Source organism: Miniopterus schreibersii, assembly GCF_964146895.1.
Source record: "Miniopterus schreibersii genome assembly, chromosome: 1".
NCBI lineage: Eukaryota > Metazoa > Chordata > Mammalia > Chiroptera > Miniopteridae > Miniopterus > Miniopterus schreibersii.
The window spans coordinates 193677867-193808602 of record NC_138101.1 but is presented as its reverse complement, the minus strand read 5'-3'; the positions used below and the strand labels follow the sequence as shown (position 1 = coordinate 193808602).

Genomic DNA, 130736 nt, shown 5'->3' with positions numbered 1-130736 from the left:
GAGTCCCTGGGGGTCCAAACCGTCCTAGTTGAGACCCACTGCTCAACAACTGAGACTTAAAGAGAGGAGGTGACTTGCCTGAGGCCGCACAGTAAGTTGAGGTGCAGACAGGACTGAGGCCTGTGGCTCTGGTAGAAGCCTCCCGAGGCCTCTGTGCCTCTGCCCTGCTGCTCTCCCTTCAAATGTTCCTCCCTGTGTTTCCTGACATTCCCACCAAATCAACCTGGCAGGAATTAGAGAGAAACACATAAAAAGTGCAGCTTCCTACTAGGAATGTAAAATGGTGCAGCCGCTTTGGGGAATAGTCTGGCAGTTCCTCAAAAGGTGAAACACATGACCCAGCAATTCCACTTGTAGGTATCTACCCAAAAGAAATGAAAATACATGTTCACACAAAAACTTTACGTGAGTGTCCGTAGCAGTATTATTCATACTAGCCGAAAGTGGAAACAAACCAAATGTCCATCAATTAATGAACTGATAAACAAAACATGGCATATCTGTAGCAGGCAGTTAGGCAGGCATGAGCAGAGTAGGACTGACCAGCTAGCTGCAGAGGGTCACCAGGGCAGATAGCCCCAGGTGCCTAGCAACGGGCAAAACTATAAGCCCTTGAACGACCATTCCCTTAAGAATTAACCTCTGGAGATGACATCTAGGCCTCAGTTGTGTTTCAGCTCCAGGCCCAGAAAAACACCGAAACCATGCAGTGACGCCATGGCTGACATCAGGACCAGCTGCAATGACTAATGACCTCCTGCCCTGGCGAAGACCAATTAGTAGAGCCCACGATGCTGAAAGGACATACCTGGAAAGCTGATGAATATTCTATTGAGATTCTCCCATGAGACTTTAGGACAAGGACCCTCGGAGGCTCTCTCTATGGAACATGCCTTTGCCTTTCCCCACCCCCTTCCCCTAGGTGTGTTTTTCTTGCCTCTCTCTTTCTCCTAAACTCTAAGAGCCTTTCTTTTGCCTCTGTAACTTGTTTCCTGAGCTGATTTCTTCTACGGCTCACTTCTACCTCTGTGACTTTCTAAATAAAGATTCTCTTACAGTTTGAGTCTTGGCTCTGAATTCTTTCTTAGCCAGAACTGAAGTACTGAGGTTGCTGAACCAAGATCTGGTCTGACTCCACCCATCTAACATCTGGTGCCTTTTTTCCACCGTTAACATATTCATACAGTGGAATATTATTAGGCCATGAAAAGGGATGACATACTGATACATGCCACAACATGGACGAACTGGAAAACATTATGCTAAGGGAAAGAAGCCAGGCACAGAGGACCACATATTGTAGGATTCTATTTACATGAAATGTTCAGAATAGGCAAATCCATGGAGATGGTCCATCCGTGGTTGCCAGCGCTGGGGGAAGAGGGGAGAATGGGGAATGGCTGCTAATGGTTACAGAGTTTCTTTCTGGGGAGAAGACAATGTTCTAACGTTGATTGTGGTGATGGTTGCATAACTTTGTGGTTACACTAAAAACATTGAATTGTACACTTTAAGTGGGTGAATTGTATGTTATGTGAATTATATCTTAAAACTATTATTTAAAAAAATACAGCCTCCAGGAGGCCACCCTGACTGTTCCAGCCACTCTATTTCCTCCTCTGCTCAGATTCCCATAGAGCCCCCATTAGCTCATTACCACGGCCCATTGACCTTTCCTCTCCTTCAGAGGCTAAACTGTCTCCTCACTGGGTGGGAATCATCTTCTCCACATCTCCCTGGACAGGATGTAGCTCCCTGATTGAAAACACAGGCTTTGATGACAAACTTTTGTTCAACTCTAACCCTGGGACCTTTTAGCTGGGTAGCCTCGGGACAAGTCACTTCCTAGTGCCTCAGCTTGCTCATCTGTAAAAGTTATGAGTACCACTGCAGGATGCCGTTATTAGTCCTTTGCTGTCGCTAAAACAAGCCCATAGACCACTCCCAGGCGTCCCTGGGCCCCAGGGACAATATCTATTCAACTGTAGCACATGGAACAGTCCCTCCAGGCCTTCTAGGCTGATGTAGACTGTCAGTAACCCCACTTTTCCATATCCTCCCCAAATAGAGTTTTTCTTTAGCTCCCTGGGCAACTGCTGAGAAACTCAGGACAAGCCCCTCAAGGCCAGGGTTCCATGGGACCAGCCTTGAGGCTCTCACCTTGTCCCCACAGAGGGCTCCACAAGGCCCGCTTGCTCACCTGCTCTGTGAAGATGGAACTCCTCAGGCGAGGGCACCAGGTGAAGCCCCACCCGACCCTGTTGCTAATGTAGGGGTTTAGAATGAGTCACCCCAAGATGTGCCTCTATGATATGCAGATTATTTCAAAGTAAAGGCAACTGAGATCCTGAGAGCTCAAGAGAAACTTCTGTCCCATAAAACTACCTAGAAGAATTTACATTAGAGGCCTTACCTATAATAAGAGATTAGCAGAGATAACTTTTTGACCTTAGAACAAGGCAGGCATCTCATTACTGAACATCTGCTCTCTTATCAACCTGCAATGACCTTCCTCTCGGAAGCCTCAAGGTCACCCTTAGCTCAGGATGTCATATATACCTCATTTTACTTCCCTGTCTTTCAACCTCTCATGCATGCAGGGTCTCTAACTCTCTCATATATGTGGGGTTCCCATACATATGTATGTAATTAAATTTGGGTATTTTCTCTTGTTACTCTATCTCACGTAGATGTAATTATCAGAGCTGCCTGAAGAACCTAGGAGAGTAGAGGAAAGTTTCTTCCTCCCCCACACTAGTAACTGATCAAAGAGCAGGTTGCCAAGGTTCCAGAAACCTGAGCAGCCCCTTTTGGGAGTGGCCTCTGCAGAGCTTGCCTTCAGCCCCATTCCTGGGTCACCTTTTCACCCCCAAGACCTCATACCCCCCACTTCTCTCCCAGGACATGAGTTTCAGGATTCCTGCTGGGAAGTGACCGTTTGCTGCTGTTTGGGCCTGCGAGCTCCTTCCCTCTATCTTCGCCTTTTTTTGTTTCCCTTTAAGGAGCCATTTCTCCCCAGGTGGGCTCAGGTGGAGATGATAACCCACTGCTCCCATTGTAGAGGGAACACTTGATTCTAGTTTGGCCAATCAGAGCCGTTACACTTACCGGGCACAGTGACTGGTTCATGGGCAGGCATATGCTCTGCAGTGGATGAGGGCAGGGGCTTCAGTCAGGCTGCCAGGGTTCAAATCCCAGCTCTGCCACTTTGTGGCTGTGTAACCTTAGGCAAGCTGCTTCACCTCTCTGTGCCTCAGTTTCCTCATCTGTGAGATGGGATCATCATAGTGCCTACCTCATAGGGTTGTTGTGAGTGCTGCATGAGCTAATGTAGGTAAGGGGTCCAGAACAGAGCCTGGCATATAGTAAGTGCTCAGTAAGTATTGGCTATTATTTATACTATGCCTAAGGCCCCTAATGTTCCAGTCAGATATCACAGGAAACAAACGGCACTTCTGGTTAGGATAATTTGAGGAGGGTTTAAGAAATGTGTAGGCAGCCTGGCCAGTGAGGCCTCAGTGGTTGAGTGTCCAACCATGAACCAAGAGATCACGGTTTGATTCCCAGTCAGGGCACATGCCTGGGTTTTGGGCTTGATTCCCAGTAGGGGGCATTCAGGAGGCAGCCAAATGATGACTCTTTCTCATCACTGATGTTTCTATCTCTCCCTCTCTGTTCCTCTCTCTGAAATCAGTAAAAGCACATTAAAAAACACACAAAAAAACACACTACACTTGTAGGCAGGGAAGTACAAGGGATGGTGCCCTTAACCTCAGATCCGTTACTGTCCTCAGCCCAAAGATGAGGAGAGGGGAGGTTACCAGACCCAGAAACAGAGTCCTGTCAAGACCACCAGGGGACAGGGCAGGGCAGGGGCCCTGCACTAAGGGACCCAGCCAGTTCACGGGGACCCTGAGGGAGGCAGCCAGGAAAAGAAATACTCTGGCTCTCCTCCCTCCTCCCTCCAATCTCTTGCATCGGGCTCCCCAATCGCAAAGCCAGCTGGAACCAGAAAGCTGGGGAGCCCACTGGTCAGTGTCTGTGGGTGTAGAGTCCCTATGGGTCAGCCTCCTGGAGCGGGGCTGGGGGAGCAGCAGAGGACAGAGCTGTGGAATCAGACAAAATGGGCTCAAATCCAACTCGGCCTCTGGCTGGGAAGCTTGGGCAAATCAACCAAGTGAAGCCATCTTGGCTCCTCCGGAGCAGCCTATTTTCTAGCTAAATACCATGCAGTGACCTCTGTCAATGTCACAGGGAACAGGAGAACCACTGGACAGGCCCTGCCTGAATTCCTGGCTGGTAGAATTGTGAACCAGAATAAAGCCGTTGCTGTCTGGGGTATTTTGTTTTGCAAAAGTAGGTAGAGAAAACAGCTCTTTCTGTGACATTTCCATCTTCTCTGACCCCCAACAAACCCCCACACCTTTTAAAGATTTCTCTTTGTTACTTTGAGAAATCTTTAAAAATAGGGGAGAGGGGAAGCTTTCTTATTGCAAAATCAATCAGTATCCTTAGGGATCAACTGGGAACAAAGTGTCTGCAGTGGCTGGCAATCTCAGAGAGAGAGAGTGCTCATGAACTGAGGAGACACCCCAAAAAGCTTTTAAAACACCCTCAATCTGGATTATCAGCCAGCTTTTTGTCTGGTGTCCCACTTCCCCTCAAACAGCCCCACCCATCCCTGCAGCAGAAACTGGAGGCTTCTAAGATCTTCCTCAGGGAACCTCTTTCCTGCCCAGACAACCAGATGCATTTGTTCATCTGACTCAAAGATCAGTCCCTGAAGCCTGTCTGCTCCCAGCTGAAGTGCTCTCTTAACCTGCACTTGTTACACATTTGCAGACACTATAAGGTTCTCACGCTTCAATTACCCTCAGCATGAGTGCAGGCTCCTTGGGAGCAGGGAATACACCCTCCTTTTAATTTTTATCTCTCCCTCCCCCTGCCAATATCCAGTGGAGGACTTTGCAAATAGCAGGCATTTAATAAGCACTTAGCTAAATAAAAACAGCTGAAGAGAAAGGCTTTTCCATTTCTGAGTTCTGTTCCATTGCGAGGATTGTCCCAGCTTTGTGCTGTCAGAAGATGAGCTAAAATTAGGGTCATGAATGTCCTGAATTCACAGTCTACCAAGTTATGACACCAGTGAGGCCCTGGAGGTCATGGTGGGATGAGACATGCCATAGGAAGGTGCTCTTGGGTTTAAGTGACAGAAAACTCTGACTCTGAGTGGACTGAGTGTGAAGGAACTAGACTGTCTTGTATAACTCAAAACCCAGAGCTTCAGTTAGCTATTGCTGTGTAACAAATTGCCCCAAAATATAGTGTCTTAAAACAACACATTTATTATCTCACAGTCTCTGGGAGTTGGAAGTCCTGGCACAATTTTGATGGTTGCCTCTGCTTTGAGGTCTGTCAGAGGCTGCAGTCAGATTGTTGGCCAGGGCTGGGGTTGTGTCTGAAAACTTCTCTAGGGAAGGACCTGCTTCCAAACTCACATGGTGGTTGGTAGGACTCAGTTCCGTGAGGGGCCTCAGTTCCTTGCTGGCTGTTGGCTGGATGTCATCGTCAATGCCTGGTCATGTGGAAATCTCCAAAATGGCACTGCTTCATCAAAGTGTGCAACCTGAGAAAGCAGAGGAGAGTCTGCTAGCAAGATGGAAGTCACCACCTTATGTAACCTAAACATAGAAGTGACATCCCATCCCCCTTGGCTATTCTGTCAGAAGCAAGTCACAGATCATGCCTACATTCAAGGGGAAGGGATTAAATGAAGGTGTGAAAACTAGGAGGCAGGGATCATTGGGAGCCACCTTAGAAGCTGCGGGCCCAGGTGCAGAATAATCGGGGACTCAGCTGCCATCAATCCCTCGAGTTGGTCCCACTCTCTGCTCTGACCTCCCCAGGTTGACTTCATCCTCAGGAGAGTTCTTCTGTGGCTCCAAGACAGCTTCCAGTGGCAACTGGAATCTTGTTCTCTGGGTCCACTCTGCAAGAAAGGGGAGAAGCCTCTCTACTAAGGATGGAACAGAAGTCCATGTAGTGTGACTGGCCTGCTTAGGTCACATGCCTGGCCTAGTCACCAGGAGAGTGTGTCCCCCCCCCCCCCCATTGATTGGCTTAGGTTAATCAGGATCCACACTTGGTCCTGGGTTTGGAGGTGACCTTTCCTGATCATGTTGGGGAGAGGTTGAGACCTGATCAAAATTAAGGTTCTGTTGGGAAGGAAGAAGAGAGTGGATGTTAGGTGGGTAACCAGCAGTGTCCACTACAACTATGCAGAAATGGCCAGCAAAGCAAGGCCATTCGTGAAGGAACATTAGGGGCTGATTGATGTGTTCATTATCTTGATTGTGGCGGCGGTTTCCTGGATATTTATCTATGTATCAAGACTACCCAAATCGTAAACTTTAAACATGTACAATCATTGTGTATCAATTTGAAGTAAAAAAAAAGCTGTTTTTAAAAGCATGTCATATTTTTAATTGCTATGTTACAAAAGGAACAAAAAATAAAGCAAATATTCTTCCAGTTTTCAAAAGCTAGTGTCTGATTCTGCAGAGAAGTCGATCATGTCATCAGCGAATGAGTAAAGGTTTGACTTACGTCTTTATTGTTTCACATTGGTTGTACCCGTTAGTGGGACAAAAATATGTTAATTTACAAGGTTCCTATTGTTCATCATTTGCAACCATAGGTTGGTCACAGATACAGGTGTCCTGCAAAAGTCGGAGAAAGAGGTCGGCGAGAATGAATTATGTGGACTATAGAGTGTTGCATATTTTATAATTTAAGAAAACGAGGCCATGAGCTACAGGTATAATTCAAGATGCTCTGACAATACGGTTCATGAAGCTTCGGCATGAGGGAGTCATTTTTCAGTATCATTTTCTTTGTCCCCTCTCCCCATGAAGGGTGATCAGGGAGGCCTGAGGAGGAGGCGGCCCTTGGTGGGGTGGTAAAGGCCTCAGCCCTGACCCTGGCTGCCGGCAGGGGGAAGGCAGCTGGCCCAGGGAGGACTCACTTGCCTGGTCATCGAGTCCTTTCTCTTGGCTGCGCTTGGAGTGAGGGAATGGAAAAGAGACTTTGAAACGGTGACCTCTGGGAAACAAATCCACATTTTTGACAAGAGGCCAGATAACTGAGCATTCACAGCTCATCTCCACGTTGGCTCATCTACTAGAAGGCGAGCCGGGAGGTCGAAGCTGTTCTCGGGAAGCAGAATTCCCACTACGTGCCAGGCATTGTGACCCTACTGTGTGTGAAGGTGGGGCAAGGGCTCCAAGGGCAAGGACACATACAGCAGGATTCCGCCTCTCCCCCTGGGAACTCCTCGTGCTCTGGCAGGCGATCTTTCACCCTGCCTGACTCACCGTGCGTGCCCAAGTTTGGGGCTCAGGACAGTTGAATAAATGGGCTAGTGAGCCAAAACCTGCATACACAACGTGTCGGTTATCCGCCGAGGCATAACAAATCATCCTGGAATTTAATAACGTTAAACAATAAGCTTTTTCCCCCCTTTCTCTTACAGTTTCCATGAGTCAGAATTTTGAGAGCAGCTTAATTGGATCTGACTTAAGATCTCTCAAGAGGCTGCAGTCAAGGTGAAAGTAGGCAGCCTCTTTGGGCTACGAGGCAGAAGCTGGATGCTGAGAAAGACAGAGCAACAGGAAAGAGGCTGGGCGGCCAGTGCGCACCTTTGAGAGGTAACCTCATTGCTAATTCTCTTCATTTGCCTCTTGCCTCAAGGCCAAGGGCTGCGTCTTACACTTCTTTGCAGAGTGTGCTTAGCAGAGAGGATGGTCCATAACTACTTGGGGGTGAGGCCGTGATTTCTCTCACTTCCCCCTTTGGGGAACACTTACTTCCTCTGAGAAGTAAGTGTGGTGTCCCCAAGCCTCTGCGTGAGAAAGCCGGGTGGGAACAAGCTGGTCAGCGTGAGGGGAAATCGGATCGCACACTGTCTTCTCAGCCACGGTCCGGCCTGGGCTTCTGCTGTCACCTCAGTGCAGCGTGCACTCAGCAGGAGGCTCAGGGACCTCAGGTAAGAGCGTCCCGAATGTGGGCTCACTTCCTCGCAGAGCTGCTGTGGGGGTGCCTGGCACCAGGGAGGGGCGCTCTGGCCGCAGCAGAAGCACAAGTCACAGTTTCTGGCTCAGCCCCAGGCCTGTCCATTGTGTGACCTTGGGCAAGCTTCTCAGCCTCTCGGGGCCCAAGTTCCCTCTTCTGGAAGATGGGTGGGGACATAGCTACCTCACAGCTGCTTGTGATGACAGAGAAGGTGGCTAACAGTGTCCACTGAATAGAATGCTGGTGACAAATGTCAGTTTCCTTCCTTTGACTTGTTTTTGTTCTTTATTGGTTTTTATAAGAGCAGAACAGATGCCCAGCTCTGTGGGCTCTTCAGTGCCTCCCACCCTGTGCCCTGCCCCTGACAGGGGTGCCCAGAGGTGTGTTTTGGGAAGTCTGGGTTCAATTCAGCAGCCATTAATTAATACTGCCTTCAACAAGGTGGTATTGAGGACCAGAACGGAAGGTGTGTTCTCCCTGCCTCCTCCGGGCCTTGTCCACAGCCGTCTCAGATGCTGACCCTGCACAGGGTGGTCCTCTCAGGTATCTGGGCCTAGGGCAGGGCGGCTACGTGATTTGTGGGAGCCAGTGCAAAATGAAGACGTGCAATCCCTTGCTCAAAAACGGTGCAAATTTCAAGGCAGCTTCTGCAGAGCATTAAACCAAGCATGGGACCCTCCCAAGGGTGGGACTCTCTAAGCATGGGCTCTGTGACTACACAGGTCACATGCCCATGAACCTGGCCCTGCCCTGGGGTGCCCACACCTGCTAACTTGTCTGGTCTTGGCAGCCCCAGGAAATGGAAGGAGACCTGGTTTCTAAGGCTGGCTCTCAGAGCCGGTAGCTGAGAGACCCTGCGCACAGCACATATGCCCTTCTGTGCCTCTATTTTTCCCACCTGTGAAATGGGGACAATACCCGTCCTGTGTTTCGCTGGTTTGGTAAGTCATCAAGTGTCTGCTGGATTGAGATGCTTAGAACCAAGACCTCACAGCTTCAGGACCCACAAAGCTCACTGGACTGGAATTACCAAGATAAAGTCCTTCACACACTGTACATTGACCTTAAACAGGAAAGAGTTAATGAAAGGGGTTTCTGACCAATTCTCATCTAAAGTACAACTTCTCATCTAATGTAGAATCTGCGGGAAAGATGTTTCCCAAATATTTTAAAAACTCTAATTCATTGTGGGCTGATATTTTTATAAGTATAATAAAAATGACTAGAAAATGCAATAAAAATATTCAGGCATAAAATTACTCACTGTATGGCCAGAGATATTTATATTCTCTCTGTTTCTATGCTCGTCTGGGTGCAGATGGATGTTTGTGAGCCTGCACAGGTGCCCAAGGCATACTCTGAGTGGGACTGATCTTCTCGCTACTCAGAGTGAATCCGGAGCATCAGCTTCACCTGGGAACGTGATGGAAATGCAGCCTCTTTGGCCCCATCCCTTTCAATGTGAGTCAGAATCTGCTTTTTTCATAAAATGCCCTGGTGATTCATGTGCACATTAAAGTTTGGAACGACACCCAAGGCAGCTGGGGTTCAGGAAACTTGTACAATAAAGGAATTAACCAGAACCTCTCCCCTTAATCTCAATTTCTCACGACCCAAGAGCTGACGGCAGGACCAGCTACGTCGCAGGGCTCAGTGTTAAAATGAGAGTGGGGAGCCCCCTTTTCAAAAAAAATCAAGAATTTCATGATGGTGACAACTGGGCCTGGGGCCCTTCTGAGTGTGCGGCCTGTGTGACTACAAGGGTCCCATGTCCATAAAGCTGGCCCTTCTGATGAGGTAGGAAAGGGTTGGGTAATTCTGGACCAATTTGCACTAGCTGAGTTATGTGATTTCTGCTTTGTTTGATTGATTACCAGTCATTATCTTTAAAAAGCTCCAGCCCTCATCCTTTTGAGGTTTACTTTTTTTCTCAGTATGCAAATATAAATGGTTTCAAATGGCTATTATTCAAGTGTAAATGAGTCTTTCAAAAAATACAAATATGTATGTGTCTATTAAAACTCGAACGGAAACTCTATATAGGGGAAGACAACTTGTGCTCATTTATTTTATTGACGGTGTACAGATTTTGATATATTGCATTACAATACTGACTGCTAGATGTCTTATAAAGATTTAGTTCATATTTACTCTAGATTTTTCTTCACAACAAAAATAAACTCATGCCAGTGTTTAGTAACCAATAATATAAATTCATTCCAATTTAATGACAGTTGTATTAAACTAAGAGTCTCATGTCACAGAGCATTCACAGTGCAGGTCACAGTTATTGAAAAAATAAATAGTGGGATAAATATATTTATTATTTACAATTTTCAACTCGTTGCTCCTGCTCTGCCTGTTGGAGATAGTGAACAGAGATGCACACATGCTGCCCAGGGTGCCACAGATGTCTTGTGGGGGACTTGAGTGATGTGTAACAGCCCCCGAAGTTCTTCGTTTGGGTTGTTTTTTAGCGGTTCTTTCTGGACACAGAGCCCGATTCTATCTGCCTGCTGTTTGGTCCATCACGGCTGGGCCCCAGGAAGATTGCCTGGCTGTGCAGAAACCATGCCCAGCCTGTCCCTCGGGCATCTGGGATGCGCCTGGCCTCTCCTCACCCGCCTTTCTTTGGCAGCTCCTGCCTCTGCTCCTGGGCCTGGCCCATCTGGCTGGCAGCCCTCTTTCCTCTCTAGGTAATCAAGGCTCTCTTTGTGTTCAGACACCCAGCAACTACTCCTGCCGGCAGCTGCCGGGCGGGAGGCACACGCACAGGGCGCCATGCCAGGGAGCGTGTGCTCTGAACTGGGCACCCAGCTGTCCAGACGAGCAGCTCCCCGAGGAAACTCCCCAAGCGCCGGTCACAGCAGCTCAGCCACAGCTCTCTCCACTGGGTCTCCAAACGTGCTTGGTCCAAGTCACGTGGAGGAAGCTCCGGGAAGCGGTGTACAGCTCGGAAGGGCACCTCTGGAAGTGAGGGCAGGGGTGCCCCAGTGGCCAGGAAAAAACCCACTAGAATATCCGATTTGGAAAAGCAGAGCTGCCTTGCTCACACCCTGGTCATTTTCAGTGGAAGGAAAGGCCTTGCTCCTACTGTTGAAGGGGACTTCGCGTCTGTCTGGATCCTTGGGGATCCGGAGTGGGAACAGCGAGGGCTCTGTTGTCCGGGACCCTCCCTTTATGAACAAGGGCCGATGGTACCAAACCTCACAACTGAAAGCTGCATATCCTCTCTCTTGATTGCTTCAAACAAATTGCTTTCCAGTGGTGAGGTGGGCAAGGTACACACTTTCTCCGGGATTAAGGGTTTCATTGGCCTGGACTATGGAAAAGTCCCAACCAGCAAGTTGCATAAAGAGCAACTGTTTGAATTCTGGCAACAGGGCGAAGAGGTGTGATTATGCCCGTATTTGTCATCAGGCTTTTAACCAAGGCGCAGCCAACCCAGGCCCATCGATCCGAGGAACGGAATAGCCGCACAGCCCAGGCAGGGCTTTCCCTAGGCTCAGGGGTACTTTCAAAGGAATGGAACAGCCACAGAGCCCAGGCAGGGCTTCCCCCTAGGCTCAGGGGTATTTCCAACTCTCGTTGCCCCCGTTCTGTACCAGGGTGTTCAGGCAACGGACGCTTTCCTAGACCAGAAACGGGGATTCCTCAGCCCCTGCTGTGAGGTGTGTGAAGGCTCCCGACCTCGCTGGCTGGACACCGACACTAAGAGGCAATGAGAAGCCTTGGAGACACTCGGACAAAGTATGACACAAAGCCCGGCCACCAGCCCAGCAGTGTGCGAGGGTTTAGCAGAGATGAATGGAGCCCGGAGCCATTTGTCATTGAAAAGCTAGAATTCTTTAAATCCTCATAAAATCTCAAGAGCTCTGAGACCACTCATCTGGCTTCCCTGTTGTGACAGAAATAATAGCTCCACCTGGGTGGCCGAACGGGAGAAGAGAGCCTCTTCTCCCGATTTCATGAAGCCACCAGCTTCCCAACATTGGGCAGCTCTGTGACAGGCTGGGCCTTCTCTCGGCTACTAGGCCTGAAGTTCAGTGCAAAACCAGTCCCGGTTTAGTTTTCCTTACTAAGCAGCAAATACAATCACCTAAATGCCTTTTAAAATCTGTGCCCCTGCAGACTGTGTCCTGTGGGGAGCATTCTCTGCAGCACAGCCACGGGGCCCCACACAAGCCAGGCTGGCAAAAGGCCAGGCTCGAAGTGAGCCACAGGATCTGTGTCCCACTGTGTCCTTTGCCTTGTGGGCTGGGCCCGTGGAAAGACCCACATGACTAACACAAGGAAGATTTACCCAGGGCTGGAAGGGCCCTTTTCCATGCTTTGAGAAGCCATGAGGGAGCCATGAGGGGCTCACATGTTCAGCCACAGAGTGAAAAGCCAGAGTAAGTGCTCACACATGGTGGGGGTGCCCGGACATTCTGGGTGAATCCACATAGAGAGAGGGCAGGGGCGCGGGGCTTTGGGGTTGGGGTGAGGAATGATGACTCCCTGCCACCCAAGAACTGCCCAGAGAGCACTTTCAGAAATTTCTGGAAGTTTCTACGGGCACGACGTGGCAATGAAGCTCCTAAGACATGACCACCTCAAGTGCCCTGCACGCATCTGCTAACTGCCTCCAGGGGAGGAAGGTTCCCATGGAAGTCACGTTCAGAGGGCATTGGAGGGACTGGGAGTATTCAAATCACGGCACATGGGAGCAATCTCCTGAAGATTCTCAGCCTAACGGGCAAGTTCTTTGTGTATTCAAGCAACAGACATTTGCTGGAGCCCATCACACTCACAGCCCAGCAGTCTTCTCCAGCCAGGGAGGATTGTGGTGACAAGGTAAAGAGAGGTGGGGGTGGAAGGGAAGGGACCAACCCCAGCCCTAAGTGTCCCTCAGTGTCAGGGCTGGGGGAGGGCCACAGCTCAGAGGAGTGCCACCACCAGCTGAAGGGCAGACAAGTCCCCAAACATGGCAACAGACCCTGCACTGTCCCAGGCCCTTAACCCCACCAGTCCATTTCAGACCTGTGGAAGGATGGAAGGAACGCACCCTCTTCCAGTCCATCTCCCCTCTGTCCACCCCACCTTCAGGACAGGCAGGGCCCTAGGACTCAGGGGGGAGAAACCCCAGGAAGAAGGGCCCATACCCTTCCCGGTTCCCAGCTTGTTTGTGACTCAGATGTCCCTTAGTGCTGGCTTCTGCTAAATCTGAGACTTACAAATCCTCATCAAAGGGAAGAGGCCCTGGGCCTGGGGCAGCCCAGGAGGGGGTCTCTGGTCGGGTCTGCACGACTGCTCTATAGTAATGTGCAGGCCCCACCTGGTTTAACTCCGGGAGGGTTAGTGCCTTATCAGCTGCTCAGGTCTATAAAGGCAGGGGCTTGACGGGCAGAAGCAAGAAAGAGCCCTTACAGGTCGGGGGGAAGGAGCTGATGAAAACTCACAGGGCTGCAAGGTCCGTGCACATGGACGAACATGAATGCAGCACAGGGGCCTGCTGATGGTGGCTTACAGGAGGGTGGGATGAGTCTGACCTGCCCCCAGCCCCCTTAACCATTGGTCTCTCACTACAGCTGATCCAGAACCTTCTTTCAGGGCCAGGTTCTCAAGATACCACATACCTTCCACCCGGACCACGCTTGGGCTGGTAAATTCCAATCAGAAGGAACTCCTGCTTCTACAGACATTTTCTGAGTGCAATAGTTCACTTTTCTTTTCTGCCCCCAATTACAAGAGTTACATTTTTTTTAATTGCCTCTTTTTGTAGCAGTGTAATTACCCTGTGCTAATTAGCTTTGGGGATAAAATAAAGGAAGTATTTCTGCATAGTGATAAAAGCATTATTGTAAAATGAAGGCCTAATTAATCAAGCAATTCTTTAAACTTGTGATGGAAAAATATGTTAAAAATAAATTTTCACCTACAGCATATATATAGTTTCCTAAGTACAATAAATGCATAAATCCTTTAAGGAAGTAACATTGGCACATTAAAGTCAGAAGAGAATTAACCCAGAGTGCGCTACATATTAAGAACATTATGTTTTAGTCTCTGACTGTAACCGCAGTCTACTTTATAATCTCTTAGGATTCTGCTGAGGAAAAGGCCGGTAATTAGGATGTGTTCTCTGAAAACTATACAAGCGTTCAGACAAGTGACACCAGCAGGGACATCATCTGGGGCCATGCAGCCTGTGCCTTGACGCTAAAAGTATTTTTGGGTCTTTATCGGGAAAAGTGTAGGGACATCGGATAGGGACAGATGTTAGGATAGACGAGTTGCGGCACTCGGGAGTCAAGTAAATATCTGATGAAGTTTTCACTCAAGTAATAAAAACCAACCACAGGGCAAAAACACACCCACACCTGCACCTCCCTCCCCCAAGGATGGCCACCCCCCTGGGCTGGCTGAGCCAAGATGGGTGATAATCTGGAGCTCAGGCCCCACTCTGCTTCTTACTGGCCATTGACCTAGGGTCACCTGATATCTTCAGGACTAAATTTTCTGTTAAAAGGGAGCATAATCCCTACTTACATCATAGGGGGTTTGAGACTAAAGATAGAGACAGACGTGCTTTGAAACCCAATGAGTCTGTAAGACAGAGAGGACCAGGCCAGCTATGCTAAGAGGACAGTGTGTCCCGAGGGCTGAGAAACCCTTGCATCTTAAGTTTATAATGATGACCTACGGCCTCCCTGGCCTCCCACTTAGCTAATTTCTTAAGAAAATCACCTTTGTCCTCAACTTGAAGACCACTGAGCCCCATCTCTAGGTAAAGTAACAAAAATAAGTCTTCACGTGGTGTAACTGCTAACACTGATGTAAACTCAGGGCAGAAGCCTGGAGATGGCGTTCTGGCCTGTCTTAGGCTCACGCTAACTTCAAGGACACAAGCTTGAACACTTCTTCCTTCTGGACTTCAGGAGGCCTTAAAGAGCACAGCACAAAATCCCACCTCCGCCACGATCTCTGTGTCTCAGGAAGGAATCAGCTATTGCAATTCAACGCATCACCAATGACTGATTACTGGTGAATCGCTAAAAACCTCCTTTCCTCTCACCATCACGGGCAATTCCCACACAGTCTTACGTGCAAAATAGCTCAATGTTAAAAGTGCATCGGATCTGATAGACTTTTGCGATAGAAACATTAAAAAAATAAAAATACCTCTATATAAAATTAATTGTGCTTTCTTTTTCAGAAACCACAAATGGTTTGTGTTCGTAAATCTTTTTAATATATACTGGAGAGCTAGGAAGCGGTCGAGAATTGTTTAATATTTTTCTATTTTTGCATCAGCCTCTCATCCTTGGCTCTGCCTGTGTAGTGAACTGTAAGATTCAAGAAACTGAGCTCTAAACATTCCAAGTTCCGGTTCCAGGAAATCTCTCTTCATGCCATTAACCGTTACCGCTGGCACACCCATTCCAGTTCAGCAGGCTATGAAATTTGTTGGGCATATAAACAATTGGGTCTTTCAACAGGATGGTTCTGAGAGTAGAGCATTAACAAAGAAACGACCAACCCAAAGGGACAGTGTGTCGTGCCACACGGAAGGTCTGGAATGCATGGCTGTGAACTACGATCGCCGCCGCCTCTGAATTAGCACCGTTTCGATGTTAGTCTCTCGCTCTCTCCCAAGTTCCAAACCAAGCGTCTCAGCGTCCCCGCAACACGATGCACACAGCATTTGTTTTCTGTGAGTGTCACCTCTTGGGCCTCATCATGGTCCTTGTGTATGGACTATTTTTCAAGTATGATGATCTATAGGACATTTTATTTTTAATATTTCATTGCTCATTCTCTGAATGCATCAATGAAAATAAGAGTACTGTGTTCTTGTTTTCTCTCTTCCGCTATAAAAAACACACAAACGAACCCAAAAAACCTGAAAAACTGTTTCCATTCTTCCAATTTGTGCAGAAAAAGGGGTGGGATGTCTGCCGTCATGGCCCCGCACCCCCAGCAGGTTGTGAGTGCTCCCCTCCAAACCGTGAGTGCTCCAGCAGAAGTTGGCGGCTCTTTGCAGCACAGGCCACCGAAGGAACTCACCCCGTCTGGCCCGGAGGAGACACTTGAGGACAACATTCCTATTTGCACTTGCCCCAGGAAACCTCACCTTCACCGACCGCCTCATTTCTGAGGATGCCGCAAAACAGAAAGACAAACTGCACACAGAAGTCCTTCTGATCGAGGTGTCTGAGAGAGATGAGACACATGCCACATCCCTGTGACTGGCAGCTCAGGTCTGAGAAGCTGCTCAAATAGCGGCCCCCAAATCTTGCCTTTTTGGGGGGCAGAACTCCAAAGAGGAGGTGGATGCCCAGCAGCCTGGCCTATGACCAAAGACCACGCTGGCTCTTCCTTCCAGTGTAAGAAAGACCAGACAGTGGCTGGTGGCTGGTGGCTGCCGGTGCAGGAGACTCATGGGGGGGGAGAGGGGAGGACCCTAGCGTCAGTGTCCAGGACAGCTCCCAGGGGGGCAGCGGCTCAGCTTTAATCATCTTCTCGGCACATCGGCAAGTTGACAAAGGTGAAGACGTTAAACTCTATCATAATGGAAAAGCACAAGAAGATGGCGTAGAGAACCAGCACGTAGACGCCCAGCTTCCAGTCCAGTCTCCACTTGTTTAGGTGGATGCCGAGGACCTGGCAGGAGAGAGTGCAAGCATTGGGTTCAGGCACAGAAATAAATATAAAAGGCCTTTTTACCAGAAAACTACAAACTATGAACCCCAAAACTTCTTCCAAAATGTGGGCTGGAGCAGAAGGTGCTGCCAGGCAAATCCCTGCTTTGATCAGCATGAGCCCTGCAGACTTTAGACCTGTCCGATGGCAGGGCGAGGCCCTGGCCCAAGCCTCTGACTCCAGTGACACCCGCCAGCTGCCCTCAGGGGATGGGCCCTCCCCAGCCCAGACCTTCTCTAGCAACAACTAGGGTCTTCCACTGGGTCCTCCTTTTGCTTCAGGACTTGGCATCTTCAGCAAATGTCCAAGGCTCCTGTTGGCCCACAGTTGGCAAACCTCAGCTTGGGCCAATGTTTTCTACTTGTGTGTGTATTTGGAGAGGGGGCTGGAACACACCCTCCTTCTAAATTCTTCCGACTCTCCCACACTCCCTCTACTACCTTCTCTTATCCCTGAATGGAGGCTTCCTAAGGGTTGGGCCACAGTTACATCAGAGCAATGTCTCGGGTCCTACAGAGACAGACCAAGCTGGGTATCAATCCCGGCTTTGCCATTTCCTAACCGCGTGACCTTGGGCAAGTTACTCAACCCCTGAGCCTTGATTTCTTCCATAAATTGGGACTGGTATCATCGGGTGTTTGTAAGGACTGAATAAATCAGCAGTGGTAGAGTTTAGCACAGTCCTAGGCACACGGAGTATGCAGCCCTGAGTTTTACTGTGTGCCAGTCCTGAGGCCTGACTATCACACCCCCATCTGCCAGCTCAGACGGGCTGTGGGAGGATTTCTCTCCTAGTGAGAGGGGACGGACCGGGCAGCAAGAAGAGAGGAAAGTCATTCTCTTCCTCTGGTGACTTCTTAGTCGTTCAGGGAACAGTGCAGTGGTAGGTGCCAACATTCTTGGCACAGCTTGTGTCTGGGGGTATCTGAATTGATATGCTTCCTCGGCTTTGCCCCTCACTGCCAGGAGAAAGCGAGAGGGGTTTCAGAGACACATAAGCGACCCGGCAGAGCCTGATGAAATGAATATGCACGAGGCATCTATTCTGGAAACGTGAAAACTCACGGTGAGCGCCACAGAGCCCAGCAGCAGCACCACGGAGTAGACCAGGCCCCGGCTGTTGATCTTCACCTGCGGAAACAAACACGTGCCGGAATCGCTGGGCTGCTCAGCGCCTGCCCGTCTGGGGGCCCAGCTGCTGCGGTTTAGACCCCCGGCCCGCATCTGGAAAGCGCAGGTGGGTGTTCAGGGTGAGCACGCGGCTGCGGGCGATCAGCTAACTGTGGCTTCAAGTCTCGGCTCTGCTTGTCTGCCCAGGAGAGGACGGGCAGGCCAGTGGCTGAGACAGGGGCAGAAGCACCGGTGAGCGCCGGGCAAACAGGGGCCTCCCCCTGCAGGCGCCCCTCAGGCTGCTCTGCAAGCCTTTGCAGGAAGTGGGTGCCGGGGTGCCAAGGAGAAGGGAGTGTGTCCCCAGAGCCCTCGGCTGGGAGAGGGCCACCATCACCGTCTCTCCCATGAGACACACGTGCCTGGTGTCTGTGTTGCTTACTAAGGAGGTGAGAGGAACTGACCGTGGATCCGTAATTGATAACCATGGTCTGCAGACCCCACGGAATGCCGAGCCCCACGAGGATGTCGAACACGTTGCTTCCTATGGTGTTAGAGACTGCCATGTCGCCAAGGCCTGGAGGGGACGATCGACATGTGTCATTCATGAGGAGCAGGTCATGGAAATCGCTGTTCTTTCCCTTAACTGTCCTATTAGTGCTGTTCCTTAGGGATTCCTTCTTCACAGACCCCACAGTTCTAAACCTCTTTTCCAAGATCTAAGACCCACTCCCCGCATAAGTTCTATAGGGGCCTGGTATGGGCTGAATGGTGACCCCCCCCCCCCCCAGGTTCATATGCTGGAGTCTAACTTACAGCGCCTTAGAAGGTGACCTGGTTTAGAGACAGGGTCTTTACAGAGATGACCAAAATGAGGTCACGAGAGTGGGCCCTAATCCAGTATGACTGGCTACCTTAGAAAAGGGGGAAACTTGGACCCAGACAGCACAGGGAGAAAGTCATGTGGATGTGAGGATTGTCATCTATAAGCCAAGGACAGAGGCCTGGAACACATTTTCCCTCACAGCCCCCAGGACAACTCAGATTTGCTGACACCTTGGTCTCAGACTCCCAGCCTCCAGACGGCATAAGCTGCTATTGTGTGCGCCTCCCAGTGGGTGGAACTTGGTTAGAGCTGCCCCGGGAATCTAATACAGGGCCCTGCATCTTTCTCCTGCCAGGTCTGTCAGCCGATGATCTCTGAGAAGCCACTACATGCTTCACCTCACATAACCCCCAGCTGCTCTGGGAGGGACGGGGCATTGTCCTCATGTGGCAGATGATGAAGCTAAGGCTGGAGACGTGCCCAAGGTCACATGGTTTGTGAGTGGCCCAGGCAATGGCAGTGTGACCTTGGCTCGGGTGATAGGGAGTCTGGTCTTAAGCCCTGGTGGCTTCCAGTGGGTGAACTCTTTTCTCCCAACCAGGCTACAAGCACCTTGGAGGGCGGGGGCCATGCCAGCACCCTCCCCTTCCTGCCCCACTGTCCAGTATCGTACTAGCCACTCAATCTGAGGAGCTTCATCACTCGAGTGGCATTTGAAGTTAGAAAACAAGCTTTTACCAATGAGACGCACGCCGGCTGAAATCTGTCCCAACCTGGCCCCTTAGCCCTAATTCGACCTGACTGTCACCATCTCGTACACATAGAGGTGGTGTGGGAGGAACAGCCTGGAACACAAATGCCTGTAACGGTAAGACTGCTGTGGTCACTGAGAAGCCTGCGCCAACTTCCAGATGACTGACTTGCCTGCACGTGACGACCACTCCCTGGCGTAAGCCAGGCCACTCCTCCTCTGCCCTGCTCCTGTCACCCGCTGACCTCCGGGACACAGTGCCTTCCTCAGGGCCCACATTTTCCCTCCCTGCCTGCACTGTCAGCATCTGAGCAGCTCAGTCCTGTCAGGAGCGCATCTCTGGGACACCGGCCTCCTGGTCTCCCAGTCCCTGGTACAATGCAGGAATGCACAGGGACTGTTTGGGCCCAGCTACTTGCCCTGGTAAGGAGGCGGGCACTATGGGCAGCTCGGGGGGCATGAGTTTGGGAGGAGATGAGCATGTCTCAGGCCTGGCGGGAGTCCTGCTCTGTACAGGTGCTGCCCCTGGAGGAACCTGGCAGTGCCGGCTTCCAAATCTGAGCATGCCACTCGCTGTCCCCGTCTCCAAAGCCAGCTTTCTCTCTGGGTGCTTCTCTCCTCTCCTCTCCTGTCTCCTCTGAGATGTCACCCCATTACTCACCCGCTCTGCCTTCCTGGGACCCGAGCATTTCTCGTTACTACCTCATTAGCTGTAAGAAGCCTGGGCTTTGGCTTCGTTCAGTCTCACGCTGGTGATTTCAGAGCAAGTTCATTTTTATACAGCTGCACGCACACAGATGCTTCCCGGGGTCTGGAGGAGCTCGTCTTGGTAGCATTCTCCCCATGGGTGGGACCTGATACATGTGCTCTCCAGGCGTCACAGTTTCCCCCACAGCAGAACTTAACTACCAGCCATGAGGCCATCAGCTGTGACTGGGGCGGGGCGAGGGGCCTGCGTGGTGCTGACGCTGTGGGGGCCGAGACGTGAGGTGTGCTGTACCTTGTCTCGCCACGATTAAGCTGGCCATGCAGTCTGGGACGCTCGTGCCCGCCGCCAGGAAAGTGATGCCCATGATGACGTCAGGGATCCCAAATGTGTACCCGATAATAGTCACCTGCAGAAGAAAGGGGCACGTTGTTTATCCCGAGGGCTTTTAACTTGAACGTAGTACTGCTGCGACCAATGAAAAAATCTGGAATATGGTTTTGTTTTAAAAACATCTTTTGAGTGTTCTTCCCCCCTCCCCCCATTACGGGAGTAACATGCATTCACTGTTTTTAAAAGTTTAGAAAAGAAAGTACAACGAAGATTAAAAATCACCTACCATTTCTCAAGACCCACAGACAAATACTATTAACACTTCCCATCAGCCAGTGGTCCCCACTCTTGACCATGCAGAAAGGCCTCTGGCAGGCTTGTTAAAATGCAGCTGCCAGGCCCTACTGCCAGCGTTTCTGATTCAGGGGGTCTGGGGTGAAGCCCAAGAAGCTGCATCCCTAACACGTTCCCAGGTGGTTGAGACCCTGCGACTGCTGGTCTGGGAGCCACATTTGAAAACCACTGCTTCAGAATATATCCTTGACCTTTTCGGTGTATTTAGAAAAAATGAAATCGGATTATGCTATCAACATATATTTTGCGACATTTGTTTCATATAATAATACACTGTGAATACCTTTCCACCTCAAATACGCAACTACATTGTTTTAAACTGATGCACAGATGTCACTGTATGGCTATGAAGTTTTAGGCAATCCCTCACTGTTGGACATTGAGGAGGTTTCCTTTTTGGCTCTGACGATACCTCTGCATAGAAGTAACATTTATTGAGCACTTACTGTATACCAGGTACGCTAGCAGGTGTTTTATTTTCACAGTCTCATGTTCTCTATTACTCACCACTCACTGGTAAGGGAGGCACTATTATTATGCCCATTTTCTGTCTAGAAAAACTGAGGGTCAGAGAGGCTAAGTAAGAATGCCTGGGGCCCTGGCCGGTGTGGCTCAGTTGGTTGGAGTGTTGTCCAACCAGAAGGTGGTGGGTGTGATTCCTGATAAGCCCATGGCCGAGAGGCCAGCACATATTGCTTGGGTAGAAATTAGGCTAACATGTGGCCCTGCCCGGGTGGCTCAGTTGGTTCGACAATCATCCAACCACCACAAAGTCTCAGTTTCGGTTCCTGATCAGGGCACACACCTAAGCTGCAGGTTTGATCCCCGGTCAGGGCACTTATGGGAGGCAACTGATCGATGTTTTTTTCTCTCTCTCTCTTCCCGCCTTCCCCTTTCTCTAAAAGAAAAAAAATCAATAAAAAACAATATATATATATCCTCGGGTAAGAAAAAAAGGGAAAGAAATGAGGCTACTCCACTACTTCCTGCAGTAGTAGAAATTCCCCTAAATGGAGGTCGGCTGAAGTTCAAAACCGCTGGGAGGAGAGCCTCAGCCAGGTGGCCCCTCTGACTCCTGGCCAGGCCATTTGCTAAGACTCTGCTTTAAGAAGTGGGGGTGGAAGAGTCAGTAAATGTCCAACCTCACCACTAATTGGTAGAGCTGATTTAATAATACTGTTATTTTCCATAATTAGAGAGGAAAAATTTTCACACATTCGTTAACTTGATCTTCCCTAATTCTCACACCCACTCAGATGTCATGAAATGTTGTTTGGGGGATGCATTTTAGTAAGAGGAATCACTGGATTCTTAAAAATCAAATGTAAAGATGGGCTGGCCTTTAACCCTAGTTGGAAAATTTTAAGTATGCAGATTCAATTCACTGAAGGCGTAGTCTTCGTTATCTTTGACTGACGCGCTTTCTGGGAAGTTTGGGTAATAGCTATTTCCAGCTCCTGCCCCACCCCAACACACACACGCACACGCACACGAGCACACGCACAGGCACGTGCACGCCAGCATCTATGGAGACTGTGACCTTCATCTGACAAGCCTGGAGCAGCCAGCGTTGGCTGCGTGGCATGGTGAAAACAGCTGCTATGACAGCCGTGAGCAATTTTCTGTGCTGCCAGCTCCGACCGTGACGCCCACACGGACACGTCTCCTCCCAGTCACCTTCTCAGACAGTGGTGACCTTCCCCGTTTTGTAGAGGGGGTGGCCATGGGCCAGAGAACCTGGGGGAGAAGAGGGAAGGGGACCGGGAAGAGGAGAGGAAGGACCCCACAGGCAGGTACACAGGGCAGGGGGCAGGCGCTCCTGCTCGGCCCAGCCGGCCCAGGACGGTTTGCGCAGAGAGCTGCGACGCGGGGCCAGAGGAGCTGCCGAGCGGCTGTGCCAGTGCCTCTCCACCTGCGAAACTTCAGCCCAGATGGCACTGAAAATTCCAGCAACAGACCGAGAGGCAGTTCCGAATAGCGGTTGAGATCGTGGACTCGGGAACAGTAGGCCAGGGCTCTCATGCCAACCTAGGACTCACTCATGATGTCACTAATTGTGTAACAGATGCTAACTGTGCAACTAACTGGGCAAATTACTCAATCTCCATGTCTCAGTTTCCTCATCTGTAAAATGAGCGTAATAAAAATGGCTGTTATGAGGACTGAAATAATTTACATAGTTTATGCATGTGCCTGAACATAGAAAGGGGAGAGGAACATCCCTTGGCAAGGGGCTCAGAGGGCTGGGCTGCTTGTGTTCACCTCCCACTCCAGTCTCCCTCACATTCCCCTGGCACCCTGGAAAGGATGGGGGCCTAGGGATCAGCCCTCTAGAGCTCTTCACAGAGACATCTTCAAGGTATCAGGCCCAGTCCTTGACTCCCGGTCCATGCCGCCCCCAGCCTATTACTCTGCCCATCCTGCCAGGTGTGAAGTGTCACCTCCATCCCCCATGCTCGCCTTGCATGCAAGTGCCACACTGCACTCTCTGGGTACCTGGGGCATAGCTCAGTGCATGCGCCTCTGCCAATACCCCTTCTTACTGAAAAATAAGCCAAGGTCAGGGAGGCAGGTAACTTGCCAAAGATGACACAGCAGTGCCTGAGGTCACTCTCCCACCTCTGGCAGGTGCTGGGCAGGGGCTGCCTGTCCAGGCCACCTTGCTCCCACCACTCACCAGCCACACCATTAGGTAGGAGAAGACAGCAATCCACAGTGTGGCAGTGATGAAGGTGACCATGAAGAACTTCTCCCAGCGAGGCTTGCTGCAGTTGGGGATGGTGATGCACAGGAGGAAGATGAGTGGCCAGGTGAACATCCACTTGGCTTTGTCCCCTCTTGTCGCTGCAGGGGGATGGGACAGAGCCAGAAGGGATGGGGAGAGAAATACACACTGGGTTACACACCTGTCAGTCTACCTGTCAGTTTATTTTTTCAAGTCAAACAAGAGAATGCTACCAATGTGACTCCGAGCAACTGATCTCACAGAATCACATACCTCCATGATGTCACCCTAAAAGTGATCTTAGCAACACAATTCAATAAGTGTTTGTTGATTGAATAACTTCAGTCAGTCCAAATCCTTCAGAGTAAGGAAAGTGAGACCCAGAACAGGAATAGACTTGTCCAGGGGAGGAGGAATGGGGATGCGGAAAATGGATGGGCTTAGGAATCAGACAGATCCGGGCTGGCCTTCAAATGGCCTGGAGAAATCCCATCAAGTCTACTTAGTCCTCTGATAATCACATTTGTAGTACCAACAACACAGTAATCAATGTATTAAGTATTTGCTATGTGTGGCAGGCACGGTGCTGAATTCTTTGCATTGAGTAGTTTCTTCATCTGTTAAATGGGAACATTACCTCTTTCTTGGTTGTTGCAAGAATGATGTAATACAATATATATAAATCTCTCCCTCATGGAAAGGGAGAGCCCAGATCTGGAAATCTCAGCTGGTGATCCTTTGCCCCAAGGTCACATACTCACCCCCAGGTAGATGTAAAACTAAAATGTGGATGTCCGGGCTGGTAGGTATGACCTTGCCTGCTCCTACCAAAGGAATCCACAAATAATTCAACCAAGGAAAAGTGGCCTCCATAAACCACCAAGTACAAGCATAGTGTTCTTAATGAGCCACTGAGTATGTGTGCATATGCAGGCTCAACAATCAGCTGTGGGTGATGCCACTGAAAGAGTGGAGGGAGGACCTATGAAAATTCTCTGCTCCGTAGAGATAAAACACTGGCAAAAATGGTCAGAATCAACCTTTTTCAGAACTTGGGAAATTAACTGAAGGCTTGTAGCAATCCAGGGAGTGTTTACTTAAGAAAACAGATGGGATCTCAGTAAGAACAGTGAGCTTTGTGGAGTTTTAACTTGCCCTATTTCCATTCCTCTCACCAGCTGTGGAGAAGCCTTGAAAACTAGCAGCCTGGCACCCCACCAGAGGGTGCAGGAAAGGTATGGAGCTCCTAAGTCCATTCCCAGAGAATGAGCAGTATTTGACCTGTCTGGTGCATTCTTGAAAGATCCCACTTCCAAGGGTGTCCTTATTTTTGCTGGAATCAGAGCTCAGCCAATGTGACTAGCCTTTTCCTTGGGGCATTCGTTGAAAACAATCAGAGGCAATTATTGCGCATCACACTGCCTAAGGTGATAGGTAACAGGACAAACAATAAGTGGACTAAAAAGTTCACAATAAAAGCTGGGGGATGTGATATCTATAGAGGGCTTTGCAAAGCTCATACATATTTCTGGGAATCTGAAAACCACAAGCATGCATAGGGATGAGCCAAGGGTTATTTGCATGCTCAGGAAAGACTTGAGAATTCTCTAAGCTTTCACCTCTACTTAACGTTGAGGCTCTGAACAATCAAGAAGTGAAGGCTAAGGTAGAGTTGTAAACTGCCTGGTTGAGTGTTGAAGGTGTGTCCCCAAACACACATAACCCATCAGAGAAGACTGGGAGACTTATTGGGTCCAGGCATCTAAGGCAATCTCTGTGCAATCATTAGATGACCTTAGGCTAAGCTAGCAGATATTTCAGTGGCCACACATAACAAAAAATACAGATTTTACAGAATTATTTGAGAAAAGTCACTAAACAAAAACAGCAATTAACAGTAACAATAAGCAGACCTGGGAAGGGAGAAGAATATATTTTCTAGAGTTGTCAAATTATATTATTTTAGATGCCCAGTTTTCAACAACAATAACAACAACAAATTGGGAGACATACAAAGAAACAAGAAAGTATGGCCCATACACAGGAAAAAAGCAGTCAGTAGAAACTATCTCTGAGGAATTCTAGACATTGGATTTACTAGACAAAGACTTTAAATCAGCTATTTTAAAATATGCACAAAGTTTTTTAAATGTCTAAAAAACTAAAGTATGAGAATAATTTCTCACCACAGAATATCAGAATAAAGAAATAAACAGTATAAAAAGAGCCAAAAGAAATTCTGGAATTAAGAAGTACAATCACTAAAGTGAAAAATTCACTAGATAGGCCCAACAGCAGATCTGAGCAGGAAGAAGAAACATATCAATGGCCGTGAAGTAGGTCAATGAGATTATATAGTCTCAGGAACAGAAAGAAAAAAGAATAAAGAAAAATGACTGTGTCTTAGAGACCTGTGGCACACCATCACATATGCCAATGTAGGGACAAGGAGAGTGCCAGACAGAGAGGAGAGAAGAAGGGGAAGGGAGATTATTTGAAGAACTCATATTCAAAAACTGCCCAAATCAGATGGAAAACATTAATATACATGTTCAAGAAGAATGCACATTCAGCTCAAATTCACATGGGACACTCTCCAGGATAATCATATGCTACATCATAAAACAAGCACCAATAAATTTAAAAGGATTTAAATCATGCCAAGTATGTTCTACAATCATTCCACAATGGAAAGAAATTAGAACTTGATAACAGAGGGAAAACTGGAAGATTCACAAATATGTGGAAGTTAAATAACACACTCCTAAATGACCAATGGGTCAAAGAAGAAATACCAAGGGAAATTAGAAGATACTTTGAGATGAATGAAAATGAAAATACCACATACCAAAACCTGTGGGCTGCAATAAAAGCAGTGCTTAGACCTTTATAGCTGTAAATGACTATATTAAAGGTCTTAAATCAGTGACCTAAACTTCTTAAGCAACAAAAATAGTAGAGCAAATTAAATCCCAAGAAAGCAGAAAGGAGGAAATCATTAAGATTAAAGTAGAAATAAATGAAATAAAAATTTTTTTTAAAAAAGAGAGAACCAATGAAACTAAAATTTGATTGTTTTAAAAGATCAACACAATTGACAAACCTTTAGCTGAAATGACCAAGCAAAAAAGAGGAAAGACTCAGATTACTAAAGCCATGAATGAAAGAGGGCCATTACCATGAACCTCACAGAAATAAAGAGAATTATTAAGGAATATGGTGAACAAGTGTGTCTTCACAATCAGATGACTCAGGTGAAACAGATGAAAATCTACAGACAGAAACTACCAAAGCTGACTAAAAAGCTGAGTAGATTTATAATAAAAGATTGACATAGTAATAAAAAGAACTTCCTTTAAAGTAAAGCCAGGGCCAGATGGCTTCATGGTGATTTCTACCAAATGTTTAAAGAATCAGCATGAATCCTTCACAAACTTTTCCCAGAGAAAGAAGGAGGAACATTTCCAAGCGCTCTCTACGAGGCCGCTGTTACACTGACATCCAAGCCAGACACCAAGAGAAAACTGTAGACTAATACCCCTTAAGCATATAGATGCAAAAATCCTTAATAAAATTCTGGCAAACTGCATCGAACAACGTATAAAAAATGATTATACACCTTGACCAAGTAGGACTTATCACAGGACTGCAAGCTTGGTGCAACGTATGAAGTTCAATCAGTCCAACAGACCAAGGTAACAGACTAAAGGACAAAACTGCAGGCATGTCCACTGAGGCAAAAAAGTCACTTGACAAAATCTAACGCCTTTTCATCATAAAACGCTCAAGAATCTAGGAATAGAGGAGAATTTCCTCAACCCAGGAAAGGGTGTAAAACCCACAGTTAACATCATACTTGATGGTGAAAGACTGAAAGCTTTCAACAAGCTGAGGGCATCTGCTCTTACTCCTTCCAGTCGACACTGTGGAAGATTTAGCCAGGGAAAGTAGGCACGGAAAAGAAGAAGTCATTCAGATGGGAAGGGAAGACGTAAAAGCATCCCAAGTCGCAGGTCGTATGATCTTGTATAGAGAAAATTCCAAGTAACACACAAAAAAATTATTAGAACGAAAAAAAAAGTTCAGCAAGTTGCAAGATACAAGATCAATATACAAAATTCAGGTGTACTTCTATACGATGACAATGAACTATCCAAACTGAAATTAAGGAAATAATATACCATAGCATCAAAAAGAAAAAAAGATGTTTATGAATAAATGTAATGAGAGAAGTGCACAGCTTATATGCTGAAAACTACCAAAAGTCATTGAAAGAAATTCAAGACGACCTAAATAAATGGAAAGACGTCCTATATGTGGATCGAAAGACTTAATGTTAAGATGGAAATATTCTCTAAACTGGTCTAGAGATTCAGTATAATTCCTATTAAAATACCAGCTGACATTTTTGCAGAAAATGACAAGCTGATTCTAATATTCTTATGAAAATACAAGGGACTGGCAATAGCCAAACCAATCTTGAAAAAAAGAACAGAGTTGGGAGCTCTCTGGCTTAAACCTGCCTGAGGGGGTTTCTCCAACATTAAGAGTCTGAAAACTAATTCATGGTTTCAATGATAATAGAGTCTGGGGGCTAATGGGGTGATGGGACAATGTCTATACCAAGGTACATCTCCCCAAACGCCACCAAGAGCTCCTCCTTCAAGTGCAATGCCAGAGACATCCGAAAAATGCTCATATCATGGACTCTGATAAACGTACAAACATAAGCAAGAGAAAAAAGGGCTGTTATTGTTTCTTTTACTAAGCTCTCAGATTTCTCTTTTGAAGTAGAAAATGACAATTTAATTATGTGAAAAAATCTTTAAAATGAACTGTAACAGAACAGATGGCTAATCATAGTGAAGGAAAAATTAAGAACAGATGCAGTTGCTGATGAAAAACTTCAAACAAATTAACTTGGACAGTCAGCTAACGAGACGGTCCAATTAAGGGAGTGGTTAACTTGAGGCATGTGGGGCGTGTGTGTCACTGGATGGTGTAAAGTAGATACTCACGGACAGTGGAAATAGGAGCGTTTTCATGATCTAGAGAGTATAGCTCCAGACCAGTGGTTCTCAAACTTGAATATAAATCGGAATCCCCTGGAGAGCTTGTTAGAGCCCCAGAGCTAATGATTTTGCAGATGAAACGGGGGGTCTGAGAATCTGCATCCCAGGTGCTGGTGATGCTAATGTCCTGGGACCACATTTTGAGAACCATCACTCTAGATTTAACTCCATTTAAAAACAAGACAGAATTAACGCATCATTAAATTCACCTGCTTAAATGTACAAGTGGATTTTTTATAACATATTAGAAAGTTGTATAATTATCACCACTATGCAATTCCAGATTTTCATCACCCTCCCAAAAGCCCCGTACCCATCAGGCTATCACTGCCCATTCCCTCTCCTCACTCAAACTCTGCCAACCACTGACCTACCCGTGTCTCTAAGACTTGCCTATTTTGGACACTCCATTGCGTCTGGCTTCTTTCAAGCAGCCTATGTCTTCAAAGTGTACCCACGCTGTCGCATGTATCGGTACTTCATTCCTTTTTAGGGGTGGATAAGACTCCACTTTATGGATATTCCCTACCTCGCTTATCCATCGATCACGTCACGGATATTTGGGTTGTTTCTACTTTTGGATGCTATGAACGTTCATGCGCACATTTCGGCGTGGGAGTGTTTGCATTTCTCTTGGATATACAGCTGGGGTGGAACTGCGGTGTCACACAGTCACCGCTTAAGTCCGAGGAACTGCCAGCGTGTTTCCCCGCGGCCGCCCCTTCCGCACGGCCACCAGCGGCGTGGCCCTTCGCAGCCACACCCTCACCAGCACGTTCCTGCTGCCCCTCAGCTCGTCATTCTGAGTGTGAAGTGGTGTCTCACTGCGGCTCTGACTTGCACTTGCCTGGTGACTGCTAATGCTCAGCACCTTTTCATGGCCTTACTATCCATTTGGAGAACTATTTATTCAAAATCTTTTGCTCATTTAAAAAACTGGCCTGTCCTTTTATTGTTGAGTGTTCAGCATTCTGTATAGATGCTGGGCACTCGATCCTTCTTAGAAATAAAATTTGCAAATGTTTTCTCCCATTCTGTGAGTTTTCACTTTCTTCATAGTGTCCTATAAATCACAAATGTTTTAAATTCTGATGAAATGCAATATATGTTTCTCTTTGGACATTTATGCTTTGACTGTTACATTTAAGAAACCATGGTCTGATCCAAAGTCATAAATATTTACACCTTTGTTCTTCGTATCAGTTTGGGAGAGTATTCTCCCTGTTTCACAGGTAAGGGAAGTGAGGTTTGGTCAACCTCAGTGAAACGCCTCAGAAAGTGAGAGGCAGTGCGGGGCTTGAACGCAGGCCTTTAGAGCCTAAATGCTGTGTCCTCTGCACTGTACTGCTTGCCTGTCCTCTGAGTTCCATGATTTCAAGGCCCATAGGAGTCCGTTTGCTCCCCACCAGCTGGCAGAGGTGCTGACTGCGAGATCAGAGCCTCATACTTTCAGCTCACGGCTGTGATGTAAACAGAAAAATCCTCTTGAGAAGGGAAACCATTAAAGTTTTCTTATTCCCTGGCGTGAATGAACTTTAGAATCAATATTTTTTAATACATTTTTGTTTTATCCTTAAATTTAGACTTACCAGTAAATTGATTGCCTTCTGAGGGGTTAACAGTTAGCTAGATTGCCAGGTTGAAATCCCAGCTCTGGCATATGCTACCTGTGTGAACCTGGGAAAGTCTCTCTGTAGCTCAGTTTTCTCATCTGTAAAATGGGGATAACAGTTCCTACCTCCCAAGGCTATTGTGAGACTGAAAGTGAGCCAGCATGTGATTTGTTTGGAATAATGACTGATGCAGAGAAAGCATTAAATTTTAGCGATTGTCATCAATATTAACAACCACATTAACTTCCACTTATTGAGTACCTACTATTGTCAAGCACTGGGGGGTGGTTTTACAAAGACCCCAACAGGCTCACAGAGGTAAGCTGACGTGCCCAAGGTCAACAGCTAGGAAGTGGCAGACCCAGGAGTCCAACAGTAAGCTTCTTGGTGATGCCATCTGACTCCCAGAGGGTGAGTTTTAATCTTGAAAGCAAGAGGGGGCCAAGGAGGGACCCCATGGGAAGCAGATGGGGTTAGGACTATAATTAAACTGAGCGGCTGTGCTGGGGTTGGGGAGGAAAGGGAAGATGGGAGAGAAAAGGTTAGGCCTCAGCAGGGTCAGGGGTGGGCCCTGCTGAGGCCTGACATGAGGACGTGGGCAGTCAGGACTGGGCGCACTGCAGCGTGGAAGAGGAGCCTGGAAGCCCAGCGTGGAGACCTGTGGAGCTCCTGGGGGCTGTGGGAGGCCTTTCCCAAGGAGGTGGCCTTGGCTTGGTTCACCATGGCACAGTCAGGTGACATGGTGCAGGGGCAGGGGGGTGGCGCAGACCAGCCCTGCAGACCAGAATCTCCTGGTCAACAGAGAAGCCAGGTCCAGAGTTCCCTCACCCGGGCCAACTCCCTCATTCTAAAGAGGACCCAACTGATGGCCAGCTGTGCACCCGCCTCGGGGATCTGAAGGCTTCAGGCAAAGAGAGACGTCCTGTGCTCTGTCACTCCTGACAGTGTGGCAGCAGGGGGTCCCCTGACCTCTCTGAGCCTCCATGTCCTCATCTGTGAGATGGCAGTAACTGCCTGCCTCACCCGCCTCAAGAAACCAGGGGAAGACTAAAGAAAAGCAAAAATACGGAGCTCATTGCCTGCCTCTGAAGGCCTCACCTTGAACTTGGAGGTTCCGGGGAGAGCGAAATAGAGGCAAGTCCCAGAAACACCAGGAGTCAAGAGCGCTCGCTGGTCCCCCCCCACTGGTGGGCCCTAGCTGGCAAGGGCAGGGCGGCCGCTGGGTTCCTGGTGTTTGCAAACCACACAGACCCAGCAGCTGGCCGTGTCCCTCCCCCTCTTCCTTCCTGCCACCCCTGAATCCCGGAGCAGACATTCCAACCCAGAGCGGACATTCCGACTCAGCAGAGGGCCCTCTTGCCAAAGTCAGCACTGCGACCAGGAGGAGGATGGCACTTTGGAGACAGGTAGACCGGGGCACCAGTACCAGCCCTGCCCGTGGCACCTGCTCACCTGTGTGTGGCTTCCTGAGCCCTCCTTTCCTCATCTCTGAAGTGGGGACCATGCCAGCCATCTAGCTGGGCTGTGCACAGACTCTAAGTACTGAATGTAAGTGCTTAGCGCAGTGCTGGGGCCGGGCAGGTGCCTGGTGAAGGATGCGTCTGCCAAGCTGAGGGTTGGAGCACTGACCTCCTCTGCCCCACTCTGAGGCTGAAAGCCACGTCCCTCGCCAGGTCTGGTCTAAGTCAAGTCACCTGTTGAGGCTGGTTTTATTGCTTTTCCCCAAGCTGCACAACACGGGAGTGGGCATGCTGGGCTGGCCTTTAGCAGCCCGATTCCAACCTCCTGCCAGTGTCTGCAGAGGCCTCTCTCGGAGACCCTTGCAGCTAGAGTTCAGGACTCCTAACAGGCTCCCTGATTTGAAGAGAACTGAGACAGGGTCAGGCCACCTTCCTGCTGCTTCCGATGCACTGCGGGGCATCCATGCCCAGGCACCAGGTGAGTGGGCATCAGAGACAATCCCGGAGGCCTGGCCAGCATGACCAGTCGTTCATGTTGCTATGGGAGTCAAGACACAGCTGTGGCAGCTGTCCCGGCTCACAGCTCTGGTGCTGAGCTCTTGAACTCAACAGTTCTGATGTATTCTGGCTCCCCACCCCCTGGTTCTGGAGTGGCGGCAGTGCCAACCAGATCAGTGCATGGACTCTGGAGCCACTGGGGGTGCCTAGACTGAAGTGCCCTTCCCACGACTGTGTAAGGCACCATGAATGCTGCGTGTCTGGGGCACTGGGTATGGAATTTCACGTGTAAAGGAGCCCGGAGCACCTGCAGTTTCTCCCCTGCTTCCCTCGATGGTCTGAGGGGCTAAGAGGAAAGACGGGTGCATGGAGTTTTCTACAGTTCCCTTTGTGCGGTACCCCCTTTCTGGGTTTAGAGACACGGAACAGACCTCTCTCCTTCCAGCCAGGTGCTTTGGAGAACTGAGGAAGACGGGGGTGGGGTAAGAAGCAGTCCTGCAGCTCCGGAAATTTCAGATTCCCCGAGCTGAGTTTTATTATAATACAGGAAGAGAAGACTTAGGGCTGCTGCCCAAGGCCTGATGAGAGCATGTCAGATCCCAACGGCTCAAAATTCAATTCAATTCAACAGGGTTTGCTCGACCCAGATGCAGGTACTTGGCACCCTGTGTACTAGCTGGGACTGGGACAAGCACTTCCTCGTGGGCTCCAAAGGCAAGGAGCTGAAAGCATCCATTGGTTGGTGACAGTGTTGTGCCCTAAGCCCGTCTGGGGTCAGAATGTCAGTGTGCAAATCCCAGCTCTGCCCTTCTTCCTGTGTGGCCCTGGGCAACTAAACCTCTCTGTGCCTGAGTTTCTTCACCTGGGAAATGAGATTAATGATAATGGTACCCACTTCCTATGAGAACTCGAGGAGTTGATACCTGTAGAGCACCCTGCCCGGTCCACAGTAAGTTCTCAGTAAGTTTTACCTCCTGTTACTGCTCAAGAATCTCCGAGGGCATGAACTTTTGTAAAACACACATTCCCCCCAGGTTTTCCACCGAGGTGGGCTGAACTACACTGTAGGCCCAGGGTACTTACATATCTAAGGTCATTTGTGCCCTATGTGATCACTAAGGCCATTCGCCTCCTATGTGACTGCCCTGGGGCTTGTGGTCTGGGACTCTGCTCCTGACTGGCCCAGTCTGTGACGGCGTTCACAGCTCGGGAGGCTCAGGGTGGAAGAGAGGCGCCCCATATAAAGGCCGTGTGACTCAGTTTCCCTCGTTAAAATGGGGGTAATGATAATGCCTCCCTCATAAGGCACTGTGAGGATTAAATGAAAGTGCACCTAAAAGCAGCAGCCACACAACTGACTGTCCCCACCCCTGCTTCTCAGGTCCAGGAGGGCAAAGGAGAGGGAAGTGACTCGTGGTTTCCAAGGGCAACACCTGGAAACATAGCTGCAGGGACACAAAGGGGGCTTTCCACAGGGACAAACATGGGCAGAGGCTTGCAGCTCTGTTATGAGCCAAGCCCAGGGGAATGTCCTGGAGCCTCTGGCTTGAGGAAGGTGGACCGACTACAACAGGAAGTCCTGGCCGGCCAGGAAGGGCAGAGCTCCCTGCAGAAGGTCTCGGGGGTGCAGAGAACCTGGGAGCTATCTGGTCCCAGCCCTTGCAAGATAGAGGATTCTAAGCATCGCACTCCAGGAGGTGACCCACTCAGGGTCCACTCAGGGAGCGAGATTTGATTTCCTACAGCTGCTTCTCTGAGAAAGGGCAGGGATCTCGGAGCAAGGGCAGGGAGTCCACCCCACCCAATCCCACCAAACTCAAGGTTTCAAGGAAATGGAGATGAGTGGTCCTCACATGTAGCTGCCTCGCTTTACAGAAAAATAGCTGCCGAGGGCATATCCCTTTGCTAGTTTCCTGTAGAACCCTGGACAGGGGGTAGCCTCAGGACCAGAATTCAGATGAAATGGCCAGTGGAGGGTGGTGGCTGAGGCCCATCAGGCTCCACTCCTGTAAAATGGGGACTCTGCCACCTACCTCCTGGGGCTGGAGAGCAGAACTCATGGACCGTAGCTCCTTGGTCCCACCCTGGGGGAAAGCTTGGCTGATTCGTGGACCGTGGTTGTGGCCACATGTGGCCTCCCTGATATCTGGGCTCCAGACCCCGAGGAACTGATACCCCTTTTGTGACCATGGCTGAGTCCCTGTACTAGGCCACATGTGGACTCAGGAGAGGAACTGTGCTGGTGATGTGGTAACTGGGGCTGTGTGGGGTACCCAGGGCTGTGGTCCTCTTATAAACACAGGAGTTAAAAAATGGGAGGTGGGGCAGCCCCCCCACCCCCAGGATCCTGCTCTGCAGAGATCTCTCTTGGTGTATCCAAACAGGTAATCTCATATAGGTTCCCGAGATCTAGAGACAGTCACCCCCTTTCTCTCAGTGTCCCAGACCCAGGGACCAAGCTCCCAGCTTACTACAATGTGACCTTTAGCCACCAGATAAGCTGGCTGAGCATGACCTCTGCTCCCCAGTGTCCCAGCAGGTGTGCTGATGTGCCAGGGTGTTAGATGAGGAATGAGACTCATCAGGTCCCCTCAACCTTCTCATCAGCAGAGGGGTGTCCTGGGGGTCTGAATCCCTGTGCTGGGCCCCTCTGTAACTTGACTGAGGAGACAAATTTCAATCTCTGGGTCTGCCTTTCAAGTGAGAGAAGGCTGAGAGGTGCTGACCAGGAGCAGCATTCCTAACATGGTCAGGTCCCAGGACACACAGAGAAGGTTTGAAAATGCTGACTCCCAGGCCCTGCTCCAGGCTGTTGGTTTGGGAACCAGGTCCTGAATTTCGGGAAGAGGCCCTGGGTAGCTATGGTCAACATGCCCTGGAGTTTCTAATCCAGAAACTCCGAGGAAGCCCTGTGATCCTACACAGAACCCCTGTTTTCAAGATGAAGCGTGGTGGCAGAGTTGGGGCAGGAGTGTCCTGGTGGAGTCTCGGACAGCGCGCCTGAGGGCCTCACACCCTCGGAACTCACCGGGCATGGAGAAGGGGGACAGGATGGCAGTCTCCACCGGCTCTGGCTCTGGGGGTGGCGGTGGGGGCAGGGGCTGCCGCTCTTGCTCCTGCCGAGGGTCTTCGGGGTTTTCCATGGGAACATTCCCGTTTTTGATGTTCTCTTGCCTCCCGTTTTGAAGTGGTTTTCTGCTCACACCGTTCGCTGAGTTGATGAGTCTCTGCCTCTGCGTGGATTGGGGCAAGACAAACAACAAGACATGCGTCAGTGTTACACTGTTCCTTAACATGCACTCAGCCCTCAAAAGTTTCTAGAACAAGCCCTGGAGATCGGTGTGCCTATGAATGACAAGGACCTTGGAATCCACCAAAGCTCGCTCATTTCCTCTTGGACCAGGACTAGCAAGCCTTTGGGGAATGGCCAGGGGCCTGGCCGCCTCTTCTGCATGCCAACCTGACAACGGCGCCCATGACACTGGATGACAGTGATTACACCGACTCCCCCAACGGATGCTCATAAGCCACCTGAAGACAGTTACAGGAGAGACTTTGCATGGTTTTTTTAAATTAAAAAAAAATTTTAAGTATACCACATAAAAGTGCTCTTACATTAAGTGTACAGCTCAGTGATGCTTTACATCAAGATGTAGAACATTTCCAGACCCTCCTAAAACTCCCTTAGGCACTTCCTTAGTCTATGTGCCCCCTCTCCAGAGGTAACGAAGGTAACCACTATGACTTTTATAAACATCAATGAGTATTTCTTGAACTTGAACTTCATATAAATGAATGAAGTACAGAGCATATGTATGCTTTGAAGTCTGGCTTCTTTCACTAAACCTGATATGCGTGAGAATGATCCAAGTGGTTGCAGACTACTCGGAAGTCTGTTGTTTTTCATGGCTGTATAGTAGTCCCTTCTATGAATAACCTACAAGGTTTCCTTTGCCTGCTGATGGGCACATGGGTTGTTTCTCCTTTTTGGTTATTAAGAATTCTGCTATGAACATTTGTGTGTGTCTTTTTGTAGACAGAGGCACTCATTTCTCTTTATTTAGGAATTGTTAGGTCGTAAGATAGGTGCACGTTGCGCCATTTCATACTTGTACCAGCAAGGAATTAGAATTGCAGTTGCTTCCCATCCTTGTCAACGCTTGATATTTCAGTCCTTTTATTTTAGCCATTCTGGTGGGTATGTGGTGGCATCTGATCATGGTTTTAATTTGTATTTCCCTGACAACTAACGATGTTGAGTATCTTACTGGGTTACTGGCCATGCGGATGGCCTCTGCTGTCCAAGTCTTTGGTTGTGTCCAATGAGTGTGTGCTGATCCAACCCCTCCCCTCCCCTCCCCTCCCCTCCCCTCCCCTCCCCTCCCCTCCCCTCCCCTCCCCTCCCCTCCCCTCCCCTCCCTTCCCTCAGCTCATCGAGCTACTGACAAAGGCTGGCCCTTTCCACCCAAGTAGCAGCTGGTCTTCCTCACCAAGTCTGTGGGTTTCTACTAAACCAGGGAAAGGCAGAGGCCACATTTCCAGAAATCAACAGGCTTCCACTTTCCCAAGAATCTATTTGCCTTTGCACAGCTCACCTTTATCTGGTTCTCATAAAAAAATATTTACGGATCAGCTTTAGGCCTGTGAGTAACGATCGTCACACAAGGGACACATATATCCCTCCTAAGAACTTCAGCAGGAGACCAAGTGTCAGTAAATGTGTCCAAGGTTTAGCCTCTAGGTATCCCCTTTCAGCTGTGTGTCAGGAAGGTTTCAGAGATGGAAGCACCCTGCCCAACACCCCGAGATAGAGAAACTGAGGTCCAAGAAGATTGAGTTAAAGGCTAATGTGAAATGAAAACTCAGAATTGCCTCTCCAGTCCCAAAATGGTGGAAAACAAAGTTTTTCCCAGCAACTTAAAACATCCGGAGGCATGACAACCAGCATTTTACCAGCTCATCAAAACCCCATTATTTCATTTCCCTGGTTGCATGTGCCATGAAAATATACTATAAATCCAAATGTCCAAATCTTTAAGAGTTGTTCAAACCCTGCTCCCACCCCAACACCAGTGGTACAATCATCACGCTCATAAAAAGTGCCCAGGATTCAATAATATTTAATTGATTTAAATTTTACTGATGTGGACCAAACAAAATGATTCAGGATGATTCAAAGCTTGCAATGTTTCCCTTTCTTAATACACCTTCCACAGAGGGCACATTATGCATGAAACTAAAGTAAAAATGTTCAAAATACAGAAACTTTAAGCACCGTCCGATCTTACTTTTGCATATAATCGATGCGCTACCTACCTATTATGAGCTATTTAAGTTTCAAGTTCCCTGGTCACTACCTGGGTCTGAGGATAAAGACTTAAAACTCTAATATGCGTCAAAGGTTGGAAAAGTTGGTAAGCAACAAGCCTGTGAGCTTTGCTATAGATACTGTTTGTACGTTAAATAATATCAAAGTTAAAACATTTTTCAAATGAGAAAGAGACAAGGCACAAAATCCAAGCAAGACCACAGGGTACAGAGTGGAAAGAGGTCCCCAGAGGTAACTGCAGTCCACAGTGCCTCAGTTTCCCTCTAGAGCTTTCTATCCATAGAGGACAGGTGTGCACTCATCTTTTTTTGCCCTAGAGAACATCTTCAAGAAACAGTCCACACTGTCCTTCCGACCGGCCTTTCCCCAATTAGCTTTACTCTAGTACCCGACAAATACTTAGCGAAACATCTCAGCGTGGTTCGACTGCCGCCTACCTTACAGTTGCCCGGATCAGATCGTTTGCTGTTTGAGGTGACGCCCAGGCGTCCTTCCTAACGCAGGTGCGGTGCTAGACCCAGCCTGGCAGACGCTCTGGTGGCCTGGCCCCAGGAAGCGTCCTAGCAGCCAGGGCCTCCTCCAAGTACCAGCACCCACCCGAGGCTGCCGCTCCCGCAGCCTTTAAGCAAACTTACCTCGTTAATGATGATCCTGCTGGCCATCCGCAGTCGGGTCCTGGGCCCAAACTTATTGGTGATCATTATGCGCAAGCCCGCCTCCGGGAAGCTGAACTTGGGGGGGCTGGAGCTCATGACCTCGTCCACCATCACCACTGGGTTTTTGCTGTACTGTGGCTCCTCCTTCACTGTATTGAGCACAAGGCCATGATTAATACTGAGGTCTCCCTGGGGAACAATACCTAAGTCCTGGGCAGCTGTCTCTCTGTTGTGACAGCTGGCAGCTACCTGGGAGCCTCACTTCAGCCCCTCCCACTAGTCAAGTGGCCACTGGCTCTGAACTACCTGCAAACGTGAGGACTTCAGGGACAGCCCCGTGGACCGATTATGGGCCCACTCCCGGGAAGCCCCTCCACATCTAGCTCCCCTGCCAAACAATGGCCCCTCTCTTCTGGGGCCCAGTCTTGACCAACTGCAAGGGTCAGTCAGTTCCTCATCTGAGCCTCACTGGGGCTGTGGAGGGACCTTGCTTTCTCCTGATTACAGAGGCTCCAAAGGCCCTTGGAATGGAATATTCTGGAAAGCACCCGAGAGTACTGGCTCTAAACTTCTCATAGCCACCTGCTCTGTCTTTGAGGGACCATCTCCACTGGCACAGAGCATGCTTCTAACTTTGCTGCCCTTGAGGCGGGCAGTGAGGGCAAAGATGGAGCACAGGCCCCGGACCAGGCAACTGAGACTGGGAGGGGAGCCTGCCTGCTGAGGGCCACTGGGAGCTACTGGCCGAGCCCAGTGTTTCTGTTAAACCTATCACCCTCCAGCAGGGAGGCTGGGCTGGTGTCTCTGACCCTATGCCTCCCCTCATGAGGCTGAAGAACGAATTTCCCCAGGTCTTAGACCTCTCCCCATCACCTTCCTGAACACACTCAGGGCTGGAGTCCTAGGGGACTTGACATCTAACTCCAGAGCCCTGGAGGGCCCTAGCGACAGGACCACTCAGGAACACAGCACACAGAAGCAGGTGGCTTCCCCTCCGAGCAGGTGTCAAAGCAGATATGCCCGCCCCTCTGCAAGGGTCACCAGCCCTTGGTGCCTGTCCTTCCCAGGTAATGGGGTAACCAGCAGTGTCCTTCCCAGGTAGTAGGGTAACCAGGAGTAGTCAGGGCAAACCCATGCGAGAGTTAATGGCACAGACAGGAACAAATGCACAGCAGACACACACCCTCACCCGACAGGCAGCGAGGCTCAGCAGACAGGAGGCGTGTGGGTTAGGAACAGAGCCGGAGGACCATGCATTTGTGGGAGGCAGACACTGACCTCCGACGAGGCGTGCGCTGGGCTTGTGGATTATTTTTCAGGGCATGTGTTATCGCTTGGATGAAAGCGGGTTACTTACAATTTAGAAGAGGAGAAGAGTTAAGGAGACAAAGGCCGACAGAGGCTGCCAGAGATGATTAGCGTGCGGTGGATGCCGAGTCTGGGCAGCATTCTTGATGGTGGCCAAGGTGCCGGGGTTATTTGAAAGGGGTGTTAGTAAAGGGGCCACTGCTATGGGCACTTCAATGCTTGGAGCCTTTGGCCTTTGGGATGATGGTTCCTCTCCTGGCTGAACTGCATGGCTCCATCCCACTCAGAGGAGCAGGAACCCCTGTGCCCGCCACCCCTCCGTGCTGCAGGAAAGCCCGTATCCCTCCCTACTCTGGGCCCTCCATCTATGGTAGAGGGAGGCGGAAACCAGCAGAACCTCTGCAGGCTCATCAGACCACAGGAGCAGCCTGTCCAGGCACTGCCTGCGGCAACAGCTGGGCTCAGAACGAGGGAGCCTACGGAGTGTCGGCCTTCAAGGCAAGATACATGACACCTGGTGCCTGGGTACCTTGTCTTGGTGCCGCCCGCCAAGTGGCAGCACAGGTGGTGCTTCCAAGCCACGACTAACAATTACAGAGTGGTTCCTGGCAGTTCAGCCCGAAGCCAGGCATTGCCTCCTCCTTCCCTGCTCCAAGCAAAAACAGAGTCCAGGGCCAGGGCAGCCCAGGAGGGTCCCACAGTGAGCCCAGCTAGCAGTCAAGGTGGCCCTGGCTGCACAAGGCCACCTGAGACCAGTGAGGACAGGCTGGACTCCCAGCAGGGGTGGGAAACAGGGCCCCTCCCGCCTCAGTCCCAGGGCCTTTCCTTGCTGTACTGTGCTCTGCTTCCTTAAGCAGCACTGAAATGTGAAAAATCTGTACAAGTTTTAGAAAACTCAGGGCCCTTGGAATGGGCCTTCTCCCTCAGCCACATGGGCAGTAGGTAGCTCTCAGGGCGGGAACCCAAGGAAGAGGGCATTTTCCGCTGGCCTGAGCTGACTCACCGCTTGGAATGTCTCTCCTTTGCCATAAAGGTCCAGAGGCCCCAGGAACACTATGTACAGGAAAGGACTCAGCCTGGCCTGAGGGACTGTGTGAGGACCTCATAGCCGCTGACTATGGAGCTAAAATCCAGAACAGCAGCCCCATCGTCCCCTCCCCTTCTGAGGAGGTTGTCCTGGAAACGCCTCTCCCCTGGGGCACTGAAGAACCAGGACTGGGCAGGCACCAGGCTCTGCAGGCTGCTTTTCTTTGTCTCTCACAGGTGGATCTCCAGCACCTAGGCTGTGGCCTTGGCCACACCTGTGCCCCCAGCCCAGCAGCCTTGCTCCTTCCATCTGGAGAGAGTCATCCCTAGAGACCTGAGACAGGACACGACACACTTGTCTAAAGTGCACACGGGAGGCAGCTCCCAGCCTGATCTCCCCCAGGGGGAAGCTCGGGGAGGGGTCACAGAGTATAGATTTTGGCCCCACGTGCCAGACAGAGGCAAACAGGCTGCTCTGAGAACACCTGGTCCACCACTGACAAAGGAATTAGAGTCGCCTGAAAGAGGGCTGACTTGCCCAGGGCCATGGGGAACAAGGGGAATAGCCCTCAGGTGGCCAGGCCCCGCCTCTCAGCTCTACCAGCACCGGTGGGACTCGGGTGTGGCTTGAGCCCCGCTTTTACGCATCCTCAGTACAGGACCCCATTCAGGCCTGAACGCTGGCCTTGGGTGCGGAAGACAGTGAATCTCACCACCTGGCAGCCGCCCCGCAGAGGGATCACCTGGTAGCCGGCTGGGTTAAGACAGGCTTTTAAAGTAGCAAGTGGTCAGGCATAGTCAATTAGGAGTATTTGACAAGAGATGACAAGGGCTGGCTCCAGAGGCCCAGAACCGCCAAATAAAGGGACCAAAGAGAAGCCGAGGAGACTGGGCTGCAGCCCCGGGGGCAGGGCTCCCGGGCAGGTCTGGGAATCTGCTCAGCTCTGTGCCCGCCTTTCCTGGCCTTGCTGTTCCTCTAGGCAGTGAGCGGAGGTCTCTCCAGAACAGGGCCTGGCATCTGAGAAACCACAGGGGGACCCAGGCCTTCTCTGTCACCCCAAGTCCTCGCTTTCCTGTCACTGGCCCTCTGCATGGGATAGAGGTGTGATTCGCTGCATCTCAGGAAAGCCAAGCGGGCCCTGAATCTTCCTTAAGCGGCCCAGGGAACTCCCCAGGGATGCAAGTGCTGACATCTTCTCCACCTAAGCAAACGCCAGCCTGAGCAACATCTCCATCACTGACTCCCTCCTCATCTAGGGTCCTGTGGCCGAAGGTAAGAGAGTGACAATTTAGAGGGAGATTGTGCGCGGGAAAGAGAAGGGGACAGCGGTTTAGCGACATGGTTCGGCCACTCCTGTCTGCTCAGCCTTACCTGGCCCCAGCAATGGCATGGAAGGGTCATCAGAGCTACTACCACAGTAATCATTACCATCCTCCAGCTCGCTGCTGACCGTGTTGCCATTCGCAACGGTCTTTTGTTTGATCGTGAAAAAGGCCTGTATCTTCACGTTGTACCTGGAAGTTAAGGCAGGAGGTCAGGGCCCTGGGACACCTGGCAGGGTGGAGTGCTAGGGCCTCCCCCCCCCTGCCCCGCACACACAATCAGGTGGCCCTGGGAGTGTCCCACGGTGAGGGAGCTGGGGAGCCAAAGCTTTTCAACCGAGTCGACAGAATTCCTAACAGGAACGGGAGAGCCATGTGCAGTCTGACGGCCCTGCGCCTACTGACATGTTCGTGGGATTCCTGGGGGCACAAAAGGCCTTCAGCCCTAGACAGGGACTGACCCCTACTTACTGCAGGTCCCAAGCCTGCCCTGATAAAGTTCAGCTCAGCCTCGGGAACAGGCTTGAAGGAAGGGTGACTGGGCCTGTCCTCTCTCCCATGGCTGAATCTTTGGGTCTTTTCTGTGTCACTGACAGCCAGCGTCGCCCCACAGAGAAGAGACTCTCTCCATCCCAGACCCCAGCTGCCCACCTCGCTGAAGGGCACTCAGAGAGGACATATCTGAGGGACAATTCTCCTGCAGGCTGACAGTTTATCACCCATTTTGATAAAACATCATGATTCATGGCCTCATGAAACCCAGTACTGGTTTTCTTTCTAATCACCTGCAGAGGTACAAACAAGAAGGTAAAGCCTGGGTATGGCTCACCTCATGGATAGTGTTTCAGTTTCCTTTTCTGTTTTTTTTTTTATGTGGAAAAACATATACAACAGAAAATTCGCTATTTTAATTATTTTCCATTTTGAGGCACACAATTCAGTGGCATTAATTACGTTTACAGTGGGAAACCATCACCACTATCTATGTCCAAAGCTTTTTCAGGATCCCAAACAGAACTCTGCAACCACTGGTCAGTTAACGATTAATCACTCCCTCCTCCAAGCTCCCGGTAATCTCCCATTTGCTTTCCGTCTCTATGAATTTGACTCTCCCAGGTACCTCATGCAAATAGACTCAGATAGTATTTGTCCTTTTGTGACTGGCTTATTTCACTGAGCATACTGTTTGCAAGGTTCATCCATGTTGTAGCATGTGACAGAATTCCCTTCCTTTTTAATGGCTGAGTAATATTCCTCCCGGGCAGTTTTGAGATGAGTCTGACCTGGGCAGCTCCCAGGGGGCCACAAGGGTTCACAGCCCTGGACCCTATGTCTGCATCTTCAATACTATGAGTGGTACCCCTGCAGCTGCACAAGGCAGTGGCCCTGAGAGGTGACATTTTACGAAGCTTGGAGCAGAAGTGAGGCCGCCTGGCTCTTTCAGAAAGGGTGGTATTATATTATCAGATTCGTAGAGAGAGCAAAAAGGAGTGGTCACCCTGAGGCATGGAGAGGCGTGAGGTGGGTGGGAGGGAGGCCCCTGCTTGCTACTTGTTTTGGGAGTGGCCTCGTTCTCCACCCAGCAGCCCTAACTCTCATGGCCAGGTGTGGACAGTCCCCCCAAACAGTGTCTGAACATCTCTCCCCCCCTCCAGCCGTCCCAGTGGGGTGTCCCCCAGAGAACTGGGGCTGGTGAGAGTGACTGAAAGGTCGGACGGAGGTTTGCTCGCTGCTCTAACCGGAGGCTAGAGCGAGATCTGAATCAAGGCGACAGGCAGCCAGAAGAAGGGAAAGGGCACTTACTTCATGATGAGAATGTAAAACACGTACAAGATGATGAGGACCAGGCCTTCCCACCTCGGAGAGAGAAAGCGGCTGTGGTTAGAGCGAGGAAGGGCCGCGCTGAAGGCCGGGCTGACCCGTGCAGAGGGTAAAGCAGGGGGGCCTTCCCCGGCCCCGGCGTCTGGCCCAGGACCCAGGGCCTAGGCATGCCGGTGAGCGTCCCAGCCCGGCTGCCCCTCAAACTAAAGCTGTCTTAGTGACAGAGAGAAGGCTGAGAGTGGGGTCTTCTCAACCATAGGGGGTCTGCAGGGCTCAGGCGTAGTCCCTCAGCTACCTAGCAAAAGGGGAGGCCAGGGCCACCACATCCCAGGATTCAGGCAGCAGTGGCCTGGAGTCACCTAGACTTGGCATTAGGAGGCCCTATGATCACCTGAGATTCTGGTCAAGGAGCAGAGAAGCTGGGGTGCAGGGGGAAAGGGGCCCTAAGAGCTGCCTGAAAGAGGGGCATACACAGTCTCGCATGCACAGTGCCCAACTCCACGCGTGGTGGGATTTTTATAGTTCTGACCACCAGCCTCCGAGGAGCCACACAGCTTTGGTTGGTTTGTTCATCTGACGAATGTGTACTAAAGGCCTACTATGTGCCCGGCATGGGCTACAGTTGTTTTGGGAGCTCTTCCTTGGCTGACAAGAGACCAAGGACCAGCAGAGCCCCAAAGGGAGTTGTAGGTGACCTGACCCTCACTCCCAACTGCATCCACAGCTGAGGCAAAGGAGACCCGGGAGTGGGGAGGCTGCCTGGCTCATAGGGAGGGTTAGGGCCAGGCCGGGGCCAGAATCAGTTTCTCTGGGCCCATAGCACGCAGCCGCTCACATCGGGCCTCGTGAGTACATCCCCACAATTAATCACATGCAGGATGCAGATTCTGATTCACTGTCCTGCAGGAGACATTTTAATGGCTTATATGAATGTGAGACACAGTCACACGCTATAGAATAAAAACATCGACCTTTTATTTCAAGTGGCTCTGCATGCATCTTAATTAAGGAATCATTTCCGACCTCAGTGTCACGAAGATGAGTCCCTGTGTTTTAGTCGATGCTATTTCAGTTTTGCTTTGTACGGTGAGATTTTTTGCTCACCTGGAATTTATTCTTGTATAAGGTGCGAGGGGTAGACCTAATGTTATCTTGCTCTGTATGGATTCTTAGTGGTCCCAGCAGAATCTAAGACCCCCCCTCCCTAACTTACTGCCTTGTTGCGACACCTGCCATCTCCCCCAGCCCAGAAATGGGCCCATTACTGGGTCCTCGGTTCCATGTTCCATATTGGCCTTGCTTAGCCCTGTGCAAAATACCACGCTTTGCTGATTATTGTAGCTCTATAATATGGTTCGATATCTGGCAGGGTGGGAATATTAATGGGAACAATTTCTGTCACCTTGAAAGAACAAATAAAGGCATGATTGCTTAGAATGATATAATTTTTACTTTTACAAGTTCATACGCTTATGTTTGTAAAAATAATTTTAAAGAGGATTCTGTGAACCCAATAAGCAAGGACACTAACAAAAACAAATGAGAAACAAACTTAAAAAACTTACCATACAATTTCTTCATCATATATGAACTGAAAGGCAAAAGAAACAAAGGGTGGGGGGACATATTTATTTAAAAAAACAAACGCAGACCTCTAAGCACCCAGAGCTGCCCCAGCTTGGCTTGCTATGTTTCTACAGAAAGCTGGGCTACTCTCTCCAGTTCTGGGTTCCTTGACTGCAGAAGGTGACCTTGCCTTAGTTGAAACATAGGCCAGCAGATGCGGCAACCTACAGCCCAGCAGAGCGTGGGCCTCTCAGAGAAATGGCCTGCTGGGGCCAACCTGGCAGGGGCCTGCCCTCATTAACTGAACAGAATTGTGACAATCAAGAATCTTAAAAACTGAAAAGATATCCATCCATCCATCCATCCATCCATCCACCCACCCACCTACTTCCCTATCTGCCTGCTTATTTACCTATCAGTCTACCTACCTACCTACAGTGCCTGTGTGTTATTTTCTTAAAAATAAAGAGTAATCCCTTTCGAACTTCTGGGGGTGAAAGACCCACTTGTACCAGCTGAAGGGAAGCCAGGGGCAATGGTGGGACTCCATGGTTTCCTAATCAGGCACTGATATTGCCCAACAACCCCACCCTGCATCTTTGACATGTGGTCCAGGAGAGGACTCCTGTGAGCACCCCAGACAAGCCCAATGTGGAACAGGTAGGTGGAGAGGCTGTGCCCACCAATCTGATCCTGGAGACACATAGGTGCCCACAAGGGATGCCAGCAGAGGCCAGGGGGCTTCTGTTTGAGCTTGGGCCCATTGCACCTTGCTCCTGGCTGTCATGGCAGGCAGTACACACAGGAACTGAGAGGGTTGTCCTGGCTGGGCATCACTGGGAGGTTCCCTAAACTCAAGGCTCTGAGGAAGTGGCACACAACCTGGGGAACTTTCGGGACATTTATGGAGCTATTTTTAGTTTTTATAACCCAATGGAGGGACACTGGCATTCAGAGGCAGTGAAAGCCTGGGCTGCTAGCCAGCCTAGAACACGTGAAGCAGTTCTATCTGGGAAGTTTTTCTACATTTGGCACAAGTGCTAAGCGTTCTGCTAAATATTCAGGTAAGCGACAAAAATAAATAAATAACCTGAGCCTGGAACTTAACTCTGTTTCACAAATCAAAGTATTTTTGCATGGTTTTAGTAAATACTTCATTTTCTAGTGAGGTAACTATCGTGCAAATGGGGTTGGTGGAGGACTGTACTTGGCTCTGTTAGGATTTTATCAGGAGTTGTTCATAATTTTGGAAAATCACATCAGCAATGTCGCACCACTCAGGAGTTTACGGTGCCAGCCCAGCACACTGGCCTAGGTCTGAAACTCAGGGATTTTCCATATGGAAGCAACAGATTACATCACCGGATGTTCTAACATCTTCATACCAAAACCCTGACACACTAAAAGATGTATTCTTTTGTTATAAATTACTTTTACCTGTCCTTTACAGTAGAGTTTAGGTGTTGAAGTTTCAGAAATATATATATATATTTGAGAGAGGGAGGGAGAGGGAGAGGGAGAGAGAGACATCGACTGGCTGCCTCCCACAGACACCCTGACCCGGGATCAAACCTGCAAGCTGGGTATGTGCACTGACCGGGAATCGAACCGTCGACCCTTTGGTGCACAGGATGATACCCAACCAACTAAGCCACACCAGCCAAGGCTGTTTTTTGTTTTTTTAAAATTATGATTAGGTAAATTATTTTATCTGGAGCTGTCATTTTCGATTTTCCGAGATGTGAGAGGCAGCCTCTCAGATGGCCCCAACGATCCCACCACCTGTCATTCATACCCGCCTTGTGTATGTGGCCTGGACCTAGGGACTTGCTCCAAACAAACAGGATATGGCAAAAGTGATGGGCAGTCACTTTGGAGATTAGGTCACAAACACTGTGGCTTCCACCTTGGCTCCTCTCTCCCTTGCTCTGAGGGAAGCCAGTGGCCATGTCATGAGCTGCACCAACAAGGAAAGACCTGGGGCTGCTCAGAGCAACTGGACCCTGAAAGTGGAAGCCTCTCCCCACCCTGGGGGGGGGGGGGAGCCCTGAGGTAACTATATCCCGGGCAACACCTGGGAGAGAGCCAGAGCTGGAGGACTCCTGTCCAGATTTTAATACATAGAAACGGGGGTAACAAACGCTGGTTGTTTTAAGCCATTGAGTTTTGGGGAAACTTCATACACAGTGATAGACAACTAATAGAAGGGATATGACTTCCATACACAGTTGGCGTTAGAGCTTTAAGGTTGAGGCCTGTCACTCTAGGGCACATGCCCTAACATCTGGGCACAATCTGCCCTCCTGAACAGGACCTGCCCCTTAAAGCTACCTTTGGATTGAAACCGTTTCCCTGTGGGTGACACGGTCCTTGGCAGTAGCCTGACTGTTGCGTGCTTTGCTGTCATGTGCCATGATGTCACCCTAGCCCTTGGTGGGGGGGCACAGGGATACCCTCTTGCACACACTAGCAAGCCCCAGGAATCTGTTTTCTCTCCTCTGCCTTCCTCTCCACCCGCCCCAGCTGCCAGCTCTGACGGCTGCCAGCTGCCTCTTTTCTGCTCTGCAGCGAGCTGTGAACCCGGGGCTCCGCTCCTTAGAAAATGGCTCTATGCGAGGATCCGAAGGGCCTCTGAGGAGCACGTGCTTGAGGGAAACTGCACAGCCCATGCCACATGTGCTGTGGTTTTGATGCCCTTTTAACCAAGGTGTCAGGTATGAGATTTGGGGCAAAGGGAGGCATAGTGGCAAGGGGACTGGTCAGAGTGACAGCAGTGAGCGGTCAGCCCACCCCACGGCTGGGGGCTGGGGGTTCTCTGGCTATAGGGCCAGGGACAAAAAACGGGCAGGGTCCTGTGACTTCAGGGGGGAGGGGAACTCACGGCAATGAGCACGATGACGGACAGGGTGTAATACACGGAGTCCCGGCACACGGCCCACCACGTCAGCCGGACCACCTGCGAGCAAGGGGCTGTCAGCTGCCTTTGGCGGGGGAGGGGGGTGGGGAGAGGGGTGCGGGCACAGCTGCTGGGGGTCTTCCCCAACACCCCCGCAGGTACAGGGACACGGCCAGGAGCTCCTCCCGACTGTGCCACCAGCAACAATTCAGCCCGGCTGCTCGAGGCCGCCCTGTGCTGTTCATTGGATTTTGGGGACAGGTGGGGTTACGGGAGGCGCCTCTTAGGCAGTCGCTGCAGGGGAATGAGCGAGCGCTCACCCTCAAGCTGGACAAGGGGGCTGGTGCTCCTCCTGCTCAGCCCACAGGCTGCAGGACGAATGTGACACCACTGCGATGCACCAGGACGCAGGCTCGCTCAGAGCCTCCGGGGGTCAGAGGCATGGCTAAGGCGGGGCCCTGGGCATCCCCACTGCTGTCCCATTTTCCACTTCATAAGGGGAGAGAAACCACTGACCTGTCCCGCGAATAATCCACAGACTCCGATTATACACAGGATGTTGAACACAGCAGAGCCCACAATGGTCCCAACCCCGACGTCCCCGTGGGTGATGAACACGCCTGGAAAGAGAAAGGCACGAGTCCTGGTCTGCAAGGCCCAGGCCTGCCCAGGCCTGCCCCAGCCGCACACCCAGGCTGGCTGCGAGGCCTGTGTCCCCCTGACCCCATCTCCCCACAAACCAGGGGAAGCTGCTCTCACATCCAACAGAACTCCCACGATGCTGGGAGAATGGGGGTGCCCTCAAAGACCAGCTACTCTAATTCCTCCACTTTTTGAACAGCTTTATTAAGATACAATTCCTATGCCATAAAATGCACCTGTTTAAAGTATCAATTCAGTGTTTTGCAGTACAGTCACGGAATTGTGCAACCATCACCACGGCCTAATTTTGGAACAATTTCATCACCCCAGAAAGAAACCCCGCACCCGTCTGCACCGCACTCCACCCATTAGTGGTTCCGCCCCAGGGAGCTACTAATGTACTTCCCGTCTCTCCAGTGCTCCCGCTTTACAGATGAGAAAATGAGGCTCAGAGCTGACGCATGCCTTCACTTGTCAGGGCACCAAACCTGGGCTCTCACCAGATCCTGTGTCTCCAGCTGGTGGGATTTCTTACCAATAACAGAGGCAAACAGCTCGGGTGTCGAGCTTCCCGCAGCCATGAAGGTGGCTCCGGCCACATCTTCACTCAGATGGAGCTTCTGAAACAGAGATGACCACAGACCCCCAGGGTGTGACGTGGGGGCAGTGGGCACACTAACTGGGCACTTCGGCAGCCAGGGAGTCAGCTCCTCCCTGGCAGCCTCTCCTCCCTGCGCCCTGAGCACACACCCTCAGCCTCTCTGCTGGGCCCTCGATCCAGAATCCTGTCCCCTTCCCCCACCTAGAGGTGAGCACGTGGCTCCGTCTGAGTGGGGCAAGGGGAGGCGAGACAAAGCCTTTGAGTACTTTTGCCGGGTCACTCACTATTTAGGGGACCCAGGTCAAGTAGCCAGCCCTTGCTCTGTGCTCAGCAGTGGGGTAAAGTAATGAAGTGCCTGTCCCCAACAATCCATGTCCCCAGCTGTAAATGTCATGACAATATGGCCTCAAACAATTTGGCTGGGAGGTTTCACGGGGGTAAAGTGTGGCAAAGTCCCGAGCAGTCTGCACACAGTGGGTGCTTTTCCTGCCTTGGCTAGAAGCCAAGAATAAGGTAGAGTAAAGGTAGACTGGGGTCTTTCATATGAGGAGAAAGAAGAAAGTAAAAACTTAACAAAATAATTAAAAGGAGAAAGTATCAACGTGCAAAGGTTGGGACAGGGGGTGTTCCCTGCGTTGCAGCTCAGCCTCCTCCCTGGGGACACAGACCCCACCTGGTACACACCTCCTACACCTGGTTATGGCGAACGCTCCCTAAGCAACCAGGTTTGGCTTAACTGCAGGCAGCCGGCCCGCCTGCCGCGGAGCCAGAGGCTCTGGGTAACGGGTGCGCGCTGGGGGCATTTTCTTCTGCTACGTCTGGGAGAGGATGCCACCGGCCAACTCTAATCTGGGGGTTTCAGGGTGAGGCTTCGCCATGGTGACACGGAATGACTGGCCTGACAATCTCACTGCAAGAGTGCTGCCAGTCCCTCTCAGCCTGGCACTGACGTGCCACATGTCCTCGATCACCCCCAGCCCCCTCCCAGGCTTCACTGTGGGGTCCCAAGTCTCTCCCGTGTACCTCACAGATCTTCTCTAGAGACGGAACGAAGAAGTCATCGCACACTATGGCCAGGGCGTAGAACATGTATAGAGCCTGAGAAGGAAACGGGACAGACAGTGTCAGCGAGGGCACCTGCCACCGATGGGGCACAACTGGGCATCCACCATACCCAAACCAGCCTATGGGGCAGGCTTAGAGGAAAATTCCAGCACTATAGAGACTTACTCCTTCAATCCCCTCACTGACAAAATGGGAAACTGAGGCCCACAGAGAAGAAGTACTTGCTGAGGGAACTAAAACCCAGGCCACATGGCCTGTGCTCTGTCTTCTTATCTTAAAGCAGCAGCTCTCCCAGCACAGAGCATGCTCTCGAAAGGCAAGACCTAACCTTTGAAGAAAAGCACTTAAAATCACCATTTTAAGAGTTTAAAATAATAATCGTCCTGATTTCCCCTTAGTTTTAGTGAAGGCACCATTTCCTTGTGACCACTGGCCACCCCCTGCCAAAACAAAGGGCAGCTTGAGATCTGGCATTTCCCGGGATGCTACTTGATGCTGGCACAGGTTAAAATACACAAGCAGCCCAGCCGGGTGTGGCTCAGCTGTTGAGTGTCGACCTAGGATCCAGGCGATCGGGGTTTGATTCCTGGTCAGGGCACATGCCCGGGTTGTGGGCTCGATCCCCAGTCAGGGGCATGCAGGAGGCAGCCAATCAATGACTCTCTCATCATTGATGTTTCTCTCTCTCTCTCTCTCCCTCTCCTTTCCTCTCTCTGAAATCAATAAAGATACATTTTAAAAAAAAATACACAAGCCATTGACATTGGGAGGTTCATGGAACAAAGGGTCTAGATTCTAATGCTGATTCTGGTACTTATTTTCCAGGTGACTTTGGATAAGTTATGCCTCTAGGTCGCAGTTTCTTCATCTGTTTAATGACAGAATAAGAACAGATCAGTAGTTTCAAAAATGTTTTATATACAGAAGCCCTCAGTTGCCCTGTCTACTCAACACAGCTTTACTGAGCTCACCTATGTACCAGGTGCTGTTCTAGGCATCAGGGATACATGGTGAGGACACCAGGAAATGCCTCTGACTCACCTCAGTGGCGGACAAACAAATAGGCAAATACAGTATCTATCACTGCCAGAAAACAGGAAGTGCAAAGGTCCTGAGGCAGGAGCGTGCTTGACGCATCTGAGGAACAGCAAGGTGCAGACAGAACGCAGTAAGAATGAGGTGGGAAACAGAGACTGTAAGGCTGGAGGGAAAGGCAAGAATGAAGAATCACAGACAAGAGATGAGATTTTACACTAAGCACTGGGGGAAGCCAGTTATGTGAATGCTCTGTGTGCAAAAGAGGGACAGCCTGAGCTGCTTCACCCAAAAGCAGTGTGACACTCCAACTTCAGTTACTTAACTACGACTAAATAAAATAAGTGGACGATGCATCAGCTGTGGCCAAGGCATCCGAGGCAAGTGTCCACTGGAGTCTAGGTGTGGCTGTTCCAGGATCTGATTATCTTTTGGGGGGAAGCAAAAATAAACAAATACTGGGGGTGCAGGTAAAGGGAAGAGAGTGGGGTGGGGGAGAGATCGCTACAAATCTCAGGATTCCAACTTGGACACCCCCAGAAACTTCCCCTAACATTATCTCCCAGGCAAAGGTTTTCCTTGAGGCCGGAGCCTCTCGCTCCCCTGTCATCTCTGAAACACTGGGGAGAAAGGGGACCCAAGGAGGAGCTACTGCTTCCTTCGCTTGAACTGGGAAGTTCTGAGAAGCTTCCTAGACCAAAGCTGGCGCTAAAGCCAGAGCCTTCTCTTGCTCCAAGGAAGGGGTCAGCAAACCTTTTCTTAAAGGGCCAGACAGCAAGTATTTTAGGCTTCTTGGTCTCTGTCACAATGACTCTGTTGCTGTAGAAGAGCAGCCACAGGATGGGTGTGGCTGTATTCCAATAAAACTTTATTTATATAAACAGGCAGAAAGCTGGATTGGGCCTTCCAGCCTTGGTCTGGTAATCTCTGCTCTAAAGGGTTCCTGCAAAATTCCTGAGGGGCTCGAAGGGTCACAGTTTTGTCTCAGCAATGCCAGGATGTTTGTGAGGCAGAGTGACAGAACTACAGGCCTAATTCACCAAATCTAAACTCCCTCAGTGAAGGGGGGAGGGTGCATGAAAAAGCCAAAGAAACTAGGGAGATAATAACTCTATTCCAGAAATAATATATACAGGCCTGTCATTCAAAACCTGCTGATGATCTTCATTCTAACTTTCATTTTCATTAACGGTGCATTCTGTTAATTAAAACTTCACTCATTCGTTATCCACTGGTGGCTACTGCCGATGTGAGAATCCCGACTTTTACGTTCCTAATTATCTCTTGCATAGACTAACATTTGGCTGGGTTTAAACATATAAGTAGGGTGGCTGGGAATATAATCGAGAGGAAAATTTGCTGTGTTTGATCCAAAGTGGCCACCTTCATACAACGTGGCTGGCAAACTTTTTCTGCAAAGGGAACACAGTTAACTTTTTTGGCTTTGTGGACCACAGAGTCTCTGTCACAGCTACTCAGCTCTGCCACTGAAGCAAAAGGAGCCACTGATAACACAGAAATGAAAGGGAAGGGCCGTGTTCCAATAAAACTTTTATTTACAAACATGGCAGTGGCCATGGGCTGTGTGGTGTGCTTCCCCCTGTCCAAGAAGAGTGACTTTTACCTATAACTTAGGCTGGAACCCACGATTCCTTTAAGAATTGCTGCTTAAACACCGCCATTTGGCATCGAGGCCCATCCGAATACAGAGGGAAGTTTGAGACGTGCACCAAAGTTTTAAGCTACGGTCATGCAAGGTGGTAAATGTGCGGGAACCGTGAGAGCAAGTACGCACAGGGCGCTTATTAGGTGCCAGTGAGGTCGGCCGCATGTGACCCACATTCACTCACACTTGGCATCTGGGAAAGCCGCCGTCGCTTCCATCTTATAGAAGCAGAAAATGCGCCAGAGGACTAGGGTTCTTCTCGTGGCTCTGGGGCCACTCACTATGTGACACTGAGCCAGTCACCTAACGTCCTTGACCCCGTTTCTCTGGGTCCAGTATCCACCCCCATCACAGGCTCTGACAAGGACGGGACGAGACCTCTGACATGCCGTGGGTCTGTGCCCCCTGCCTGGGCTGGGCACCTGCCCCGCGAGGGCCACTTACACCGAGGATGTGCAGCAGGACGGCGCCGCGCTGTCGCTCCTTATTGGAGAACAGGTCCGTGGGGAACTCGTGAATCGCTGCAAGACAAGAGGACACGCAGTGTTAGCTCTCAATGGGCGGCGAGGCTCAGGGGCAGGTCCTGGAGCAGGACCCGCGGCCGAGGCGGAGCAAGGGACAGGAGGGCTGACAGAACTGGCTTTTGTCCCCTTATCCCCTGGGCCCCCTCAGGCGCCAGGTGTGCTTCCACTAGCATCTTGGGTCATCGCTCACCACATCACAGGCCCTCCTTTGACCCCAAGAATGTCCCTGCCGGGGTGGACACTGCCACTCCTGCATGGGCTCTCATCACCCTGGGCGGTGGGCAGCCTGCGAGGTGCAGAGCTCCCTGCACTGGAAATCAAACACTTGGGGTCCAGGTACCATCCCTGATACTCCTTTGTGACCCCTTCACAAGTGGTCTGAGCAACTTGTCTGCCTTTCGGGCCCCAGAATGTTCCTGGGTAATGAAGGAATAATTCCTTCTCACCCCCGTGTTTGAGATGACCAGTGGATAAGTACTCTGTGAATGTCATTTCTGCAGGTCCCCCGTCAGACACTCCCACATCCATCCCATGTCCCTTTCACTGGTCCCTTTCACATCAGCTACACTGGAAGCTTCTGGAAAACAGGGAGCCACACTGCCCTGCACTGCAGTCTCCGTGCCTCAGCCAGGCTGGCACAGTAGGTTCTCAATAGACCTTAAAAGTCAACTGAATGAACAATAGTAAAATACTAAACAGAAATAGCAATACGTACCATCTTGCCCTATTAGAATGCTTTCATTACCTTTGGAAATCCTGTAAATAACTGGTTCATGGTGAGAGCTTGATAATTGCTTGTTAAATAAACTCCCAGGATAAAAATCCCTTCTTTATAAATGTAATTTGGCCCCAAGCTCTGAAAGTGATGGTTTCTCCCTTACATGGAAACTTCTGGTTTTTAAGATTAGATTCTCCCAACAAGACAGAAAACATCCGCTCCCCAGGCACCCAGAAAAGGCTCCCACTGTAAACAAGCAGCAAGTTAATGAAATATAGATTCTTTCACTTCTGGTTTTTTTCTTTTTTTCCTGTAATCAAACTTATGTAATAGAATTGCTCTGGCAGTTCAAGGGCACGGATCCTCTTCAAGGTCTGTCGGCTCAAGGGAATTATAGAGGGAGGGACGGCATTCCTGCAGCCGGGACCTTGTTTCCAGGAGAAATGAACTGTCTGGGACATTTCAGTGCAGATCAACAGACATTTCTGCCATGAAAATTCGAGATCGCTCCTGATTCTCCAAACCAGTATTTTGAGAGCTGGTGATTTATTCAATCCTGGGAATTCTCTAAAATTAGAGTAAGGTTATGCTGCCTTTTTGCGTCAAGGACATTACCCTCTGGCCTCCAGCAGGGAGGGAATGTGGATTATAAATGGCTTTGTCTTTGTTTCAGCCACGGTGCCTTGCCCTGCAACCCCATGCATGTGCTGGAGGCTGCAGAGAGAAGCAAATGCCATCCGTGGCCCTAATTTTGCCAGCAAAGACAGCAAGGAACCGGCAGAGCTGCCAGCTGCCAATGACCCACTGCCCCTGTACCCACCCAAGTCTTCTGAACACATGCTGACCCCCTGAGGCAGGCACTGCAGCCAGAAATGTCCTTGCTCTCCAGATGAGGCTCAGAGTGGGGAGTGACCGGCTCGAGGCCCCAGCCACCTAAGCCAGGACCTGCGTTGATCTCCACGGTTAGGGGCTGCCTCTCACAGGAATGGAAACCACCCTGCACTGGGAGACAGAAGACCTGGATAGAGTCCTGGCTCAACTACCCACAAGCTTGTGGGACCCTGGCTGAGTCATTTAATCTCTCTGTCCCTTTATTTCTTCAATTGCAACCTGTGGCCACACAAGGTAAAGAAATAGTCACCATTACCTTGTGTGGCAGTCAAAGGCTGCAAGCAGGCAGGTGGCCACCTTGCCCTCCCCAGGTGGCAGCTGGTACTGGGACCAGTCCACTCCCCAGTTCAGGGGTCAAATCCTCTAGAAGCTGGTGCAGGGGGTACAGACTGTGCACAGCTAGAGCTGTCTCTCCCATCGTTGTCACCAATAGCGACAACTTGGAGCTGCAGACGCCTGTGCAGCTTCTCAGGGCACTGTCTTTAGAAGCAGGTGACAGGTTTTAGGAAGCGCCTCTGCTCCTTATTACCCTTTGACCTTGGCAAGTTACTACACAGCTCAGGGCTGTTATCTCACCTACACAGGGGTCCTACAGAGTCCGATGCTCGAGGCCAGGGGGCTGCAAGGATTATAGGAGAGGGAATGTTTGCACGACACTTAGCCAGTTAGGCTGCTGTGACTGTAGGATCTTAACTTACAGGCTCCTCCCTCAGTGCAAGTCCTGTCCCCACTGTTCCAGAGGACGAGTCTTGGTTTGTGAAAGCAAAAGGAAAGATGGAGCCAGTTTAGTGGGGAAAAGAGTGGGTGAGATGAGGCAGGCCACATCTCAGTGCTGATGGAGTTTAATCCAGGCTTCCTGAGAAACCTCCTTTCTCTTTTCCTGGGGTTTGCTGGAATCGAGAGCCCCGACCCATGCTTAAGGGAGTGATACTTGCATGTGTGAGAGGGGCCGAGCCTGACGGACTACTCAAATCCCCACCGGCGACAAGGAAAGATCAACAGGGCTCGCACACGAGGCTTTCGAGGTCAAGCCTAAGCCTATAAGCCACAGAAATCCTGGGGAGGGAGGGGATGTGTGGAGAAGGAATGTGTCTGCAGGTGGAGCCCAGCTTGGGAAACCAGGGATGATCCCAGCACTCTCCACATCATGGGATGAAGGTGGGGAGCCAGGCGGGGGGGGGGGGGGGGGGGGGGGCTACAAACCACACAGCAGCCACTCCCACCCCCATTAGGATTCTGTCCCTTAGACCTCAGTGCCCAGAACCGGCTTCTCCATCACTTTTGGTTCTGGACACCCCCCTTTCCTCACACCCAGGTGTCTTCCTCCCTCCTGTCCACCTGCCCCGCACTGTGTGCAGGGCCAGGAAATAGGGGCGGGGGTCTTTCCTGCCACTTACCTTCCTGAACAGCAGAGGGGAAACCACAGATCCCTGGGCACAAAAGCACCTGCGATCCTACCTCCCACTACCAGCTACCAAGTGCTCTAACACTGTATAAATGAGACCCCTAGGGAGCCCTTGACCTTTTTGGTTGACACTCAAAGTTACATGGGAGATATATATTTCAGAAACCCTGAACTAGTGTTGCCCTTTTGAGGGTCTATACTTATGGCAACATTGCTGCTAGTTCTCCAAATGTGTTAATTTGTTCAACAAGAATTTGCTGAGCAGCCACACAGTAGGTGTTGGGCTACCTCTGGGAACAGGCGGATGAGATCCTGGTGTGTTGGGCAACATCCTCAGGCCTTGCAGCTCCTCATCTTAAAGGGCAATTTCACTTTCAGAGAAGCCAAAGTATTCAGAAAGCGGTAGGCTATCGGGTTGGGAAATACCCTGGATGTTGAAACAGTACAAGTCAATGTGTGTTTCTTGACCACTTACTAGTTCCAGGCACGGGACTAGGCACTGGGCCTTGCAGATGTGCCCTTGAGGGGCTGGTGGGGGAGACAGACAAATACACAAATGATCAAGAGACAGTGAGAAGCTTGCTGTGCTGGTGAGGAGTGGGCGAGCGAGGGGTCACTGACTTGGGGAGGCGGGGCAGGCAGCAAGCCCAAGGAGAGAGTGGCGCCCACAGCAAATTACTAACTTCTCAAGCCCTTCAACCTGCCCTGTCAACCCTGAGAAGATCATTTTCCCCATTTTTATTGATGGAGAAATAGCGGCTCTGAGAAGCTACTGGAGTCATGGTTAGGCACAGGTGAGAGAACTCAGGGTGGGAGCCTATCCAATACCAGGTCTTTTTCATCTGAGTATTTCATCCACAAGAGGCATACATCTTGGGGCTCGGGACTTCTTTATCCCAGGAGCAGGCTCTGTGCTTCCAGGAGCTCAAAGGGCGTGACAAGAAGCCGTGCTCTTGAAAGGAGGAATGCACATTGCACCTTCCAGGTCAATTCTGCTAACAGCCCAGGATCTGCCCATATGGAGGGCGAGGCCACTACTCCTTGGGTCCAGGGACACCTGTCACTCATCTTCCTCAACTTCCCTGACACATTTAATAAAGCTGACCACTTCCTGTTTGTGTGTGGATGAACACGTATGTGTGAACGAATGGGTGAATGACCATCGATCCATTCATCCACCCATCTATCTTACACACAGTAGATTTCACTCTGAGTTTTCAGAAATGCAGAGTTGTGTATCTACCACCACACCGGACACAGTCTAGTTCCATCGCCCCTCAAGTTCCCATATCTGCCTTTTTGTAGTCAAAGCCTCCCCCGCCTCACCGCTGGCAACCACTGATGTTTCCTTCCCCTACAGACCTCCACGGCAACGGAGTCACAGAATAGGTGGCCTTTGTGATCTGGCTTCTTGCACTTAGAAAATGGGTTAGGATTCGCCCCCCTTGTTATGTGATCCCACCTTCTTGCAGTGGTCTGTTTCATTGACTCCCACGCTCTCACTTCCCTCGTCTCTTTTAGCGGTCCCCCTCCTCTGCAGGACCCCAAATGCTGGCGTTCTCCGGGCAACAAGGTTATAGAGATGTAAGTGCTGAGAGGCTCTCCTGGCAGTAACATCCACTTCCTCATTTCCACATAGGACGTTTTCGAATCTGATCATCCCATGTCCAACTCCTGCTCTGTTAATCCTTCCTGCAACGTTGTAAGCACCTCATTCCCTGAATTTAATTCCTTTCTGTTTAAAATACTGAGAATAGCTTTGGTTCCCTACTCTCAATGCTGATATTCTCTGCCCCCTTTTAGCCAACCCCCCCCAGGGTCCTGGCAATCCTGCTTCCCAAGGAGCTCTCAAGTCCGCCTTCCTCTCCATCTCCCGTCCCATCACCTCTCCCTGGACCACCGCACCAGCCTCCTCGCCTGTCTCCCAGGCCCATTCTCAATCTGCTCCTTTTAAATTTTCACACAGCAGCCAGACTAGCTCTTCCACCTGCACTTATGGCTTAAAACTCTCCAATGGCTTTTGATTACTTGTGGGAATAATCCCCTAAAGAAGCAGCCCTATTCTCTCCAGGAGCAACCACCGTGACATTTTACAGCTGGAAGAAGCCCCAGCTGCCACGTGGTCCAGTGGTTCTCCACCGAGGAGGGGATGTGGGCTTATAAAAATCTCCGGGGCAACATGCCCTAAGCCATCCTTGGCATCCCCACCTGTCTCCCTGCCCTGATACTGAGAATCCTTGCCCCACCCACTGAGAACCACTTAACCTCCCACTTTAAAGGGGAGAAAGAACACTGAAGTCCAGAGAGCTCAAGGCCTTCAAAGCCCCGGCGTTGTCTGGTCCTGATAATTTGTCCAGTCCTGGCATGCCGCCTTTTCTACCATGCTAGTGCTGCTCTGGCTGCGCTGGTCAAGCCTGCGAGCTGCCAGGTCCTGGCACCAAGTAGGTGCTCAGGAAACGCCTGTTGAGTGAGTGAGCACTTGGTTTTCCACCTCCCCCTCTGGCAAAGCCAAGAGCTGCTAGAAAGAGCTCTGTGCAGAAGGATGTCCAGGGTCTAGGGGATGGTCTGGCTGGTCCTGTTTTCTCAGCTCTAGGCTCCCCACACTGCTTGATGCTGAACCACCATCCTTCCCAGTGGAAAGTGCTTGATGGAGACGCCCTTCCATTAGATGCCAAGCTTTCTCAAACCTTTCAATCTGCTGATGCTCTTGAGGGAATATAAACTGTGATTCGAGTTCTTCAAAAAGAAAAAAAACTGCCTCAAAACATGCCATTCTCGCTTGCTTTCTACCCTGGTTAAAAATAACCCCACACTCTATACCCCGACATTTATTCTGAAACTATGAAAACTAGACTGGAAGGCTGGGAAGGAATTTAAATAACTTCAAATTTCTACCATTTTCACTTACGTGTTTTAGGAGCCACCCAAGAGCCAGAAACCAAAAGCAAAAAACACTGTGATTTTCCCCAATTCTATAGTTTAAAATAACTTAACAAGAATGTTGTACCTTTCACAGTTAACAGCTGGAATGTCTAGGTTTCAAACCATCACCCTCCCTCCTGTCCCAAACAAGAGTAAAATAATTAGATTAAGTCCTGGCTTAACCAGCATGAAAAGGAGTTTAAAATTCGATCTCTCTTTTAGTACATTCCAAAAGAGATTAGCAACATGAAAAATAAAAATATGATTGGAGAACTGAGCAGAAGATTGCTCTCTCCAGGAGCAACCACCGTGGAATTTCCCCAGCTGCCATGTGGTCCAATGGCTTTCCACCGAGGAGGGAACATGGACTTATCAACATCACTGGGGCAACATGCCTTAAGCCATCCTTGTCATCCCCACCTCTCTCCCTGCCCTGATGCTGAGCATCCTGATCCTCTCCCACCCACTGAGAACCACTTAACCTCCCACTTTAAAGGGGAAGAAAGAACACCGAAGTCCAGAGAGCCTGAGTGCTTTAGTCAACATCACAGCTAGTCAGCAATTAAATGACAAGAGCCTGAACATACAAATGGTCAATCACCAGACCATACAGGACAGCAGAACTCTGACCCGTGATCTCTGCATCAGCTGGTCCAGACAGCCCAACTCCGACTGGCTCAGATAGTCAGGACGTGGTCAACAAGGGGCAGCTTCCCTACTGTTTGTCCCTGCTTCCAACTCAAGACAAGACAGAGAAAGCTAAATATCCTCCCTATAATAAGTTGAATGGTGTCCTCCCCCCCAAATTCATGTCCACCAGGAACTGTAGAATATGACCTTATTTGGAAACAAGGTATATTAGTCTGCTAGGGCTGACATAACAAAATACTACAGACTGGAGGGCTAGAGAGCTTAAAAAACAGAAATTAATTTTCTCACAGTTCTGGAAGCTGGAAGTACGAAATCAAGATGCCAGCAGGGTTGGTTTCTGGTGAGGACTCTCTAGGGGCTTGCAGACGGCCACCTTCTTGCTGTGTCTTTATGGCCTTTCTTCTGTGTGCACACACTTCTGGTGTCTCTTCTTCTTATAAAGACACCAGTCCTATCAGATTAGGGCCTACCCTATGGCCTCATTTAACCTTAATTATCTCCCTAAAAGTATTATCCCCAAATACCATCACTTTGGGGGTTAGGGCTTTAAATATATAGATTTTGAGGGGCCACAATTCAGTCAATAACCTGAGGTCTTTGCTAATGTAATTAGCTGAGTTAAACTTAGGTTATACTGGATTAGGGTAGTCCCTAAATCCTATGACTGGTGTCCTTAGGAGAAGAGAACATACAGACAAGAAGGCCATGTGATGACAAATGTAGGGTTTGGAGTGACCTGCCTACAAGCCAAGGACTGTGTGCAGCCATAAGAAGCTAGGAGAGAGACAAGGAACAGAGACTCCTCAGGGCTTCCAGGAGGAACCAACTCTGCCAATACCTGGATCTCAGACTTCTGGCCTCCGGAACCATGAGAGAATAAATGTCTGTTGCTTTAAATCACCCAATTTGCAATCATTTGTTATAGCAACCCCAGGAAACTAATACACTCCCCAAACCAAGGAAGAAAATGCCCCACTTCTAGTTAGCCGGCCTCCAGCTTCCCCAGGTCAACAGCCTCCCATCAGGACGCATCCGCTATAAAGCTTCCCCACTCCCCCGCCTGCCAAACACAAGGGATGGTGGCCAACTCCCTTGCTGTAGCAAACTCTGAATAAGCATCCGGGATTTGCTCTCATTTGGGGGGTCTTTGTTAATTTCTGAAATTAGCAACAACCTTGAGTTTTGCCTATATGTCTTTCTCTGGCACTAGGTTGAGTGCTCTCAGGGAGGTGTGCGGACATTTAACTCATCCATCTTCCCCACCTCTATGAGAAGGCATCCTGCTGGAAGATTCGATAAGGAATGCACGTAATATATCTGAAGTGAATTAGTAACCAAGACTCCTGCCTACCGAACCGCCACCAAACTCAGAGCCAGTGGGCACCACATGGTGCTACCCAGTTATCGAAAGCGCAGTGACTATTAAGATAAACCATTTCTATTTGGAAAAGAAGGAGCAACTTTTCTGAGCATGACATTTTATGTATAAAACATAAATAGTAAATACATATATAGGGCTTACTATGTGCCAAGCACTCTAAGTACTTTACACATAGTATTCCAATTAATCCTCACAATGAGCCTGTGAAGTATTATCATTAGCCCCATTTTACAGATGGGAAAACTAGGGCACAGAAAGGTTAAGTAATTTGCCCAAAGTCACAGCAAGTGAGTGGCAGACCCAGGACCCGTACCTGGGTAATTCAGCTCTACATAGCCCTTGACTGTACATCAAGAACCAGAAAATGTTTCCTCTCTTTAACACAATTCACCACTGGTATTTGTTCTAAGGGGGTCATTCAAAATATGGGGCAGGGGAGAACCACACGTCTGCAGATGTTCACTACCTCTAATGGTAAAAACTGGAAGTCACTAACTGTCCAGTAATAGGGAAAGTGGCCAAATAGTTGTGATACAGTCACCTTGTCCTTCCACAAACATTTACTGGCACCTACCCTGTGAAAACACTATTCTACCTACTGGGAAACAGTGAACACGACAGGCAAAGCCCCTACCCTCGTGGCGTATTTTAGACAGAGTATTACTGAAAATGGTAATTAAAAACATTTGATATGGAAAAAGTGTTTATCATACGTGAAAAAAGCAACACACAAAATCCTCTGTGGTTTGTTCACGGCCATGAGCAAATAAGCAAATGAAAAGAACTGGAAAGAAACACACAGAAACCACCCAGTGCTTGCAGCAGGCAGAGGGAATCTAAGCGCTTCCCCCTCCGTGGCTCCTGTTCCACCTGCCCCATAATGTGGTGACATTGTTTTTATAGTGAAAACGTTGAAGTCCATGTACTATGATTTATCAGTAAAGACCAAAGCTTAAAAACCTGGCCCACAAAAGAATCTAGCAGAATATACATGGCACGACGCCACTTATGATGTCCACGCACCGTCAAGGCTGAGCTGGGCGGCAGAAATCAGAACCGCTGGGGCTGGGGCTCACTGGAAAAGGGCCCAGGGGACTTTCTGGGGCGTCAGAAATGTTTTAGATCTTGATTACAGGTTGTATGCATTTGTCAGAACTCAAACTGTACACTTACAAACCTATTTTGTTGTATTTATGTTATACATCAGTAAAGAGAGACCCATCGAGCTCCCCAGTGTAGGAAAGGGGGCCCAGTTTCTCACCACTGGCAAATGGCAGCTCCCCTCTGGCTTCCAGGTCCTCACAGTTTCCCCTGCATGGATGGGCACGTAGCAAGCACGCGGATTCACACCCAGGAAAATGGCACATGTCGGCCACTGCCATGCCTGGCAGGCTGCTGTCACCGCTGGATACCCCACAGCTGTGGGCCAGGTCACCCCCTCGGCACTCGTAGGTCCCCCACCCCCAGGGTTCCCCGTTCGTTTGGCGTCCTCCTTGGCACAGTCCTGCCTCTCTTCCCAGACTTAATCCCCTGCTGGTCCCCTGAGTGGCCTCAAGGCAAGAGGTCTCAGGCCAGGATATGGCACAAACAGGGGCTGAACTCATTAGCTATAGCTGCGCAGGCCCACTGACAGCGTCTCCTTTCCCAGAGCTGCTCGCACATCGCACACAGCCCTGGATGAGCGCAGGCTGAGTAAACATGTGGCCCCTGTAAACACACCTCTAACGGGCCCATCTTGCCACTCTAGTTCAACTAATAGGGCGAAACGGGATCATAGGCAGGAACGAAGAAACTGGCAGGCTGGATGCATTTCCAGGTGTGTCACACACAGTAGGAGCTTCACTGAACAGTCATTGAGTGAATGGCAGTTGTGATCTGGCCGCACGTTCCTCTTTTCTAAGATCTCAGGACAAGAAGTCTGCTGATTCTGTTTAAGTTCTGTGCTCACTCCCGTCCTTGGCTTCTGCTAAAACATTTCCGACAAAGAGCCACGCGAGTCTGGGCTTTATTCCTGGGTTCCCTTTGTGAGTTTGTGGAAAATTACTCAGCTCCTTGGTTTCCACAAAGCATTGTGAAGTTCGAGGTTATTAGTTTGTTATAAACATAAGATCCATCAAATCATAGAATGAAATGGAAGATGAATCACGAGTTCGTTGAACCTTCACCTGTGGCCTTTTCTCCCCTTAGACGTCTTCTCAGGACCACCCTCCCTCTTCAAAGACATTAGCAAAATTCAGATTCATGAGAATTCTGGGCAATGCCACGTCTCCAAAGAGGCGTGCTACCCCCAAAGCAGGCCCTAAACCCATTCCCACGAGAGGCAAATCGCCACCTTTCCACAGTGGGTCCAATGCCGCCCTCCCATGTGCATCTGTAGCCTCAGAGGAAAGGTCACTGTGCAAGACGATCAATAAGATCCTATCAAGGGCCTGAAAGTGACAAAAATCCCAGTGCGCACGGCACCTTCTCCACAAGCAGAGAATGGTCTTTAATTTTGGGGGTCTACAGCTGTGCTCGAGTGTGGTCTGGGAACAATCTGTGCCCCATCTGTGACAGAAAAGAGTAAGATCAAGTATTTGAACGCTTTTTATACAACTGGACGTTGTGACAATCAAGTACACCATCTTTTTTCGAGTGATGCATTTTTCTAGCATATGACTAGAGCGCTGGTCAAATACGGAAACCAGTCTTCCACCACAGAAAATGTGAGCAGCAGGCACGTGGGGAAGTGGTTCCCAACCGGGGGCAACTGTATCCCTCCTGGCACAACTAGGGGCAGGGGTGTTCCTGGCATCTGGTGGACAGAGCCCAGGGATGCAGCTAAATACCCTACAGTGCACAGGACGGCCTCCTCCCCAAAGAATCATCCAGCTCCAAACGCCAACAGGCCGAGAAACGCTGGGCTAGGGGGTAAGACGCGTTAACACAGTGGCTGCCAGTCTGCCCACTCTCTCCTCTCACCCCCGGTGTTTCTACCACCCCACGTGCTGTAGAGACAGGTCCTCCTCACTCACATAACTCTACCCAGCCGGTGGCGAGCAGCATGCCAGAAAGTTCTCCGACTCTCACCCGTTCCCCTTGCCCCCATCATCTCCTTAAAGCCTCAGGAACTCAACTCAAATCCCCATCCTCTGTTAAGGACACATCTCTTGCCCGTCTCGGCCACGAACAGAGAGACGACACCTCCCCGTGGGTCCGGCTCAGCTGAATACTTTCATTCTGCCAGCTGCCTGCCATTCTCCACCGTGTGTGTTCCTATAAAACTAGCGGGTTGATCCCGGGAACAAAAGCAGCTCCCGGGCCAGGTTTTGACTTTTCATTCCTTCCAACAAGCGCCACCCACCGGGAGGATTTGGGTGCAGGAGTCAGGCGATGTCTGCAGTCGCCGGGGAGGGGGAACCAGATGCGGAGCTGCTGGGACTGTAACAAGACAAACGCCACAGGGAGAGGCTTCAGCAGAGCTTCAGTGGAATACGAGAGAGGGAACAATTAAGTCGAACTCAGAAAGGATGACTCAGGGAAGAGCAAGAGATGAGACAGCTGGGCTCCAAAGGATTTCCTGGACGCTCCCCAGGAAGGAGAGGCTTTCTAGGCAAACGCAGGGGCTGGCTGCCGAGGCAGGAAGGTGGGAGGGAGCCCAGGAGGCTGGGAATTCTGCGCAGTCAGGAGCCAAGGGGAGGGGAGGAGCCGGGGGAGGGGACAATGGGGAGACACTGGTTGAACCAGATCAGGGGACCTTAAGGGCCAGGAGAGGAATCTAGCTCTGCCTCAATGACACCGGGGAGCACTGGAAGTCTTATGGGCACGGGAATGACAGGGTTTAGAGTATTTTAAACAACCAATTGGCAAACTTGTTTCTGTAGAGAGCCAGAGAGTGAGTATTTTAGGTTTTGCAGGCCATATGGTCTGCATCGCCATTCCCCGACTCTGCAGCTGCAGCGTGAGAGCAGCCGTATATAACAAAAACAAATGGGCGTGGCGGAGTGCCAATAAAACTTTATTTATGTTCACTGAAATACGAACTCCACATACTTTTCATGTGCCACAAACTATTATTTTTTTTAAGCTTTCCCCGACTGTTAAAAAATCTAGAAACTATTTGTAGCTTGCAGGCCATCCACGCGCAGGTGGTAACGCCGGGTTTGGCCAGCGGGCTGCAGTTTGCTGATGCCGGTGTCAGGAGTGTCATTTGGAATGGTGGGGAGGTGGAGGGAACAGGGACCTCAAACAGAAGCCGCTGGAGTAGTGTGTGATGGAGAGGGAGGGACAGATGCACAAATGCTGTGGCCACCTGGGCACCAGGATGGACGACTGAGGGAAGGGAGAACAGAAGAGCCTGTGGTCTCTGGCTAGGGTGACAAGAAAGCACTGGACAGGTGATGACATAGAGATGGCATGGGTCAGGAAGACTTGTGAGCTGTGGCCATACACTTTGTGCCCAAGTGCAGGCCAGCCTGTCTGAGAGAGAGCCAGATTATACCACAGACAGCTACTCGGAGTGCTGGGCAGTCGAAAGAGGTGACACCTGTTGTTTTTCCTTCCCAGCATCCTAGAACCCTGGTCCTCCTGGAGCAGCACCCCTTCCCCTGTTTGGTCTATGGTTTGAGTGGGGCTGGTTCCTCCCCAGGGCTAGGGGATTGGTTCAAAGATAGTGAATGGTCCAATGAGTCAATCCCAGGGTTTTAGGGGAAGGAGAAGCTTCTTTTTGCTAAACCCCAAAGTAGTAGAATGCAGGCTATGACTTTCCAGGGCCTCTGTGTGGAGAGAGACTGGCTGGGAAGGAAGCCAGCATGGAAATGCCAATCCCAATGCCACCAGTGACCCCTGGATCCGGCCATACCTAAAGCCAATCCTGGGCCTCCCGGTTCAGGAGCTAATCATTTCCCATCACTTGCTCATGCCTGTCCGGCCTGGGCTTTTGACACTTGCAACCAAAGTCTAAAACATCTAGCTGCTATTAGAATGAAGCCCTGGAGGGCAGAGGCCTTGCTCTCGGAACCACATGCGGCAAAGTGCCCGTCTTAAAGGAGTGTTTGACAAATGGCCTTATCTAAAAGCATCTGCGTCTACCTCACTTATCTCTAGACCGTGCCCCTTAAACATAGTAGGTGTTCAATAATTGCTGGTGCCAGAATGGAGGCACCTAATCCTAGGGCACCAAACAGTCTGAACTAGAGGCAGCTCTCTGAAAAGAAACAGCAGGCAGTATGGATTTCTCCACCTCCACCGACTAAGTGCTCAGAAAACCCATGAGCTTTGGGGACCTGGTTCTGTCTCATACAAACAGCCGAGACAGCTCCAGAGGGCTCATGGGACGCCAGCTATAAATGTGTTCAGGCAAGAGCCTAAATGAAAGAAGGGAATTACCTGGTCCCAGAGATGACTGGGGAAGGGGCAGGCCTCATGCTGGGCATGGAAAATGTTGGCTGTTAGCAGCAGCTCCCTAGGCAGAGAGACTGAGCGGGCCATGGAGCTCTACTGAGTGTGCTGACACTGATTCCACAGCTGGGGTGGGGATGTGGGTGGGCAGCTTGGGGTCCCAGGCCTGAGACCCAACAGAGGCTCTAGAATACTCAACTATGAGTTTTCTATGAAATGTGTGCGTGGAGAGCTGCTTAATGGGGGTGTGGAGCAGAATGGAAAGAGCACTGTAGAGAGAGTCCACGCACTGGGATCTGCGTCCTCATGAATGGGTGACCTTTGGCGAGTTACCTCCGCTGTCTGGGACCCAATCTCCTTATCTGTATATGAAAGAACTGGACCAGAGAGGGGATTCTCGACTTGAGGGTAGAACTCAGAGTTTGCCTAAAAGGTGCTCAAACGCACGTGCTTCAAGTGAACAAGAAATAAACACGCCTCCCACGTGTGCAAACATCAGGAGTATGCAGACCCTTGGGGTTTTTTTTGTTTAAAAAATTTTTTTTAATCCTTACCTGAGTATATTTTTTTCCCATTGCTTTTCAGAGAGAGTGAGGGGGGGAGGGAGAGAGAGAAACATTAATGCGAGAGAGACACATGGACTGGTTGCCTCCTGTACATGCCCTAGATACGTGCCCTTGACCTGAAATCGAACCCATGACCCTTTGGTGTGTGGGCTGACACTCTAACCACTGAGCAACACTGGCCAGGGCCAGGCCCTTGCTTTTGGATGTGTTTCTATTTTAGTGACCAAATTCCTAAATCCACAGTCACTCTTGGTCCTTCTGCTCTCTCAGTGGGCAGTGCAGTACCTGCAGAGGACAGGTGCCCTCCATCTCCACGCAGAGGCCACGTGTGCAACGTGGGCCTTCGCGGCCTTAATTTCCTGTCCCACCACTTACTAGGCAGTATGGCCTTGGGCAAGGTTCTTAACTGGCTATGCCCTGGTCTCCTACCTGCAAACATGCCTAATGTTAGTCCCTACCTTTCAGAGTCCTTCCGAGGCTGGAGCCAGACGGTCTACGCAAAGGTGTGGAAGACGGCCCAGCGCACGGCGAGGGCTCAGAACCCGTTTGCTATTCTATGCAACCAGTGACACCCACACGACCACACTGGGGGTATCTACACTGTGGGTGTCCGTGGACTTGTACCTTAAAAAGCTGCCCCTGTAAAACTAACCCCTGCTGTTACGAGTCAGGAGAGTGGCTCCTCTATCGTGGGGAGGGTGACAGGGAACGGGATAGGGGTGCTTGGAAGCGGATATGGGGGGCCGTCTGGGGCTGGTAATACAGTTGGCCCTTGAGCCACACAGATTTGAATGCCCTGGTCCACGTACATGCAGATTCTTTTCAATAAATACTGTAAATGCATTTTCTCTCCCTTATAATTTTCTTAACATTTTCCCCTCTTCTCGCTTACTTCATTGTAAGAGTTCAGCGTATGATACATATAACATGCAAAATATGGTAATTGACTATTTATGTTTATCGGTAAGGCTTCTGGTCGACACTAGGTCACCACTAATTAAGTTTGGGAGTTAAAAGTTACACACGAATTTGCAACTGCGCAGGGTCAGCAGCTGTAACCCCCGCACTGTTCAGGGTCAACTGTATTTTGTTCCTTGATCTGGGTGCTGCTCACCTGGGTATGTTCAGTTTGTGAAACTGGATCAAGTGCACTTTCCTGCAGGTATGTTACCCTTCAGTAGAAAGTTCTAGAACCAAAGGTACTCTTAAAGGAAAAGACAGAATGTCAGCAGCAGCTGCAGAGCCCCCATAGAAATAACATTTAATACATTTGTGTTTTCCATTCCCTTGCTCCTGGGCAATGCTGCCATCTCTGCGCCCTGCAGCCTGAAACAGCCTCCAGCTTGGTTTGCTCTGCAGGAACAGCTCCCTGCGAGGTTCACAGTGCCAGCAAGCTCCTCGCCCCACTCAGTCCCGTCCCACTCTCCACCCCCAGGTCCATTCCTCTACCCAGTTGCTAGATATCGCCTCCTCTTAGGACCTGGAGTTGCTGACATCAGCTTGCTGGGCTCCTGCTCTCAGTGACCCAGAGCTACGGGAATGACTGAGAAAGGAAAGGGAGAGGAGGCTGGGCTTCACTCAGCACTGGCCCAGGGGCGATTTTCCACAAGCCACCCTGACCCCTCCCCACCCCTGTATGCAGAAACCCCAGCCGAAGCACTCACACTCTGCTCGCCCCCTGCACCCCAAGACTCAGCCAGATGGTTCTCGGGCAGGATTTCCTTCCTGCAGCTTCTTGTCTCAGACACTCCAGCCCCTAGGACAGTCTACTCAGTCCTGGCAGCAGGGACTCGTAATTCACACACACTGGATTCCAAGTTCCCCGCGTTCTCACAGTGAGGGAAATGCTCAAATACATCTGCTCTAACTAAATCTTCCCATGGAGACTCGCTGTTGGGGGAGCAGGTAAAGATTAACCTGCTTCAGAAAGAGGGAAGGGGTAAGACAAATAGTGGTTCACCCCAGAAGAGAAATAAAGGAGCCAGCATTTGTAAGTCACTACCTTACTTGATCCTAATTACCACCCTAAGGGAGGTGTCGTTATCCCCATTTGGCAGGTGAGAAAACTGAGGCTCAGAAAGGCTAAGTGACTTGCCCGAGGCCATACAGCCTGTAAGCAGGCATCCAGAACTCATCTCCAGCCCGCTGGGCCTGGCTCCAATGCCTGGAGTGTTTCCATCTTGGCTCGCTCCTCACAGCCATCATCTGAAAACAATTAGCCCACCTAGGAGGCTTCCAAGGTGACATCAACTCACACACGTGCAGAGATCGGAGAGCTTTAGCCGCAGTTTCCAACACAGGCACTAATAATAGCTTGCTATTCTGGGATAATCAAGTAAATAATGAAGTAAGCCACTTCCTTCAACAAATAAACCCAGAAGACCCAATTTAACCACACCAAGTACAATAATAGATTCGAATCCCAGGTCAATTGAGTCACCCCCCCCCCCCTTTTCCTCTCATCCTGACTCATTACCCCCTTGTGAATGTGAAACAGATCTCCCCCCCCCCTTCATCCCCTGCAGCAGCAATAGGCATACAAGTACCTGATGAGCATCCCTTGTCAACACTGGTTCATTGGAAATCACTTCTGTCTGCATCCACACTAGGAACAAGCCCACCCCCCCACCCCAACCCCCAAATCTGTATGAAAATCCCGCTGCCTTTGCTGTATCCAATCACCCTGCAAACTGGTTCTAATGCTGTCACCAGTCTTAATGCTGGACACCACTGAGGGCAGGCTGAGAGAAAAGCTTCCACTCGAGTTCATATTGACCCCTTTATTACAAACACAAACAGTTCCTAAGCCCCCGTTCTTAAATCCCATCATTTCTCTGGACAAGATAAAACACCCAGCTGAAGGGTTAACTGGTCTACCTGGTCTGCCTGGCTGGGCACACACCGCTCCTGAGGTATTACAGACATTTCTGCAATAGCTGTGCTTAAAGCACAGAGAGGTTAGGTAACTGGCCTACAGTCACACAGCAAGTGGCAAAGTTGGGGTTTGTACACAGGCAGCCAGCACCTCATCACTACACTGTATTCCTATCTACTCAGGAGACAGACATACACAGGACCCACACACCAAGGACAGTATTGGGTTTTCTTTGTTTCTTTTTTAATTTATGTTTAAATTCATATGACTTGCTCTTTTCTAACAAAGTCACTGAACTGAGGCCTTGGCAAGACCAGAACAAAGCTTGTTCAAACATCTTTTTAAAAAAATGCAATTGTTTCCCAGAGAAAAAGAGCTGTCAGTCAACTCCATGTTAGTATAAATTAGCCCCATCAGCTTTGCCCAGTAATGCTGGGCAGCAGCAGCGTGGAAAGAATGGGTGGTCTGACTGAGAAGGGAGGAGGGTAACGTAGGAGCAGAGCATATGTGGAGGGGGTAGGGGCACTCTGCAAGGAAGGACTTAGAAGAAGAAACAGATGAGCCCCAAACTATCTAGAAGAGTTGGGGGGCAATTCTCCCTGATTTCTGAGGTTTCATTTCCAGGATCTCAAACTCCAACCAGTCCTCTTTGAGCTTTAGAGTCTGCTGTTTTGAACTAATGCTGGGTACAGGGGTAGCGAGGGGGGGCTAAATGCTCGTGACTGCATGGGGACTGACGGGGGCACTTTCCAAAGACTGATGCTCCCCTTCCATGGTGTGGAGTTGCCACTGGAAAACTGCCCCCAGGGGACTTTGTCAGCCAGACCACAAGCGAGCGCTGTGCCACTTCTGTCCCAAAGTACTCAGAAGCAGGTGTGCCTTCCCAATGCTCTCTCCCCTCCCACCAGGGCCTGGAGGCCACGTGATGAAGATGGCAGAGCAGAGGTGGAAGGAGCCTGGGTCCCTGTGTCACTGCCTGGAAGGCTCCCTGCCCAACACTCACACTGGATTGTTGTGGGCGTGAAAGATAACCTCCTGGGGAAGATACTGAGTTTGGGGCTCCTCTGTTACTGTTAGATGGTCATCCTAAGTAGCCTTCAAAGAAATAACATTTTCTGATCTTTCAAGCACACGACTCTCACAGTCTTGAAGCTCCCACCTCCACGATCTGATTGGTGTGTGGTGTGGACCACTCTAGGGGATGTGAAGGACTGGATGTTCTTCATGGTCGTCCCCAAGGATATATACTCAGGAAAGGGGAAACGTTTAGACTCTTGATATGTAACTCAACATATTTCAGGTCCATCACAATTAGGAAGTGGGTGGCCACACTAAGCTAGGTTATAACGACACTTAGCACTCGATACTCCTGCCTGCCTCACACAGGTATTTTCAGAAGCCAGGGTAACCACTTTTATGTCTTGATTATGACATACAACTGGTTTACTTATTCCAGGGAATGTTAATCTTGTTCAACAGCTTTGCCCTTGTACCTTGAACCAAGAGTAAAGTCGATAAACCTTACATGAGGCCCACAATCAGCAAACTATAAAGTGCTTAAATGTATGGAACCAATACACCCCATCGCTTTTATCAGTCCATCAGTAAGGAAATCAGGCAATGGGCCTCAATGAATTTGCATATGTTTTTACGGCATTGTGTTTAGAGGAAAACGACGAGTTTTGTTATTAGCGGGTATATTTGAACTTTGTCTGTTCTGTACCCCGGGAAAGGTGGGAGCGTTTGGGGGGAGGGATGTGAGTGTATGGGTCCACAGGGACAGGACTGAGACGCCTCTCTGTTCCCCATGCTTCATAACTATCGAGTCACCTGCCTGGCCACAGATGCTGGGGAATTGCAGGTAGCAGCAACTCACATAGGGCACAGAGAGGTTAGGTAACTTGCCCAAGGGCACACAGTACAGGGCACATGTGGGATTTGAACCCAGGCAGTCTGGGTGTTAAACACAATCTCTTTGCCACTATATAACTATCACGATGTAACACTGCTCAGGGGGATGGTCTTCCAAAGAACTGCCCTTTGCGAGGTTTTCCACGACTCTCTCAGGTACACGGAGTGTCCTTCTGCTATGTGCTCCTGTCTTTTGCACACAGACCTACTCTGGCCACTGTCACACTGTACTGCAACGGTTTCTCTACCTCCACTTCAGGCCATTCTAACCCATAGGGTGCCTAGAAGTAGTAAAGGTGGCCCTTCCTCAAGACATTTTGCTCCCATCTGTTGGAGTATTGTCATAATAAAAAGTCAAATCAACAGCCTGTGGCTTGAATGGTGCCCTCTAGGGTTGTGCAGCACATAACTGTCTACAGCGATCTAGAGCAGACCTAGAGCACAAGTTCCTTGAGGACAGTATTTTATTTTTCCATTTGGTGGCGACAGCTCCTAGCACAGCACCAGGCACATAAGAGGGTGCAGTAAATCCTTGCTGACTTCATTTGCAAGTGCTGCTGACTAATGACCCTGAGGGGCAGGTGACGTCTGGCTTTTTCTTAGGAGGCCGAGACCGTGGTCTTTTCCTTGTTTCCTCCTGCCCCTGGGGAAGCAAGGACCCAGTTCCCAGGCGCCGTGTGTGAGCTCCTCCCTCTAGATGAAGTGGAGATGCTTTCAAAACAATCCTTTCCACTCAGGCTTCCACTCTCCCATTTCCCAATTTCTGCTCTCCGGTGGGGACTGGCACAAGTACCAACGAGATGTGAGATTTGTTTCCTTCCTTTAGCCAATAACTCTTCAAACACACTTGTTTTACACCAGGCATCAAGAGTATTGACAAAAGCTCTTCCTAACTTGCATTTGCAAGGTCTGCGTCTCCCACTAAACACCGATGCCCACAGAAACCAACCAGGAAAGGCAAAGAAGGCAGGGGACCCACGTTCTCAGGTTGCTTTCAGAGGAAACCAGCTCATTAGGACGCGGTCTCTCGTGTTATAGGTGATCATGTGCTCAGTTATACTCGGTTCAATATTCCGCAGGGAGGCAGGGATGGTCCTGATGAACTGGGTTCAAAACCACGAGTAAAAGGTGCCGCAACCCTGTGTGGCCCAAAGGAGGTGACTGTGGCCGGAGCTTTCCAGTCCAGCTCCATCGAGTCTCCTCTCCCGTTTTACCTGTCCCTCTGGGTGGGTGGATGGATGGGTAGGTGTGTGTCCCCCCACCCTGAGGCAACATCTGATTTTTTCCAGTTTATCAAGGTGCCGTAATTACAGATCATTAGCAGGATGCCACCTGTTCCAACATATTGGTACTTTATTTAAAATTGTGTCCCACCCACTCTTCATTCCTCCTTGACCCCCAGCTTCCACAGCTCAAACAAGGCAAGTTCTCCTTCTCTGCAAAGTTTTCTTTAGGCCACACTCAACTCTCTTCTCTAACTACCTTTGCAATTAAGAAATTTCACTGCAATTGTCTTAATTAACGAAAATGGTACAAACTCTCCCTGGGAGAATGTGCTGGGGGTACCAGCCCTCATCTCCCCAAATGTAAAGGCAGATGGAAGTGACTAAAGATGCTCCAAAGATGCACAGCCAATCCCAGAAGGCAATAAATGGCTTTCTAGTGAAACATGGGGCAACATTTAACTTAAAAGTCCATGCCTTGCATATGAAAAGTGGCAGTAACATCAGGGTTTTTTTCTATTCAAATTTTGTGAAAATCCAGCCGCCTTTTCCTCATTTCTTTGAGATCTATTTGTCTACCCCTTCTTGGAGAAAAGAAACCTCAGATCTATTTGTGTTCATCATGCCAAATGGGAGCTCTTTATCTCTGTCTAGTAGGTGTCAAAATTAAGGTGAGATCCAGCTGCACAAGCAAGTTTATGGGAATTTAGACCCCATGGAGGGACATTTTAAACTCAGTGTGCATGAAATTAACAGCATGTTATTTTCCGAGAACCCGGGTCTAGGTAACTCTGTGTCCTACCGAAAATGCATTTTAAGATCAATAGAGCCTGAATAAATTAGCAGGGATCTCCCCAGGCATTCGGTGAGTGTGCTGGCATTTAAATGTCATCTAACAAGGCTCCACAGGACTCAGTTGTTAAGATTGTTAATTAAGATTCTGGATCTCGCTGGAAGCCCCCTGAAGGAGGCCACCTGATCATCCTCAAACACTGTACAGTCACCAAGTATGTCACATGGTCCTTGCCCGTGAGGATCTCATCATGGGAAAGAAGCAGTCACTAAGAAAGGGTCACCCTGTGGGAAAGACAAGTGTCCCTTCTGTGGCAGCTCCATCCAGGGTAGCTGTCTTTCTCGATGGCGATTCTCTGCACCTTGCTTGGCCCAGCGTGCGCCAACAACTGTAGTAATGCCCCCTTCCCATCTGGGCTAGCATCACAGGGCTATGTTTGAGCCCAGCAGGTGCGACGGACGTGAGGGAAGCCATCCCAGCAGCTCCGGGCTGCTCGGGGGGCCTGGGGAGCAAGGGACTGAGGCTAACAGACTTTCTCTTAAGACATGGAAAGCTTCAGGAAGGAGGAGGTGATGCCAATGAGATCGGGCCTCAGAGGCTGAACCAGACTGTATTCTTTCCCCTCCCTTCTTCCATCTGCGACAGTCCTACCAGTTTCTCTTCCAAAACAGTGCCTGCATGCCTGCTTCTCTAACACTTGGCGCAGTGCCTGCTGCCAGCCTCACCTCTTAAGCCCTGCTGTGGCTGTGCTAGGCCACTCCTCAGAGGCCCTCGGTGGCCCCTACAGTCCTGGGGTTGAGGCCATCCTCAGAGCGGCAGGATCATAGCAACGGCCCATGCTCCTCCTGGCCCAGCCCAGAGCCGGGGCCGGGGTGCAGGGGCTGTGACGGAGGAGCTGTGACTGCGGCTCCCACTCAGGGCTTGGCTCTATGTCCCCTATTTTGGGTGTGTGGCTATTTCTTGAAGAAGAGCTGTGAGGGGTCAGGCGGGGTTCCTGCTGACCTGCGTAAAGTTTTCTGCTTCAGGACCGCTCTGGAGTCAGATCCTGCTTATTCTATGAATTCTAAATATCAGTATGTCATTTCCTTCTATCTTTAGGGTGAGAAACATAATATAGGTAGGAAAAGCCTTGCTACCAGATGGACTCCGACTTTTATTAAATCCCAACTTGCAACGTTAGATAATCACAAACAGAACTCTCAGAGACATCCCCATTCCTTCTAAAACATGGCCCTGCCTGGACGATTCCAGCCTTGCCAGCGGCTGTCTTTGAGGACCCCGCACCCCAGCCTATCACTGTCCTGCACACAATCTCTGGACGTTCTGACCTCCACCCCTTGCTCATGCCCCTTCCCCCCTGCCCCACCCAGCCGATTTAAATCCCCTTGAGCACAGACTGTCCCCTCCTCCAGGACACTTGGGCGACCACTCTCACGCAGAATCTCTCCCTGCTTCCTGAACAGGAGAGAGAGCACTGGGCTGGGCGTTAAGGAAGCTGCATTTGGCTCATCGCAGGCTTGTTGTCAAGACACAGACAGACACCCAAATAGTTCCAGACCCAGATCGCTCACGCAGCCACACAGATGGTTGCTCCACATGGTGACTTAGGGCCTCCTCCCAGTGCCGCGCAGCCCTGAGAAGCCGGGCAGGAGCAGGAGGAGCTGAGCCCGGAGGGAGGCTAATTTTCCATGGGACTCTGAGAACAGACACCTCTGCATTCCCAACGCAAATTTCGGACTCCCCTCCTGGGTACGTTTCACACCATCCTGCAACCTCAGAGCTGGAACAGTGGGTGAACTACCATGGCAAAGGGGGGGGCATTTCCCTTCCCATGCTTCCCTACAGAAGACTTTACAAGCAGCCAAAACTCGAGGTCAGGAATGTGTACACTTTCTTCCCATAGTTTCTTACACTAAGAGAAGACGCTGTGAGTGTCCTAAAGGCAGGAACGGGAGGCTCGTCCACACTGGGACCTCTGGAGATGAAGCCCTAGGACCCCATGCGTGAGAGGGAGCCCCCGATTCTCATCTCTACCCTGGTAAAAAGAGGGTTGTGGGAGGGCGGGGAGAGCCACGAGCAGAGGGGTGACAACAGATTCAGAAAGCGACTCAAATGCCCCCACTAGACATGTCAACATGGCATCACAGCTCAACAGACTGCTGAGCAAACAAGAAAAATCCTGACTCTGAAGGACAGGAGAGACGACAAAGTGGAATACGAAACTGAGCCCACTGTGCCCACGACCTCCCGATCCCAGGTCAAGAGCCACAAGCCCCCTAGAGGTAAACTGACGGTGACAACGAAGCAGCTGTGGGTGTATTTTTAAACCCAACATGAAGCTGTAGGATGATACAGGACGTCCCAGTCCCAGATCGGGTCCCCATTCCCTTCCGTGTGATTTCTGCACCCTTGTTTCTGATACACAGGCTCCCTGTGTATCTTTTCACACTGCGCCCAGCAAGGAGGAAAGAGAGCAGCTGGGGCTCGCCCAGCCTCATCGGTCCCCACTCCCTGGGGGACAAAGCGTCCCATGGTGAAACAAAGCCTCACTCCACAGCCGGGGCAAGGGGCACAAGGATGGCAGGGGTGGGACTTATCCAAATGGAAATATGCACAAGTCTCAGTCTAACTATTGGCCAATGAAAAACCCAAACACGCTCACCTGTGCCGTAAACGACCCACCCCGAAGGAGCGGACATGAGGCCACACTGCCAGCGGTTTGCTGCTGAATGAAAACAAGACCAGCTGCAATGAAAACCTGGGACCCGCTGGGGACAGTGAGCAGAAGGTGTAGGCCTCAAGCACGCCTCCTGCAAGTCAAGAAAGCGTCAGCCTTCTACACATATAAGTCAGAACTGCTTCATACAGAATCCTGAATGAGGGCCTCAAATTCTAGAAACTCACTAATTTTAGTTTACAAATAAAAAGTCTCAGCAAGGCAGCCCTGAGTAGCCAGCTCAGGTAATGGGAACCCTTTCTGCAAATAAAGTTTTGGGAGCTGGTTGGAGGTGCACCATTTGCCCACAAGGAGGAACCAGGGAGGGGTTTTGTTGTTTTTTACTTGGCCCTGGCCTGTCAGGGGGCCCACTAGGTCTCCGAGGTGAGCCATAGCCCCCGCTCTGAGAATCGGCCGCCTAGAGAGACCTTTGCACCGCTGCACTGTTCGGGCAGTGGGGTTGGGGAGAGCGGCTTCCACTCAGCCCAACGCGGTTCAGCCAAGACTAACCTTTAACCCAAGACACCTGGTCCCCCCCCCCCCCCCCCCCCCGTCAGGCAGAAACACCTGCTGTAAGAGTGATACAAAAAGATGGGCCCACATTTTCTTACCACTTACAAGGAGAACAGGATGACTATTTATAACCCTATCTGGGGTCAAGTTCAGAACTTGACCACCGACCCATCCTGGAGGCCACTCAGACTTCCCCACCTACCTGCATCCCTCTGTTTTCCCTGCCCCACCCCCTTGTCACTCATGCTGTCCGGCGTTTAAGTGGGGAGTTACCCCACAGGGCAGGTCTCACAGCATCTCTTAATTGGTACCTGGTTTTCTCTGAGTGGAAGAGGCTGGGACGTTTGTCCTGAAGCAGGAGAGTCTGGAATGATGGAGTGTAACTTACTTTCTTTCCCACTCTACCCACCACATAAATTTAACAGCATTCACAGAGAATGAGGAAGTGGTACTGCTGATGACCTACACGGTGTTCGCATTAAGTGGCTATTTATGGCTCAGAGTAGTTTTAAAACTTATATGAAGAAGAATCTGAATTTCTACTGAAATAACATCACCTAATCTGAGTGTCCTTAATGACTGTTTCAAACAAAATTTTATGTAGGGTTACAGTAAAAATAATATTACAATTGCAATAATTTCCCATCTGGACTACCATTTTTAACTGCTTGCAGAAGTCTGCATTCTGCATTTAGAAACATTAAAAATGGATGTGATTTCCCCAAACGAAGGGAAACATTCTAATTTATAAAGAGAGAGAGAATGACAAGCACCAAACTGTGAGAATTAAAGAAGGGAAGCTGGGGATCACGGCATTGCTCCTGTCAAGAGCTGGCCCTGGGACTAGACAGAAGCTCTGCACACCTCCTTCGCATCTGGCCCAGCCCTATTTCAGAGGGCGAGCATCCACACGGGCAAGCTCCCTGCACCCTGACAGCTTTGAGAGCCCTGTCATCAGGCGAAGGACAACGTCAGAAGCTCCTGGAACCTCCAAGCATCCCTGTTCCTTGGAGACCTCCAAAGAGGGTGCTGCTCATCAAGAGTCAGATTCTGTGAAGGACGGAAAAGGAAAGTCAGTCCTAACTGATAGCTTCTCCCTCCTACTCTTTGCACGACTCTGCACCAACTCAGAGGGTTTTGCAATTCTGCCACTGAGGCGTCTGGGTGCCCGCCTCCCATTCCAAGGCCCTCTTCAGTGGGTGGTTCTGAACGTGAACTCTGGCTAAACAGCAAGGCACGCAAATCAACCCACAAACCCTGTTTGAGCACTCATCGGGGACAAGACCACTTCCAGACACCACCCAGAGAGGAGGGGCTGTCACCCCAATACATAAATTAAGGTTTTGTTATGGATACAAATAGAGCCATCAGGGCCTGGGCATCTAGAAGGCAAGTGGCAGGCAGAGGGGAAATCAGGATGAAATCAAGCAAGGCTGACAAAAACCAGGGACTTGGAGAAAAGAGAATCTACTTTTGTGTCTTCTTTCAATGATCCTAACATTATAAATAAGATAGCCACCCAATGCATTTTTCAGATCAAGACATGCTACTTTTCTACACACTAATCTCTAAATCCAGAAATCCTGCCTTACCTCTTTGTAGAAAATTACACTACAAAGAGTGTCTGATAATGTAGAAAGAGAAGGGTAAAAATAAAATGGATAGGGCCCTGGGGAGAAGGAAAGAGCTGTCTGAGAAGGTGCCTTTCGGAGTGTCCCGGATACAGCCAGAGCTGGTAGTGATCACGGTTCAGCCCTGGCCGGGGGCTCCATGGGAAGAGCTGGCAGCAGAGTGGGTCACAGGAGTTGTTCTCACATGGGGTCTCTCATGCAGTGACAGTCAGACGTTGGCTGAAGCTGCTGTTATCTGAAGGCTCGACCGGGATGGACGCCACAATGGCGCACTCATGTGGCTGGCGGTAGATGCTGGCAGTTGGCTCGGAGCCCAGCTGGGGCTGCTAAGTGGAATGTCTCCAATGTCACTTGAGCTTCTCAGAACATGACAGTTGGGTTCTGAGAGGGAGAGTCCCACGAGATGCAGATGAAAGCTGCAAGGCTTCTTATGATCTAGTCTCAAAAGTCCAGAGTGTCTCTTCTGCCACATTCTACTGGTGGAGAAAGTCACTAGACCAGCCTAGTTTCCAGGGGAGTGGACTTGACTGTGGGGATTTGATGGAGGAGTGGACTCGATGGGGGAATAGCAAGGTCACACTGCAGAAAAGCATGTGGAACCAGGAGATAGTGTTTTCCAAAGAGGGCTGCAACCATCACCTACCCCTGCCAGGTACCACATACTATTTTAGACACTTGGGGTAAAGGGGTATGGACAGTGGTGAATCAGACAGATGGACTTTCCACATGGAGCTTACTTCCAGTAGCATGTGGTGATGGGTCCCAAGAAAGACTTTGGGGAAACTATAGTTCAAGTGGTAACGATCTACAGTGGGCCCACAGGTCCTGATCCTAGGGCACAAGGGTTGGACTGGGATACACACAAAATCTGCAGATCAAACCTGATGGAAGCCCTAGCCGGTTTGGCTCAGTGGTTAGAGCATCAGCCTGTGGACTGAAGGGTCCCAGGTTCATTTCCAGCCAAGGGCACGTATCTCAGGTGCAGGCTTGATTGCTGGCCCTGGCTGGCAAGTGAGAGACAACCAATCCATGTGTCTCTCGCACATCAATCTCTCTCTCTCTCTCTCTCTCTCTCTCTCTCTCTCTCTCTCTCTCTCTCTCTCTCCACTCTCTGAAAAGCAATGGAAAAAATATCCTCAGGTAAGTATTAAAAAAATAAACAAAACCTGATGGAAGATTTGGTGTTTTAATGAAACTCCGAGCTTGGAATGGCAAGTGTCTCTTCCACTCCCACCTCTCTCTCCACTCCACTCTCCTATACGGGAGACATGGCTGTCTGTCCTCCAAAGATTGTGGCTCTCTCTTCCAGTGAAAAGTTTTTGCTGAGAAGTAACTGCCTAATCAGGGACACTTCCCAGGCCCCCTTGCATTTGGGTGGGGCATCAGACCAGCTCCCCCTGGGAGCAGTGAAATGTGCCCCTCCAGACCAAGTTCATCAAACATCAGGTGTGTTTATTCCACCCCTCTTCTTTCCCCATGCACTGGATGAGTGGGCAAGACTCAGAGCCCTAGAGAGACAAAGCTAGAGATAGAAGGAGCCTGGGTCCCTGAATGACCACGTGGAAGAAGCACCACCAGCAGGAACACACCCGGGAGTGTTACACAGTGAGAAGCAAACCTTTACTGTGCTAAGACGCTAAAATACGAGGGTCTGCTCCGCTGGCTGGCACCCTATCTAATACAATACCACCTTCTGGTCATGGTCAACTCGAGGTCCCTAAAATAGTATAGCAGTTTTCCCTGGCAGACCTGGTGCCCGTCCCACTTTTGTAAAAACCACTGGTGGGCTTGTCTGGGACAGTGCGGTGATAAGACCGGTCCAGGGAGGCTCACAGAGCCCACAGTGCAGCCCCAGCCCAGCCTGGGGCAGAGAACAGAGTATGGCCACAGAGGATGTTTCATCATTTTTGTGGCTGTTCTTATTTCAGATTCATGGTAGTAAAGGAATCAAATTTCAAAAAACATTTTAAGAAAATATTTTGTCAGATCTTAGGGTAAAAATTAACTAGAGGGAGAGCCATGTTTTAACTAGAGGGGAGGGGGCAAAATTAAGGCAAAAGTGTTGAGTGTTTAAAAATACCTTAAATGTAATCAAGGCTGACAGGCCGATGAAGCCAAGTGGGAGGCCCGGAACGGGTCCTGTGGGCAGCCACTGTGCCCTCTCTGCTCTGGGGAAGGAGAGGTGGTGCGAGCAGAGTGCTCCCTCGGGAGGGAGGGAGGAAACTGTCAACCTGGGCTATGAGACCAGTGGGGACAGCAGCGGGGACACCTCAGGCTGGAGAGTGGCAGGTTTAAGAGAAGCAGGGACGATCTGGGAGGAGGGAGGAGAGAAGGGGCAGGGAGAGAAGCCAAGTGAGGACTCTGCAGGGGGCTGGGAGAAGACAAAGCACCAAAATACCGCTGCAGAGGGACCAGCTGGCATCAGACCAACTGAGCAGAAGAGGCGAGTTCAGAAACCAGACCAGGCCCGGAGGGAGCTGGCTGATGCAGGGAATGCAGCAGCCCAAAGTTCAGGGGCCCAGGGAACGGGAGCTTGCTAATGAGGCACGTGGCCCTGGGGCAGGAGCACCAGCTGGGCACAGGGGCGGGGCTTCCCACCCAGGAGCTGAGCAATGTGGGCCAGGGTGGACATGTGAGTTCCAGAACCATCCCCTGGAACTGGTACCGACACCCCAGATGAGCAGATGGGCAAGGATGCCTCTGAGGTCCCCTTTCCTCCTCCTCGGTACCAAGAGAGGAAGGGGAAGTGTGGCATCCCCACCCCACAACTATGCAACTGTAGGCATTAAGAGGGAGAGGCAACCCAGGCCACTGGCTAAAGTCCAGCCCTGAAGACAGGGGTCCCCAATCAATGCCCGTGGGCCGTCTTTGAATGAAAAGGCTGGAAGTCAGTCATCAGGAGCTTCAAAGAACCAAAGAGGACGTGGAACCCAGGGTGCCCACCAGCAGCCACAGAACCATGGATCTCACTACTGAGTCCTGGGGAAGACTGTCCAGTGTGACGGGGACACCGCCTCGGCATCTCCTTTACACTCCACACCTAAATCTCACACACACAGGCCCTTCTAGGTCTCTCTCAAGGCTTATGAAGGCAACAACAGAGGAAAACAGTATAGGAATGGGGTACCAGGGGGGCTGGGAGTGTTGACCCCAGGTGCAGGCAAAAATGGGGTGCACTACATATAAAGAGTTTAAAAACAGTGTGGCGATTCCTCAAAAAATTAAACATAGAATTACCATTTGACCCAGAAATTCCTCTTCTGGGAATGTACCCAAAAGAACTGAAAGCAGGGACTTGAACAGATGTAAACGAATGGATAAAAACAAAGAGGTACATACATGCAAAGGGATATTACTCAGCCTTAAAAAGGAATGACATATTGACACCTGCTACAGCATGGATGCCCCTTGAGAACACTGTGCTAAGTGAAAAGCCAGTCGCAGAAAGACAAGTACTGTATGATTCCATTATATGAGGTCCCCAAAGTAGCTAAATTCCTAGAGACGGACAATAGAACAGGGGCCACCAGGCGCTGTGCGGAGTTGGTGTTTAATGGGCATGGAGTTTAGGTTGGGGAGATGAAAAGTTCTGAAGATGGATGGTGGTGACGGCTGCACAGCTATGGGATGGTTACACTCAGACATAACGGTGAATTTCATGTTATGGACATTTTCCACAATAAAAAAACAATAAAATTGGTTTACTTATGGTCACCACTGGCCAGCAATTTAAAATAATATCAGTGATAAAAATACTCCCCTCTGGAGGCAGACCATTCCCACTGCACCCCTGCCTGCCACCCCTGGGACCCCACAGCTCCCACTGTTGCATATCCTGCTGGAAGTGGGTGCACACAGGACAGGTTCCCACAGGGGTGGGGTGAGAGCAGGGCTGCTGTAGGAGCTTCTCGAAGGTCAAGGTTGGAGTGCACGTGTGCTCACAGATGCCTGCTAGACACATTTTTACAGCTATAGAATCCCACTCCCCACCCCAAATCTCCCCGCTGAGGACCACCTGGAATTCCAACACAAAGAATGAACTGAGTCTCAAGGGCAGTGTCACAGGCCAGCCGCCAGGGGCAGGGGCGGGCAAATCATCCTGCACAGAAGCCCCAATTCTGTTCCAATAATCTGCTTACATATCAAACACAGTAATGGAACATCAAACAAACTCCTTCGGTAGGTTGGGCTCGTGAATTCTTCTCGAACTTTTGCTGGTTTAACTGCCCAATGTGCATATAAATGCTTTGGGGGGGGGGGGGGTGAGGGGAGACTGAGGTTGGCTACCCCGTACCCCAAGAAAGGACACTCTAAGAGGCAGGGTCAGTCTTGCTCACAGCTGGATCCAGGGCACCCCACTGGTTGCAGACACTTGGGGAAATTGTAAAAGAAAGGAAAGTTAAGTGCTTTTTGTGCATTTGGATAATCTGCACAGTAACATTGGGAGGTAGATCTGATTCCATTTTACAGCTGAGAAACTAAGGCATGAAGAGTTCAGCTGACTTGCCCAAGGGTACAGGAGTCCGGCCCAGGCCCCTCTCTTCCCAACACCACTCGGTGCTTGTCGCATCATTCCAGGCCACACGTTACCCAGAAGGCCACCTTGCCTCCCCAAATATCCTCTCCCACTGAACCAGAGACATCTACAGAGGGAAAAGATGAAACCATTATGGGAAAGCACCTATTTTAGGTTCCTAAGAATGGAGATTTGGAGTCTGAAAATTCCCCTGAAGGATCTCATAGGTTTTTCAGATGGTCCCCCATCCGGCAAAATTGGTGCAGGGCTCAGCACCCTCACCAGATGGGCAGCTGCCTTAAAGCCACTGGGGACATGGGATCTGAGCACCCAGAGCCTGGTCACCTGGAAGCCCTTCCTTTCACCTGTGCTACCCTGTTGCAGAGGCAGATACCCAGCCCCCTCCCCGCTCCTCACACATCCCGGGAGGTGGGACATCAATGTCAAGAAGAGCATGGAGTGCTGGGAGGAAGGGACATGGGATGGGCAAACACTGCCCTTGAGACATTGCAGCTCTGCCTAACTGGGAGACAGAGCTGCACCCAGAGCACGTGGTACCAGCTCGAGCGGGAGCTGCGACAGGGGCCCATGCTGTTCCCAAGCAGCGTGGGAGCCGAGCTGTCATTCAGAAGCCCTGGAGTGCATCTAAATGGGGCTGTGTGACCTTGCCCGCCAGCTGAGCTTCTTTCCTCTCTTTGGGGATGGGAACTACCTGGCAGACCCCTCCCAGGTGCTTTATGAAACACAGCTCCTGGGAGCTGGGGGGCGCAGTGTCTTAGCAGAGATGCTAAGAGTTGAGGCATGATCCAAGCTGGGCAGGATCAATCAGAGTATCTCCAGCAAAGGAGCAGCAGCCCACACTTATTAAGCACTTGCTGTTTGTTTAGGCATGGGTCTAAGTCTCACGTTGCTTCCTTTATTGCTCAGAGCAACCTTATGTCTTAGGTGCTATGTTAATTACATGATCTCACTACACTGCATATGGGGGAACGGAGGCGCAGAGAGGTTAAGTCACTCATCTGAAGTCACACAGCTAGCATGAGCAAGCGCCGGGATTGACAGCCAGGCAGCGTGTCTCACAAAGCTGTCTCCTAAATATTACCCTCTTCTTAGCAGATGGGAGTGGGGGTGGAGGTGGAGAGGAACCAGATCCTTTCTTTCTCTGCATCCTGCCAATGGGTCACTTAGTAACCAACACCCTATAAACTGTCTTCTGAGCTTGAGGGGTAGAAATGCTCACCCACCACACCCCAGCTGGCAAGGTTCATGCTCACTGCTGTCCCCATATCCCCAATTAGGGAAAAATGCCCCCAGTGACAATAGATCTTCCATACCAAGGTCAGTCATTGCCATAAGAGTGTGCTCAAACATGCCTCGCCATGTGACCCCAAGTTCCCTTCCCCCTTCCTAGGTCCCACTGTGGCCCAGCTAAGGGCCCCCCAGTTTCAGAGTAAGCTGCTTTTCTATGCCTGTTTATTATGCCCCTCCCCCTGGGCTGCCCTTCCCCAGCCCCAGTGAACTAATATTTAAAGCCTCAGTGACAAATTGATGGTTGCCAGATGGGAGGGGGGTTATGGGGATGCATGAAAAAGGTGAAGGGATTAAGAAATGTAAATTTAAGTTATAAAAATAGTCACAGGGATGTGAAGTACAGCAGAGAGAATACAGTCAATAATACTGTAATAATTATGCATGGTGTCAGACTGGTACTAGACTTATCGGGATCACTTCATTAAATTACACAAAACTCTAACCACTAGCCCTGATGGGTGTGGCTTAGTTGGCTGGGCATCATCTTGTGTACCAAAAGGTTGCAGGTTTATCACTCAGGGCACGTGCCTGGGTTGTGGGCTCAATCCCCAGTAAGGGGAGTGTAGGAAGCAACTGATTGATATCATATCGATGTTTCTCGTTCCCTTTCCCTTCCTTTCTAAAATCAATAAAAACATATTAAAAAACAAACAAACCTCTACTATGTTGTACATTTGAAGCTAATATAATATTGTATGCCAACTATAACTGTAAAATAAAAATAAAAGCCCCAAGGCCTTCCTAGAATGCCATCCAGGCTAGACCTGCTGGGGGCTGTGAACTACAGCCCTTTCCCAGATCCCGGAGACCTTTCTACTTGTCCTTATACCTGATGCATAGCTATCTGACTGCAGGCAGGCTTCTCATGCAGTCTAACTTTACATCGCCCCCTCCCAAGCACAGGCACAGAGCAGGCCCAGTGCACATGCTCAGTGTTTTCAGAAATCAAAATTGACCTTAACACTCCCTCTCCATTAAACTTCCCCCAAAAAGCATCAGCTCTAAAATGGGACTAGGCTATACTGTATACGCCCTTTTCAGTCTTGATAAGCACAGCCTTGAAATTTAAAGTAAAATTTAATTTCCACAAAGAGGCTAAAAACTCTTCCCCAAGAGGCCTGTAATTTTCCTTTCTTATTTCCAACATTACCCCAAAGGCCCTGCCCGATGGGCTCTTCTGAGAACCGGCAGAGTGTATTTCATGCTTGGGCTGGGAGGGAAAACACGGGTGATGCAGAAAGAAAAATCCACAATGCCAAGTGGTAATCAAAAATTCATTTTGCTCCGTGTTTACTCGCTTCGTATCTCATTTGAGTCAGCCGGAGTCATTAAATGGTTTGCTCCAGACTACTTCTGGCTCACATTTCAGAGCCACTCTGCTCGCGGCAGAGACCTGATCTCCGCAGTGGTGTGTGGGTCCGGCCAGGGGGTGTATAAAGAAGGTGAGTCTGCAGGGACAGGGACTGGACGTCTGGGTGTCTGGGGCATGGCCTTCAGCTTGGGCATGACATGCGTTCCTTCACAAGCACTGCAATGCAGGTCTGCAGGACACCTTGCTGGGGTAGGGGAGCGACTGCCATGGTTGCTGCAGTCTCTGCCCAGGAAGCTCCCAGCCCAGCAGGGAGGCCAAGTGGGACACACGCGCGTGCGCGCACACACACGGTCATGGGCATGGCCTGTGCAGCCAGGACAGGGTTAGCACATGGTAACAGGAGAAGAGGAAGGAGTTCGTGGCAGGTGATGTTCCAGAAGAGGTGAGATCAAGCTGCACCTGAAGGCTAGGCGGGTGTGAGCCTGGGGACAGAGAAGGAAGATCATTCCAGAAGGAGGATGGTGCATGTAAAGCCTCCCGCACTCAGGTTGTCTGTCTTTCATTTGGGCACCTGTGTGGCTGCCTTCCCCAGCTTATCAATTCCACGACTGGGTCCACTTCTCTTGGTGCCCTCCAGGGTCTGAGCAAGGGGTGTGCAGGAGAGGGGGGCCCACAGTGAGGCAGGAGAGCAGGATGGGGACCAGACAGAGGGTCTTACATCAAGCTTTCAGCTTGGGCCAGGCCTTTAATAAACCTTAGGTCCCTCTCCCTTCCCTGAGGCCCCACTGGGGTCTTTCCGTGCGAAAATGAACATGTCTGCTGGCTCCAAGGTGACTGGGAGGTGATATAAATGATGGCTTGGGGAGAGAGACAGACTACTGCAACAGTCCAGGCAAGGCTGGTAGGGGACTGGTCTAAGGCGGGGTGGGTGAGGGAACCACAGCTGAGATTGGCCAGTGGCCTCAGTGCTGTTGAGTGCAGAGACGCAGCCCATGATACAGGTTTTCTGACACTGAATCCATTGCTCTATATATGCCACACCAAGAGGCTCTGTGGCCTAGAAGAGACACACTTCCTGTGTCGGCCACTGGAGGGCAGGGCGCCCAAGGCAGGATCTTCTGGGTCACAGCATTAAGAAACATCCCCCCACCACTTCGGAGCCCACGAATCTCCAAGAATTGCCCCAGGACTGATGTACAGAACTGACCGATTTCTTTGTTTCCTGTAGGGTCAGGTGGTTGCTAGAACCCGTGTCCTCATTCCTGCTCTGACATCAATGGCAAGGTACGTTTTATTTCTGTTTCTGCTTCCACTTTCCTCACAGGTTTGTTTGGCAGATTAAGTGAGATATTGTACCTGAAAGAGTCTAACCTGGTACCTTAGTAGCAAACATACCAGCTAACACATGTTGAGCCTTATGTGTCAGGCAAAGTTCTAAGCACTTTACATATATTAACACATTTAATCCCCACCATAGCGATGAGGGAGGGCCTGGATTATCCCCATTTAACAGATGGGAAAACTGAGGCTCAGAGAGGTTAACTACATTGCCTAAGGTAGAGCTATAAGTCATAGCCATGTTGACTTCAGAGCCAGGAGGTCTTATTTTTTATGTTTTTCTTTGCAACCTAAAGTATTTTGTTTTATTTTATTGAATTTATTGGGGTGACATCGGTTAATAAAATTATATAGGTTTCAGTTGTACAATTCTGTAAGACATCACCTGTATATTGTATTGTGTGGTCACCACTTAAAGTCAGGTCTTTTTCCACCAACTCTCCTTTATTCCCCGTTACGCAAAGTGCTGAGGTCCTAGAAAATCTCAGTGGCTTGTTTGTGGATTCCAAAGAAATAACACGGAGGACTGACTATGACAGACATGGGTTTATTAGGACTTAGATGTGCCCTGGTGGCGGCCGACGGGTGAAGTTCACAGCCGCACCAGCTGTAAGAGGAACCGCTAAGTCCCATCCAGCCTGCAGACAGGCTGCACGCCAGGGGCGGCTGGCAGGCTAGTGATATTGTTTGCTGCCACCCAGGCTTTCCCAGCACAAGGCTTTATAGAGTCTAGAAAACAGAGGAAAGCAGGGCATGCAGGGGGAGGGGGGCGGGCAAAAGCTGTTCGATCAAAGCACTAGCTGTTTACAATCCAGGCTCACATCTACAAGCAGTTTCTCTTTGACCTTAGACTGAGTTGCTGGCCGGGTTCCCAAGGTCTCACAGTTCACCTCCAGATGGCCCCACTATATCTCCCACCGGACGGGAGGGAGAGTTGGAGCATGGGAATGGGCCCGTGTTCCTATTTACCATACACCCCTATACCCTCTTCTACCTCCCCCCACCCCCTTTCCCTCTGGTAATCACCATACTATTGTCTCTGTCTATGAGTTTTGTGGGTTTTTTGCTCAACCCCTTCACCTTTTCCACCCAGCCCTGCAACCCCCCTCCCTTCTGACAGCTGTCAGCCTGCTTTCTACCTAACAGTCCGTTGCTATTGCGTTAGTTTTTTTTGTTCATTAGATTCCACATGAGTGAGATCATATGATACTTGTCTTTCTCTAACTGGTTTACTTCACTTAGCATAATACTCTCCAGGTCCATCCATACTGTTGCAAAGGGTAAGATTTCCTTCCTTTTTGATGGCTGGGTAGTATTCCATTATGTAAATGTCCCACAGCTTTTCTATCCACTCACCTACTGATGGACATTTGGGCTGTTTCCAGATCTTGGCCATTGTAAATAATACTGCAATGAATATAGGGGTGGATAGATTCTTCCAAATTAGTGTTCCAGGTTTCTTCGGATATAGTCCCAGAAGTGGAATTGCTGGTTCATAAGGCAGTTCTATTTTTAATTTTTTGAGGTAACTCCATAATGCTTTCCATAGTGTCTGTACCAACCTGCATTCCCACCAACAGTGCACAAGGGTTCCCTCTTCTCCACATCTTCACCAATACTTGTTTGTTGATTTACTGATGATGGCCATCTGGTAGGTGTGAGGTGATAGCTAGAGTATTTAAACCACTGTACCAGAAACACTGAAAAATATAACTGCCCCGCCCCCTTTAAAATTTAGTATTTCTGGTTGAAGAAAATATGTTCACTGTAGAAATTTTTCAAAATACGAAACAATCATAAAGAAGAAAATGAAATTCCTGGCAATCCTTCAACCCAGAGGTGACCACTCAACTTCTGGCCTATATCTTTACAAACTTTTAGACTTATATGACCCCAAAGTAGAATTGTGCATTGCTATTTTGTAACCTACTTAATTTCCCCTGTCCTTTGTAATAACCTAGAGCAAATCTAAAACAGACAAGTCTTTTTAGTTTAGATTCTTAATCATACAAGTTGAGGAAGGATTCTCTGAGGTGACATTTCAACTGGACCCTGAATGAGACCAAGGATCCTGCCATATCAAAACCCAGGAAAAGTGTTGGAGAGAGAGGGAACAGCAAATGCAAAGGCCCTGAGGCAGGAAGGGAGTTTAGAGCACTCATAAGAAACCAGTGCAGATTTTCAGCTAGGAAGTTGACCAATATGCTTCAAGTAATAGAAAAAATATGAACTGACACAATAAGGCAAATTTTCTTTTAAGAACTTCCATGCATTTGTATTATTTTTTAAATTATTTTTTAAAATCCTCACCCAAAGATATTTTTTCCATTGCCTTTCAGAGAGAGTGGGGGGGGGGGGGAGAGAAACAGCGATGTGAGATAGATACATCAATTGGTTGCCTTCTGCGAGCTCCCTGACCAGGGCCAGGGATGGAGCCTGCAACCGAGGTATGTGCCCTTGACTGAAATCAAACCTGGGACCCTTCAGTCCTCGGGCTGATGTGCTAACCACTGAGCCAAACTGGCCAGGGCTTCCATGCATATTTAAATTACTTGTTGGATTTCCTAGAGATTTCTGAAAGGTGGTAAACTAAATACACATGACTGCCTAAAACAGGGGCTCTCAGCCTCAGAATCCTGGTGCCCAGGCCACAGTCCAAGTGATACAGTTTTGGGAAAGGAGGGGGGCCTGGGCAGTTATTAAAACACTTCTAAAGCTCCCCAGATGATTCCAACATGCAGACCTGGTTGAGAACCACTAGCCTAAAGGATTAATAAAATATTAAATAATTGAAGAACTTAAAAATACTGTGCAAATGCAATTGAAAGTTCTTTGAGTGATCATCGGGCTTCATTTTGTAGCTCAGTGGGCATCTGAGCCAACCCACTTTCGAGACCACCCAGCCCTTACTTCGTGCACACCCTCCCAAGGGCTGTTTTCAACCGAACCCCAGCAACAGGCTCTGTAGGAAGGAGCCCTTCCCCTTCCACACAAGAGACAGGTGAGGCTCACATGCCCCTGCCCCCCAGGGAGGAGGTGCCCCTGTCCCTCTGAGCAGAGTGGAACCTCTGAGACCACCACCAACACGCTCCTTTTTTAAGCCCCTAACACATCATGTACCTTTACTCTGCTTTTTCTCAAAATGCTGGCTTAGTTTGGAATTCTCTTCTCCCTTTAAATTTAAATCATGTCCATCCTTCCAGGCTGGGGTCAAATGCCATCTCCTCCATGAAGCTCGACCCTAATCCACGCACTGCAGTCACCCAGAGCTTCTCTGTTCTCTCAGAGCAGGTTCCTTCCATGACAGCCCATCGCACTCTCCCTCAGAGTTAGACGTTACTTGTGGGCGAGGACTTTTGTCTAATTAATATTTATACATAAAAAGCCCAAAGATATATAGAGGGATCTTAATTCCCTTAAAAATCACAGTAGCCACAGCCCTGGGCTTCCTCTAAGATACCACTTGGCTCCACTTTTAATAAAGATGTTTATTTCATTGCTGTCTTTATTAACTTCAGTTATTAAAATGAAAAACCTCCATTGAAAAGACATCAGTGACAGAGTGAAGATGAAATGCACAGGGGTCCCAAGATCCTTGGAGGGCACATCCCTGATAAAGGACTTGGGTACTAATAGAAGCCTGGACAAAGGCTCAGACACATCGGGGGGAAGACATGTGAACACACACAAGAGAAGGTGCTCAGACCCGTCCACCTTCGGGGAAATGCGCATGGAAATCACAGGGTACCAGGAGAGAAGGTGTTAGGGAGGCGAAGTGCTGAGCTTCGTGCACTCTGGCGGCGGCCAGGGAGGCACTCCGGAAAACTGTGTGGCCGTGTCTATGACAGCTGTCCAAGCACATTCCCACGACCAGCAATTCTCCTCCAGATCCAACAAAAATGAGAGCACATATCCCCCCAAAGGCCTAATAAGATATAAGAAAGTTCACAGCAGCAGTATTCCCAATGGCCCCAAGCAACCTAATTGTTCCTCAGCATCTGAGTGGGCAAACCAGGAATTCAACAGAGCAACGGGAAAGAGGGGACCGTGCTACATGCAACATGTCTGAACGTCACAGATAATGTGAGGGAAAGCAGCCCGACTGCAGGCACATCCGCTCCCCTGAGGCCAAACCCCACCAGGTGCTGGACTGCTGGGGTGGGGGGTAGGGGGGTGCCCTGATCATCCCACAGCGGCTCAAATGCAAACCTCCCACCCCCATCTCCTGCACCTTCCCCTTCAGTTAGGATCCTAACACCCCCACGCCCACACTAGAAACCCCAGATGGCCCTGTGCCCCTCCCCCTCTCCTCCAGAAGGCAGGCTTCACCTCCTGCCGCCAATCCGCCAATCGCTTCCCTCTCCACCCCTCTCGCTTCAGCCCAGCTTCACTGCTGGAAGTCTCCTACCCGACAACCTGGCCCACTGCCCCTCCAGACCCGCCTCCCACACAGCAGCCCGATGCCTGGTCTGGAGCACACCTGACCTGTCACTCCCCATCTCGCCCTCGGGATAAGGTCCCAGCCCTTCTGCACGGCGCACAGTCCACACTTCTTCACGCTGGTTCAGTGTTCTGCTTCTGCCATGCCTCCACGCGGTCTGATAACCCTTTTGTTCATGCTGTTCCATCTCCTTAGAACACCCTTCCCGTCTGTCTTCCACATGCTCACTCCACCTTTATCGTCACACTCAGCTCAGACAGCACCTCCCCAGTCTGGGTACACAGCTCTCCCTTGGACTCAACAGTCCTTAGCATACTGGATTTAATTTACGTGTTTCAAGGCTGGCCGCCACCACACGCACACACACGTCATGTGGCTCCCAGGCAAGAAGAGGCACCAGTGATTTCAGTTTATCTAAAAACATACCTTACCCCGTTTGCTCTTCATAAGGCAGCCTAGATATGTTTTAGTCTCTGTTTTACTAACAGGCAGTTGAGAAATAGGTTCTGAAGTAAGACAGACTGACGTTCAAACTGCAGCTGGGCCACATGGCAGTTGTGGGTCCCCAGCCCAGTCATTTATCCCTCCTGGGTCTGACTCATCTCATCCATGAAGTGGGGAGATGCCTACTTGGCTGCTGAGACAATGAATGGACGCCCATGGCAGGCAGGAGTGGTACCCTTGTGCGGAATGTCCCAGGGCAGTAAAAACCTGTCGTTCCCACAGTTTCCCTTGGCTGAGGGGTCTCAGGTCCAGCACTACTGACATTCTGGGCCAGACTGTCCTGTCGACGGCTGTCCTGTGCATTGCAGGATATTTAGCAGCATCCTTGGGCTTTGCTCACCAGATGCCAGTAAAAATCCTCCCCTGGGGTTGTGACGACCAAACGCGTCTCCTACATTGTTACATGTCCTCTGGGAGGCAGCTGAGACCCACTGACTTTGATTCTGATCCCAGGAACCCAAACTCTCCCAGGAGAGCACCTGAGCTAAAGCTGCTTTAACGGCTGATCCTGGGGCAGGGAGGATAATCCGTGCCTGGAAAAACATGCACACCCCAGGCGGGGGCAGGGCCCACCTGCCACCTCGAAGTAGGAGCTGGACAGGTACGGGCGCAACCACCCCTGGCAAAAGGCTTCCGGGGCCTTGGTCAGCTCCAGCCGAGCCTCCTGTACACAGAGTGCGACAGACAGATCCCAGAAGAAAGGAAAAAAACACCTTCTAAGTGTCCCCCCACAGCCTCTGTGGCCTGAGAAATGCAGAGACTTGGGCACTGTCCAGGCATCACCCGTGTAACAAGGGTGTGCCAAGCAGGGTTCTCCCTCAATGTTGCAGAAGAGGAAACTAGCATTTGGGGAAGTGGCATGCCCCAGGGTGCCAGCCCAAACCAATTCACGGCCAACCTTAAGAGCCTGGTCTCCTCTGCAACCCCGGGAGGCCAGCACTATTATGACTCCATTTTACAGATGAGGGAAATGAGCCTCAGAGAGGTTAACTAACTTACCCAACATCACACAGCTTGAACAACGGGGGGTTTGAACCCACATCCATCTCTGTCCAGACCATTCGCTTACCCACTGTACCCCATCAGATCCCCCAACTCACTCATTGGCCTCATGCTAAGTAGAGCAATAGTGTGTATGAGAACCCCAAAATGTTTTCTTTTTTTTACAATGCAGGTGGAACCACATAACCACCATTTTAAAGTATCAACTCAGTGCCATTTAGTACATTCACAATTCTGTGCAATCCCCTCCCAATCTAACTGCAAAACATTTTCTTCACCCCCAAATAAAGCTCCCTACCATTAACCAGGTACTCCCCGTGTCCCCTCTCCTCTCCACCTTTAACAATCACCAGGGTACTTTCTGTCTCTATGATTTGCCTGGTCTGCACATTTCATACGCATGACATCGCACAGTAAGCAGCCTTTTGTGTCTGCTTTCTCTCACTTGGCCAATGTTTCTCCAGGTTCCTCCACACTGTAGCATGTATCAGTCTGTCGTTCCTTTTATGGCTGAATAATATTCCACTGAATGGATATACCACAGTTGGTTTTGTCTACACCCATTCACAGGCATTCAGGTTGTTTCCGCTTTTTGGCTAATCCGAATAATACTGCTATGAATATCCACACACGAGTTTCTGTTTTCAGTTATATTGGGTAGATACCTAGGAGTAGGATTGCCAAGTCATACAGAAACTCTACATCCAATTTATTTAGGAACCTCCAAACTGCTTCCCACAGCAGCTGCACCATTCTACATTCTCACCAGCAATATACAAAGATTTCAGTTTCTCCACATTCTTCCCAAAATTTGTTCCTTTTTTTCAATCACAGCCATCCCAATGGATGTGAAGTGGCATCTCCCAAACTCTCTCTTGATCAAACCCTCAATGCGTCTTTTTCTCAAGGTGCTCAGCTCCCTGATTCGAGTCAAGGGTTGAATTATACTTCATCCTACCAAGCCCAACCCCCGAAAAGAATGTGGAGGAAAAGTTATAACTGTTTGAGGGGAACGTAATCATTGGTTTAATTTCTCACGTTTCCCTGGTCGTCTTATTAGAGGCTCTGGGGTAAGGGGGGGTCGTAACCTCATTTCTAATCAGATTTAGGTTATTGTTGTAACTCTGTAGGCCAGCAGGCGATGAAAAAAATGAATTCTATAATCTGTTGACATTTCATTACCCAGAGGACTCGAAAACACATGTGCATTTCAAAATTTAATAAAACCGAAAGATAGGAACAAATGTTTAAAGAGAATTAAAGATCTATTAACAAAAATAGGGCAGGCAAGCCAATTGCAAAACATTGCACCCAAAGTTTAAAGGCTCACTAACTTTGTATAATGGGATATTGAAATGCCTTATTTTTTAAGCTCAGTATATTGAGAGCATGAATTAGAATTCAGACTCTCAAATACCGAGCATAATGAGAAAATATGACAAAAGCTGGTGTTGCTGAGAGTTAAGGAAGGGGAGGCAGAGCTGGAATTGTTGTAAGGGGCACTTTCCGGAATGCCCGAGCTCTCTGCAAACTGGGCGCAAGGTGCTGGGTGCCCACCCGACAGGCCCCTGCCTACGGGAGCAGCCTCAGGCATGGGAGACCTGCACAGAAAAGCTCCTGTTTATATAGAGATTAGCTTTGTGATTTGATGTCACCTTCCAAAGGATAGACAACTGATACACCCATGGCCAGATAGAGTTGGGTCCTTTAATATGGTCTTGGGTTTTGATCTCAGCCTTTCCCTCACTGCCTGAGGGGCTTCTGAGCCTCCGTGTTCTCTGTTCAGTGGGAACCACACCACTTCATCCACTAGAAGGAGGCAAAAATGTGATGTTCCCCCGGAGGAGGGCTCCTATACACACTAGTGCTCCCTCCTTGCCTTTGGGGCATCAGCACAGGACTGAAGGCAACAACGTGGCTCTGCCTGGCTCAAGAAAAGGTGGGATGAAAATCACACAGGGCCAAAGTCATTCCAGGCGGTCCTCAAAACCCCTCTTCCACCTCTAGGACCTGGGCCTAGGGAAGAACAAAGGCAAAGAACTTTCTGGGGCTCTCTGCAGTTTGGCTGGGGCCTCCTCTTACCAAGGTGGCAGTAGAGACCAGGTCCAGTCTGAATAAAGAATAACACAGGCCCTTTCTCAGAGGCAACAACGCTAGGCAGTGATGGTGGCTGTCGTTTTCTCAAAGGCCTTTGAGGGACACATACTGAATTATTTATGAACGATAGCCCGTGATATGTGGCCTATTCTTCCAGCTCTGGACCCAACCACTGCATTTGGCAGCCAGGCTTGTTTGCGAGTAGGGCCAGCTCTTTCCTGCTTTTCACTCACGTCTTTGAAGTCTCCATGCCAACTTCTTGCAGAACATTCCGCATATGGAGTCATCTGTTTCCCGTGATTACACCCATACTAAACATCTTGGCAAGAAGGCTACACAGGTAACGCAAAATCTACTTTCATCCTGGAAATATATGCCCACCCCCCAACTTTCACCTCCCTCCCTCCATAGTTGGCTGCCCCCAAATTGCTTTTCTTTGTCTTGCAAAGTCGAGGCCCTCCTGAGACACAGGGTGCTTCTTGGCTGGTGGGGCTGCCTTGGATGTGAGGGGCACGTGGGGGAGGCTGGCAGCTGAAGCTCTCACTGCAGGGGGATCAAGCTGTTTTAGTGGGGACCTCTGGAGGTCGGGTCTTTAGATCCCTTCTCTCAAGCTGAACAGAATCTCCAGGGAAGAAAGAACTTTCCAGGATCCTCCAGGTGGGCACGCAACTGGCCACCAACTTGTTGGAAACTGAGTGAGGGGAAGACAGCTATGGTCTCCACTCAGCATATAAATTTCCTCCTAATCCTTTTTTGCAGGGAACCTAGGTTTCGCTTTCTCCAAAAAGTCAATGTCCATTTTCTGCCAAGCTTGGGGTGGGGAGGGTAGGCTGGTTGTGCTAACTGGAGGGGGGCTTCCTTGACCTCCCACCGACCCTCCTCTTTCCAGCCCCACTGCCCCCCACTTCCAGGACCACTTAGTTACTGCTCACACTTCTGCTTCCCAGCTCCCCAAATTCTTGATATTTTCTGTCTCGTCTTTCTGGATTTTTACTTTTAACAAAATCCTTTTACAGGTCTCCTAATGGGGTGCTGGGAGGAGCAAAGGTGCTGTGCACTCACTGCCTAAGGTGGGGAGCCTGTGTCCACTAACATTTAATAACAGCTCGAGTCCCAAACCCGCCTATTATGGGCAATTCAGAGGAACCTCTCCCCAGATGTCCTCAAAGACTTAGGGAAAAATGATCCCAAACTCCAAATAAGGGAGGTGATGTCTGCCATCCTTTCAACGTCACCACACACTAGAGCAGCATGTGACAAGCCGTGCAGAGGGCCATCTAAGACCTGGGAATGTCGCTTTGATAATTTCCTCCTTGTTGTGGCTGAGACTTTGTAAAGTTAGAATTAACTGGTTGGAAATGGGTAAATTGCCACTGGTTTCCGTCTGGAGGGATCCCAAAGATGGTGGTTTCACTGCCCGGCGGGACGTTTGCGGGTTCTGTGCCTCGCGGAGGGCCCGGACGCCAGCATCCTTCCCTAATGAGCCGTGTCTGTCTCCCGCATCTCTCCTGGAACCGGCTCTGCCATCCTGCTGGTTCCCTCACTAATGAGTTAAATAAGTCTTTGACACATGCTTGCTGTCTCTTTGTATGAGAATTACGTGCTTAACTCTTCAAAAATATACTTGGACAACTCTCCACCTGCTTCTCTCTCTGAGTTTCTGCTGTTCTCAACGCTTGTTCTCACCCTGCCACACACAGGCAGCAACGGCCGCCTCTGTCGGCTTCGCTCCTACCTGGAGGACCCGCGCAGGTCCCCACTTCAACACTGCTAAAGCCAAGCTCATCTCTTACAACCCCAGACACCCCACTCACTCCCCCACCCCCCACCTCCATGGTTATCACCCTGCTTTGCTTTCCCACCAAACGCGACAGTGGATATTTCTCTCCCCCAGCAGCACGAGGGCAGGGACTTTGATTTGTCCGCTGCCCCAGCCCCTGGCAAAGAGCGAAGTCGCTGCGTTTGGTGACAGAGCAAATCCAGTGGGGCTCCCCTTGCCTTTGAGGGATCTCTCCCTTCATTCTTCTGTCCATTTCAACTTTCATTCGCTTTATTTTTTTGCACAGCAACTTGGCAACCAGACATCCATGTGGCCGAGATCTTAGGGTTTCACGGAGCCCCCCGCACTCCCTCCCCAGCTCTGCTCTCCACCCCGTGACATTTTCCAAGGAGGAGGCCTCAAGCCGGTTTTGTGTTGTTGTTTTTTTAATGTATTTTTTTTAGCCAGTGCAGGGAACGTTTCTGGAGTTTCAAATGCTATCTTCAGCAAAAAATGTTCTATTACGTAATCAGTCACCATCCCGAGATGAGGAGCGTGTGGGGAGCGGTGCCAGCTGTGGGAGGACCTCCTGAAACGCGCGCAGCCACGGGCGCATTTGGCCGTGAACACTTGTGGCTTTTTCCATCCTGACGCCTCCTACCTGAATGCCGGGGCCGGGCGCATGGCAACGCCATCGCTTTTCAGGAGATTAAATGTTCCCTTCCACTTCAAACCTGTGCTTGAAAGGCTGGACTGCTTTATTCTAATTACTTTCACAGCCACAATGGCTTGTCCTCCGAAATGCAAGGATGACACCGGGCAGCCGAGCTGGGCACGGAAGACTCTGGTGCCATAGAGATGCAGAAACGCTGAGAGAGGCTCCGGGGTGACCTGGGAGCCTGGGGTGCCAAGGGAAACACAGTGGGTCCCAGGGGCTCAGGACAGTCGTCCTCTGAAGGTCTGAAATCTAGCTGTGATGGACAGGCCAGGAAGGGAGCGCGCAACTGGTCCAGAAGCCACTTCCCTGCCTGTCCCACGGGCAGCGCTGCTTCGGTTAAACTGCGACAGTGATCATCTTCTGTGAGGACCCAGGGAGGGGAGTAAATATGTCAGGGCGCCAGAAACTGTACACCGGGCAGAAATATAAAACTGTAGTAGTGTGAGCACTGGGTAGGCATCTCCATCCAAAATATCTTCTCCACTAACCAGTTAAAAGGCCTGAAATTCCTTATGATTTTTCTGTTTGGACTTTGGAGGTCTGGGGCGGGGGTCTTCAAGATGTTATTAAAATGTAGATGACTTCGAACAAATAAACTGGTCTTCTCTGAGTGTGAGCAGGAGAAGGAATTGTGTACATACCCTTTGGGGGGGGGGGGCGGTCTCTCAAATGCGGGCCTGGGCTGGGCTAGGAAGGGCTACCCCCCCACACCAAGGGCCCAGCTCTCAGGTACCCCCTCCCCGAGCAGCCACCCTGAGCCTTCTCAGTGCCTGATCAGCCTCCCCTCAGTCTGTTGAAACAGCACGATCCACGTGTGTTGTATAACCACACAAGCCCCAGACAGGCAAGGAACACATGTATCTGCTATTTACTGTACAGAGAAGAGAAGCTACAAAACTGGAAATGAGGAAGAATGGTTCCTGACCGACAGCTTTGCTTCAATACCTGGGAAATGTCGAGGTCAGGGTACAAAACCCCATGGCGCCAGTTATCCACCATAAGGAGGGGTGGGGAACGCCTGGCCCACGGGGCCAAATCATTTGATCTGGCCCTGCCGTACAAAATGACCAACTTAAAAATTAGCCTGCTATATTTGCTCAAACATTTATTTGAATTTATTGAATTTCGAACCCCACCTGCAACTGCCTTGGCAGGGCCAGACCAAATGACTTCGCGGGCAGAAAAAAGGTTCCCCACCCCTGCTGTAAGAGAACTTCCCAATTACAAATGGATCACCAAAGAAGAATTTTATATCCTGCCGATGGCAAACTGGCACAAATCTTTTGGAAAGCAGTTTAATAGGTCAAGGCCTTAAAAATGTGTGTACTATGCCCGAGTAATTCCATTTTCATAAAGTATCTTAAGGTATCAGTTGTCAACATTTTTTTTAAAAAGCTTTTTCACAAAAGACATTTATCTCAACACTCCTTATGATGACGACAGTTAGACACCACTCAGAAATCTAACAACTAAACGGTTTAGTTTACTTAAGTCACTCTTCAGGATCTAATGCAATTATAAAAAGTAAACTTTTCAAAGACGATGAAACAACGTTTGTTTATGAATCAGATGCTAAGTAGAAGGAAAAACAGGATAGAAAACTCTTCAACACAGTCAGCTATGGTTAAAAAAACAAACTCACGTACAACAGAGTTACTGGAAGAAAACATGTCAAAACTTAATAATTGTGTTTGTCTTTTTCCCTTACTTTTTAAATCGACAGAAACAGTTTTATTTATGATCCTATAGTGTTATTTCCTAACATGTTTTCCCTAGAGCACTGATTAATGGGCGGTTACTAGTTATACTGAAGGTGGGGCTGTGCCCACAGAGAGCGGGGACGCTGGGTTCTAATGGAGGGCCTCCGGCTGCAGGCTTTCTCCTTACCAGCGAGCGTGGGCCGTGGCTCTCCCAGGGACATCAGCTACAGATCATTAGGGTTCCCAATGTCTGTGGAACACCCTGGAAGATGCCTCAGCAAACTCCGCTGCTCGCCAGGCACACTTGCCACTCTCCAGAGAGAGAGACTCCCTCCCCCCGCCCCAACCCCACTTTCACTGCCATCCACGTTTCGGGGGGACTCCTGCCTGGGTCTGAATCCCAGCTCCTCAACATGCCCAGCAGGGCGACCAGGGCTATTTAATGCGTCTCTTCTTCATTTTCCTCATCTGCAAAATGGGACGACAGTAATGCCCACTTCAAAGGGTTTTAAGAAAAATTAAATGAGTTCCTATTCCACGGGCAGTTTAAAACAGCATCTAGTACACATAAGCACCACGTGCTCGTGAAACAAGGGAAATCCTCGGGGCACACGTCAACCACCTTCTCGAATTTCCCCGAAGTCCTGGGTGGCACTGTGTGGTTTCTGTCTGGATCTTTACTGACTTCAGACTTTCTTCCTAGACCTTAATATTGCCAAGACCTGCCGGAGATGATCCCGACCTTATCCCTGAAGAAAGGCTGTGATATCAACTTGACCTGCATTGTTGAAATAGCCCAAGCAAGTCTCAAGAATCTGAGAAATGTTCTCATACCGAAGGGAGAAATACACTTACCCAAGCAACACTCATCAAAGCTGGAAATACAAGTAAAACACAAAGGAAACACACAGCCCCAACAGAAGCCAATGTCGCACCCCCAGTTAGTTACCTTGGAAACCTGAGACAACATCAGATCATCTGCATGAAATGATTCTCCCCACCAGATCATCTCCAATCCATTCAGCACTTAACGTGCTTTTTCCGTACTGTGTGAGGCGTGAAGGATTTCAGCTTAGTGTTAGATCCTCAGGGACGTGTAGCCAATGTGTATGTGTGAGGGGGACCAGCACTCAAAGGGTGCATTTTTAAAAAAATCCCGAACTGCAGTTTCTCTTCAGGGTCACCTTAAGGCACCCCCAGGAAATCCTCATCAGAAGCTGGGCTTCCCCAAACCCTCCAGAATCACATTCTCAGACAGTGGGACTGTTATGGGCTGAATGTTTGTGTCCCCCCAAAATTAAGAGGACAGACTCTAATGTGATGGTGTGTGGAAGGGGGGCCTTTAGGAGGTGATTGGGTCATGAGGGTGAAGTCCTCACAGATGGGACTGGTGTCTTTATAAAAGGGACCCCAGGGCCTGTGGCCAAAAAAAATGGGCCACCTACTCAACCTGACAAACTCAGGGGAGGCCTGTATGCAGGCCTTACAAACTCAGAGACCGAAAGTAACAACATAGGATGGTCTGAACATAAGAACTCCTAACTAAAGAGTCATAGTAGGTAGTTACCTCCTAGGCCTGTAGCTTCCTTAGCAAAGGTCAATCTTTACCTTAAGCTGGCTTGTCCACTGTCTTTGTGCATATAATATACCTTTGAAATGTCAGAGTAATCTTTTCCAGACCCCTCAGGGCACAACTGCCAGCACCAGGGCAGAAGCCCACAGGACCCCACTGTTACCTGGTTCCCTGCACACCACCTCCATGTGCTGTAAATGTTAATTGTTAACTATCCTACATCTACCAGTGTAAAAGAAGCGTTTCCCCATTTTACTTTTAATCAAATGTCAAGAGATTTCCCTGCTTTGCTTTCTCCTGCCCCCTTAATTTACCACCGAGGTAGATTTCATGTAACTCTCTTTATGTCTCCCCCTTTTGTTCTAATGTATAAAATAAATTGCAAAACAGCCATTTTCCAGAGCACTTTCTCAATCCGTTGAGATTTTGCTTCCTGGCAACTGTGGTCAGTTTGGCTCAAATAAACTCACAAAAAAATTCCCTACAGGTCTGGACATCTGTCAACAGCCTCAACTCCCCATTGACAAAATGAGAATGTCACACACCTGACATGCATCTTCTAAAACCAAAATCTATGCCAATAGCAATGCAAAGCCCTAGAAGGGGAGAGCTCTCTCCATCTAAGTCCAAATGCCATCCCCTGGCCTGTAAGGTCCTGCTCAACAAAGTCCTGCAGCCTATGGCCTCATCTCCCACCTCCTTACCGGTCACTCCGCTCTAAACACTCCAGATGCATCTGTGTTGCTGTAACATACCACACCCTTCCCTGCCTCAGGGCCTTTGTACCTGCCATTCGTCTCCTTCCTTTCTCTCCACCTAAGTAACTCCTACCTGTCTAGTGTGTCTCAAGTTAAACATCCCTGGTATGGGGTAGCTTTCTCTTGCTAGGTCGAACACCCATTATATGCCCTGTTGCCTCTTGAACGTGTTCATATTTCACTCCTGGCTCCTTGTTCAAGGTCTCTTGTCCCATGGCAGAACCTCCACTTCTCCCGGGGGGTTAGGACTCTTTGTTCACTGTCACCTGCAACAGTGCTGATAAAAAAGCAGGAGCTTGAATGTGAGTTCTCTTCCTCCTTTCTGTTAACCCCAGCACTTGCCATTCTTACCCCCATCACCATCACTCCAACGGAAACCAAGCCAGTAACTTCCCAGTAAGAGAAGAGGCACTTAGCAATGATTCTGATGGGCACCGTGTCTGGCTCATACCAGAAGCAGAAGAAAGCTGAGAAGCATTTCTTTTTTCACATAATAGCAGGTAATGTTTATTGAGCTTTCACAGCTACCCTCAGGGTAGGTCTTACTATCCCCATTTTGTGGACGGGGGAAACAGAGCAGTCATAACAAAAAAATCCCAGGGTCCTACAGCTCGTGTTGGAGATGGCATTCTGAAGCCCAGCCGGTCCTAACCACTTTTAGGATGCCAATGGTTTACTCTGAGCTTTCAGCGCAGACAGTGTGGGTTGGTATACTGGGGGCGGTGGTGGTGTGCGTGTGTTTTCAGCTAAACTGGGGGGGGGGGGAGCAGTTGCCCTAATTAGGAATTCCCACCCCAGGGATAATAAGTTAGCATGATGATTGGCCAAACTCCAAAGTTTTCAGCTGCCTCCACTTCCCATCAACATCCAGGACTCTGCTAATGAGTTGGGTTTATTGGCAACCTAGTGACTTGGTAATTAGCATACTGGGTGTTAGATGTGGATTCTCATTGATGAAAATACTGGCATTTGAGACCTGTGGATAGGCTGATATCTCTCAGAGGTCCTCCCCACCTGGGGGGACTAGGGACAGAGCCTGTATCCTGCATCCCTAGGGATGGAGCTAAGGCCCCATCCCCAAATCATCCTGAGTCTGGAGAATGGCTGGGATGGGTTCTGGTGCCTGATCCTGACTGTAAGGTTAACTGAATCCTGACACTTGAGTATTATCAACTCTACCTTGAGTTAATCTTCCCTGCAAGCTGTGCTCAGAATACCTGAAAGGATAGCGCGCTGGGACTCCATTTATCTTGCTGAAGGTTGTACCTCTGGTGTGGCAGAATTTGACTGGCAGCTTGCTTTCTTTATAACCTGGTAGCAAGGGTGTGAGAAGCAGCTCCCAGAAAACATAACTGCACCTGATCAGGCAGGTGGAGGTCAGTTCAGTTACACTGTGTCTACGCCCCCTAGATACAGACACTTGAACAGGGTCTCACACATTCAGAAGCCTGCAACTACTGTTCACAAATGCATTATTCTCAGCCCAGGCACATTTCCCCTCTGCGATCAGTCCTAAACAATTCCTTTTGGTCAAATGTCTGCTGGGGTGAGTGGGGAGTGTCTGCCCTATGGGACCAGGGCAGTGGCATGTCTTCAAACCCACAAGAACTGCCTCTTAGCAAGACAATCAATTACGGAGCTCCTTTATCCATAATTCAGAAAGGAGACGTTCGGCTATGGGAAACAAGACTCACGGCCACAGAAAGTATTTGAAAAAACAATCATTAAAATGATGGAACCACGCCCAGCCAGCGTGGCTCAGTAGTTGAACATCGACCTATGATGATTCAGGAGATCTCGGTTCAATTCTGGGTCAGGGCACATGCCCAGGTTGTGGGCTCGATCCCCGGTGAGGGCAGGTAAGTGTGCAGGAGGCAGACGATTAATGACAACTCTCTCATCATTGATATTTTTCCCTCCCTCCCTCCCTCCCTCCCTCCTTCCCTCTCCCCCCCCCAACCCCTTCCTCTCTCTGAAATCAATAAAGACATATTAAAAAAAAAATGATGGAACTGCTATGCTTGCATGCCACCCTGTTTGAGGGCTCCACAATTCAATAAAAGTTTGGATTTTAAAAATCCCCATGATGGAAATATTCTGCATCTTGACTCTATTGATATCAATATTGTACTATAGTTTTTCCAAAATATTTCCATTGGGGAAAAACAAGAGATAGGGTCTGTGGAATCTCCCTGTACTGTTTCTCACAACTATCTCAAAATAAGAGTTAAAAAAACACACACTAAAAATGAACATGCCTTCTCCATTCTAGAAATATCTTCCAATTGCTTTTATTATTTAGGACACTGAAAATCTGGGGGCGGGGGCTGGAATTCCCAGCAACCCTTACACCTGCCTTCTCACCTGGAATAGGGGGCGCCCCCATTCTTTTGTTTTGTGATGCTTCATTTTTTGCGCCTCCTGGAGCCAGCAGTGGGATTTGCTGCGTCCCTGAGTGCTGGGGACTCCAGATCCTAACCAAGGTAGCAGATCAATCTTCAGTGAAGTCTGGTTTCCCTCCTGTGACATTCTCAGTAATGATGCGCCCGCATTCGCAGGAGCCTGGCTCCACCCTTGCTGGCCCGGCCTCCAACAAGCCTCCACCAAAGCAGCCCTTAGAGCACTGCCCTTCAAAAGGATTTTCCCAGCGCGCATCAGAAGACGAGGCCCGGAGAAAACACGGGCCATGCCGACCCCGGTTCAGATCTCAAGATGAAACGTTGCTTTAGCATGAACCTTCGGAAAAAAACCCAAACCTGAAAACTGAGATGGACCACAGGAAACTAATGACTGCAGTCTCCATCTGGGATGGTGTGCGGCCTGGGTTCCCGCGGGCTGGGAATCAGGAAACTGCCAGCCGGCTCTGAGACCTAGAGCAGGAGCCGGCAAACTACAGCCCAGAGTGGATCAAGTTTATCGTAACACAGCCACACAAGTTCCTTCACAGACTCAGCCGACAATGGCAGGGGGTTCTGCAGCTGCCACAGACACCGTCTGGCCCTCGAAGCCTAAAATATTTACTGTCTGGCCCTTTATAGAAAGAGTTTGCTGACCCCTGACTTAGAGCAATAATCATGATAAAAATGCTACTGCCAGCGTTTCGGTGCCAGGCACCGCGCCAAGTGCTTTTAACACCTTAGCTCATGCACCCTGCACAACGAATCTGCAAAGCTAGGATGCCCTGTATCTCATCGGTAAGGAAACGGAGGCTCAAGGAGGTAAAGACCCACCCGAGTTCACATACCTAGAAAATGCAGAAGCCGGGATTCAAACTCAAGTGCATCTAATGCCTGGCTCCTTCCAACATTGTCTTACCTCCTGAGCAAGTTTTCCCTCTCCCTGGGCCTGGGGCCTCACCTGCGAGGATGTCAGGGTTGCAAGAGAAGCTCTAACATCTCAGCTACTCCTTTGAATATGATGAGAACTGTTTGCCAATCAAATATCAAGGTACAGGGTGATGCCCCAAATGCCCAACACTTAAATTAGTTTCTTTAAAAATATTTTTATAACCCAAATACTTCCAAAGAGGTATGACATTACAGTGAAAAGCTAAAATCCAAGCAACAATGTGGAGAAGTAATAGTAAAGAGGGAATAATTACATTTTTTTAAAAATGAGCATAAATATTTTTGAGCTTCCTGGCAGCCAAAGCAATAGGGGAAAATGTAAACAATGAGAATATCACAACCTAACAGGATGAATGGTTTTTGCTATTTCACCTCACAGCTTCAGTGTTTGTGACTCTGCCTCCTGCCATTAGTGTGGTCTTAGGCCACAAAGAGACACACTGGGATCATGGTGCCTTTGGCTCCTTGAAAGATCTGATCCATCCCAGCCCAAACCGGGTGGAATGAGCCCAGTGTGGGGCACTGAATAGGACCAAGAGTGTATCACATTTAGGCCCATCGCCACACTGGCTAAGGGTTACATGTAACTCCCCAGGAGGAAGAAATCGGACATTAATAGCAGAACCTACTGAAGAGCCTGTACATTTTTTTTTAGTAAGAATATAGTCAATTGTAAAACAGTCTCATTTTTTATGACCTTTTTTAAGAAGGTTAAAAATAAAGTTATGCCCAGTTACATAAATGAACCATACTGGCCGCAGGGATGGCAAACGAAGTAGCTTAGTGGAACCCTGACTCTTGAGGTCGTTCTTACCCGAGAACCCCCCCCCACCCCATTCCTTTCCCCTTCCCCTGGCCTATACCACAGGGGCAACGATCATGGATCTTGCATACACACTCGCAAGCCTCCCTACAGAATCTTCCATAGCAAGAGAGGCTACACCCCCACCCAACCCAGCCTGGCGGTTTATAACTGTGGCTGCACATTAGGGTCACTGGAGAGCTTGAGAAACCACTGTAGACTGGCCCACACCCAGAGAGTCTGCTTCACTCGTCCGGGGCACGGCCTCAGCATAAGGACTCTAAATCTCCCAGGTGACTAACACACGGCCAGAGTGGGGAACCACAGCCTTAGTTCAAATGCCAACCCACGGATGTCATGATCATTTTCCCCTTTCACAAGTCAAATTACCACCGCAAGCAGCTATTACTATAATATGAATAATGCCTTGAGTATAAGGCCCATCTAATTTTTTTAAGTAGATGGTTACCATAATGATCCCTCGCTCCCTATGACCTCAGATTTCAGCCCAACGTGTTATATTGGAGAGACACTTCCATACTCACCCTCAGAGCACTCTCTCCCAAGGCCCCTAATAATGAATGTTTACTGTGAACAGCACCTGCATGCAGAGACAGAGGACACATGACCTCATATATCCCCACAACCATCCTGAGAGGGAGGGAACACCGTTCCCATTTGACAGAAGGAAAAACAGAGGCTGCAAAAACAATGTAAGGTTTGGGAACATCAGATCTTCGTATTCCTGCACTATTTTCTATCCCATTTACTCTAAAACCTGAACTTGTAATGGAAGCAACAAGAAATATTTCAATGAGCTCACTCTGTTCTGGCCACACCAGCCTCCTTGCTGGTCCTTTGCACTTCCTCAGGGCCTTTGCACTTCCTGTTTCCTTGGCCAGAAACACAGCTCCCTGTGCTCCCCCTTCCCTCCGGCAGAGAGCTGCGTGACCATCCTCACGGTATGCAGGTCCCGTCCACTGAGAGCCCCTCTGAACACCCTACTTTAGGTCCCCAAACCCATCCTGGTCACTATCCAGTTTGTTTTTCCTCAGGATATTTATCACCAGACATTATGCATCTACTTATTTGCAAATCTATTTTTTGCCTGCTCCTCTAAAGCAAACCCCACAAGGGCAGGGACTTTTTGCTCCCTGCTGTGTCCCAGTGCCTGGCACATAGCAGGTGTTCAATAAATATGCCCCCCGCCCCCCAGCCCTTACTTATTAGGTATCAAATCCTGCTCGAAGCCCCATACTTATGCTAACACACTGAGCGCTAAGACACCAGCCTCAGGGTTGTCATCACCATTCTGAAGCACAGGAGGGTTAAGAAGTAACGTGCCCACAGTCACCACCAGTGAGGGGCAGAGCCAGGATTCAAACGCAAGCAGACCTGCCCCAGGGTCTGCGCTCTTAATCGCTTTGTTGAACAAGTGATGGATGACAGAGTGACCCTATTGCACTGGTAATGGGTGGCGTGGCCCTGAACTCTGCCCTGGAGCACAGCGCAGCTGCCTGGGTCCCACGCCCCCGGGCATTCCCTCTGTCTCCACGCTCAGGCCTGGCACACCTTCAATTCACCCCATTTGCACAACAGTTTGCGCAGCAGCAGAATTCGAGGAAGCATCCAAGCTGGGGAGGAACTTGAGGTGCACCCAGCACCTGGCGTGTCTCCCTAGGCAGCGTGTGTACACAGCAAAGCGCAGCAGGCTGCAAACGGGCGGTGCTCGGACACTTGGCGAGCTGGCCGGGCGGCCCACAAGCTCAGCCTGGTTCCCCTGCCTGTGGAGGGCCCGGCCAGACCAGGGTGTCCCGTCCCCCCCTCGCGAGCACCTGGCCTGTGGGCTCCTTCCCTCCCTCCCCTTCAGGCAGCCGCCCCGTCCACGATCTGACCACCACCACCCAGCCCTCGCCCGGCTCTGCCGCTGCTGCCCTCCAGTCCCTGAACGTGGTCCTCTGCGCATCTCAGGACCGGTTCCATCTCCTGCCCTGAGGCCGGAGTCACCTTCCCAAAGCACCTCCCTCGTCACTATCAATCCCCATCTCAAAAGCCATCCCCGGCTCCCAGTGAGAAACACGAGCTCGAGCTGGACAGCAGAAGCCGGCTGTCAGGTGGCTCCAGGACGACCCCTCTTCCTCAAGACTCCGCGGCACTCACTGGCACGCCCGGGCTGCTGCTCCTGTCTTCCCATTCTAGAAGCCAGGCGGGAAGGCAAGCCACCCTCACAGGAGAGGGACAAGAACCAGAGCTGGGGACAAGAGCATAGCTTCTAACGCTTCTGCTCACAGTGTAAGTCCTGTCTGCTCCCGTGCCACTGGCCAAGGCAAGTCACGTCTCCACGGCCAATGTCAGTGGATAGAAGACTCTAAAATGCACGTCACATCCCCGCCTCTACAGGAGGGTCTGGAGGTAAGTAAACGCAAACATTAACACAGGCTGTCACAGAAAGTGCTGCCTCCGGGCCCGGTCCACGTGGTTCCCTCCATTTAGGGTCAAAGGCTGTCCATACCGCCACCAATTCCTCCATGAAGGCCCCAAGGAAAAAGCTCTTGCTTCCCTGAGCCCTGACATGGCTTCATCTGCCTCTGAAGGTATGTAGATCGAAATGTCCCTCTATCCCCACAGAGCACTCTAATTACTGGCATTTCATGGCTCACATCCCTGTTGGATTACAGGCTGGGATCCTTCAGAGCGGAGTCGGTGCTCCTGCCTGTGGGATTCCGCACATGGTGGGCAGCTAGGCAATGTTTACTTAGCAAGTGATGAGATTATGGAGTAGAGAGCTGGATTTGCATTTGGTCAAACATATATATATATATGGCAGAAACAAGGTTACTTTCCTCATCACGCTGCTAACGCCGGGATTCACGTTTCCTCTCGCCTCCCGCACTGCACGTGAGGGTGAGCTTTGGTTCGATTCATCTCCACTTGGCAAAGTGCAGCCAACATCAGAGGCTCTTGAATTGCTTGGATAAATGAACAAATGAGTAAATAAATGAGAGCGCAGAGAGGCTGAGCAGACTACGACCCCGGAGGCGGCAGAGGAAGTATGAGTAGAGAACCCAATCAGTCTGCGAGGCCGGGAGAAGCTGCTGGAAAAATCTGGCCTCAAGGATCAGCTAGACTCGAAGTAATGATTATTCAATCTAACGGAGAGCGACGCTGAACGTGAGAAGTCTGCAGACTGCTTCTCGCTCTGCCTGCCAACTACTCCTGGAAAGAGACGACAGGGCACTATGATTTAAGACACGGACTGTGTCCAAAAGACAACTCCTGATACATTACAGAAAAGGGGGTGAATGAACAGATGCACCCTCACAAACCCTACACAACACCCCACGGCCCCAGGATCACACACTCCTGGGAAGTGAGAAGACTCACTTTGGAGTAAAAACAGACTTTGGGCTTATTTTCCTGGGCCCACGACATGATTTAAAAATAATAATTTACACGCCTTTAAGTCTTTCCTCCACACGATTACGTATCAAACCAGAGTGAGGTTGGGCAGTCAAGACTGCCAGACCCTGGAAATTAAACAGGGACAGCAGACTACCAAACAGTGGCTCCTGAGGTCAAGTCCTGCCCAAGCAAATCCCTGGCAGGGAGGGGCAGTGGTCCCCAGCCCAGGCCATCTGGCTGACAGCACGAAGGCCAGAAAGGCCACCTCTCAATCAAGTGACAAGGAGGATCCACGATGATCTTCCTGGATAAGAAATATTTGAACACGGTGTTCTTACTGCCCCCTGTAAACAAAAACTGTCCTAAAATCAGGACTGCTCCATCTAACCTACATTTAGCCCTGCACACGGGGATAAGGCAGGTCTGAACCTGGGCACCGAGTGGCATCCTTGGTGATTTCCTGTGGGTGTGGCCTGACTCCTGTTTAGGTTCCCTCCTTGAGAACAGGATCTTGGTTGGCCTCCCTAGTAGAGGTGGACAATAGCCACTCTTATCGACATGAGCTGGATTTATGAAAGTCCAAGGCCAAGGGGCTGCCAACCACAAGGTCGCCCCCTTGCTCTTGGGTGCACCATTCTCCCACCCTGTGTCCTGCAGGCCATGGCAGGAACTCCAGGGTAGGAGCCTGACCGTGGTGAGGGGGGCTCACAGAGGGGCTGCAGCATGTGCTGGCTTCAGTCCCTGCCCTGGCCCTGCACTGCCGCTGGGGGAATGTCTGCAAGTCTCCTGACCCTGCCAGCTCACTAACATCACCTGGGAGCTTTCAGAATACTTCCACCCAGGTCCCGACCTTGGAGATTCTGGGTTAATCAGTCCAGGGTGGGGCCCGGGCATGGGCATTTTTTGTAAAGCTCCCTGGGCAAGTCTAAAACACAGCCTGGGATGAAACTTCAGCTACAGACTCGAGATTCCCACCTATACTGCACCATGCAGCGTTGGGGATACTGGGTCGGGCCATTGAGCATTTTTCCATCCTTATATCCACCCCAAATATTTGGGAAATACTAGGTTTAAAAATGTCTAAAGCTCAGATACGCACACACACATGTTCATATCAACATTAGCCGCCATAGTTAAAGGGAAGAAACAAGAGTTCATCAATAGATGAATGGATAAACAAAATGTGGTCCAGCCATACAGTGGAATACTACTCAGCCTTAAAAAGGAAGGAAATCCTGGCCATGCTACAACATGGATGAACCTGGAGGACATTATGCTAAGTGAAATAAGCCAGTTACAAAAGACAAATATTGTGTGGTTCTATTTATATGAGGGACTTAGGGCAGTCAAATTCCTAAAGACAGAAAGTGGAATGGTGATTACCAGGGGCTGTGGGGAGGAGGGGTTGGAAAGTTATTCTTTAGTGGGTATGGAGTTTCACTGTAACAAGATGAAAAAATTCTGGAGATGGATGGTGAATGTACTAACTGCAGTGGCATTTAACTTTTAAATGTCTAAAGTAGAAAATTTTGTTATGTGTGTTTTACAACAATAAAATAGTTCTTAAGTGTAAATGTTTCTTTACGTTAACTGCAGACGATCTCAAAACCTTGACCATGCTGCTGTAGCCCAATCTGTGTCCACCAGAAGCAGACTTTAGTGTTTCCCAAACTCATTTGACCAAGGAAGCTTTTCTGAGCAGGAGATGGGGAGGGGGCAGACCACCCAGTGGACCAGTGCTCCTTGGAGCAGCCTGGGGAAGGCTGGATCAAGCTATAAGTGCACGAGCTCTGGTTATGTAGCGGTGACCGCACAAAGCAAAGCCACTGACAGGCATGGTCTCATTTCATTCTGCCAGGGCTCCTGCCAGTGAAGTACTATGACCCCCTTTTACTGACAGGGAAAACTGAGGCTCAAAGAGGCCAAGTCATTCCCTCACGGTCACACAGCTCACTGGCAGGGTTGGACCCAAACCCCAGGTCAGACAGACTCTCTACTCTCGCTTCTCAAAGTGTGGTCTCCAGGGAAGCAGCAATGATATCGTCAGGAGCTGGTTAGAAATGCAGAGCCTCAGGCCCCACCCCAGGCCTCCTCCTGCAGCTCATTTAACAAGGTCCCAGGTGATCCTTGGCGCACTGAACATGGAGCAGCACAGCTCGGAGCTCTAACACGCACTCCTTCCCCCGTGATCTCTCGGGTCCCTTCTGACTTTATTGTGCGAAGCTGTGAACGCTCTCCCAGTGCGGGGGTCCACAAATGAGATACCGGCCCCCGCCTCATTTCATTCTTCCGCCTAATGCTGAGGCCCGCAAGTCATTTAGCTACTCGTCACACTACACTACAGTGGGATTTTCGGCAGCCAAGGTAAAACAAGCTTGGTTTAATGATCAAAGCGATCTGAAAGCAATCCTTTCAGGGGCTTGCCCGAGCCTCCGAGGCCCACAGAAGAATTATCTAGAAATTAGAGAAAAGACGCAAGGAGCCCAGCCAGTCTACTCTGCTGCCAGCACAGGACCTCTTATAAACCCTCCAGGGCGCGGCCCAGTCTAATGGAAATATCCCAGGTGACGGGGTGTCCCTCCAGTGTCCTGGGGAGGCTGTTTGAGAAGCCAAGGTTTCCTTTGAGAGGCATGTAGGGGAGGGAACCTGCCCCCTGCCCCTCACCCCCAGCCTGAGGGCTCCCTACCTGCAGCCTCTTGCAACCAGGTGAACTGGAGCAAACCCGCCCACGGTGCCCTTCTCCCCACAGCCCCCTTTCACCGAGCCTTAGCTAATAAGCCAGAGCGACTCAGCTTCTCTCATCTTTGCCGAGAAGTCATTCTATCTACTCCATTAATCGCCTCTATCGACACTCCCGCGGCTCCCCGGGGAGTTTCCACCTCTTTCTGGTGCTGGGTTTCTCCAGGCTGCAGGCCCGTTCGATGCAGGGACTCCCACTTCTGGCTGTCGTCCACGCCTTGTGAATTGTGTCCTGCATTACCCAAGTGCCCGCCTGGCGCTTTATCCACACACTGGGGTCGGGCAAGGTCGCCAGCTGTCTCAGGGAAGCTCATGCAGCAGAGGGCATGTCACATAGCATGACAGTGGTCACCTGTCCCAGGTGTTCATTTCCAAATAAGGTAAGACACAAAGGCCACCAGGCCACACTGGGAGGCTGGGCTGCTGCCACCTTGCCTGGTGCCCATGTGACGAGATAAATCCTCTCTCAGGGTGAGGTACCCCCTTGCACACTCATCAGCGGGGTGAAGAGACAGGGAGAACACCAGGATGAGGCTCTGGGTACCGGCTGTCCCCGGAGACGGGGCGACAGAATCTTCCTTTTGCAAGCACGCTCACTGCTCTACATTTCATAACTTCCCTACGGTTTTGTTCAAATGCCCACGCGTTGCTTATAGCAAAAGCCTGTGCTTTGGGGATCTGTAAAAATCCTGCTGGGATTAGGCCCTGCTGATATAAAAAGTGTAATAAATGGGGTATCTCAACGTGCTGGACAGTGTGCACAGGGGCACGAGGAATGTAGTGACCCATGCCCCCCCCCCACAGGACAGAAACCGCAACGCTGTCATCCTTCAGCTCCCGCGCAGCAGCTGCCCACAGGCCTCCTGCGTGGGTGGAAAGGTAAGCAGCAATTGGAGAGGTGAGAGCATCTTTCCTACTCCTGAAGCCCTGCATGAGCCAGGTGGAGGCAGCTGCAGGGCCCACCACGCCTGCCCAAGGACCCCAACCTAAGGCCAGCTGAACACTCCACCCTCGTTCCTCACCCAGCCAGGCTCTCTTTCCATCCTGCTTCTGCAATCACCGTATCCACTGCCAGGAATGTCACTCGCTCCCCATCTGTCCAGCAAATACCCACTTGCATCAAAGCACAGCTCAAATGCCGCCTGCTTCGTGATTCCCTCCTGCCACGCTGGGTTGTGGTGTGCCATCCCAGGTCACTCATGGGGATCACAAGTCTACCTCCCCTCTAACCGGCAGGCTCACCGAGGACAGGGATTTCTCTCCCTAGTCCCAGCATCCCTCCAGTGTCCCACCAGTGCTTGCCCCATGAAGGTCTGCTGGATGTACACTTTGGAGTATGAAACATAGGATAGTATGTGCTTGGTGCAGGGCTTTTCCTGGACCGAGGTCCCCATAGAGGGTCCGAATCTAAAGGAAGGAAGGAGCACTTCCCGTGCCCTCGTGGTGCACAGGGTGGCTCCATGGGTGATTTACCTGCATCTGTGAGAGGAGCAGAAACTCCCACCTCTCAGCTCACACAACATCTGCTGAGATCTGCAGGCTCCCCTCTCAATCTATCCCTCGATATCCCACACAAGACTATCACTTTTGCTGAAATCTATAGTTCCCAGTTGTTCTCTGTATTTGCTTTTTTTTGGTCTTATAAAGTTTACTAAAAACTTTTCCCAAAATAGAGTTGTTTAACAGCCATTTACAGCCTCCACTGCTTAGAGGGCAGAGTCCCAAAGCCTCTGGGTGTTTAACATGCTCACTACAGGATGACTTGCACACTGTTCCCATCCACACACCCGGGCCCCAAGCCTACCCAGCAGCTGGGGGACCCTTCATCTTCTTCCCCCAAAGAGCACAGGCTCTGGGGCCATGCTGCCCCCAGGACACAGTAGCTGCTTTTGTGGGACACGTCTCCCTGTCCCCCTGAGGGGCAGAATGAGGGAACCTGTCCATCCAGTCATCATTTGCTGCAAGCTGAGCATGGACTGGGGACACAGCCCTGCCCTCCAGGAGCTGACAGGCTAGTGGGGAAAGAGCAGCAAATCCCTGGGCAATCACTGGGCCCAGCAGCACCTGTGAACTGGGGTGACAGCCCCAACTGTGGCTTAGTGGGGCCACTGTGAACCAGTCTGCCAACTTCATTCTGGGACAGCACCCCCCCCCCCATTTCCTGGCCCCTCTCCTTCTACATAAAACAACAACAAAGTAATCTGATTCCACCACACCCCTGGTTCAGCACTGACTCGTGCTAAATCCCCAAAGCCTAATTATTTACTATTCCGCATGGCAGCCTTAGGAGGCATTTGTGGGCCCCCCCCCCAAGCCAATGAGCAGGGCGCAGTGGTTGCTAGTAAGCACTGCTCCAGGTAGGGAGATGCTGCTGCGATTTCTCAGGGAGCACTTTCAAACGCACCGTGTGGCTGCTTAGATTGTCCTTCCTCTGCCACCTCCCACCCTTCAAGGCCCGGCTCGCTGCCATCTCCTCCAGCTCACTGTCTGGGTGCGGGTGTGCAGACATCTCCTCCAGGGAGGGCACCTTTGCTCTGAACCACCAAGCCCTTCAGAGCAGCGATTTTCAACCTTTTTCATCTCATGCACAAACTAATTACTAAAATTCTGTGGCACACCAAAAAATATACTTTTTTGCTGATCTGACAAAAAAATATGTCATTTTTATTCATTCACACCGGACGGACGGCTATTGTTGTATTGGCTGCTATCAGTTTTTTATTTGACAATCTAAGCGAAAAGAAGTCAGTGCCCCTGACTAATTAGTAAGGTATTGCATGTTTTAAAAATTCTTGCGGCACACTGGTTGAAAATCGCTGCTCCAGAGGTACCTGCCACAGGCGGCTCTGACTGTTATTTAAGCCTTCATCTGTGTCCCCAGTGCCGCTGAGAACGGCAGGAACTGGGTCTCCTCCAGCTTCAGAGCCTTGCACAGCTCGGTGTGCAGACACTCAAGGCGCATGTTGCATTTCATTTCTCGGGCAATGACCGAGGGACCCCCCTGAGCTGCATCAGCAAAGGGAGCTGTAGGCCCAGAGCTTTGCCCTGTGCAGCAGGATGACCCAGTGGGCAGAGCGCTCCTTCGCTTCCTGGCCACACAGTGACTTTCTGTGCTTTTCCAAAGGGGCACAGCCACTGCCCTTTCAGGGAAAACTGTAAATTCTTCCAACACTTTTTTTTTTTTTTTAAGTAAAATGCTATGCTCCAATGGCCTCTTCAATAATGCTTAATAAAATAAGAACCTTTTCAAGCATTTGACGTTTCTGAACGGCTGGATCTCTCCAGCCCAAGGCAACACATGGCAATGCTTAATAATTTCCATTTTTAACGCAGGGAGGAGTATCCCTCCGAGTTCAAGAGGAAGCCAAGTGGTGCTTTCTGGGTTGCGCGAGGCCCGCATCTCGTCAAGAGCAGAGAATCTGGAGTCAGGGGCAGCAGATGGCCGGTAAGGAGGAGGGATTGCTAGCAGATGGCCCGATAGTTTGGATAAGGGGGAAAAAATAACTTTTGATTGCAAACAAAACAGAAACACACCAAGACGCAGGCCCACACAGATGTTTGCTGCTGCAACGGACAGACAGCCATCCCCCGTTTCTCAGAGGGGCACCCAGCCAGCGATGGAGGCAGTGGGAACCCTCATCTCTAACTTGTCTCTTCCACCCATTTATTAATAATTGTGGGTAAATCCTTACAGCTCACATTCAAATTAAAAGGCTCCACAGGGGACTTTTAGGGCAGCGAAACTATTCTGTATGATACTGTAATGGTGGACATAGGTTCTTATACACCTATCAAAACTCATAGGACGCACAACACAAACAGTGAATCCTGATGTAAACTGTGGACTTTAGTTAATAATAATGTATTAACATTGGGTCATCAATTGCAACAGCCACACTAACAAGATGTTCATCTAGAGGGGACTGGGGATGGGGGAGTAACATAGGAACACTGAATTTTCTGCTCAATTTTTCCCTAAACCTAAAACTGCTCTAAAAAAATAATAATAAAGTCTATTTGTTTAAAAAAACACATACCCACACCTGGCTCTGCTTCTTGCAGGCTGGGTGACCTTGGACTAGTTACTTAACCTCTTTGGTCTTCCTTTCCTCACCTGCAAAATGAGGAAACTGACAGCACCTACCTGAAGGCTTGTTAATGAGAAGTGAGTGAATTTGTGGAAAGCACTTAGAATAGCCCCCAGTACATAGCACACTGGTGTTAGCCATGAACCCGACGATGGCAGCTACCGTGTGCTCGCATGCCTTAAACACTTCTAGGCACCATGTGGGTTAAGCCTTACAGCAGCTCGGTGGGGCAGGTAGGAGCTGCTGTTATGTTCACTTTATAAAAGAGAAGCCTGAAGCTCAGAGGGATCATGAACTTGCTCAAGGTCACACAGCCAGTGAGGAAGGGAGAGCCAGGACTCAAGCCCATACATCTCCCTTTAGCACATGAAGTTGCCATCTCCAAGAAGAGCTGGTACTTGCTGGGACAGGAGCTTTTTTTTTGGCGACTGGAAATTGTGTGTGTACCCAGTGCAATCTCGTTTTGTGGACAGAGGGAGAGAGGAAGAGAGGGAGGGATTCCCTAAATGCCAGGCAGGATTTTGGCAGAGCCGGTACTAGAAGCCAGATCTTCAGTCAAGTCACTTGACCCAAAGCACAACATCCCTACCCCTACCCTCAAAGCAGAGTGATCCCATTGATGATGGGCAGCTATTCATCCGCCCCCATTTGTGATCAGGAAGGTGCCTTTGCCAGTCTATCACTATCACAAAGTGGTTGGTGACACTTTCTCCAAGAAGCCAGCTGGCTCTCTGGAGGTTGTCCTGCCCAGGATCCCTCCTCCCCAAGCTGGGAGTCCTGCCTCTACTATCTGGGAGAGTAACTGTGAGCTCTCTGTCCCCAGCTGAATGGCAATAAATTCAATTCTTGCTTTTCCAACTCAAGATCTGCTTTTACATAACTGTGAAACCTGGGCTGTGTGGGGTGTCTCCCAAGCCTGCTGAAGGAGCTTTGTACAGATGTTCTCTCAGTCTCGTCGCTGGCATCACCTCACCTCCACGCCCACAGGTCCCGATGTACTTTTCGCTGCTCCAGGTCCCCTCCTCCCACTCATGTTTTCTGCACCTCTGCTCCCCACACGGGCGCCCACAGAGATCCAATGCTGCAGCCAGGACCTGCTCAGTGATCTCATCTCCTCCTAACCTAGTCCCCACGCCAACTCCTATGCACGGGATTCACTCCCACTAGACCTGCCACCCCCTTCCTCCCACAGGGCCTTTACATCAGCCCTGGTACAGAATGAAAAGGGTAGATCAGAACAAGGGTGACCACAAAAGATCCTCTGTCTAGCGCCTGCCTCCAGCTCCTCTGGGCTCCTGAAATGCTAGAACCATCTTCGCCTTCAGTTCTCTCTCAAGCACCTCTCCTTCAGCCCTCTTTGCCCAGCCTTCCTTCCTGGGCACCGTGATGGACCAAATGTTTATGTCCCCCCAAAATTCTCATGTTGAAGCCCTAACCCCAGAGCAATAGTATTTGAACATGGGGCCTTTGGAAGGTAATGTGGGCATAGGGGGTCATGATGGTGGGGCTCCAGTCTTATGGGATGAGCAGCCTTATAAGAAGAGACACCAAGAGACCTTGCTCTTGCGGTCCTCTCCACGAGGACACAGCAGGAAGGCGACAGCCTGCAAACCAGTGAGACAGTCTTCACCAAAACCTGAATACGCTGGAGCCCTGATCCTGGACTTCCAGCCTCCAGAACTGTAAGATACATTTTCTCTGCGGTTTATGCACCCCGTCCATGGTATTTGCCATGACAGCCCAAGCTAAGACACACAGCCACCAGGCATTCCAAAAGACATATCTGAAAAGTGGAAAACCAAACAAGAAAAAACAAATCCCCCACACCAATGACAGCAGGGGAACCAAGCTACCCTCTGTCTCTTAGCTTCTTCTTTTTAAACATGGGGACCAGGGTGGAAACCCAAATGAACAGGGGGGACACAGCGAAGGATGGATCACTGACAATCTCAGGTGTTGGGGGAAAGGCAGGGTAAGAATGGGCGAAGCTAGGCCCACCCCAGCTAAAAGCCGAAATGTAAAATAACACCAAGCAAGGGACAAATTATTTTTAGAGGCAAGTTCTACAAGGCATATCATCCTACAGCATCCCAAATCCTCAAAAGATAAAACATCAAAACAAGACATTCTTTCCAGAAGAGAAGAAACAATATTTGTCAAGATGTTTACTTGTCTTAACTTGTCCTGTTAACATTTGATTGACAAGTAGTTTTTCCAGTACAGGGTTTGTATCATCTCTGGGGTAAATGGGTAAGAAAATAATTAAGACATAAGCTAAAGTCTGAGCACGAATGTGTGTATTACTTGGTGGGCATTAGCTCATTTAATTCTAACAACCCTATGAGGTAGATTCAATTGTCACCTGTGTTTTACAGAAGGAAAAAATGAAGCACATACTGTGGTTTTAAAAAGCAAACAAGCACCTGGCCGGTGTTGCTCAGCTGGTTGCATATGCCCTGGGGTTGCGGGCTCAGTCTCCGGTAGGGGGCACGCAGGAGGCAGCCAATGGGTGTTTCTCTTTCATCAATGTTTCTCTCTCTCTCCCTCCCTCTGAAATCAATAAAAACATATTTTAAAAAAGCAAACAAGGCTTCCACCTTTCATATTCTACTTGGGGGAGGCAAAGCAACAATAAAACAATGGATAGAATTCTTGTCGGTGACATGGAGGCTACTTTGGGTTGGATGATGAAGAAAGGCCTGAGGATGCTCCAATGAAAAGGAGGAGCCCGCCATGGGGGATCTGGGGGGATAAGCAAGTTTCCCAGAAGCTCTGAAAATTGGCCACAGAATGTGTCCATTACTGGTTCTGATTTCACAAGCTGGGGCCAGGGCCAGGGTGAGGGCCAGGCATCTGTATTTTTCGGAGCCCCACAGGTATTTCTCACCTGCAGGCCAGGTTAGAGAAGCACCAGGTTCCACTCTCAGTTGCCTTCAAAGACTCCGGGTGCCACCTCCAAGAGATGTGTGGAAACTCTTTGGTTCCTGATCTGGATTGAAGGTTTGTGCCTCCCCCAAATTCCTACGTTAAAGCCCTAACTCCCTAATGGGACGGTATTTGGAGTTGGGGCCTTTGGGTGGTAATTAGGTTTAGGGTCCCCATGATGGGATTAGTGCCCTTCTAAGAGGAAGAGACACCAGAGCTTTAGCCCTCTCCCCACGACAGAGCTACTTGATGACAATGGCTGCCTCTTATACCTGCTTTTACTCCCTACCAAGTGGCCCACGGGGCTGGACACACAACAGCAGGTGTGTGCTACATGCTTGTGAAATGGGAAAGAGGTTGGATAGTCTCCCAGCCCAGAGGCCAGGGGGCTGGAAGTCAGGCTTCAGCCCACCTGGGTGGGAGGAGATCTGGGGCATGTGCAGCGGGGGTGGGGGACAGGTGCAGTGCAGTGGCGAGGGGGGAGAGTGTGTGGGATCCTGAGCCAGAACACCAGGCACGCTCCTGCCAGCCAAGAGATCTTGGAAAGTCATTAAACTTCTGAGCCTCGTATTCCTCATCTTTGCAGAAACACTCTAAGGATTAAAGTGTTTAATATTCAAAATATACTTTCATTCCATCATTCCGCCAATATTTACTGAGTCCCTTCTGTGTGAAGGGCCCTGTTCCAGAAAAAACCAACACAAAGCATAACGTACATGTTAGTTATTGCTAAAGAGATTGCCGATTTCCCCCCATTTTTCCTCTCTGTAAGGGGGACAAGTCCAGGTCCTCCTGCCAGGTAGGGCTGCCTGCTCCACGGTGGAATCATTTTTGATCAGAGAGTATACTTAAGATACAGGAAACAATAGGGCATACACAGGAGACTCTAAGAAATGGGGCCCTAAGCCAGCGTGCCCAGACTCAGTGTGACAGAAGTCATGAGAGCAGGGCATAGCCGACCCAGGACCAGGGCACAGGTAAGCTAGAAACCAGTCAAAAATGCACTAACCCCGATTCTTTACCCAGAGTAGCTCGTATTCCCGACGTGGATGGTATCCACCTATAATAAAGTCTCCTAGTTCTCAAGGGGCTTCTGAATATATCACCCCACTGAGTCCTTCTATCAAAGACCAGCATGTGTTGGCGCCAGAGATAAAGCCCAGGACTGTCCTGTCCGAGGCTGGCAGTTCCCACTGACCTCATTGCCTGCAAGCAGTACTCTCTTCTCCCGAGAATCTTCCCTCATTCTAGCAAAGCCTGCCTGTGGCCAGATGACAGACAAGTTGTCATCTCTGGGTCTCTACAGCCTCTAACCCCCTAGAGAAGTCTTAGAAGGAACTAAACTGCCTCCCAGGGCAAGCAGAACCCATTCCCCAAGCTGGAATGACACCCTGGGAACTCCCATGCCAGAGAAGGGGCCCCAGCCCCACAAGCCCTACCCTGGCAGCTGCCCTGGCGTCATCCGACCTGCTGACAGGTCATCCCCAAGTGCCATCTGCCAGAGCAGCTGGACTTGCTGCCCCTAGAGCTCCAGCAAATGGGCACAATGAGCGAAAGAAAAAGACACCCAGGCCAAGAAAATCAGGAGAGCGGGGAACACCGAGCCTTAGGAGCATTGTGAGAAAAGCGAAAATTTAAAACTCCCGAATGTGACCTTTTTCAGTTGTTAGATAAATAAAGTACTCGAGGTGCTTAGCAACACAATTGATTAACATGTGTACATTATCTTTAAATGCCTTGCAGCTACCCTTCCACCCAGGTTCATAAACCCACCTTTCTCAGCTCTGGCTGTAACTGTCCACATAAGCCCCATCTCTGGGGGTGGGGGTGGAGGCGGTGAAGGAGGGTGAATAATGTATTTCTTACCAGGGTCTGTGCAGTTCTTAGCTGCCTGAGTCCCATTCAGTGGTGCCATCAGCTTTCTGCTTCTCCATGTGTCTGGTAGAAAGTGTCTGCTTGCCGACGCTGTTTTGCGCCCTGGATTGGAAATTAAGTCACAGACATCATTAGGTCAAGGTGGCGCCTGCACTCTCACAATGACCTTACATATCTGCATCTAGCTATGTCAGCAACAGCCCCATTTGACTAGTTAGAGTCACCTGTAGGAAGTGACACAGTGATTGGAAGCATGATAAATATCTCCTACAGTCATCTGCTTCCAAGATGTAGTTCATTTTTCTAGTCCCAGGTGGGTCAGCATGTGACCTGACCTTGGCCAAGATCTCTCTGAACCTCACAGGTTCAATAAAAGGTTTAGCTAAGTGACCATTAAGTTCTTTGCCAGTAAAGATGCTCAGGTGTCCCAGCTCTGGAGGACCTACAAGTGGATAGTAAGCCAGCAGACGGGAAAAAAATGATGAGGTCTGGCCCAGGGCTTCTCAACCATAAATGTGCACACGTATGACCTGGGGACCAGGTTAAAATGCAGATTCGTTTTCAGTGGGTCTGGGCTGGGACCTCGGATTCGGCACTAACAAGCTCCCAGGTGATGCTGACTCTGCCGGTCCAAGGGCCAAACTGAGGAACAAGTGAGATCACAGGCAGGGATGACAGTGTCCAAACGCAGTTAAACTCCTAAAGGCAATTCCTGACCCAGCAAGTACAGGCGATTCTCACTATAAAACCCTTAAAGCGTCCATTTACCTCTCCTGGTGCCTACACTGCCTCAGCTGGGTAATAACCCTTCTTCTGTCATGCTGACATCTAAGAGCCTCTGGGTGTTTTGTTACTTCTGGTGTGTAACTTGGGGGAAACACATTGACTTGCCCAATTGCAAAGCACCAGATACTAAGATGTTCAAATAACAGTTCTGGTTTTCTGCTGGAAACAACCGCTGTTTAACCTTGCATCCTCCATCACAAAGTATGGGTTTGAAAGGCAGGATTTTTTTTTTTATAAGTTTAATCAAGTCCCAGCTAAATTTTACCTGTCAATCACTATAAACCTCTCTAAATTGCCCCTTTCTAACTGCTCAAGAAGGTGCTGCCGCTGTATCTCATGTCCGAGTTGCTAAATCACCTGCATTTCTCTCATTTTCTGAAATGTGAAAAACAAAAGGTCCGCAGCGTCCAGTTAAAAATGGCAATGTGAGCCAAGCGAGCGTCTTCTGAAGATCCCACATGGGCTCGCATGCCCACCACCAGCACCCGAGGAGAGGTTTTTTTCTAAGTTTCCCCTCTCCGGCTCAGACTGGCAGATCCTAAGCCACGCGCGGATCCCTGGGTTTCCTCTCGGGTGGAGGCGTGTGGGTTGTGGCCCCTGACACCCGCGCTCTCCGGCCGGCCGTGGCGGTTAAGAGGAGCTGAAAGACAGCCTGAAACACGACAGCCACCTCCCCGAGGGGACGGGCTGCCCCAACGTTTTTAGGGTTTGAAGAGGCGTCAGGACACCCAGGGGGCCCCTTTGGGCAGGGGCAGGGGCGAGGGAAGGGCTGAAATGAAGTTCACAGCCTCTGAATATGGGTTTTCGTGGGACTGGGAGCACGGCCCTCCGTGCTCCGCGCAGGCTAGGAAAGCGGACCGCTCAGGTCAGAGAAGCCACATCTGGAGCCCCCGGCTGCGCTGCCCATCCCCCCGCACACTCCAGAGACAGAATTCTGGCACCGAGGGGCCAGCGGTTCTGGCTTTCGTCTTAGTGACACAGCCCCGCAGCCGCGTCCTGCGCCCCCAGGGGCTGCGCGCAGCTCGGAGCGTGGACAGCAGTCCTCCCGGGTGTGCTCTACCTGCCCCGCGGGGAGGGGACTGAATGGACCTTTGGGACCAACCTGACTGGGAAGGAAGGGGAGACACCTCGCAGCTGCCCCGCGGGGAGGTCACTGAATGAACCTTTGGGACCAACCTGACCGGGAAGGAAGGGGAGACACCTCGCAGCTGCCCCGCGGCTTCCCAGCCCAAGCCCCCCAACTCCGGGGTCAACCCGCACCGGCACCTACCCAAGCTGCCGAAAAGGCCGGACGCACAGCACGCCAGAGCCAGCACCGCGCACAGGAAGCCAATCTGCTGCAGCAGCATCTCTCGCCTCCTGCGAACTTTGCGCGGCCGGAGGGGACCCGGGAGCGCCATCCCGGAGCGCCTGGGTGCAGTCCCTGGGAGACGGCGGGGAGCTTCAGCGGCCGGAGTGCTACCTGCGGTCGGGCGGCGCCGGGGGCTGAAGAGGGCGCCGCGCCGCTCAGAGGCGAGAGTCTCCGCACCAAAGCTTCATGGCCCCGCGGGGGAGGCCGGCGGCGAAGCGCAGAGAGGGGAGGTGGGGGCGCGCGGCGTGGCCGGGGCTCAGGGTCCCGCTGACGGCGTGCGCGCGGCGCGCCCCGCGGCCCCGCGGCGAGGAGGCACGGCCGGCACGGCGGCGCTGGCGGCCCCGGCTCGCAGGGCTGGCGCAGTCCCGGCGCCCCAGCCGCTACCTGGCCGCTCGGGCTCGGCGGGCTCGCGCGGCTGCAGCCCTGGCTGCCTGGCCCGGGGCCGCCCGTGGGGAGCACTCAGTGCGCCCCCGCGCCCCGCGCAGCCGCTCCTACTCGCAGCATCCTCCCCCTCCTCCTCCTCCTCCAAGTTTGGCGGCGGGCAGCCCGCCAGCGACGTCCCCCTGCTTCCGGAGGAGCCAAGCCCGGGTGGCCCAATGCGCGCAGGAGGAAGGCAGGCCGGGCGCGCGGGACCTGCGACCCTCGCCGCGAGCGGCCTCGACGTCGGCCTTCCCGGGGGCGAGCTCTCCACGGGAACTTTCTCGCAGGCTGCTGGCGCCGGCGCCTGCGTCTCGGGGCCGTGGCGCCTCCCGCCTGCAGCTCACGCCTCCCTCCCCTCCCCCCGCCCGCCTCTCACCCCCAGCAGCACGTGTACTCCTCCTCCGAGGCGCACTCTCCCGCGCGCTCCTCCCTTCCCCCCGGGAGGCTCAACTACTGACCAGTATAGCCGCCCTCCCCCCCTTTTCCTCCCGCCCCCCCTTTTCCTCCCGCTCCTTCCCTGGGGAGCCGACCCGAGCCCTTCCTCTAGAGCCCCCCCTCCCCCCCCAGGCTGCTGCGGAGAGGAACAGGTTATGGCTCCGCCGGGACTCTTGAAACAAGGGCTCCCGTAGAGCCCTCGCTCTTGCCCTACCTCCCCCACGACCCCCGGGGCGACCCAGCAGCCCCCCTCCCCCGGGGGTTGCGGAGAAGCTCGGGAAGATTAATTGCTCAAGCCGAGCTAACAGGCTTGCAGCCGGCGGGCCGGCTCCCGCGCCCGCTGGGACCGACTCCCGCAGGGCTCCGGGGGCGCGCGGGCGGGGAGCGGGCGGCGGGGGCGCGCAGCCGGCCTGCGGAACGCTGGGGACCCGGCGCGGAGAGAGAAACCCGAGAGTCCTGCGGCCCCGCCGCTGAGAGTTGAGCTTTTGATGTTCTGGAGCCTTGCCGCTTCTCAGGGCTTTCTGGGTTTTGTTTTGTTTTGTTTTGTTTCCCTCCTCTCTCATCGGCTCTCTGGTGTATAAACTGCTCTGAAAATGGGGCAGGAGGGAGAATTTCACAAGAGCAGCGGCTGAGGTGTCATCCAGGCGCCTGTAGGTGGTGAGGACCTTCCGTGGAAACGGCCTCAGCCCAGGGGTTTGGAGACAACCCTTGGGACTGACTTCCTTCCTGGCCAGCTCGTCACGCACCTGGCTAGGGCCTGCTAGGGGTTAAGTCCACTCAAAATCCTCTTTGGAACGAGGCCAGCTCTGTTTAATTAAATAAATACACACCCACCGTGTGCGGGACCTGTGCCAAGTGCCAGCCAGAGAACAAAACAAAACAACCAAAAAAAAAAAAGAGGGTGTAAGATCCAGTCGCTGCTTTCAAGGAGCCCTAAATGAAAGTGGAGCCAGGCCCTCAGATAAATGCCTGTTGAGTAGCGTCTGTTCAAAAGTCATGGTTTTGCAGAATGTGCAGTATCCCCTCACTACTTAAAATGTGCCTGTGGCAGCCTGAGCATTGCCTGGGAGCTTGCAAGATATTCAGGCTCTAAGGTTCCAGCCAACTGCAGTCAGAATGTGCATTTTTAACAAGCCCCCCGGAGATCTGTGTGCACATTCAAGTGCGAGAAGCATGGCCCTTTCCAGTCTGTCCCAGTGCCTCTAGCGAGTCACCATCTGCGTGGTTCCTCTTGGACTGAGGAAGCAGGGATAATTTTGCTTGTGTTAGCCTGGCATAGCCGCATGGGTAAGAGGTACCTGAAGGGCCAGGGGAGGGAGAAGGTTCACTAATGATTTATTTTTAGCAGCCCTGTTTCCGTGCCCACAAAGATACTGAAGGCATGAACACAAGACTAATTGCAGTGGGAACCCCTAGAGAAAATGAAATGGAAAAGGCTGGTAGGCCTCGTATAGAACAGGCCAGGGCTCCGTTTGTCTGTAGAGCCACCTTACCACTGAGCCTCACCCTCCACATTGGTGACCTGTTCATAGCATGTCTGCCAGTGACAGAAAAGACACTTTTCATACTTTTGCAGAATTTTCTTCTCATTGATGAGACTGTACAAGGATGCATTTATCAGTAGCAAATAGAAGGCCATAGAACAGTGTTAAATATGTCACTTGGAAAGCTAGCCAAGGGCTCCTGGCATCAAATTTAAGGCAGAGGAAAAAGTTAAAGTGATAATATGCTGTTAGCCTGCCCGTAAGATAGCATTAGGGTCACACTGGTTAAAGCAACTCTAATAAATGGAATGGCATCTGGTTACTAGGATTTAAAATTTTCTTAAAACTTTGTCCATGGAATTCACCTAGGGCTGGTGAAGATGGACATTTTTGAATTCAAAACAGGTCAAAGGAGTCATCGGGTGTCTGTCTTTTAAACATTAGCTAGCTCTTTTGTAGAACATTTCTTTTCATTGACATCTTTCACCTGCTTTCAGCTAATAATTAGAACTCTTGGAATAATTTTACATGCACAAATGGATTCCTTTTATTTGACAGTTTAAGAAGCAATCGGTTTGAAATTGTACTTTTTGCTTCATTTAAACAGTGCCCATTACCAAATAGCCTCTGCTGAAGCTCTAATGACTCACCCTGCAGAGGGAAGAATTGGATTGTATGTACTTTTCAGATTCAAAGCATCCAGCAGTATTTTCTAAGTCAGCAAGGCCATCGGGACAAATGGAAAACACAGCTCTGGGTTTCTCTGAGGTCCTAGGTCTGGCTTCAGTGACATGGATTTATAGTATCCCTTCTGCAATGGCATTTTCTTTTGATGTAACAGAGGAGGAGACTTACATGGCCAGTTTTCACCATTTCGGGGATGGGTACAATAATTTTTTCTTAAAAAAATATTTTCTATGACATGACGATCCTCACCATTTAATTAGTCTCCTCACACAGTGTTTTCAAGTTTACTAGAATGGCCTTCTCTGTGAATTCTAATTTCTCCAGCTCTGCCTTCCAGACGACTAGACCAGTCAGCATCGCCAGGGCAGCGGTTCTCACACTTGAGTGTGCATCAGAATCCCCTGCGGGGGTATGTGTGTGTGTGTGTGTGTGTGTGTGTGTGTGGCCTTCTTTAAACTCAGGAGTCTGAGCTTCAGCTTCAGTGAGGCTGGGGAGGGGCCTGAGAATCTGTGTTTCTAACAAGTTCCCAGGTGAACCTGATGCTAGTGCTCCAGGGACCATAGTGGGCTAGGTTATGCTATGGTGACAGTAAAGCAACAAAAGTTTGCTCCAGGGTAGCTGAATATGCCACCTCAAAATGTGCTGCTTTGATATAAGGATTAGTTTGAGCTGAAGGCAAATGGGAAGAAACAGGTTAAGAAAATCCCTCTGCTCTTCCACATTAGCTTAAAAGCAGGACATGAATTTGTAGGGATGTCCCCCCTTCTCTCTCCGCCAGGAAGGACAGACGCCAATCACTGGTGACAACTCTAGATCCTTATCAGTCCAGAGACAGCACCAGAGGAATCCATCTAACAAACCTTGCTAAAACTAGCCATTGTCTACCAATACATTCCCCATATATTTGCCTTCCCCCAACTTGCCTCCCCTAGAAGTTCAAAGTCTTTTCCCTGTGTTGTCAGTTCTCCAGAAGTGTGTTGTTCTGTTCTTAAGATGCTCTGTCAGCCCAAGTTCTAACCATCCCTTAGAGTTACTCATCACTGGGTGCTCCTATGTGTATGCGCAATGCATGTGTTAATCAACTGCTGTTTTGCTCTTGTCAGTTGGTCTAATCTGCAGGGCCCTAGACAATGAACCTAAGACGGGTGGAGGGAAAACAGTGTTTCCTCCCTCACACTTGTCTATCAAAAGAGGTTTGTCTTGAGGGCAGTTACTCAGGCACCTGGGAGCAGCCACAGCCTCAAACATTGGTGCTCACCCTGCCAGAGGGAAGACAGACTCTGGAGGATCTTGCACTGGCGATTGAGTGCTCTGGCCTGGAAGTGATGTGCTCACCACTCCTCACCACTCCTGGGCCAAACTCGGTCACGTGGTCCCATCAAACCACAAGGAGGTCGGGAAATGTTCCTCCCCTGCTGGCTGAAACTGAAACTCTGCAGTGGACACCCAGTGACAACCGTATCAGTGCAAACTTTGGTCCTCTCCCTTGCTTTCTGGGACCTCCCCTGCCTGCCCCTGCCCCTGCCCCTGCCCCTGCCCCTCCCTATTAGAGTGGATCCTGCTTTTTTCAAAGCCCCTGGTGTGCATCTCCATCATAGCACTCACGTCATGCGGCTTTCTGATATGAATGAGAGTATCTGTCTCCTTGCTATCTCCTGCGTCAAGGACTTGTCTTATCCACAGCTCTGAACACAGTGCCCAGCACGTTAGGTGCTTAGTAAGGAAAGTACTTATGGGATGAATTAAGTAAACACATTTTGGCTACAATGTGAGGAAGATAAATAGCTGCCCCTGTTAGGAGGCGCCTGCTCTCACCATCACTTCAGCACCACCCCAAGTTTCCACTCATCTTCACTGTCAAGGTCACCAGTGACCTGTGGCTACAACACAGCAGAATCTGACACCCCTGAATGCACCCTTCTTACAAAAGTCACAGCCTAAACTTTCTGGATGGTGCACGCCTAGGTACTTCTCTTCCTTCTCTGACCAGCTCTTCCCTGGGCCCCTGGGCCTCTGTTCTAGGCTGTCTTTGCTTCTCACTCTTTACCCTCCTCCTGGGAGAGCTCATCAGTTCTTTGGCTGAAGTGTTTTGCTCTCTGGTATTAACTCAAATTTGGAGTTGAAGCTGGAGCCTCTTCAGGAATTCTGATCTGCACATTCAGGGGATTGCCCAAGTCAGGAACCATGTTTACCATGCTAACTACCTGGACTTAGTAGGTGCTCAATAAATCCTCATGGAAGAAAGAGACAAGCATACCTGGCCCTTTAGCATGTTTCTCCCATTGACATCTGCCATAGCAGTGTTTTCATCATTGTTGTATCTTTTGACCCCCATATTAGCCCTGCAGAGTAAACAGAGGCAGACTTAGCATTCTCATTTTATAAAGTCCCTCCCAATTAACTGGCAAGCTCAGGTTTACATAAGGAGTTAAAGGTACAGCCAGGATTTGAACCCAGTCTTCTGCCCATTAGCCATACCCTTCACCCATGACACCATGCCGCAGCTACTCATTCTGGCAGATGTGCTGACTGGATCATTGGATATTTAGTTCCTAGTAAAGACAGAAGACTAGATGCCATGGCACTGTTTCCTGCCCAGGTCATCTCCTGGTTAATGACTAATGGTGGGAATGCCCAGCCAAGGCCATATAGCAGAAGAAAGATGTTTAAACAGAATGAGACTGGGGTTCCCTGAAATCAAGTTATGTAGCTGCCACATACTTTGTGTGTTTCTCAGATTCCTTGGATTTAAACATGGAAATGACCAATCCTTTTGCTCACCATTCATTCAGAAAACATTTACTGAGCACCTAACTGTATAGTACTTCACCACACCATACACCTATGCAGAATGTATTAGAGTGAAGACTAATCTACTGTGTCAAAAAATCTAGCACTAGAGTGACTTAAAGAACAAGCAGTTTCTTTCTTTTATGCAAGAGTCCCCATAGTGCCATGCAAGTTTTTAAGGTAGCTCTGTTCCTTACTGTCACTCAGGGACCCAGGCTCCTGCCACCTTGTGGCTCTGCTATTCCCTAGGGCACTATCATTATCTACATGGTCAAAGCTGATTTACACATGGGTTCCAGTCAACCAGAAGGAGTGTACCGGTGTTATAAGTTGCAGACCCATCCCACAACACTCCTCATAGTCCATTGGTGGAAACTTAGTCACATGACCACAATTAACCAAGGAAGGCTGGAAAATGCCTAGCTGAGCATCATGTGCCCAGGATAATTCTGTTACTGTGGAAGCAGAGGAGGAGGGATTTAAGTGGGCAACCTCCCTCACAGATGTGCAATTGTGACTCAAGGAGACTAAGTGACCTGTCCAAGATCCCCTAGGTAATAAGTCACAAATCCAAGCCTCCACCCCAAGGTTCAGACCCCCGACTACCCTCCACCCACTGCTCCTCTACTCACTCAGCTCTTGTCTTTTGAGAGTAAAGGCAGGTTGAGCTGACTACAAGAGACAGCATGAAGGGTTATTTGGCAAGAGGCATAGCTCAGAGGTGCTGCCAATTTACACTCTTGCTAATTTTATGCTGTTGGATTGGCCTCTCCGTGCTCTGTGTGAGCCATGACACTGCACAAAAGCCAGATTTGCCTTTATGATCGGTGTACTGTACTGCTTGTGTTTTTGTTTTTCTGTGAAAGTATTCTATTTTGTTCTCACATTTCTTTATTTCTTTCTGATGTCTCAGGCCCCAAAAGCCCCAGCCTCTCTGCATCTCCAGAAGGGTCTGGATCCATGGGTAGAAATGACCATCATACCTGCTGAAAAATGACTAAGTGCTGGGAGAGGGCAGACAGAGTGCTGGAGGAGAGAGATTTTCATCAAAGGGGAAAGGAATCTGCCACAGAGGGAAATTAGTCAATGCAGCTGAGGCTGCTGGGACAGATACGTCTCCTACCCAGGTGCACGCTCGGCAAACCACTCCACACCAGAAGCCAGTTCCACGAGATGAGCCTCCTTCTAGCCCTGGGCTTTGTCAGGGCATGCGTTATGTTTTGAGTTTTAATACGGGAAAGTTTCACTTTGCCCACTTTGCCCACATTTCTGCTAATTCCCATTCAGGAGCAGCCCCGGCTGGGAAGACAGCACGGGACCAAGATCTGAGGACTAAAATGCTA

General features: G+C 50.1%; 1 protein-coding gene across 2 annotated transcripts; it reads right to left on the bottom strand.

The window, feature by feature from the left end:
* Positions 1 to 13830: 13830 nt before the first annotated feature.
* SLC24A4 (solute carrier family 24 member 4) lies at positions 13831 to 123971 on the bottom strand. Of its 2 annotated transcripts, none has more exons than XM_081123957.1 (17): positions 123497 to 123971; positions 121432 to 121542; positions 53579 to 53655; positions 50392 to 50466; positions 49303 to 49387; positions 48642 to 48745; positions 48111 to 48185; positions 45229 to 45254; positions 43646 to 43699; positions 41949 to 42034; positions 38165 to 38334; positions 35229 to 35433; positions 23510 to 23676; positions 20440 to 20554; positions 18327 to 18439; positions 17821 to 17886; positions 13831 to 16716 (listed from the first exon to the last, which is right to left on the bottom strand). In XM_081123957.1, exons 1-17 carry the CDS (start codon positions 123624 to 123626, stop codon positions 16564 to 16566), a joined length of 1812 nt encoding a protein of 603 aa, XP_080980083.1. In that variant the 5' UTR covers positions 123627 to 123971; the 3' UTR covers positions 13831 to 16563. The 2 variants fall into 2 exon arrangements, with proteins under 2 accessions (XP_080980083.1, XP_080980084.1); XM_081123958.1 differs by having other exon boundaries at positions 41892 to 42034; positions 123497 to 123747.
* Positions 123972 to 130736: the final 6765 nt, after the last annotated feature.

Coding starts and splice junctions, on each gene's coding strand:
- SLC24A4 (XM_081123958.1), bottom strand. CDS start 123,626: ATGGCGCTCCCGGGTCCCCTCCGGCCGCGCAAAGTTCGCAGGAGGCGA. Junction 18,440..20,439: donor CTTAATCGTGGCGAGACAAG/GTACAGCACACC, acceptor CGTCCCCTCCAG/GCCTTGGCGACATGGCAGTC. Junction 17,887..18,326: donor TTATCAATTACGGATCCACG/GTCAGTTCCTCT, acceptor TTGTTTCCGCAG/GTGAAGATCAACAGCCGGGG.